General features: G+C 42.2%; 2 protein-coding genes across 5 annotated transcripts; one reads left to right on the top strand and one right to left on the bottom strand.

Moving 5' to 3' along the window:
• Nucleotides 1-29,311: 29,311 nt before the first annotated feature.
• On the top strand, nt 29,312-67,670 carry trmt9b (tRNA methyltransferase 9B). 4 transcript variants are annotated; one of them, XM_080197939.1, is made up of 5 exons: nt 29,312-29,650; nt 53,833-54,044; nt 55,524-55,697; nt 57,845-57,907; nt 66,217-67,670. In XM_080197939.1, the coding sequence occupies exons 2-5, from the start codon at nt 53,891-53,893 to the stop codon at nt 67,296-67,298; spliced, it is 1,473 nt and encodes a 490-aa protein (XP_080054065.1). In that variant the 5' UTR covers nt 29,312-29,650; nt 53,833-53,890; the 3' UTR covers nt 67,299-67,670. The 4 variants fall into 4 exon arrangements, with proteins under 4 accessions (XP_080054065.1, XP_080054069.1, XP_080054068.1 ...); XM_080197940.1 differs by lacking the exon at nt 29,312-29,650 and adding an exon at nt 50,407-50,702; XM_080197942.1 differs by lacking the exon at nt 57,845-57,907 and having other exon boundaries at nt 29,313-29,650.
• A 10,468-nt stretch (nt 67,671-78,138) lies between these two features.
• On the bottom strand, nt 78,139-115,202 carry rfc3 (replication factor C (activator 1) 3). The gene is made up of 9 exons (XM_080197460.1): nt 115,042-115,202; nt 107,405-107,542; nt 104,554-104,621; nt 100,756-100,853; nt 97,759-97,940; nt 94,218-94,354; nt 93,712-93,810; nt 84,461-84,530; nt 78,139-81,581 (listed from the first exon to the last, which is right to left on the bottom strand). Exons 1-9 carry the CDS (start codon nt 115,126-115,128, stop codon nt 81,390-81,392), a joined length of 1,071 nt encoding a protein of 356 aa, XP_080053586.1. The 5' UTR covers nt 115,129-115,202; the 3' UTR covers nt 78,139-81,389.
• Nucleotides 115,203-144,179: the final 28,977 nt, after the last annotated feature.

Genomic DNA, 144,179 nt, shown 5'->3' with positions numbered 1-144,179 from the left:
AACTATTTAAAAAGGGATGGAGAGAAAAAAAGGAGAATGACCGACCAGTTAGCCTGATGTCAGCAATGAGGAAGATGATGTGATAATAGAACACTTGGAAAGCATTAACAAGATTGAACAAAGTTAGGGTTTATGAAAGGCAAATAATGTTCAACAAATTTACTGGCGTTTTGGAGGACCTAAGTAGTAGAACAGATAAGGGAGAACCAGGGGATGTGATGTATGTACACTTCCAGAAGGCTTTCGATAAGGTCCCTCATATGAGGTTAGTGGACAAAATTAAAGCACATGGAATGGGGATAATGTATTGGCATGGATTGAGAATTAGTTAACAGACAGAAAACAGAGAGTGGGAATAAATGGGTCTTGTTCTGAGTGACAGGCTATGACTATGGGATACTGCAAGGATCACTGCTTGGTCCCCAGCTGTTCACAATATATATATAATAGATAAATGACCTGGATGAGGGACCCAAATGCAACATTTCCAATTTGCTGACAATACATAACTGGGTAGAATTCTGACTGTGAGGAGGAAGCAAGGATGCTTCAATGTGATTTAGACAAGTTGAGTAAATGGGCAACCACATTGCGAATGCAGTACAAAATGGCTAAATGTGGAGTTATACTCTTTGGTGTGAAAAACAGAAAGGAAGGGTATTATTTAAATGGTAATGTATTGGGATCTGGGTGTCCTTGTACACCAATCAATGAAAGTGGAGAGGCAAGTGCAGCAAGCAACTGGGAAGGCAAAGGCATGTTGGCCTTCATTGCAAGAAGGTTTGAGTTCAGAAGTAAGGAAGTCTTATTGCAGTGGTACAGAGCTTTGGTGAGACCACAACTGGAGTATTGCAGGCATTTTTTGGTCTGCCTATTGAAGAAAACATATGCTTGCCATAAAGGGAGATTCACTAGGCTGATACTGAAGTTGTCCTATGAGAAGGGATTGGCTTGACTGGGCCTGTATTCACTAGAGTTTAGAACCATGAGAAGAGATTTGTTTTAAATATGGGTTGGACAGATTAGATGCAGGGAGGATGTTTCCCTGTTTGGGAAATCTAGAACAAAGGGACACATTCTCAGGAACATAGGATAGACTATTTAGGACTGAGATGAGGAACAATTTCTTCACTCAAAGAGTGGAATTCTCAACAATGGTTTCAAGGTCCAGATTTTTCTTGAATTCAAATCTCATCTGCCATGCTGGGACTTAAGCACAGGTCCCGAGAATTGCCCTGCAACTCTGGATTACTGGTCGAGCCACAATACAACTATGCCACTGCTTCCACAAGATGGTATTAGAAATATTAGCTTACAGAGTGATCTAAGTATGCAAATCCACAGTTCCTGAAGGTGGCAACTTGGGTGGACAAGGTGGTGAAGAACGCATATGGCATGTTAGCCTTTATCGGTTGGTGGGTTGAGTATAGGAATTGGAAAATCATGTTGCAGCTGTATAAGACTTTGGTTAAGCCACATTTGGAGTAATGTGTATAATCCTGGTTGCCATACTACTGGAAGGATGTTGATAGATTGGAAAGGGTGCAGAAGAGATTTACCAGGATGTTGCCTGGGTTTGGAGGATATAGACTGTGAAGAAAGGTTGAAAAAATTTGGATTGTTTTTATTGGAGTGTCAGAGAATGAGGGGGAATCTGATTGAGGTTTATAACGTTATGACAAGCGTGGATAGAACGGATAGTCAGAGTCTTTTTCACAGGGTCAAAGGGTCAATTACTTGAGGACATAAGTTCAAAGTGAGGGGGGAAAGTTTAAAAGAGATATAAGGGATAAGCTTTTCACAAAGAGGATGGTGAATGCCTGGAACGCACTGCTGGAGGAGGTGGTGGCAGCAGATTCTATAACAATGTTCAAGAGGCATCTGGAGAGATACATGAGTAGGCAGGGAATAGAGGGATATTGACCATATTGTGGCACGGTGGTGCAGTGGGGGTGGCACAGTGGTTAGCACTGCTGCCTCTCTGTGCCAGGGACCTGCATTCAATTTCAGATCACTACCTGCGTGGAGCTTGCACACTCTCCCTGTGTCTGCATGGGTTTCCTCCAAGTGCTTTGATTTCCTCCCACAGTCCAAAGATGTGCAGGTTAGATTGATTAGACATGTTCGATTAACTCTAGTGTCAGGGGAAAAGCAGGATAAATAAGATGGGTTACGGGAATAGGGCCTGGGTGAGATTGTGGTCGGTGGAAACTCAATGGGCTGAATGCCGTCCTTCTGCACTGTAAGGATTCTTTGATTCTATATAGAAGCAATAAAATATTAGATTAGAGAGGCATTTGTGCTGGCACAGACTTGGTGAGCGGAAGGGCGTGTTTCCATGCTGTACTGTTCTTTGTCGGTTAATAGCAAACAGTCCTACTCCTCCTGGCCACAAGCAGTGCTGGAAAGGGATGTACATCATCCAGGCAGCAATTCATTAGTTGTCATATTTTTTGAAGTTTGGGAAACTTGATCAACCATCCTTTAAACTGGAATTGAGATTAAATCTGAGGCGCACAGCCTCAGCCACCCTTGGACAAGGAGTGTGTTGGTCTCTTGCTTCCATCATACCTCCACATTGTGATGTTAGTGTACCTTTAAGAAAGGTTTTTTTAAAATCCTGTTCTCTGCAGTTTTAAGCAAAAACCTTTACAGTTTGGTTTCATTGCTGCTATGTCATCTAGCCAGCGGCCCTTTTATTGCTACTCCAATAGCTCAAATGGGGTTTGTTTATTTTAAATCTGGGTTATTTTATGATCTTACATCGTTAGGAGGATAGTCATGTGTTTTTGGATAGATTTTTCTTCCTTTTCACTGAGTTTTCTGTTTGGTTGCAGTTAGAGTGTAGTTTTAGAAGGGACAGCAAGCTGAAAAGAAGTGTCTCTCTCTCTCTCCCTCCCTGGTCTTGGAAGTTCTGTGGATTATCTGAAAGCCTTCCTGGACTAGAAAATCTGCTGTTGGTGGTTTGATCAGAGTCTACCTGGGATTCTGGCAAGCTGTTCTGACTCCAAACTGTTCTGGGTAAACCAATACGACTACTAGAACTTACAGGACAGAAAATTTTCAATTCTCCAACCAAAGGACTTGATTCCAGTATCACGTGAGCATTAGACTTTGCTGTGTTGAACTTGTTTAACGGGTTTTGTTCATAGCAAGAGTTTTATTTGATTGGAACATTTTAGAAACACTTGTTGAGGGTTATACGTTACTGTGGTTGTTTTGATTTTTGTTTGTAATTGATAAACATTATTTCTAATTTTCTTTCCATACATGTTAGCTATATTCTTAAATAAACTTTGTTTGATAAAAGCTCTCTAGTGGTCATTTGAATCATACCTAAGTGAAACATACCATGCTGATCCTAGCCAAATTCAAGATGCAAAACTTATGATCCAGGAAGCCTCCATAACACACTTTGGAGTTTCTGCCCTGAACTATAACAATATAAACTGGAAGTAAGTGGGTTTGAAACTTTCTGGTTTCAGGTTTAAGAAAATTAAAACGTTAAAATCATTCCCATCAATTTTTGGGATTAAATTTACCCCCATGCCTTTTTGTGGCTGAAGTTTGGTTCCTTTGATGTGAACGTATTTAACCTGATCTTACTTGTTTCATTGAACTGTTTGCTCAGCAGCTTAGGAAGCATCTGCGGAGGAAAACTGAGTTGAAATTTCAGGTCGATGACCACTGTTTAAAGTTTTCCAATAGGCAAATGGCCCTTGTTAAGGAAAGAAGAAGGTAATTATTTTAATTTATATTGCACATCTCATGAACTCAGAGCATCCTAAATAACCATTGCAGTACGTTTGAAGTGTAGTCACTGGTGTAATGTGGTAAACATGTAAGCCAATTTGTATGCAAGGTTCCACAAAGAACAATGAAGTAAATGACTGTGTCATTTATTCTAGGGGGGGACTTTCCCATCCCGCCTACCACGGGAATCGTAACGGGTGGGTGTGGGGGGTGGACCATGCAAAGGTCTAGTTGACCATGAACGGGTTTTTCCTGTTTTGGGGAGAAGTGCGGCTGGAAAATCCCACCAAAGATGTTAGTTGAGGATTAAGTGTTGGCCAGGATATTGGGAATGTTCCTCTATTCTTTTTCAATTACTACATAGAATCACTTATGTCCATCTGAGAGGTCAATGGAGCCTGCCATCTGAAATGGTTGTGGAAGCTGAACCAATTGAAATGTTTAAGGTCAAGGTTATTCATTTCAATTTATACAAATTACACAAGTATAAAATAATAGGTGAGGGACAATGCAAAGAAAACATAGACTAAACCAAGTTGAACCCCTAAGCTTCAGGTAATTGTTATTTCTTCTGTGACTGGGATATGAACTTAAAGCGCAGTGTGGAAAAGAATTTGCATTCCAATATAAAAGCATGTTTGAAACTGCAATGACTGTTAAAAATAACTATATTTTATGTGACAATCTTCTTGTCAATTCTCCAGATTGTCCACAAGGTTATGATCAACAGTTTACAGCATCATTGTTATGCAAATTCCTGTTAATGTCAATCTCCCACAACACTAATTGGTAGATTCAGTTTCAGTACTGACTCTAGTTAGGTTTGACAGTTTAAAAAGGATGTCTGTTAAAAAAAATTGAATTTGATCTGTTCGAACTGGCAACTTTGCTTTCTTCTTTGAATTTCCCAGTTGCAAAGCGACTTCATGAAAAGAAAATGCCCAAAACATTAAAAAGCTTTCTGCAATTCAGAACTTCAGGAAAACTTTTGCAATTTAATCAGTCAAAGTCTACAAGATTTTTAGGGCGAGTGTGTTTTTTTTGAACCAAGTCAACCGATTCCATAACCGCTGATGTACAGTGTTGTTCTGCCATATAAATGAATAATGTTCCTTGGACCATAGATGAACCTAAAGGTGAAGAGTCAACCAGCCAAGCTACAACAGAGGGCTACATAGAATCATAGAATGGTTACAGTGAAGAAGGCCATTCAGCCCATCGTGTTTTTGGCTGCTCTGTGCATTAACAACTCACCTATTGCTACTCTCTCCTTCCCCTGTTTCCACACCAGATAATGATCCAGTTCAGTTCTGAATGCCTTGATTGTACCTTCCTCCACCACTCTCCAGTTCCTATGTTGCTGTGGAAGAAAAGATTTTCCTCATGTCGCCATTGCTTCTTTTGTCAAACAACTTAAATCTGCAGGTTCTTGATCCTTGCATCAATGGGAACAAATTGTACCTGTCTACTCTGTCCAAACCCCACGTTGTTTTGAACACCTCTATCAAATCTCCTCTCAGCCTTTTGCATCCTCAACTTACGCTATTGAAGCACCTCATCCCTGGAACCTTTCTTGTAAATCTTTTTTGCACCATCTTTAATGCCTTCACACCCTCGCTGAAGTGTGGTTCCAAGAACTGGACACAGTTTTTTGTACAGGTTTAATATAACTTGCTTGCTTTTTACTGTATGCCTTAAAGCCCAGAATGCCATGTACGTTTTTAACCACTCCCTCAGCTTGCCTTGTTACCTTCAGTAAATTGTGCACATATACCCTTTGTCCCTCTTCTCCTGCACCTGCTTTAGAATTGCACCCTTCACTTTGTACTGCCTCTTCCCATTCTTCCTATTAAAATTACTCACTTCACACTTTATTGCATTAGGTTTTGAATTCCACTTGTCCACCCATTCCACCAACACACCTCTGTTTCACACCAACCTCCTCACAGTTCACAATTCTTCCAAGCATCCTGTCACCCACAAAGTTTTTAATTGTTCCCTGTACGTCGAAGCCTGGGTCATTAATATATATCAAGGATCAGGGGTTTAATACCAACCTCTGGGGAAATCAACCCTCCCCACCCCACGCCCCCCCCACCCCCCTGGTCTTAAAAACAACTACACCAATACTCTCTGCATCATGCTGCTACTGTCCCATGAAATCTAAATTGACTTACACATCTGTTGTGTGGCCTTTTTGGAAGTCCATGTACACCACATCAACTACAAAATCTTCATCAACCTTCACTGTTACCTCACCAAACCATGGGAATCATAAAGTTAACCTTTGTATTGCCTTCAGGAATCAAGCTGACGCTTAACAATGAACATATTAATTAACTAAGAAAGCGATGTGGCACTTTTAAGATGTCAATCTTCAGAGAAACAGCTGTGCTCCAACACAGTACTTCTCTATTGATGAAACTATCTTAAGTTTTGTTAACTACATAGATCACAATAATATAAACTATTCTATAAAATTCAAGGCAGAAAACATGAGGAGTGAGTTGTGTCTGTGTTCCTGTGTCCAATTATCACCCATTCTAGAATCCTGTTTCACCTGAAGACTACACTTGCTCTTGAATTTTCATGTGAAGTGACTCCTAACATACACATTTACAGTAATAGCTCAGCCTTGCACACTCGTGTGAGAGAAAGTAGAAGTGCTAAAACTATCACCATTATCAGAATTATCTACGTAACAACTTATGTTCAGAAGCTGCAGATAGACTGGTCCTGATATTTACAGGAAGATGACATTTAGGCAGGATGTTTGTTGCAGCCACTGCGGGTAAGGAGTGAGGCCCCAGCAGAGTGGGAAGCAAATAGATCTTGGTGCAGTGGCTGGGGAGTCAGAGAGTGTCTAATGTGGAAAGGGAGCCTGAGAAGGTGGCTCCCTGCTTTCCTGCATGAGGTCTGAGCAGAGTGACCTGATGGGCTCTCCCCAGCCTCGAACCCCTCCATCAGCACAAAATTGCGCCCTAGTGGGAAGCCGCCTTAAGTGGCCAACTATTGGGCCGCTTAAAGGTCTCGATTGGGGCAAGTAAAATTGTGGACATGTCAGTGGCGGGAAGGAAGGCAGAGGGACAACATGAGTGAGTTCTATAGTCTCCACCTGAAAAACCTGCCGGTGGGGACCACATAATTCTGCCTTTTGTTACAAATGTGAAGTTGGTAAGCTTATAATGTTTTGGGACTGTCTGCTCAAGTTAAGATGATGTGGTGAAGGGGGTCATGTAACCTGCTCTAAATCCTGCTTGTCAGCAAGGCTGGGAGGCTTTGTTGCTATGTAAACTGTGAGGCCCTGGTTGCTTTACTGCGGAGATGTAAAATATTTACACCTTTAGATAATGGCAAGTTTATCTGTGATGTTGGCAGGCTTGGAGGGCTGAAGAGCCTGATTCTGTGCTATATATTTATTCGTTCTTTGACTGTGGATAGGCTGCTGGTCTCTAAATCATAGAATTATAGAATCTGACAGTGCAGAAGGAAGCTATTCAACCCATCAAATCTGCGCCGATCACAATCGCACCAAGACCCTATCCCCAAATCCCCATGCATTTACCCTAGCTATTTCCCCTGACACTAAGGTGCAATTTAGTGTGGTCAATTGCACATTTTTGGACTGTGAGACAAAACCAGAGTACCTGGAGGAAACCCATGCAGACACAGGAAGAATGTGCAAACTCCACTGGCAGTGACCCAAGCCAGGAATCAAACACAGGTCCCTGGCACTGTGAGAGAGCAATGCTAAACACTGTGCCACCGTGCCGCATAGGGAGGTAATAGGAATATCAGATTTCATAAACAGTTATACAGTTTATTTTAATGCCAATATAGAACTGAGTTCAGGTCTGGAGGGTATCTAATTAGCATTTTATGGAGCAAAAGGGTGGGAGGCTTCAAAAAGTTGTAGTTAATGTCATCAATACGTTACCAGTATCTGAAAGCACTAAGTTATATTTGGAAGCTGAACGCAGAACGTGCAGGTTTTTAATTTCTCATTGTGGGCAGGAGAGGGTCAGGGGTTGAGGAGTTTGTGGGTCTGGGTGAGGGTTGGGGAGAAAAATCGCAGGTTGGAGGAGTTGAGGGATCACAGGTTGATGGAGCTGGTGGATGGTATTCTCCGGCCGTGCACACCAGCAGGATTCTCTGAACACCAGATCCTTTGCTCGCAGCAGCAGCAGGGCATGAACGGCTGTAAATTTCTGACCAGTGAGTCAGCAGGGCTTTGGATTGCAGGAAAGACTGACCAATGTGGTAGGGTTACCAGATCTGTTTCAGGGACTGGGTTGGGGTGGGGGGTCGTGTAGAGAGTATGGGGCGGGGGGGGGGGGGGGGAGGTGGCGGAAGAATGGGAACACAGGTACTTCTGGATCCAGCTGTTTCACTTTGCGTGCTTGGAAATCAGCTGCTTGAAGCATTAAATCCACATCTGTGAAAATATTGGGCATGCACCCTCATTAGCATACTTAAATAATTGACCTTCTTCTCAAACATATATCAATCAGCTACGGTCACAGACCACCTCCTTTATAACCAGAACTGGGTACAGGTTGTTTTTTTAAAATTTGAAGTTTATTTATTATCACAAGTAGGCTTACATTAACACTGCAATGGAGTTGCTGTGAAAATCCCCTAGTCGCCACACTCGGGTACTTGTTCAGGTACAACTGTGGGAGAACTTAGCATGGCCAATACATCTAACCGGTATGTCTTTCAGACTGTGGGAGAAAACCAGAGCAGCTGGAGGAAACCCACGCAGACACTGAGAGAACGTGCAAATTCCATACAGACAGCCACTCAAGCCGGGAATTGAAACCAGATTCCTGGCGCTGTGAGGCAGCAGTGCTAACCACTGTCACTGTGCCACCTAGTTGGGGGGATCATATTTCAAATTTAGTTGTCTTAAAACAAATCCCATTCCATGCTCTCCATCACGAGGCGTTCAAAGAGCCTGTGTTTTGTTTTCAGTCTCCAAATGAAACTCAGCAATCTGAAAAGAGACTTATTATATCTTCGTTACAGTAACTGCTGTTTTGTGAACTAAAATAACTAACATAAATTTAAACAGATCAGTTCAGAAAGCTGTTAAAGACACATCTGAACGAATCATACAACGGCTGGGATTTTCCACGTCCCTGCGGTATGTTTCATGGCAGGAGAGGTGACCCACCATCGGCCAGCTGCCATTGCCAAGGTTGTCGTTGGCGGGACTGGACAACCCTGCTGGCAAGAACAGCTGGAAGATTCCAGCCAATGCTTTTTTAATTATGCAGATCGGCTGCTCCCCATGTAAATTGTTGAGAGAGCAACTGGACAATAGTCACATTGTTCAACTGTGATAGGAGTTTTGTGACTGAGGCTGGCTTTTAATCTATTATGAATTATGATAGTTGAAAGAAAGAATTGCATTTATAAAGAATCTTTCGTGACCTCAGCCCATCCCAAAGCTCTTTGCAATCAATAACATACTTTTTAAAGTTTAGTCACGATTGGCAAACACAACAGTCAATTCGCATACATGTGATAATGATCATGTAATCTATTGTTTCATTAGTGATGCTGACTGAGGGATAAATATTGACAGGGCACCAGTCCTAACTTTCCTCCTAGTCTTCAAAATTATGCCATGAATCTTTTACACAAAGCTGAGGAGGAGGATGAGCTCTTGATTCATCATCCCTTCTGGGAAGTGGCACAGCTGACAGTGCAGAATTCCTTCAGTAAACTGGGATTGAATTGAAACCCTTCTGGCTCAGAGGGTAGTGCCCAACCACCCACCTTTCTAAAATTCAGTAATCTGAAAAGAGACTGATAATATCTTCATTATAGTAATTGGTAGTTTGAGTTATAAGGAGAGGCTGGATGGACTGGGACTCTTTTCCCAAGAGCGTAGGAGACTTAGAGGTGATCTTATAGATATTTAGAAAATAATGCATGGCATAGGTAAGATAGTCAACATCTTTTCCATGAGGTGGGGGAATCTAAAATTAGAGGATGTAGGTTTAAGGTGAGAGGGGAGAGATACAAAAGGGTCCATAAGGGAAATTTTTTCACACTGAGGATGATGAGTGTCTGGAACAAGCTGCCAAAGATAATGGTAGAGGCGGGTACAATTTTGTCTTCTAAAAAGCGTTTAGATAGTTACAGGTATAAGATCAGTATAGAGGGACATAGGCCAAACATGGGCAATTGGGACTAGCTTACTGATTAAAAAAAAGATGGCATGGACAAGTTCGGCCATAGGGCCTGTTTCCATGCTGTAAACTTCTATGACTCTGCTGTTATGTGAATTAAAATAACTTGCATCAATTTAAACAGATCCGTTCACCTGCATTATAATAGGTACTTCAAAAGCACTCATTAGCTGTTAACAGTGTTTTTCGGATGTACTGAGATTGTAAAGCTGCTTTTCAAATGCAAGTCTTTTTCTTAAACCTTTCTCTTCTATAAAAAAAACTAGCCTAAAACTACAATATTTAATGTACAATCCTAGCACTTAAAATGAATCTAAAATTATGCACCTGGGAATGAATATATTTGGTTTTAAAAAGGATGAATGCAAAATATTTAAAACACATGCAAAAGTCACACAAACAGTGAAACCATGATTACTTAACACAGCTTTTCTTTTACACAGCAGGTTCCTGGTTCAGTTCTGTCCAATGGTAAAAACTACTGCAGAACTTTCCCGTTCCATCCACCACAGGAAGCGTAGCGGTTGGGATATTGTTGACCTCGGATGACCTTGGGTAGGATTTTCTGGCCATGGAGTGAGCGTGGTGAGAAAGTCCCGCCCTAAATGATATTAAATCTCGGGCAGAAAAGTGTTATATTTGCATGTTTTAATATCTAAAATATAGATTCAATTATATTTGGAGCCCCTAGACTTCCCGTACAGAATAATGACTAAGTACTGGCACTTTTTTTGTTAGAAAACTTTTTGTTTAAAGTTTTGTGAGAAAGTGATGAAACTTTGGTAAAATGTGTCAATGAGTGGTTTACCTGTATTGTTACTGTTATTTTCTAAATAGGGAAATATTTAGGAAATCAGAAGCACAAAGGGACTTGGGAGTCTTTATTCAAGATTCTCTTAATGTTAACGTGCAGGTTCAATTGGCAATCAGGAAGTTCAATGCAATGTTGGCATTCATAAGAACATAAGAACATAAGAAATAGGAGCAGAAGTAGGCCATCTGGCCCCTCGAGCCTGCCCCGCCATTCAATAAGATCATGGCTGATCTGTCGTGGCTCAGTTCCACTTTCCCGCCCTCTCCCCATAACCCTTAATCCCTTCTCTTATCAAAAACCCATCAACCCGCTTCTTAAAAATATTTAGCGAGGCAGCCTCCACCACTTCAACAGGCAGAGAATTCCAGAGATTCACCACCCTTTGAGTGAAGAAGTTCCTCCTCAACTCCGTTCTGAACCACCCCCCCTTTATCTTGAGGCTGTGCCCCCTAGTCCTACTGTCTTTTTTGAGCGGGAAGAGTCTTTCCACCTCTATCCTATCCATCCCATTCATCATCTTATACGTCTCAATGAGATCTCCCCTCATTCTTCTAAACTCTAACGAGTACAAGCCTAGTTTATTCAGCCTCTCCTCATAGCTCAACCCCCTCAACTCCGGTATCAGCCTAGTAAACCTCCTCTGCACTCCCTCCAAGGCCAAAATATCCTTGCGCAGGTGCGGCGCCCAAAACTGCACACAGTACTCCAGCTGCGGCCTCACCAATGCCCTATACAGCTGCAGCAAGACCTCCCTACTTTTATATTCAATCCCCTTCGCTATGAAGGCCAGCATCCCATTTGCCTTCCTGACCACCTGCTGCACCTGCAGGCTGGGTTTTTGCGACTCATGCACAAGGACCCCGAGGTCCCTCTGCACCGTCGCCTGCTGCAGTTTTTCGCCACGTAAGTAATAGTCCTTCCTACCATTCTTCCTACCAAAGTGGACCACCTCACACTTGCCAACATTAAATTCCATTTGCCATTTCCTGGCCCATTCGCCCAGCCTATCTAGATCCTTCTGCAGACTCTCCACACCCTCCGCACAATTTGCCTTTCCCCCAATCTTGGTGTCATCAGCAAATTTCGACACCCTACACTCGGTTCCCTCCTCCAGATCATCTATATAAATGGTAAATAGCTGAGGCCCCAGCACCGACCCCTGGGGCACCCCACTAGTCACCAACCGCCAATCCGAATAGCACCCATTGACCCCCACTCTCTGCCTCCTATTTGACAACCAATCCTCTATCCACGCTAACACCCTACCCCCAACTCCATGTCCTCTGACCTTCTGCAGTAACCTCTTGTGAGGTACCTTATCAAACGCCTTCTGAAAATCCAGAAAGACCACATCCACCGGCTCTCCTCTATCCACCGCCCTAGACACATCCTCATAGAACTCCAGTAAATTTGTCAGACACGACTTCCCTTTAATGAAACCGTGTTGCGTCTGCCCTATCAAGCAATTCCCTTCAAGATGCCTCGCAATTTCCTCCTTAATGACGGATTCTAACATTTTACCTACCACAGACGTTAAACTAACCGGCCTGTAATTCCCCGCCTTTTGCCTGGCACCCTTCTTAAACAACGGCGTAACATTAGCCGTTTTCCAATCCTCCGGCACTTCCCCGGAATCCAGCGACGTCTGGAAAATAACCACCAAGGCATCCACTATCACCTCCGCCATTTCTTTCAGAACCCTCGGATGCATTCCATCCGGTCCTGGGGACTTGTCCACAATCAGCCCCTCCAGTCTGTTGCGCACCACCTCTCTAGTAACAGTAATGTCATTAAGACCCTCCAGTCCTACCACCTTTCCATCGCTAACACCCGGCAAATTATTCATGTCCTCCTCCGTGAAGACAGAAACAAAAAAGTTATTCAAGACCTTAGCCATATCCCCATCCCCTACCACTAGGTCCCCTTTCTCATCCGCTAAGGGACCAACGTTCACCCTAGCCAGCCTCTTCCTTTTTATATATTTATAAAAACTCTTGCTATCCTTTTTTATATTAAGCGCTAGCCCAGCTTCATAGCTTCTTCTACCCTCCTTTATCAACTTTTTTGTCAATCTTTGTTGACATTTAAACCTCTCCCAATCCTCTTCTCGCCCACTACTCTTAGCTACTCTAAATTCCTCCGCTTTTAATTTAACACTTTCCTTCACCTCCTTCGTTATCCACGGCTTATTACCTCTCTTCCTACTGTCCTTTTTAACCATCGGAATAAATTTCTGCTGAGCACCAAGAAAGATCTCCTTAAAGATCCTCCACTGCTCCTCAGCAGACCTACCTTCCAACGCGCTCCCCCAGTCCACATTTGCCAATTCTTCTCTCATCCTACCATACTCCCCTCTATTCAAACAAAGGACGCGTGTCCGGGAACCCACTTTCTCCTCCTCCATCTGCAACAGAAACTCCACCATACAATGATCACTCTCTCCAAGAGGATCCTTCACCTCAAGGTCCCTAATTCTACCCGCCTCATTACATAGCACCAGATCCAAGATAGCTCGCTCCCTCGTCGGCTCCAACACACACTGTTCCAGGAAACTATCCCGGCAGCATTCCAAGAACTCCTCCTCGAGCCCACCTCGTCCAACATGGGTCGACCAATCAATATGCAGATTGAAATCCCCCATAACTACTGCCGTCCCATTCCTGCACGCCGCACTTATTTGCGCGTTAACAGCCCGCCCCACCTCCAGATCATTATTCGGGGGCCTATAGACGACACCCACCAGCGTCTTCCTCCCTTTGCTGTTCCTAATCTCCACCCACAACGATTCCACTTTCTGCTCTTTGGCTCCGATATCATCCCTTGCTACCACCTTGATGCTGTCCTTAATCAGCAGAGCTACGCCACCCCCTCTTTCCTCCTGCCTATCCTTCCTAAACACTTGATAGCCCTGTACATTCATCTCCCAGTCCCTGTCACCTTGCAGCCACGTCTCTGTAATGGCCACCAGATCGTATCCATTTGTGTCGATCTGCGCCACCAGCTCATCCACTTTATTCCGAATGCTTCGTGCATTCAGATAAAGCGCTTTCATCCCAGCCTTCTTCTGGACCCTATTTGCCGTAACGCCACCACTTGGGACATCCTCAGCCTCTTCCCTTACCTGTACCCTATCCTTAACTGTAGACCTCCTAACATCACCTACCCTCGCACCCTCCCCCCCCCTAATTAGTTTAAAGCCCTGTCTACAGTCCTCTTTACTCGATTCGCCAGCACTCTGGTCCCAGCACGATTCAGACCAACCCCATCCCGCCCGAACAAGTCCCACCTACCCCAATACTGGTGCCAATGCCCCATAAATTCGAACCCATTCCTCCCACACCAATCTCTGAGCCACCCATTCACTTCCTTTATCCTGTCAACCCTACGCCCGTCTGCACTCGGTTCAGGCAGTAGCCCAGAGAAGACCACCTTGTCGGTTCTACTTTTTAATTCCATTCCCAGCTTCTCATACTCCCTCCCCAGATCCTCAGTCCGCACTTTGCCTACGTCGCTGGCACCCACATGTACCACCACAACTGGGTTCTCACCCTCCCACTCCAGATTCCTCTGCAGCCCAGCTGCGACATCCTGTACCCGAGCACCAGGCAGACAACACACCCTTCTGTGCACTTTGTCATTGTGACAAAGGACAGTGTCAATACCCTTCACCCCACTATCCCCAATCACTACTACGTTCCTTTTCCCCTTCTCTTTGCCTATGTCCTGCTGCATCACTGTACCGTGTGCAGTTTGCTCACCAACCTCACCTGCCTCGTCCTCTTCCAGAGTGGAAGCAAGAACCTCAAACCTGTTATGCAGATTAAGAGGCTGAGGCCTCCGCTCCTCACCCCCCTTCCTCCTCCCAGCAGCCCCCTTTTGTTCCTGACCCTTAGATTTAGACAGTCTAGAGGGGGTGGATGTCACTTGCACCCCATTGACAATGACACCCTCTCTCCCCCTGATGAGCCTCAGTGTCTGTAGCTCAGAGGCCAGCTCATCCACCTTGAGCTGGAGCTCCTCCAGCAACCTGCACTTACTGCAGACATGGTCTCTGGGAAGGACCCTGGGGTCCACCAGTTCCCACATCATACAGGAACCGCACATCACATGTCCCTCCATTATTCAATATAATTTGTTGTGGGAAAAATTTTTTCCTTGTTTTTTGCTGTAGTAGTTTTGAAAAAAAAATTTTTTTTTCCTTGTTCTTTCCACCTGGCCTTTTTACCTTCAAGCCCTTTTTGATATTAAGCCCTAATAGCTCACTCTGCTTCCCTAAGCCCTTTTTGATATTAAGCCCTAATAGCTCACTCTGCTTCCCTAAGCCCTTTTTGATATTAAGCCCTAATAGCTCACTCTGCTTCCCTCTCACTCCGCTGCCCGCTCCGACGCTGCCCGCTATCTACACCAGGCCTCCTTTTAAACTTGGCGCTGATTTAAAGCTGATGGGCCACAACTGCCTGATAATCACTCCCTCACAATTCTTAAAGCAGTAAATACAATAAGTAAATGCTTTAAACAGTTCTACAAAGAACAAAGTGCTTTAAACTTATTTTAAACAGGTTTTTAACAGGTAAAGTCTTAGCTTTCTCTCTGATGCTCCTTCCTCGTCTGCTCCAGCACATGTCGAGAGGGATAGAATATAAGAGCAGGGATGTACTGCTAAGGCTGTATAAGGCTCCAACCCCCATTTGGAGTATTGTGAGCAGTTTTGTGTCCCATATCGAAGGAAGGATGTGCTGGCCTTGGAAAGGGTCCAGAGGATGTTCACAAGAATGATCCCTGAAATGAAGAGCTTGTCGTATGAAGAACGATTGGGTCTGTACTCGTTGGAGTTTAAAAGAATGAGTGGGGGATCTTATTGAGACTTACAGGATACTGCAAGACCTGGATAGAGTGAACATGGAGACGGTGTTTCCACTGGTAGGAAAATCAAGAACCAAAGGACACCACCTCGGGCTAAAGGGACAATCCTTTAAAATAGAGATGAGAAGGAATTTCTTCAGCCTGAGAGTGGTGAATCTGTGGAACTCTTTGCCGCAGAAGGCTGTGGAGGCCAGGTCATTGAATGTCTTTAAGACAGAGATAGATAGGTTCTTGATTAATAAGGGGATCAAGGGTTATGGGGAACAGGCTGGAAAATGGGGATGAGAAAAATATCAGCCAAGTTTGAATGGCAGAGTAAACTCAATGGGCCAAGTGGCCTAATTCTGTTCCTATGTCTTATGGTCTTTGCAAACCGAAGGAAAACCATGTGTGTAAAGTTACAAAAAATTAATTTAAGGTTTTGTTTAAGCATATTGTCAAATGGTACAGCAAATATTGTGGAGATAAAACAAAAAGGAAAATAAAAGTAAAGAGCTTTCAATCCATATTGTCTGTGTCAAGTCATGTAGAGGTAATAATACAGAAATAGTCTTGTTCGCGGCATGAAGGCTCTTTGATTTAGTCACAAGCTACATGCTTTCAAATAATGCATGACTGTACTTTTGGGTGGTGACAATGTACATGTTTTGTAAAATACATTTTGCAGTCCTTTTCACACACAGTTCTATAGTTTTAGCTCTAGTTATTTTTATATAAAAGAGAAAAGTTGAAGAAAAAGACTTGCATTTGAAAAGCAGCTTTACAATCTCAGGACATCCCAAAAGCACTGTTAACAGCTAATGAGTCCTTTGAAGTGTAGTACCTATTATAATGTAGAAAATACAGCAGTTAATTTTGTGCACAGCAAGTTCCCACAAACAGCGATGACCAGGTTTTGGCTCAAATAGACTAGCCGACAGCAATGCTGGGCATTTGGCCAATGCCTGTGAAACATTCCGTGCCCCTGTGGAATCACACATTTTCAGCCCTAACATTTGACGCCGGCTGAAGCAGAAGTGAGGCAGTTCAACCTTCCCAGGGTAAATCCAGCTAGCTAAATCGAAGCAAGGAGAGGACAAGCTCCCTTTTTTTAGGGCTACTTGCCTTATTCACATAAATTTTAAATAAATGAGTGTAGCATGTAATTTTTTGAAACTAATCATGTATTGTGCAAATCATAGAATCCTATAGCATGGGAGGCCATTCGGCCCATTGAGTCTGCACAGACCACAATTCCACCCAGGCCCTATCCCCATAACCCCATCCGTTTACCCCAGCTAGTCCTGCTGACATTAAAGGGGAATTTTAGCATCCACCTAACCTGCATGTCTTTCAGACTGTGGGAGGAACTCGGAGCACTCAGAGGAAACCCACGCAGACATGAGGAGAACATGCAAACTCCACACAGACAGTGACCCAAGCTCGGAATTGAATCTGGGTCCCTGGTGTTATGAGGCAGCAGTGCTAATCACTGTGCCACTGTACCATCCAATCAAGTTGTATACTATTGTTTTCTTCAATTACTTGCCCTCTGATTCTTTAATTATCTGGTTTGTAAATAAACCCAATAAATCCATAATGCTTTGCCAATGTTTTCCACTTTGGACAAAAGAATGCAGACCATACAGCATGTGGTCTATAGTTATGCGCTAAAAAAAGTAACTGTTAATTATATGGTATACTAATCCATTAAAGTCAATAGTAAGGATGTTTCATTTCACTAGAGATGTGCTCTGTTTATGAACACTGCCCTTTGACTATCAATTCAAGATCAAAGTTCAGAAAGAGGGTTAAGTTCTTCACGAACTGTCCAGGTGAAACATTTCTGACAAAAAAAATGCATCATAGAATCATTCAAGCCCTAAATTGCAGAGGAAGCTATCTGGCCCATTGGGTCTGCATTGACTTTCCAACAGAGAATCCCACCTGAGACCCTATCCCGGTAGTGCCACACATTTGCTCTACTAATCCCCCTAATCTTGTAAGAAGTCTCACAACATCAGGTTAAAGTCCAACAAGTTTATTTGAATCACGTGCTTTTGGAATGCTGTTTCTTCTTCAGGTTTATTTTTATATACTCATGGGACATGGGTGTCGCTGGCTGGCCTGCATTTATTGCCCATCCCTAGTTGCCCTTGGAGGACAGTTGGGAGTCAACTACAATGCTGCAGCTCTGGAGTCACATGTTGGCCAGACTGAGTAAGGATGGCAGATTTCCTTCACTAAAGGACGTTACTGAGCCAGATAGGTTTTTCCGACAATTGATAATAGCTTCATGGCCATCAGTAGATTCTTAACTCCAGATATTTTTTATTGAATTCAAATTGAATTCTGCCATGGCAAGATTCAAACCCTGGTCCCCAGAACATTAGCTAAGTTTCTGGATTAATAATCTAGCAATAATACTACGGGCCATCATCTCCTCTATGCTTTAACTATTAATTCAAGATCAAAATTCAGAAAAAGGTGAGTGGAGAGGTAGGTTTCACAAACGCTGCGTAAACAGACAAAGACATAATTGCAAGATAATGTTTGGAATGCAAGTCTTTACAGGTAATCAAATCTTTATAAGTACAGACAGTGTGAATGGAGAGAGGGATAATCACAGGTTAAAGAGGTGTGAATTGTCTCAAGCCAGGACAGTTAGTGGGATTTTGCAAGCCCAGGCCAAATGGTGGGGGTTACATGTACTGTGACACAAACCCAAGATCCCGGCTGAGGCCATTGTCATGTGTGCAGAACTTGGCTATCAGTTTTTGCTCGGTGATTCTGCATTGTTGTGTGTCTTGAAGACTACCTTGGAGAAAGTTTACCGAAGATCAGACACTGAATGTTCTTGACTGTTAAAGTGTTGCCCGACTGGAAGGGAACACTCCTGCCTGACGATTGTCATGCAGTGTCTGTTCATCCATTGTTACAGCATCTTTATGGTCTCGCTGATGGGACATTGCTTCCTGCAGTGTATGAGGTAGACAATGTTGGCCAAGTCGCATGAGTATGTACCATATACCTATGGGTGCTGTTCTCACGCGTGATGGTAGCATCCATGTCAATGATCAGGCACATATTGGAGAGGTTGCCGTGGCAGGGTTGTGTGGTGTCGTGGTTGGTGTCCTCCTGAAAGCTGGGTAGTTTGCTGTGAACAATGGTCTGAGGTTGCGCAGTTGTTTGAAGGCAAGTAGTGGGGGTGTGGGGGTAGCCTTGGTGAGATGTTCATCTTCATCAATGATACATTGAAAGCTCCAAAGAAGATATTGTAGTTTCTCTGTTCCGGGGAAGTACTGAACGATGAAGGGCACACCCGGTGATGTCCTGGATTAGTCTTCTGAAGAGCTAAAGACACTAAAATCACAATATCTCTGTTGCAAGACTTGACCTATTGCAACCCAGGAAGAACCATTACAATAAAAAGCAGTACTGAAGCACATTCCGAAGCAGAAGAACAAATTATCAAGAAAATTAGAGAATCTTAAGCTAATGATATGGATACTATGAATCTTCAAGCAAATTGAATTTCTGGATTAATAGCCTAGCGACAATACCACTAGGTCTGTCGACTATTGGACTGTTGATCGATGAGTTGAGCACCACATCCCATTCTTATGAGGGCATCTTTCAGCGTCTGTTGCGTTCCTCCTCGTCTGAGCAGATCCTGTGTATACGGAGGGATTGTCCATAGGGGATGGCTTCTTTAACATGTTTAGGGTGGAAGCTGGAGAAATGGAGCATTGTGAGGTTATGTGTGGGCTTGCAGTAGAGTGAAGTCTCGAGATGACCGTCCTTGATGGAGATGTGTGTGTCCAAGAATGCAGCTGATTCTGGAGAGTAGTCCATGGTAAGTCTGATGGTGGGACGAAACTTGCTGGTGTCATCGTGTAGTCATTTCAGTGATTCTTCACTGTGAGTCCAAAGGAAGAAAATGTCGTTGATGTATTTGGTGTATAGTATCGGTTGAAGGTCCTGTGCAGTGAAAAGGTATTGTTTAAACTTGTGTATGAAAATGTTGGCACATTGAATATGAATTTGGTCCCCATTGCTATTCTGTGTGCCTGGATGAAGAACTGGTTCATAGGATCATAGAATCCCTGCTGTGCAGAAAGAAGCCATTTGGCCCATCGAGTCTGCACCGACCATAATCCCACCCAGGTCCTACCCCTATATCCCTACATACTTGTCAGTTAATCCCTCTAACCTACACATCTCAGAACACTAAGGGGAAATTGTAGCATGGCCAATCAACCTAACCTGCACATCTTTGGACTGTAGGAGGAAACCAGAGCATCCGGAGGAAACCCACCAAACACAAGGAGAATGTGAAAACTCCACACAGACAGTGAACCAAGCTGGGAATCGAACCCAGATCTTTTGAGCTGTGAAGCAGCAGTGCTAATCACTGTGTTACTGTGCCACCCACTTTGGTGGAGGAGAAGATGTTGTGGTCCAGGATGCAGAGCATGAGTTGCAGAATTGCATCTGGAGATTTGCAATTGTCGGTGTTGGGTACTGAGGCTGTTGCAGCAATGCTGTTGTTGTAGGGGATGCTGGTGGAGAGTGCCGAGACATCCATTGTGAAGAGGAGTGTTCCTGGTTCAACTGGTTCATGGGTGCTGAGTTTCTGTAAGAAGTCTGTAGTGTCACAACAGAAGCTGGGGGTTCCTTGTACAATGGGTTTCAGGATGCTTTCGATGTAGCTAGAGAAATTCTTATGCAGGGTTCCATTGCCTGATACGATTGGACGGCCAGGTGTGTTGGCCTTGTGTATCTTCGGGAGACAGTAGAAATCTCCAATGTGGAGGGTGCATGGGATGAGATAACATCGGGTGCTCTGAAGGTCTGGATCAAGGGTCTTGATCAGTCTGTTGAGTAATAGCTTATTCATATATTCACATGATTTATTTACCTTGCCTTCTTAAGTCATTGTGAAGTCTTTCTTGGGATTAGTTTACACAACGACTTACAGAGGAAGATCTGTGTGACTTTGTCTCAATCTTATTGCATCTCCCCTCACTGAATTAGTCTATTATTAGCATGTAACGTCCTTATCCTTCCTCTGCGTGATTTTGCAGTTAGTTGTCTATAGTATTCCTGGTTGTTCAGTTGTCGGTACACTCATTGCAGTAGTCCGTTCTGTTCAGTATGATGATGGCCCCTCTGCTGGTTTGGTGATGTTGTTGCTGCCCTATACTCGATATGTACGCTCAAGCTGTCAGGAGATGCTTCAATGCCAGATTCATCAGCCGCACTCAAGACAGCTCCAAACATCACCCAAGCACAACACAATGCCATCCGTACTCTCAAGAGCAACCACAAACTCCATGCAGCTACTCAAGGCCAGAATTGAACCCAGGTTCCTGGCGCAGTGAGGCAGCACTGCTAACCATTGTGCCAGCATGCCGCCCCTCAGGTTGATGTAGATTTCTTTCTAAAAAGCAACTCTCAGCATATCCATTTCCCGTAGCAACATAGATCTGCTGAGATGAAGTCATTCAATAAATCTGTTTGAAAACTAGATAAAGCAGTGAGACGTAAATAATAGTTTATTCATACATTCACATGATTCATTTACCTTGCCTTCTTAAGTCACTGAAGTCTTTCTCAGGATTAGTTTACACAACAACTTACAGAGGAAGATCTGCGTAATTTTGACTCAATCTTATTGCTACTCCCCTCACTGAATTAGTCTATTATTTGCATGTAATGTCCTTATCCTTCCTGTGTGTGATTTTAAGGGAGATTATCAAATTTGTGCTGTGGCCTCCATTGCCATTAGAAATCATCCAAATTATTTCTTTAATGATGTTTCCATTGATTATATTCTCTGGTGAGGCAGGAAATGTGTTTCAAAGTATCTCCCAAACATGAAGTACTAAATAATGCTCATAGCAAAATGCTAGAAATGAAAGTGCATCTTCTTCTTGAAGAACATTAGGATTGAAACCATCAAGGCTCCTTTGTCTTTAAGATGTAGGACTTCATGATTTCATAAGGATTCCAACATTGGCTGGAATTTTCCACCCCCGTTTTTCTCAGGTCGGTTTGGTGACATGAGTGGAAAATTTCGCAACAAGTCCAAAGTGCATTTCTCGCTGAGGTAAACGCATGACGGGATTGTTCCCCCCCACCTCCCCCCCACCGCCAGTGACATAGAATGTCGCCAACATCATTTTAATCCATTTGATATAATTATAAGACCTTGATGCTTGAATCATCCCCCATAAGAAAGTCTATTCATGTTGGCGAGATGGCAAAGCAGTGTAAAACCTGACTGTTCTCCGAAGGCATGCACCCGGTGAGCAGACCTTCCAGAGGAACTCAGGTGAATGCATTGCTCAAGGGAGAAGAGGTTCATGCTGGGGCACCACCCAAGCATTGCCAGGGTGCAATACTGGGGGCTGTGCCAGGTAGGGGTGTTCTTGGTGAACTATTGCGCACTGGGGTGACATTTCAAAAAGGTGCCCCAATCTTCGAGAAACTGAAGTTGCTGGCTGGTAATGTGGGCTCAGTCAGAGGGCAAATGTCTAGCCTGACACTCCAGTGTCATGTGGAAGATGCGCAGCATTGTTGGGGTGCCTTCTTTTGAATCTGACATTAAACAGAGGCTCTCTCAGGAGGATATAAAAGATCCCATGATGCTACTTTGAAGAAGGTAATAAGAAGTCTCACAACATCAGGTTAAGGTCCAACAGGTTTATTTGATAGCAAAAGCCACTAGCTTTCGGGCGTCTGACCCTTTGTCAGGTGAGTGGGGAGTTCTTCACTCACCACTCACCTGACAAAGGGTCAGAGGCCCGAAAGCTAGTGGCTTCTGCTATCAAACAAACCTGTTGGACTTTAACCTGGTGTTGTGAGACTTCTCACTGTGTTTACCCCAGTCCAAAGCTGGCATCTCCACTTCATGACACACTTTGAAGAAGAACAGGGGAGTTCCATCTGGTGCCCAGGTCAATACCTATTTCTCAATCAATATTACTAAAACAGGTTAAGACATTGCTCATTGCAGGAGTTTGCTGTATGTAAACTAACAGCCTTTCTTCATGTTTCCTACGTGATGTCATTGACTGCACTTTGGCAATAAAAGGTTTATTCATTAGTGTCACAAGCTTACATTAACACTGCAATGAAGTAACTGTGAAAATCACCGAGTCGCCACGCTCCGGCACCTGTTCGGGGATACACTGAGGGAGAATTTGGCATGGCCAATGCACCTAACCAGCACGTCTTTTGCACTGTGAAAGGAAACCAGAGCATCCAGAGGAAACCCATGCAGACATGGGGAGAATATGCAAATTCTGAACAGACAGTGACCAAGCCAGGAATCGAACCTGGGTCTCTGGTGCTGTGAGGCAGCAGTGCTAACCACTGTGCCACCATACAATCCTTCTTCTACACTCCAGCTATGACTGTAACACCACGTTCTGCACTCTGTTTCCTTCTCTATGAATGGTATGCTTTGTCTGTATAACGTGCAAGAAACAATACTTTTCACTGTATACTAATTTGTGTGACAATAATAAATCAAATCAGATCAAAATATTTGGAACATCCTGAGATGTTGAAAGGTGCTCAATGCAAACCTTTATTTTTTTCTCAGTGCATTGGATTGTCATCAGTTTCTTTACTGGGGAATCAAATCTTCAATCCATTCGGTTAACTTATAAACTGAATTGTTTTAGACACGCACCAACAATATTTCCAGCTGGTGTTCATCACATTGCCTCTACACAAGACAAAACTATCCCAATGTCACAGCCATTCCTGACTGGACTCTATGATAATCCAGAAGCAGGTGGGCAAAGTATTACCTGAATTAACGGCAAACTCATTTAGCTACTTTAAATAAACAAATGTATCTTTTCAGTAGATTGAAGGTTAAGAATGATTTAATGTGATCGAAACAAATCTTGAAACGTTGTTCAAATAATTGGTCAAATCCAAACGTTAACTTACCCTTTTCTCTTTCAGATTTTTGTCAACACAAAGATCAGAAAATACATCATGAACTGCTATCGGCTGCCTCACATTTTGGAATTTTCAACTTGGGAGTGTGATTAGAGATCAATAGCAAGAACAATTAGGTAGGGTTTATGACAGATGACCAATCTGCCTGCTTTTTGCCCAGGCCCAAAGTGAAAATAATTTGTGTGAATTTTTTGGATAATTTATATCACAATGTTGCAGCCATAATTAAATTCCGCCTCACAGAGGTTAAATCCACAGCATAACGCAGCTGGGGGTGAAGGTTAGAATTCAGCAGATAAATCAAAGGGCCTGACTAGGATATATTTCCTGCATTTGGTTGAGATAAAGTTTCATAAACATAACCCAGAAAGAAAGTTTCATTCAGATGAGCCACACAGAGCCTTGTACAGAATTTCACATCTATGAGGGAGATAGGCTAGTGAATTGGCCACTCCCCAGGCATGCTGTGTGAATAGGGATCTGGCTTTTGACCCCTCGTTTGGCTAAGAAAGGATCAGTAAAAAGTCTGACAACACCAGGTTTAAGTCCAACTGATTTATTTGATAGTAAACTCACAAGCTTTCGGGGTTTGTCCCTTCGTCAGGTGAATGGAGAGTTCTGGCCTCAGACAGAGCATATAAAGCACAGACATTTTACAGATTACTGATTAGAATGCAAATCTTTACACCTAACCTGCTGTCCAAGTCCTAAAGTGGCCGACAATGTGAGTGGAAGGAGCACTGATCACAGGTTAAAGAGATGTGTATTGTCTCCAGACAGTACGGTAAGTGAGGTTTTGCAAACCCAGGCAAGTCACGGGGGTTACAGATAGTGCAACATGAACCCATCTTGTTAGTAAGAAGTCTCACAACACTAGGTTAAAGTCCAACAGGTTCATCTTGGGTTCATCAGTAATCTGTAACCTGTCTGTGCTTTATATGCTCTGTCTGAGGCCTGAACTCTCCATTCACCTGATGAAGGGACAAACCCCGAAAGCTTGTGAGTTTACTATCAAATAAATCGGTTGGACTTAAACCTGGTGTTGTCAGACTTTTTACTGTGTTTACCCCAGTCCAACGCCAGCATATCCACATTAAGAAAGGATCCACAGAATCACAAAGGTGTTACTCTGCAAGAACTGATAAGGAAGCCAGAATTGGAGAGTGGGAGATAAAGCATTTTCTTTAAGCTTAGTGCTGACTGGTTTCAAAAGATATTACAGCTCATTGAAATGTATTTCGCCTGTTAAATAAGACAGTGTGGCATGTCATGGAGAGTCTTAGAAAACAGTATGGAATTCAGTATGAATGTTACTCTGATCATTCTCATCTTGGGAAGGACTTGTGTTGATCTAAGGTCAGTCAAATTTGATTGGATGTAGTGTTGGAGCTTTCATTGCGTGATCTCCCACCTCGCCCAGTTAAGCAGCCTTTTTAAAAGAATCCTTCCCCAATATTTTTACAAGCAATAAATCGCCAAATTGTGAGGAGCGGGGGGTGGCCAAGAGGCCCATTATGTCTACACTGACTCTCCAAACGAACATGATGATTTAGTGCCACTCCCCTGCCTTTTCCCTGTATCCTTGCCCATTACTTCTATTCTATTTCCATCAGTGAAACTTAAAATAAATAAAAAAGAATTTAAAAGTTTATTGATGACCATGAAACATTGTTGTAAAAACCCATCTAGTTCACTTCAGATAAGGAAATCTGTCATTCTTATCTGGTCTGGCTTACATGGGACTCTAAATCCACAGCAATGTGGTTGATTCTCAAATGGCCCTCTGAAATTCTGGAAACAGAAAGCCACTCAGTACAAGGGCAACTAGGGATGGACAACAAATGCTGGCCAACCCACCCACGAATGAATACAAAAAATTCAAATAATCATCTCATGCCCTCTTGAATGCTTCAATTAAACCTGTCTCCACCACACTTCCGGGTGGCACAATGCAAACCTGAAAATGAAAATGTTTTTGAAAGTTGATTTATGCAGACAAATAAGTGCTCAAGGTGCCCTACAGATTTTTGACTGCAGGATGCTTGTTTTTCAGAAAAGAACAGATGGTTAGCAATTAGAAGTCTCCTCCTTTTTGTAAAATTAATCAAATGATTCATTTCTAATTGATCTATCTCATTAATCTGTTTATCAAACTGATTATCAAAAAAAACTTGCATTCATTTAGTGACTTTAGTGACCACCGGGCATTGCAGCCAATTAAGTTCTTTTTCAGTATTGTCACTGCTGTAATGGGGGAGACAAGATGGCCAATTTGTGCACAGTAAGCTCTGGCAAACAGCCAAGTGATCGTGATCAGATAGTCTACTCCTGTGAAGTTGTGACTTCCTGCTGCTGAACTAATCTTCCCAGTGATACAATGTGGACCTTGCAGCTGAAGGTAGCAAGTGCCAAGTTTGGCAGCAGGACTGAGGATTTCCAGGTCTCTTGTCATTTTTACCACGATATAAAGGCTCGCTGACGTGGTGAAAATCTGGCCGAGTAAAATCATGAGGCTCTGTGGGTTGTGCTCCACAGATCTGGCTGTCCAAGACTCTTCATCCTTATCCTGCAACTGCTTCATGGTGATATGACTGCAGCTGTCTTGATTGGGAAATCTGAAACAGCTACCTTTCGAACCAGTTTTGAAGAAGAGTAATCCAAACTCAAAACTCGTCAGACTTGTTGAGATTGTCCTTCATTTTTTTATTTTTGTTTCAGATTCCAGCCTCCTCAGTATTTTGCTTTTATCTTCAAAATTTGGATTGGTATCGAGCAAGGCTGTGTGATAGCTCCCATACTATTTACAATCTGACATTATCTATTCACTTTATCAAAGATTAACTGCCCCCTGGTGTCAGTATTAAATGCTGCCTAAATGGAAAACTCTTTAACCTCAGTCAATTCCACGCCAAAACTAAACTGAACATCAGAGATACGCGGGAGCAAATGTTACTGTCCCGCCCGCCATGGGAATACTACCACTTGTCCCAACTTAAAAGAGGAGATGTAAACCAGGTGCTTACGTGACCCCGAAATGACGCAGGTACAAAAGGGGCCATGTGTCAGGAGCACAGGAATTCTGGGCACAGGCAGATATGCAGCACGGAACAGCTGCTTGGTATTATCAATAAACCTACAATTGTTAGCAGTGTCAGGGACCTGGGTTCGATGCCCGGCTTTGGTCATGGGTTGTGCGGCGTCTGCATGTTCTCCCCATATCTGTGTGGGTTTCCTCCAGTTTCCTCCCACAGTCTGAAAGACATGCTGGTTAGGTGCACTGGTTATGCTAAATTCTCCCTCAGTGTACCCGAACAGGCACTGGAATGTGGCGATTAAGAGATTTTCACAGTGACTTCATTGTATGTTCATGTAAGCTTACTTGTGACAATAATAAATAAATTTGTAAAACATATTGTTGTTCATTCCTGTTTGCCAGTTATTGCAACCCAATATTTCTGCAATATATTAATTTATAAATATATAAAAAGGAAGAGGCTGGCTAGGGTGAACGTTGGTCCCTTAGAGGATGAGAAGGGGGACTTAGTGGTAGGGGATGGGGATATGGCGGAGGTCTTGAATAACTTTTTTGTTTCGGTCTTCACGGAGGAGGACGTGAATAATTTGCCGGATGTTAGAGATGGAAAGGTGGTAGGACTGGAGGGTCTCGATGACATTACTGTTACTAGAGAGGTGGTGCTCGACAGACTGGAGGGGCTGATTGTGGACAAGCCCGCAGGACCGGATGGAATGCATCCGAGGGTCCTGAAAGAAATGGCAGAGGTGATAGTGGATGCCTTGGTGGTTATTTTCCAAACGTCGCTGGATTCCGGGGAAGTGCCGGATGATTGGAAAACGGCTAATGTTACGCCGTTGTTTAAGAAGGGTGCCAGGCAAAAGGCGGGGAATTATAGGCCTGTTAGTTTAACGTCTGTTGTAGGTAAAATGTTAGAATCCGTCATCAAGGAGGAAATAGCGAGGCATCTTGAGGGGAACTGCTTGATAGAGCAGACGCAGCACGGTTTCCGTAAAGGGAAGTCATGTCTGACAAATTTACTGGAGTTCTATGAGGATGTGTCTAGGGCGGTGGATAGAGGAGAGCCGGTGGATGTGGTCTTTCTGGATTTTCAGAAGGCGTTTGACAAGGTACCTCACAAGAGGTTATTACAGAAGGTCAGGGGGCATGGAGTTGGGGGTAGGGTGTTAGTGTGGATAGAGGACTGGTTGTCAAATAGGAGGCAGAGAGTGGGGGTCAATGGGTGCTATTCGGATTGGCGGATGGTGACTAGTGGAGTGCCCCAGGGGTCGGTGCTGGGGCCTCAGCTATTTACCATTTATATAGATGATCTGGAGGAGGGAACCGAGTGTAGGGTGTCGAAATTTGCTGATGACACCAAGATTGGTGGAACGGCAAATTGTGCGGAGGGTGGGGAGAGTCTACAGAAGGATCTAGATAGGCTGGGCGAATGGGCCAGGAAATGGCAAATGGAATTTAATGTCGGCAAGTGCGAGGTGGTCCACTTTGGTAGGAATAATGGTAGGAAGGATTATTACTTACGTGGAGAAAAACTGCAGCAGGCGACGGTGCAGAGGGACCTCGGGGTCCTTGTGCATGAGTCGCAAAAACCCAGCTTGCAGGTGCAGCAGGTGGTCAGGAAGGCGAATGGGATGCTGGCCTTCATCGCAAGGGGGATTGAATATAAAAGTAGGGAGGTCTTGCTGCGGCTGTATAGAGCATTGGTGAGGCCGCAGCTGGAGTACTGTGTGCAGTTTTGGGCGCCGTACTTACGCAAGGATATTTTGGCCTTGGAGGGAGTGCAGAGGAGGTTTACTAGGCTGATGCCGGAGTTGAGGGGGTTGAGCTATGAGGAGAGGCTGAATAAACTAGGCTTGTACTCGTTAGAGTTTAGAAGAATGAGAGGAGATCTCATTGAGACATATAAGATGATGAATGGGATGGATAGGATAGAGGTGGAGAGACTCTTCCCGCTCAGAAAGGATAGTAGGACTAGGGGGCATAGCCTCAAGATAAAGGGGGGGGGCGGTTTAGAACAGAGTTGGGGAGGAACTTCTTCACTCAAAGGGTGGTGAATCTCTGGAATTCTCTGCCCGTTGAAGTGGTGGAGGCTGCCTCGCTAAATATTTTTAAGACGCGGGTTGATGGGTTTTTGATGAGAGAGGGGATTAAGGGTTATGGGGAGAGGGCGGGAATGTGGAACTGAGCCACGACAGATCAGCCACGATCTTATTGAATGGCGGGGCAGGCTCGAAGGGCTAGTTGGCCTACTCCTGCTCCTATTTCTTATGTTCTTATGTTCAATGTTGATACAAAATATTCTCCTGAACACATTTAAACTCTTCCCTCCTGCCTATTATTACTGTAAGTGCTGTTGCTACAAACAAGGTGACCTTTTATTCTGCTTGCAATTACTTAACTATAACAAGAAAATTTGCATTTTTAAAGAAAGTGAGATTAAATTTCTTCCTATATTTGTGAATTGAACTAAACCCAACATGCGGCTTTAAAGATCAAAAAAGTACATATTTTCTGAAGAGCTGTTTTGTTGACTTTATAGTATGAACTAGAAATGCAATAACTTCCATTTAAACAATTGACATCGTGCCCAGACATGTTTATACACCCTTATCCATTCACTCTTGGGTGAATGGATAGCCCTACGTGTTCCTGTCCGCCTGCCTCTCTCGCTTGGAAGTTTGTTACTTCCTCTTTTTCACGAAAAAAGAAATTCTCTCAAAGCTGTTGAATTTAACCTGCCAAGATACAACACAGCGGAATGTTGTTCGTTGAAACTTTGTAGTCGCTCTCAGCCACCTCCACTTGTTGAATGATGATGGGGAGGTTGCAACTCGGGGTGGTTGCTGAGCAGCTGCTGGAATCAGGTGACAGTACAGTCCAATGAGGGCTGGCCCTGGGTTGTTTGTCGATTTCTGTGTGACAGTTTCGCGGTGGTCGCTAAGTTACAGAAACCGACCGCGTTCCAGTTCCGGTCAGCGTTCTACAAAGCCTCCGGTACCAGCACCCTACTCACTGTCTCCCGGCAAGGTACGTGGACTTTTGTGATTTTAATACACCGTTTTGTTACATGAAGTCCACGTTCTCGAGTGAGTCCTTGGGAAAATAAGGTGACAGTATTTAAACTCGGATAGGGAAAGCAAGCTGGAAATACACTTCCACCGTGGAACAATGAAATGGACCTGTTGCTAAACAGAGCCAGCCAGGGCTCATGTCTGAAACTCACAATAAGCTAATTCTGGGTTCTAAAGCTCAGCAAAGACTGATATTAAAAAAATGCCTGTGGGACTTTATTCTGTCGTGACTTTTATCTTACCGATGAAAATTTAAAACCTGCTGAACGTTCTTTATTGAAGTTTTTTTAAACTGTGATCATTGGCGTGCTGTTGTATTTGGGGCCCAGAGCTTTGAATTACAGACTGGTTAGCTTAATATCAATCGTAGGGAAAATGCTAAGATGTGACAAGAGGACACTTAGAAAATATCAACAGAATTAGACAAAGTCAACTGGATTTATGAAAGGGAAATCACGTTTGCCAAACCCTTTTAAAGAAGGAACCAGAAGCATATATAAGGGTTCACTGGTGGATGTGATTATTTGGATTGTCAGAGAGTTTGTAGTAAAGTCCCACATAAAATGTTGGTGTGTAAAATTAAATCACATGGTATTGGTGGTAATATATTTGCATGGATTGGGAATTGGCTAGCAGATGGGAAATAGAGTAGGAATAAATGGCATCCATGATTAAAATCAGCTAATCGCAGCCAGGACAGTAATTTGGTATCTTATCCAAGAGTCATTCTTTGAGTTAGCCAGATGGTGAGTAAAGGCAGACTTTTGGACTGCAGAGAGCATCGTGGTCTAAGTTAATCCTATTTTTGTTCTGCTGGGTATCTGATGCATGTTTGGAAATCTCTAAACCAGGTTATTGAGCAACTGGTATCTAGAGAATTTCTAATTATCTGATGCATAATATACTTGCCTTCCTTGTAGGAACACACTGCTTTTATTTAGGTTTAGCAGAGTGTGGTTTAGCAGAGTGAAGACTTGAGGACCCATTTCTGTGCAGGGGTGAAAAGCCACACATACTATCAGTACAGGTTACAAGTAACTGTATTGGTACTTCTGGAGCTGGAGCCACTTTATCTATTAACTGTTTCACTGGTGGGGTCACTTGAAAGAATTTCTGCACTCAGTGACAAACCCCTTTGGACAGTGGGAGGAAACAGAAACAAACCCTTCTGACTTCTAATAGTGAGTCAACCAGGCCAGTTAATCATTAATTGTACCCTGGTGTGTGCCATGGACTTGTCTGGCTCAGTGATTGAGTCTGCATAGGGGGTGGGCCCTGCAGGATCACAATATACATCAATGATTTGGATGAGGGAACCAAAAGTAATATTTCCAAGTTTGCTGATGACAAGAAACTTGGTGGGAATCTGAGTGATGAAGAGGATGTTAAGATTTGGATAAGTTGAATGAATGGCATGAAATACATGGCAGATGCTGTATAATGTGGATAAATGTGAGGTTATCTACTTCTGACAGAGAAACTGAATGGCAGAATATTATTTAAATAGTGATAGATTGGGAAGTGTTGATGTACAAAGAGACCTGGGTGTCTAAGTACACTAGTCACTGAAAGCAAACACGCAGGTAAAGCAAGCAGTTGGGAAGGCAAATGGTATGTTGGCCTTCATTGCAAGAGAACTTGACAACAGGAAGAAGGAAGTCTTACTACAGTTGTACAGGGTTTTGGTGATTCCACACCTGGACTATCATGTGCAGTTTTGGTCTCCTTACCAAAGAAAGGATATACTTTTCATAGAGGCAGTGCACTGAAGGTTCACCAGACTGATTCCTGGTGTAGCAACATTGTCACATGAGCAGAAATTGAGTCGACTAGGCCTATATTCACTGAAATTTAGAAGAATGTGAGGGGATCTAACTGAAATGTATGAAATTCTGACAGGGCTGGATGGACTGAATGTAGAGATATTCCTTCCTCTGGCTGAGGTGTCTAGAACAAAGGGTCACAGTCTCTGGAAATGAGGTAGACCATTTAGGATTGAGATGAGAAATGCCTTCTCTCAGAGGGTGGTGAACCTGTGGAATTCTCTCCCACTGAAGACAGTAGAGGTCACATCACTAATTAAGAAGGAAATAGGTTTCTGCATCAATTTTTGGACTCTAAAGTTGTCAAGGGGTATGGAAGCAGCACTGGAGTATGGTGTTGAAATAGAAAATTGGCCATGATCATGTTGAATGGCAGACCAGACTCGAAGGGCCAAAAAAATCTTCTGCTTCTTTTTTCTATGTATCTTAGTGCCCACTTTTCCACTGAAAGACATCCTAATCACGCTGCATTTAGGTAAAACTGCCAGTTTTACAATGTAATTAAAGCATTAGAATCAAGTAGTCTGCATTCAATGGCAATTTTGACATTTATCACATGCTTCTGTCTCAACCAGATTTGCTTAGGTCATAGTGCTTAGCTCTCCGTTGTTGAATAACTGCTATAGGTAGCAGATCCATGAACAATCATGGTGGAGCAAATTTTCCCATTCCACCCGCCACAGGAAACATAGTGGGCAAGGGGCGGACCATGGAAAGATTTGTTGATGTTGGGTGGGATTTTCCGACTTTGGGGCGAGTGTGGCTGGAGAATCCCACCCAGCAAATAAAAATGTCTTATTCTTTGTTAATTCAGAACTCATTTTAATATTCATGAACAGCCTTGTAATGCTTCACTGGCCTGTTACCAATGTTACTGTTTACAAAGCATATTAATATATTTTATAGTATTGTCTCATCATTCTATTTAAATAATTAAACCATTACAATAACATCTGATTTCTTGCACTTTTGAGATCCTTCTTCATCTACTACATCAGCAACTGGTCATCAACTTATTTCCTTGGTTTGATAGGTTAATTAGCATTGGTTCCTGAAAAGCTACATTTTAAGTAATATAAACCAATCATCATGTAATGCTATGAAATGTAGTTAATTGCTACTCGAGTACTGAGATCTTCTATATTAGAAACTTAATTATTAACACGTTGCATAAATGGTCTATCTCTCCATCCCACAATATCCAACTTTGAAAAGTAGATAGTATTAACAGAAACTCCCACTGGCACTGAATCCTTGCAAGAATGAAATTCGATTCACTCACTCCAGGCAAGCACGAATTACAGAAAAAATAAACTCCTTTTCACCTGCATCAGAACTCCATCTGAGGCTAAACTCCACACTCTTCTGACTCTTTGAATACATCATGACCACTTTTCCAATTTGGGATTGATCATTTAGTCCTTCTCCTCCAGGTATCATGCCCTAAGAGAGCATTGGTGATCATGGTCTTCCATTGGATTGGTCTATGATATGCTTGGCAAAAGACTTAAGTGACTTGTTGCCTTCTGCAGTATGGCTGACTAGAGAACTCTCTTGCTCTTACTGCCTGTCGTCAGGCCAATTGAAAGGATTTACAGGCTACTAATCAACTTGTTCGGCCATGTTCCATAGCCATCAAGTCCTGGAATAGAACTTCAACCCATATCTTCTGGCCCAGAGGTAGGGATGCTACTCACTGTGCCATAAGACCTCCACTAGATCATTCTCAATTGCAGTTTATTTTTGGACAATAGCCCAACGAGAAAGCAGCCAGCCAGCCACTTAGAACATCAACTGATTAACTTAGTACCAACTCATGTTATGGAAGTTAGGTTAGAACAATTGTGAAAACTAAAATTCCCTAATTGTCAAAAGAAAGCCCTGTCAAATAATGGAAAATTCTTATCAGCACACAAGCCCTTCAGTGAAGCCAGCGCTTGTGTATTCAGGATAAAGGGCTAATCTTAACCTTGTGTAAGTTCTGTAAACATCCCATTCCCAGGTTTCACCAGAGGATGGAAAATAAGACAATTTCATAACAAAATATTAAAGAGCAGGATATGGGGATGTATTGTGCTAATGAAGGATTAGTAGGAAACAGTTTTCTATTGCATAAGAAAGGACAAAAAGTTAAAACAGTTCTACAATTGAGAAGCTAAAATAAATTACATTGAACTAAAAATAAGCGATATTTAATATTTCAATACTAATGTCCCAGTCTCCCATTGAAGCTACTTTCATTCACACTCCTGTAAGTCTTTCAAACTCCTGGTAACTACAGAGAAGGTTATTGCATTCTGAAAACCATATCATAATATTTGCAAATGTGCATATTTTTCCAGAACTCTTTTTTTTCTGGTTATAAGACTGTCTTTTTTTGTAAAATGAAAAAATTGCAAGGAAACATGCACAGTGTAGCTGAAAAGTCTGCCAGTATAGACATTGTTTGCTGCTCAACAAGTACAGGCAGGATGAGGTAGTGGGTTACCCGACCCTACCCTCTTTTCCCACATCTTGGCTAACCACAACAAGGCGTATCTTTGAGAAGAAATGTTTTAACCTTTTTTAGTGCTGTAACATTAAAGAAAAGACGGAAACAAGCTTTTTTGTTAGTTTAAATCAAAAGAATTGATTTTGATTTGATTTATTATTGTCATGTGTATTAACATACAGTGAAAAGTATTGTTTCATGTGTGCTATACAGACAAAGCATACCGTTCATAGAGAAGGAAATAAGAGAGTGCATAATGTAGTGTTGCAGTCATAGCTAGGGTGTGGAGAAAGATCAACTTAATGCAAAGTAAGTCCGTTCAAAAGTCTGACAGCAGCCAGGAAGAAGCTGCTCTTGAGTCGGTTGGTACACGACCTCAGACTTTTGTAGCTTTTTCCCGATAGAAGAAGGTGAAAGAGAGAACGTATGGGGCCCTTAATTAATGCTGGTTGTTTCGCTGAGGCAGCGGGAAGTGTAGACAGAATCAATGGATGGGAGGGTGGTTTGTGTGATGGATTGGGCTACATTCACGACCTTTTGTAGTTCCTTGCAGTCTTGGGCAGAATAGGAACCATACCGAGCTGTGATACAACCAAAAAGAATGCTTTCTATGGTGCATCTGTAAAAGTTGGCGAGAGTTGTTGCTGACATGCCAAATTTCCTTGACTTGATCAATTTAATTTCACAAATGTACGCAACCAAACATCCATTTGTCAGACACACCTACCTACAAGAAAATATGAGTTCTAGAGATGTAACGTGCACATAGATTACCAACAGAGTAACAAAAAATAAGTCAATTATCTTTAACCATCCTTTTAAGATGCATATCAGGCATGATTGATTCCGTCTCTTGGTTTTTTGAATACAAATGCAGGTTGGAGATTTTTGACTTTTTCAGATTAAATTGTAGCTGAGTTCCCACACAGAAGAAATAGGATCTTGCATGTGAAACAAATTAGCCCTTTTCATTGCCTAAATTAACTGTTTGTTTTAGGCAGGGTTCTTCTCTTCTTGGGCTGAGTGTGATCCTTCTCTGCTTCTGATCCCAGACTGCCTTTCTGGGTTCCCTTATGTATTAATAAGATGTTGCATCCGCTCTGGGGGGAGCAGGGGGTGAGGGGTTGGGGGTGAGTGGCCCTAGTTTTAGTCGTGTGGTGACAGTTTTGATGCATCCTATTATCCACAGAATGGGTTGGATCTACAGGGATTGATAAGCCATGGTGGGGGGGGGGGTGTGTGTGTGATTGATAGCCTATCAATATACTAGCTATGATTAGCTCACTGAAAAACTTGGTTGGACATTCCATCTTCATGGGACCAACAGGATCGGTGGCCATTGTCCTTTAAATCCCTTCTATTGAAATGCTGAGGGGAAGTCAGTTTACACTTGGAAAATCCATTTGCATTTGTAAGCCAATTCCCAGACACAGATTCTGCCTGTCCAGAGGTCACCTGACTTTGCACAAACCATTTTGAGAGTGGACAGTGTCCATTATCCCACATTGCTTTTTTTTTTAAAGGTACATTGCCCACTGCCCAATTATCCTACAGGCACAATGTAACAATCACATTTTCCTCTTTGTTGATGGCCCCAGCATCTGCGTTCCTGCTAGCTGAGACTGCTCCTCAAGTCTCTGCCATCTTGTTTTTCCACTTTGATGCATTTTCACCAAGCGATTCATAGCATCATAAATGGAAAAACAAGATGGCAGAGACTTGAGGAGCAGTCTCAGCTAGCAGGAACACAGATGCTGGGGCCATCAACAAAGAGGAAAATGTAATTGTTACATTGGGCAGTGGGCAATGTACCTTTAAAAAGAAAGCAACGTGGGATAATGGACACTGTCCACTCTCAAAATGGTTTGTGCAAAGTCAGGTGACCTCTGAACAGGCAGAATCTGTGTCTGGGAATTGGCTTACAAATGCAAATGGATTTTCCAAGTGTAAACTGACTTCCCCTCAGCATTTCAATAGAAGGGATTTAAAGGACAATGGCCACCAATCCTGTTGGTCCCATGAAGATTTCACCAAGCGATTCATAGCATCATATCAACCTAATCAATATCACTGAAGTGTAAGTATCTGAGCTGGTGCATGGTCTGCCTGAGTCCTGTGATGACCTCTGGGACAGCACGGTATAGGATCATAGGATCCTACAGTGCAGAAGGTGGCCATTCGGCCCATCGAGTCTGCACAGACCACAATCTCGCCCAGGCCCTATCCTCATAACCCCATGCATTTACCCCAACTAGTCCTACTGACATTAAGGAGCAATTTAGCACGGCCAATCCACCTAACGTGCACATCTTTGGACATTGGTAGCACAGTCGTTAGGACTGCTGCTTCACAGCGCTAGGGACCCGGGTTCAATTCCAGCCTCAGGTGAGTGTCAGTGTGGAATTTGCACCTTCTTCCGCTATCTGCATGAGTTTCCTCTGGGTGCCCTGGTTTCCTCCCACAGTCCAAAGATCTGTGGGTTAGGTGAATTGGCCATACTAAATTGCCCCTTAGTGTCAGAGGGATCACCAGGGTAAATATAGTGGGTTATGGGATAGGACCTGGGTGGGATTGCTGTCGGTGCAGGCTCAATGGTTTTTTTTGCAGTGTAAGGATTCTATGAGTATCAGTATTGTCCTGCAAAACACCTGTGGGACCTTTGAAGGCCCTCCATCCATCTATTCAGCATGTGCCATTTGCTTTCACTCTTGGTTTCACTGACAGGATTCTTCCTCTTGTTAGTGAGGAATAATAGTGAGGGATCCTTCCAGTCACTGCCTCACACTCAGGGAGCTTACTTATAGCAATGTGCTGCCTTATGCTTTGATTCTGTCACTTCCCCATGCTCTGCTCACAACTCCAGAATCCATCCAATTTCATGCTTGCCTTGTCTATTTAAATATTCAAGTTGAAATTGACTCAAACTGCTGGTGGTTGTTGGAAACCTGTAAATAATGGTTGGGATTTTCCCAAGGAGACCAGAATCAGGAATGAGCACAAATCATGTTCTCCATCTCCAGGCTACTGAGGAGTACAGGAAAAAGATAGAGAAACTGGTGCGACGACAGCAGTTTCTCCCTCAATGTCAATAAAATGAAGGAGATTGTCATCGACTTCAGGAAGTGTAATGGAAGACATGCCCCTGTCTACATCAATGGGGATGAAGTAGAAATGGTTGAGAGCTTCGGGTTTTTAGGTGTCCACATTACCAACAACCCGTCCTGGTCCTTCCATGCGATGTTATAGTTAAGAAAGCCCACCGACACCTCTACTTTGTCAAAAGACTATAAGGAAATTTGGCATGTCAGCTACGACTCTCTCCAACTTTTATAGATGTGTCATAGAAAGCATTCTTTCTGGTTGTATCACAGCTTTGTATGGCTCCTACACTGCCCAAGACGGCAAGGGATTATAAAAGGTCGTGAATGTAGCCCAATGCGTCATGCAAACCAGTCTCCCACCCATTGACTATGTTTACGCTTCCTGCTGCCTTGGAAAAGCAGCCAGCATAATCAAGGATCCCACACACCCTGGACCTTCTCTCTTCCACCTTCTTCTGTCAGGAAAAAGGTACAAAAGTCTGAGGACAGGTACCAACTGACTCGACAACAGCTGCTTCCCTGCTGCCATCAGTCTTTTGAATGGACCTACCTCACACTAAGTTGATTTTTCTCTCAACCCTAGCTATGACTGTAATACTATGTTCTGCACTATCTCCTTCTCTATGAATGGTATGCTTTGTCTGTACAACGTGCAAGAAACGATACTTTTCACTGTATACTAATACATGTGATAAATCAAATTGAGATGATTTTTTTGAAATCCCTGGAGCCTTTATTGGTCTAGATTTGGGACTTTCTTAATAGGCATGTGTGAACAAGCTGGGTTTTTTTAACAATCGACAGTGGTTTTATGGTCATCATTAGATTTTTAATTCCAGATTTTTTTTATTGAATTTCAATTTCACCATCTGCCGTACTGGGATTTGAACCCAGATCCCCGGAGAATGACACTGGGTCTCTGGATTAAGGTAAAATCCAATGACAATAACAGCACAATACCACCTCCCCATATGCTGTGTAAAATGGCGGGATGGCAGACGTTAAGGTGGGACTTCTGACCAGTCCAGTCAGTCATTTAAAGTTGAAGTTTATTTATTAGTGTCACAAGTAGGCTTGCATTAACACTGCAATTAAGTTACTGTGAAAATCCCCTACTCGCCACACTCTGGCGCCTGTTTGGGTACACTGGGGGAGAATTTAGCGTGGCCAATGCACCTAACCTGCATATCTTTCAGACTGTGGGAGGAAGCTGGAGCACCTGAAGGAAACTCATGCAGGCATGGGGAGAAAGTGTGCAGATTCCGCACAAAATGACCTAAGCCAGGAATTGAATTGGGTTCCTGGCGCTGTGAGGCAGCAGTGCTAACCACTGTGTCACTGTGCCACTATGACTCCAAAGCTGTTTGTTGTCCTGCCTGCGTACTATCCTGTTGTGTGATGGGAAAATCCTGGCTGATATGTTAATTCATTGACTGAGATACGAAGCCACAGACAGACGCACTGCACTTAGCTCCAGGTTTTGCAAATGCTACGAACAACCATGCTGGCCCACATCCCAATCTCACTTAAAATTCAGCTGAAATGTGGGAGAGTCAGAAGTTAGTAGTTGTGCGATGGGATGATGTTGACTTGTGGATAGGGTGTCATAAGCATGGCATGTAGAATGGGAGACAGTTGGTCTGGCTGTTGTGAGTCCAGGAGATGTTTCAGAAGTAGAATATCTGCATCTAATGGTTGATGTTGCTCAGAGGAAAATGGGAAGCCGAGGAGACTGGGAGTTCGCTGTGAATGAGTTTTACACGTGGCTACAGAATTTGACTCCTTATTGTACTGGTGCCAATTTAAGTCTTGAAGCAGGTGCAAATTCAATTTCCTCTACTTGTGCAACAAGTACATTTCGAATAAGATCCAAGAGTGGAACGACCAACATTCTTGATGAAGATTAGTTTATTTTTCTCAGATTGTTGTAGATTGTTCCTTGACTAAGTTAAGTTCCTGGTGGTCATCTGGATTAGGGTCTGTTTAGCTTTTTGGTGTCACGTTATTTAAGTGTCAAATGGGTGAACCGATCTTTATTTGTATTCAGTGTCTCGGTGTTCTTCATCCTCTCCCTGCTTCCCCTATAGAACAATGAAATACTGAAGCCAACTAATTTCCCTTTCAGGCAAATTATTGAATTACTGCTTGTGTCCTGTGATTTCTATTTTTTTTGACTAGTTTCTATAACTTCTGTTCATGAAGCAAAGCGCTGATATTTGAATGATTAGCTTCTGGGATATGTTTTTTTAGAAATGTGTGTCAGCGAGTTAGGCAACACTTCTGGAATTATAGACAATGAATGTTTTTACTGTTCGCCAGCCACAATGGGTGGAATTTAATAGAGAACACTGCAGTGGGGGTTGGGAGAATTGGGCAGGTGTATCTATACTGGATTCTTGGTTCTACCCAATTACGTTGGGAGTAGGTAGGACCTATGCAGCAATCCCCAGTGTCAGGATGGCAATTAGACTTACTAATGAGCCAATTAACACAAATTATTCCTGAACCTATTGCAATTTAATGATGACTCAGGGCTTCAATGGGAGCTGCATGGCCTCTGAAGGTCGGCCAATTTGGCTGCAATGTTTGGGATGGATGGAAGGATGTGGGTGGGTGGGTGCGGAGAGGAGGAGGAGGAGAAGAGAAAGCTGATAACCCTCTTCCTGTCACCCACATCCCTACCCCCATCCCCAAATCACACCCTCACTTTTTAACTTGGGATTCCTCATTGATCCTGAACCATTGGTGCAATACCAGCAGCTACTATTGACACGGCTGGCAGTTCTTGGCAGTTGGGTCCTCTGGGAGTCCTTAGGAAGGCTCAACGGTAGACACTTCAGTACATGATAAGTACTTGGGCACCTAATTTTGCAGACCTCTTCTGCGAGCTGACAGTGGTTCTCCACTAGTTTTCCAAGAAGTGGATGAGACTCCCATCAGCCCATTAAATATGAGCCAGTGACATGGACATCATGGTTTGAATGTGGCAAATTTTATGTGCCAAAAATATTCAAATTTTAGTGAGCTGTGACTATTTTGAGGCACACCTTAATTCAGGTTTTTGTATATCTTTCTAAAAATATTCTTTGAATTGGAGGCATATTTTTCCAGCTTGCTTTTTGACACATCTTCCTAGCTCTGTAACAGCTTTCAAGCGCTGGGTAAAATTCTTTAAGGAAGTGAATTTAATATCTTTGCATTGAACTGTATATCACATTTATTACATAAGTTCTGAGTTACACTAAATTTTGGCTTAGCTTGCTGTGTTCTTCATGCATTTTTAATAAAGCTCTTTTTTGAGAGATGATAAGGGAATGTTGTTTATTTGTTCATAGGATGTTGGTGTTGCTGGCTAGGCTGGCATTTATTACCCATCCCAAATTGCCCTTGAGAAGGTGCTGGTGAGCTGCTTTGTTGAACTGCTAAAGTTCATGTGTTGTAGGTACACCCACTATGCTGTTAGGGGAGGGAGTTCCAGGAAACATAGAAACGTTAAAAATAAGTGCAAGAGTAGGCCATTTGGTCCTTTGAGCCTGCAGCACCATTCAGTATAATCATGGCTGATCATGCATTTTCCCATTCCCACTTTCTCTCCATACCCCTTGATCCCTATAGCCGCAAGGGCCATTTCCAGCTCCTTTTTAAACATATGTAATGAACCAACAGGATTTTGACTCAGTGACAATGAAAGGATGGCAATATATTTCCAAATCGGGATGTTGTGTAGCTTGGAGGGGAACTTGCACTTGATGGCGTTCCCGTGCATCTGCTGTCCTTGTCCTTCTAGCTGGTAGAGGTCATGGGTGAGAAAGCGTGGGTGAGTTACTGCAGTGCATCTTGTACTTGGTACAAACACACTACTGCCCTTGTGCATAGATGGTAGAGGGAGTGGATGTTGAAAATGGTGAGTGGAGTGCCAATCAATTTGGCTGCTTTGTCCTGAATGGTGTTGAGCATCTTCAGTGTTGTTGGAGCTGCACTCATCCAGGCAAGTGAAGAATATTCCATCACGTCCTGACTTGTGTCAAGGATGTGATGGAATATGGAACTGAGATGATTGACACCCCAATAATCAAAACCATCTTGCTTTGTGCTAGGTCTGAATCAGCCAAGTGCATAGTTTTACCCCGATACCTGTTGACATCAGTTTTGTTTGAACTCCTCGTACTCTGTATTGTTACCTCACTCTTGAGTTCGGTTCTTTCATTCATGTTTGATCCAAGGCTGTAATGAGTTCTGGAACCGACTGCTCCTACCAGAACCCAAACTCAGCATCATTGAGCAGTTTATGGAAAGAGCCATGGTAAATTTAAGATATATTTTATTTTCCTTCCCCTCTAGGTACCATATCCATATTTGTTTGAGAGTGTGTAATCCCTTGCCTCTTTTTGTGTTGTTTGATTACCAGCTACCAGGAGATGCAGCAGAGCGAAACAGCTGACCCCGTCCATGATTTTTATTTTAATTAATATCCTTACGCTCTCGCTCAGGACTATACTTATAATAATGAACTCAAGATGGGAATGTGGGGCAGTGGACTAGTTATTTTGTATTCTATGTGTATACTTGTATTCTATGATGTTAACCGCATATCTGTATTATCTACTGAAAGTTTGCATCTAGTATGCACTTTCTTGTTCTTGTTTGTACTGTCACATTTTGCCATCCGTGTGCATTATGCTTTTGCTATGGACATTAATGTTTGGTTTTCTTTCAACAATACTGATTCAGTCCTCTAATAGTAGGGCATTAGCACCAATCATACTTGTCATTAGTTGAAGTAGATTACGTGATATTTCCCCCGAGCACTATCTCTCACTCTCACCTGTAAGTTTTCACAGCCTCTGAGTAGAAACCCCCCCATATCCAATATCTTTTGAAGGCTCGTTACCTTGCTGCCATTCTTTTTTTTACAGTGTGACCACAAGCAGTTGCAGGCAACTTTAAAGCAGCTAAGTACTCCCAGGTCCTCCTTTGTTCCTAACCACAATGTTTATACAATGAGAGGAGGTACTTGAGATGCATTCAACTGTGAAGGCAAAGCTGACCGCCTGCTGTCTGACAACCATTCAACTGTCAATCAAAGGAGAGTTAAAAGGACTGGACTGCAGTTGACTGGAAATAGGAGTTTTTAAAGGGTTTGAAGGGATTTCAAAGGCTTTGACCTTTCTATAAGGCTCAGAGACTTGAAATACGTGCTGCCTTGAAAGAGTGGGGCTGAGTGACCAGCTGTGGAGAATAGAATATCCCATTCCCTCAGTGCAAGTGACTTGACCTGTCAGAGGATTTGAAAGGGGTCTTCTCACACTAGCAGCTTCTTAGAGAGAGAAGGGGCAATCACTTCTGCTGAATAGAGTCATGCTGGATTTGGAAGCCTGTCAAGTGTCCAGGGGGCAAGAAGATTCAAGTGACCACGCCACCTCAAAGTTTTCATAGTTGATAGGAATAAAGATTCTGATCAGTGAGATGCCTGAAATCAGCATGCCCAGTGTGGTCTTTGTTTCCCAGGGCTAAAGGGAACAGTGTAGTTACTAGACCCCCATCCTGGGGAAGAGTATTGAAGTCACCCCCTTACTCCAGCTTGAGCCTGCCTGACTCCCAGCATGTTTGGAGGATCCTCCCTCTGCAGTTTGGCAGTGGCTGAGGGCATATGGGCACTGCACTTACCTCCAACGTGTCAAGTCCTTGCTAGTCATGACTAGCACCAAAGCCTGGCTGGTGCAGATTCTGCTGGGGAGATAGGTGAATGGTGGGAGGGCTTTAAATCAGGTTGCAAGACTGAATTATATTGAAATGTGCTATTTGGAATAATCAACAGAATCCTGCCTGATCAGGGCCGACGGGATGGGCCAAGTGAATGCAATGGCATTGATGCACATTGGGAATCCCATTTTAGCTGGCCACAACGCTCCATTCAGAGGGATTCCTGCCAGCAGTGAAAGGGGCCGGTGAATCCACCCAGTGATTGCTCACCATGTTAGAATGAGGGGAGTGAGAGATAAGAGGGGGAAAAATTATCTATATGTAGAAAGTATTTCAGCTTGATACTGGTTTTGGTCAAAGTTCAAAATCCTATTTTTCAATCCTGTTACAGCATGGTTGGCAAGTTTATATAATGTTTTGTGCACTAACTGCTCCAGATCTACCAGCTGATATAAGCTAATTCCATTCAAACTGCTCAGAATATAGGAATTGTTATTAATGTGAAGCAGCTCAGTAGACCATATATGTAAAGCTGCTATTTGATGCAGTTTTTGTGTCTTCATTTAAAATTGGTGTTTAAACCTATCTTGTATGGTTTAAACTTTAATGTATCTGCCAAAAGTGCTAGAGGCAGAATTTACCCATTTCCCATTTTGGTTATGTACTCTGAGTGTGTGTGTGTGAAGGATATTTCAATTGGAAGTAAGATTGAATAATCACATAGTCCTTTTTTTCAAACTGTCTTTCTCTGATTTCAAGTCCTGGAGTCAGTATTTAATTTTTTGGAAATTATTCCTTTGTTATGAGACTTTGGTGTCCCCTGCTGCTGCCTCAATTAACAGGAATTACAGAAAGATGCCAGCTTATGCTCCTGGATGCCAAGAAAATAGATTGCAAGACTCATGATTAAAAGCTCTTGAGGTAAATTGAAGGATGGCCTGTTATCTGGAAATCTTTGTGGAAAACAAGTTCCACAAACCATGTAATAAATGCAGTGGCCTGGAAACCTGGTCGTGCAAGGTGGGTCATGCACTGTGTGCACCTGCCAGCAGTAATTTGGACAATAGAGAATGTCAATTCTGTGCAGTCAGCAACACCCATTCTTCTTATTGACTGCATGACTGGTTGTAGGGATGGACAATGGACCTCTCTGCTAACACTTGAAAAGGGGAGGTATACGTTAACTGCAGCCAATTATGAGTCAACTGTTGATTCATCCAAATGGCTACTTGATCTTCACATTGTGCAACTGGATTCACTGAGGCTGCTTTGGTGCTAACAATGGACAGGAAGCAGGATACACTCTTCTCTACCACACCCACGGTCAGGAACCTTATTTTCCTTATTTGTTCATTGGATCTAGGCATTGTGGGAAACTTATTTCCCATCTGTAATTGCCTTTAAGAAGGTGATGGTAAACCATCTTGGAGCCACTATGTGATTCATGTGGCACAGGTACACCCATAATGCTGGCAGAGAGGAAGTTCCAGGAATTTTGACCTAGCAGTGACAGCAATAGCGATACAATTCCAAATTGTATTGGGCGGCATGGTAGCACAGTGGTTAGCACTGCTGCTTCACAGCTCCAGGGTCCTGGGTTCGATTCCTGGCTCGGGTCACTGTCTGTGTGGAGTTTGCACTTTCTCCATCTGTCTGCGTGGGTTTCCTCCGGTTTCCTCCCACGGTTCAAAGATGTTGCGGGTTAGGTTTATTGGCCGTGCTAAGAAATTGTCTCTTAGTGTCCAGGGATGCGTAGGTTGGAGGGATTAGTGGGTATAATATGTAGGGATGTGGGGGTAGGGCCTGGGTGGGATTATGTTCGGTGTAGACTCGATGGGCCGAAGGGCCTCTTTCTGCATTGTAGGGTTCAAAATCAGAGTGATTTATGGCTCGAAGAGGAGCCTGTAGGTGATATGGCTTCTATGCATTGGCTGCACTACTACAATGTAGTAGAGGTTGCAAGTTTGAAAAGTGCTTTTGAAGGGGGCTTGGTGAGTTGCTGCTCTGCATCTTGTAGATAATGCTGCAGCCAAGTATGGTTCTGGCGGCATGGTGGCACAGTGGTTTGTATGCCTCATGGCGCCGGGGACCCGGGTTCAATTCCTGGCTTGGATCACTGTGTGGAGTTTTCATGTTCCCCTTGTATCTGTGTGGGTTTCCTCTGGATGCTCCTGTTTGCTCCCACAGTCCAGAGATATGTGGGTTAGGTGGATTGGCCATGCTGTTATGCCCCTTTAGTGTCAGGGGGACTAAGAACATAAGAAATAGGAGCAGGAATAGGCCATCTAGCCCTTCGAGCCTGCCCCGCCATTCAATAAGATCATGGCTGATCTGAAGTGGCTCAGTTCCACTTTCCCGCTTTCTCCCCCTAACCCTTAATTCCCTTGCCTACCAAAAACCTATCCACCCGTAACTTAAATATATTTAGTGAGGTAGCCTCTACCACATCAAAGGGCAGAGAATTCCAGAGATTCACCACCCTTTGAGTGAAGAAGTTCCTCCTCAACTCCGTTCTAAACTGCTCCCCCCCCTTATCTTGAGGCTGTGCCCTCTAGTCCTGCTGTTCTTTCTGAGTGGGAAAAATCTCTCTACCTCTACCCTATCCATCCCCTTCATTATCTTATACATCTCTATAAGATCCCCCCTCATCCTTCTAAATTCCAACAAGTACAAACCCAGTCTATTCAGCCTGTCTTCATAGTCCAACCCCCTCATCTCCGGTATCAGCCTAGTGAACCTCCTCTGCACTCCCTCCAAGGCCAAAATATCCTTGCGCAAGTTTGGCGAGCAGAACTGCATACAGTACTCCAGCTGCGGCTTCACCAGTGCCCTGTACAGTTGCAGCAAGACCTCCCTGCTTTTACATTCAATCCCCCTCGCTATAAAGGCCAGCATCCTATTTGCCTTCCTGATCACCTGCTGCACCTGCAGGCTGGGTTTTTGCGATTCATGCACAAGGACCCCCAGGTCCCTCTGCACCGTAGCATGCTGCAGCTTTTCGCTCTTTAAATAGTAGTCCCTCCTACTATTATTCCTGCCAAAGTGGATAACCTCACACTTGCTAACATTGTACTCCATCTGCCAGGTCCTCGCCCACTTGCTTAGCCTATCTAGATCCCTCTGCAGACTTTCCACACCCTCCGCACAATTTTCTTTTCCACTTATCTTTGTGTCATCAGCAAAGGGTAAATGCATGGGGTTATGGAGATGGGGCCTTGGTGGCATTGTAGTTGGTGCAGACTTGATGGGCCAGATGGCTGCCTCCTACACTGTAGAATTCTATGGTGGGATTGAATGTTTAAGCTGCTGATTGGGGCACTGATCAAATGGGCTGCTCTGTCTTGGGTGGTGCCAAGCTTCTTAAGCATTGTTGAGGCTGCACTTGTACCTTGTAGTTAGTAGACATGTTCATTGATGGATGTGTGATGGTTATGGGATCGGGGTGGTCAAGAGGTGACTCGCTCACCACAGAATTCTCAGCCTCAGTATAACAGGAAGTTGCCTACAACAGGTGGCATGTCAGGGTAATTGTGGGGGAAGAAATATGTGAGGTTACGGGATAGGTTACAGATGCTGGGTGGGATTGTGGTTGGTGCAGGCTCGATGGGCCAAATGGCCTCCTTCTGCACTGTAGATTCTATGACTATGCTTCTTTAAGACTCTGGGTGGGCACCGCCTCCTGTTGAGAGACTTTCTTCCCCTCTCCTCCCTCTCAGAGCATGCCTTCCTTAATGTTCCCATTGCTTATTCTCCCTGTCATGCTGCAGTCCAAGGGGGAGAATGAGAACTACAGCATTTATGATGGAGTAAGTTGTCCAAGCATAATTTTAAAAATGAAATTCAAGGCTTTTACGACGTGCCACGCCACTCTTGGAATCCTTGACCAACTTTAAATGACAGTACAAACCACCAAACACTTCTAAGTCAATAGCAACCGATATAAATCAATTAGCAACTCCCATGAGAGTAGTTAATGATTACTTTACTTTAAATAGCACTGGTGCTGGGGAGAGGTGTGTTTAATTGTGCTGCTGAACACTGAACAAGTTTAAGAAACAGCAATAGCTGGAACATGAAGATCTGAAATGGTGCCACCAGAGAAGTTAGTGTTATACGCTGACTGAATTCAATATGTGCCAACTCTACATATTTCTGGGGTGCGCTCCTGGTGCTGCCAACCTACCCAAAATGATGTTCAGTGTGGCTGACACCAGAAGTGCATGTATGTGGTGCAGGCGTCGTTTTGGATGTGAAATGGCACTGAAAATATGTACAATACAGAGCCATACTGTCCATTGCGTGCTTATGTTGCATTGCGTGTTGCTTGTCAGGAAACTGGATGAAGGCGAAGCCCAGTCCATCGTGTATATCAACACAGTGAAAAACACAGTCACCGTTTTGTGCACTGTAAATCAGACTCCGTGAAGCCTTTGGAATATAAGTCTTAAGTGTATAAACATTCAGCATGGTTATGAAACAATTAAATGTTTCTCAGTACTATGTTAGGGCCGACTTTATCTATCAGCTGGCTAATCTTGCCGGCAGGAGGACTGGTCATTTTGATGAATGGAACTCTCCACCGTGCTCCCTGGAGATCTACTTAACCAGCAGGCTGGTAGGCCCATGTGGGCAATCATGGAAGCCGAGAAAGCTGGGAACTTGAATCCAAGGCCAATAGAGATGCATGTTATTCTTGAGGGACCTGGTGCACCTTCTGTTGAATGAGCTGATAAAACTGAGTGGAGCACCCATGGCACACACTTTGTCCAGTTGTCTGCCAAGACTACAGTCAGGTTCATTGGTGCCCAATTTGTATATTAAAAGGATGTGTTCTCTGGAACAGGTGGGCACTCCGGCTGTTCAGCAGAAAGCTCCTTCTATGTTTAGCTGCAAATCTTAAACGGTTTTCAGGCTTGAATATACTGGGTGACCCAATTTGAAATTTGACCTTTACATCATGAACAAAGTGTCTAAAGGGTGCGTTCAGACTAAAAGTAATGAGCAAAAAGCAATTTGACTTTGCCCTGATATTTGTATAGTGGAAATTGCATGTTATAGACTCATTCTGAAGTGGGCAGCCTCACTGCACTTTACATCAGTGTTAAGTCAGTGCCTAACTGCAATGTTTCCCACCAATGCAGTAAGAAGTCCAACAAGTTTATTTGATAGTAAACCCACTAGCTTTCAGGGTTTGTCCCTTCGTCAAGTGAGTGGAGAGTTCTGGGACTCTGATATATTTATAATATCCCACCAATGCCACAGTTGTAGTGCAAGTACGTCCCAAGTGTTCCATAAACAGTACGAATAGTCAAAACCAAGGCAGAATGAATAAATGTATAATATTGTAATAATATTCAAGTAATTAAAAAGCTTTTGAAGTGTGAACTTTAAAGATGGTCCCAATGTTATTTTGTGTCATGGGCATGGAACATGGACACTACAGTGTGCTGCAGAATATTGATTAACAGGTATCTTGAAATAGAATTTGAACAAGTAATAACATTTAGTCTTCTCCAGCTTCACAGCTCTCAGAGATATCTACGCTCCTCCAATTTAACTACACCAATTTTAATCACTGAACTGTTGATGGCTGTACTTTTCAATTTCCAGAATTCCTTCTCCAAAACTCTCTTCTTCACTCTCACCTGCTCCGCCAGCAACTTAGAAACCCGAGGATTCATGGTACCATTTTTAAAGCACACAGCGAACAAAGGAGTTCACCCTGGGACCATGTCTTCCCCTCTTTCCTGGCACCCCTCCTGGCACTACCTTGGCACTTGCCAGGTCTCTCCCCACTAAGGCATCGCATCATCTGAGTTCCCCTGGGAGGTCTGCTCAGTAGGTTAGTCCCCCCGCCATCTCCCCTAGACACCAATCGGGCTTTATGCCTTTTCTGCCATATTTTATTTTGACAGGAGGTAGGGATGATGATTCTGGTATATGGGCCAGATAATGACACGTAAACGTTTTCACATGAGTTTCCCTACATTTGCCCCATCACTGATAGCAGGAGGGGAGGACGAGATCAATCAAGTCACGTGTTCACACTAACGTAAAACATGACTTTGCACTCCTCGCGATATTTTCACTCCTGTCACCAAACCCCACCCCACATGAAAATCCTGACCGAGAAAGGAGATAAGAACGTAAGAACATAAAAAATAGGAGCAGGAGTAGGCCATCTAGCCCTTCGAGCCTGCCCCGCCATTCAGTAAGATCAATGGCTAATCTGAAGTGGATCAGTTCCACTTTCCCGCCTGCTGCTCATAACCCTTAATTCCCTTATCTATCAGAAATCTATCTACCCATGATTTAAACATAGTCAACAAAGTAGCCTCCACCACTTCAACAGGCAGAGAATTCCAGAGATTGACCACCCTCAGAGAAGAAGTTCCTCCTCAACTCTGTTCTAAACTGCCCCCCCCCCCCCACCCCCTTATTTTGAGGCTGTGCCCTCTCTTTCTGGTGGAAAGAATCTCTCTACCTCTACCCTATCTAGTCCCTTCATTATCTTGTAAGTCTCTATAAGATTCCCCCTCAGCCTTCTAAACTCCGTCTACAGGCCCAATCTACTCAATCTTTCCTCATAAGCTAACCCCCTCATCTCCGGTATCAGCCTGGTGAACCTTCTCTGTACTCCCTCCAAGGCCAGTATATCCTTTTGCAAATAAGGGGACCGAAACTGCACACAGTACTCCTGTTATGGCCTCACCAGTGCCTTGTACAGTCGCAGCAAGACCTCCCTGCTTTTATATTCTATCCCCCTCGTGATAAAGACCAACATTCCATTTGCCTTCTTGATCACCTGCTACACCTGCAGACTGAGTTTTTGCGATTTGTGCACAAGGACCCCCAGGTCCCTCTGCACAGTAGCATACTGCAACTTTTCACCATTTAAATAATATTCCATCCTACTATTATTTCTTCCAAAGTGGATAACCTCACATTTGTTAACGTTTGCTTCTTTACCAAGTTTTTGGCCATCTGTCCTAACATCACCTTGGCTTGACATCAAGTTTTTATTTATTTATAATTCTCCAGTGAAATGCCTTGGGATGTTTTATTACATTAATGGCACTATATACAGTCTGGTTGTTGGGCCATGGACTTCATTTTCTCAGCTGGAATTGTGGCCCCATTCAGCCCATCTGCAAGAGGGTGTTTTCCCTTTTGCAGACCTTCCAAACCAAACTGAAGAGTTGAAGAATTCTATTTGCAAATTGTGTTGGATTATAGCAGAGCTGGCAACAGAGGATTTTGGATTGTTCCTCCCATGAACGATTGCTATGGGCTGTATTATATGGGGCAGGAAGAAAGCTTTCCATTGGTTTTCAATAATATATTTTTCACATGATTATTCCATGTGCCTTCAGGTTTAAACAACTAAAAATTGAATTATGTAGGGAATCTTATTGGGTAAGTGGAATGTAAGGAATCTTCCAATATCAGAAGTGTCTAAGTCATCTTGGGATCTGAGTATTGTTCAGGAACTAGGTTTCTTCTTTCAAATTAACATTCCTCTGAAGAAGATGTTGAATTCGATGGTTCCTTTATCTAGTCGTGGGAGAGTTGTTTTAGGCCTTTTTCTGATAGCACACCAAACCAATGTATTGATTAAAAAGAGAAATGTTGCATGTCCTTGTGACAAATTACCTAATGGACTGAGCAAGCATGTAAATGTATGTTTATAATATCCACTTTCAAAAGTTGTATTGTTTCTTAAAAGGGAACAATGGAAACCTGAAACAAGAGCCCAAAATACACAATATTCCCAGTAAGCATCTGCAAAGAGGAATGAAAAGATAACATTTTCAGTATCACCCTTCATCAGAACTGACAGCAGACATCGTTTGTTAAGGTTCTTCTCCATGAAAGAAAGATGATGCAAAAGTAAATCCAATTTTTATTTTACACAGTATCTAGTTTGCTTGAACATGTTTAACTGTCAAATTGGAGAATCTGAAAATGCAACGTGGTTAGTGGCAGTTTAATTTTTACCTCGAGTGCAGCAGTTCAAGAATGTGGCTCACCACCACTCTCTCAAGAGTAGTTAGGGATGAGCAATGAGAATGGCCCAATATGCGACATTCTCGTCCTGTTTTTAGTGCTAAATTGCACATCTTCTATTAGTTTGTGTGTTTTCAGGATGGAGAGAGTACCAGAAAATGCTTAATTCCTATTCCCACATAGCCTTCAGGCAATTTTATGTCTTTAGACCAGGAACAACTATTTGTCAGTGTAGTTTTAAGGTCATGCACAGCACTTGGAGGCAATTGCAAGCAGGTAAGTGTAACCAGTATTCCAAGTGATTATATTAGAGATTTCAGATCAACAGGGAGGAGGAAGCTGGAAGGTTCGACCCTATTTAAACATGTTCATTTTAATAGTAACATTGTTAATGCTGCAGTATTCCAGGCCTGAAACATTTCTGATTGTGTTTATTGCTGGTGGAATACGTACCTAGTGGATTTTTAAAGTGCCTGGCTTCAAAGTTGAGAGTGGAGTGTACTTTAGATTTGTTAAAGCAGGAAGTACAGTACCCTTATTGTTCTGTGTGCTGAGAGTGGCATTTGTCAAAGTGTGGCATCTAGGAACCCTAATAAAATTGAAGTCAATGGGAAGCAGGGAGAAAGCTCTCCATTACTGGAGTCATACCTGGCATGTAGGAAGATGGTTGGAGGCCAATCGTTTCAGTCAAAGGATACCACTGCAGGATTTCCTTCGGGTCGTGTCAATGGCCTATCCTCCATCACCAGGTCAGAAGTGGGGATATTCGCTAATGTTCAGCCCTGTTTGCAATTCCTCAAATACTGCAGCAGTCTGTATCCATATGCAGAAATGCCTGGACGCCATTCAGGTTTAGGCTAAGTGGCAAGTAACATTCATGTTACAAAATTGCCAGGCAATAGTCATTTCCAGCAAGTGAGAATCCAACAATTTTTCCTTGACATTTAGGGATGGCATGGTAGCACAGTGGTTAGCACTGTTGCCTCACAATGCCAGGGACCCGGGTTCAATTCCCGACTTCCTGTCTGTGTGGAGTTTGCACATTCTCCCTGGGTCTGTGTGGGTTTTCTCTGGGTGCTCTTGTTTCCTTCCACAGTCCAAAGATATGCATGTTGGGTGGATTGACTAGGATAAATTGCCCTTTAGTGTCAGGGGGACTAGCTAGGATAAATGGGGATAGGGGCTGACTGGGATTGTTGTCGGTGCAGACTCAAGGGGCCAAATGGCCTCCTTCTGCACTGTAGGGTTTCTATGATTCAATGGCATTACGATCACTGAATCCCCCACCATCAACATCCTGGGGATCACCATTGACAGAAATTTAACTGGACTACCTATATGAAATCTGTGGCTACAAGATCAGGTCAGAAGCTGGGAATATGGTTGCAAGTAACATACTTCTTGACTCCCCAAAGCCTACAAGGCAAAGTCAGGAGTGTGATGAAATACTCTCCATTTGCCTGGATGAGTGCAGTTCCAACAAGAAGCTCAGTCCCAACCAAGCAGTCTGCTTGAACGGCATTCCATCCACTGTTTTAAACATTCATTTACCTTCACACACTGTGTAGTAGTACATACCACATATAAGATCCACAGGACCTTCCTATGGATGCTACCTCTTCCATCTAGAAAGACAAAGGCAGTACTTGAATGGGAACAACACCATCTGCAAGATCCCCTGCAAGCCACGCACCATCCTAACTTGGAAATCTTTCACTATTGCTGTATCGCTAATTCAACATCACAGGAGCAGATTATCACGTCATCATCACATTGCTATTCCTGGGAGCTGGCTGTGCGTGTATTTGCTATGTTTCCCACTTTACGACGGCTTCTACACTTCAAAAGGCCTTCATTGAATGTAAAGCACATTGGGACACCAAATGTAAATTTATATTTACATTGTCTCTACACTGATCTCCCACCAGGGGGTCGTCTTCAAAACCCAGATTCGAGAACAGAATGAAAACTTTGGGATGTGGATGATGTTGGCAAGCCCACAATTATTTCCTATCTCTAGTTTGCCTGAGAAGGTGGTGGTAACATTTTTCCTTGAACTGATGAAGTCTTTGTGGTGATGATCCTCCCACAACCATTTTAGGTTTGGAGTTGTATAATATTGATCTATTGAAAGTGAATAAATTGTATTACACATTCAGTTGTTGAAGTGCATCATGTAGATCGTGTATAGTCCAATGACGATATAGAGGTGACGGATGAATGAATATACATCTAGTATTGAAGCACCAATTAAATGAATTGCTCTCTCGGAGAGTTTTGAGTGTTGCTGCTGTACACATTCAGCTGAGTTTCGAACGCTCTGGGGTTGTGATAATTGGTCTCTGAGACCATGTCTGGTCTTTGATAGCCTTGGGGTGGTGATGATTAGTCTCCAGAAAGTGTAGAGTTTTTGTGAATCCTGGGGTTGTGATGATTGCTGTCCAGAAATTGTAGGGTTTTTATGAGTCCTAGGGTTGTGGTGATTGGTTCTGCTTGTTGGAGGCCATTTATCTTAATGTCAGTTATGACTTAAGCCACTGACATATTTTCCATTGTCTGCCCCCATCCCATCACTGGCATTGACTTAGTCACTTTGGTGTTAAAATCAGTAAAATGCTACCTTAATATTGTCAACAGTGCTCAGATTTGAGCACAGGAAGAAAAGGCAGGTCAAGCAGAAGGCTAGGGCTGGGCTTCAGTTTGGAGTTAGGTTTTAGATGAGCTGGGAGGAGGATGCAAACCAAGGTTAAATATCTTGCTGATAGAAAGCAGCAGGTTAGGAATGAGGTTAGAGTCAAAGCTGTAGAGAAATGGATTTTTTCGTGTTGCGTATGGGTGTTTAGTTGACCAGGACCAGAATTGAGGCAAATAAACCCTTTGAAAGCATTTTCACACTGCAGTAATCTGTATAATTTAAGAATCAGTTAAAATGTGTTCTGAATTCTTATGAGCAAATACCAAGTTTTAAAAATACGAGCTGCTGTGTTGATATTTTTTAATATCTTATTTGCAGTTCCCCCTTAAGCCTTTGGTGCTTTTGACAGTTTCGTGACAGAACGTATGGTTTCACCATGGATAAAGAGGCAAGCCGTTTGGAAAAGGACTATGTTCATAGTGTCTATGAGAAGATTGCCCCTCACTTCAATGACACTCGTTACAAGGCTTGGCCTCGAGTACGACAGTTTCTGCTGGAACAAGAACCCGGCAGTCTCATTGCTGACGTTGGTTAGTATAGTCTCTGGTTCTAATCCATTTTGAGTGATAAAATGTCAGAAAGTAGCTTCTGTTTAATTTAAATTCTGAGAGTGATTTAAATTTTATTACCCAGCTCTTGTAAATACTGATTTCCATCTCGTGGTAATGTTAAAACTCACTGCTGTAATGAAAGATTTTCTTCACTCGGGTGATTGGTAGATCACACTGCCAACGCTTTTGTCTTCAATACTAAAACCATCCTGATCAACTCCCATCAGTAATTAATGGCCTGGATCTTCCGGTCCCAATATCGGTGAACACCGAGATGTTTGCCGCTATTGGAACCTCAATGGCATTGCAACTTCTGGGGAACTGACTTATGCTCAAATCCAGGAGTAGTGGGTCATCTGAAAAGACTCCAGGGTCTATTGCTGATGGTCCCACCAGGACCTGACAGCTGGTAAACTTAGACTGGCTGCCCTGTAATTACCCAGTTATATGCACTGATTTATTTAGGGATCTTCCTAGCCTGCTCCAGTAGCACACCCTTCAAAGCAGGAGGAGTGTCAAAAAACTCAACTAATCTGTGGACCCCAGAAAGTCTTCAAGGACACCAGGAGACCCCAGACCCCAATTTAAAATCCAGTGCAATACTCCTCCCAGCTCCACTCTCATTCATCTCCATTCATTCCCTATCTCCCCAACACTGTGACTACAGCATCCTGAAACTGATTTTCATACATTTCTATGCTTTGACTATCTCACAATGCAATACTTTTCAAGCCTGCATTTTAGTATGCATCCTGCGCTCTCCTGAACTTGGTCTACGTATGTTTCTCTCTTCACCATCTGTGGTAGAGCCTTGCATTTGCACTTTGGGATCCTTTCATCAAACCTTAATACCTTTCATCCCACTTTCAAAAATGTTCTCAAAATCCTCTCTCTCACCATAGTTGGATCATCTACCCTATCCTTTGTTTTTTTTGATTTGATTTATTATTATCGCATGTATTGGGATACAGTGAAAAGTATTGTTTCTTGCACACTATGCACGCAAACATACTGTTCATAGAGTACATAGGGGAGAAGAAAAGGAGGGTGCAGGATATAGTGTTATGTCACAGTTAGGGAGTAGAGAAAGATCGGCTTAATATATGGTAGGTCCAGTCAAAACTCTGACAGCAGGGAAGATGATGTTCTTGAGTCGGTTGGTATGTGATCTATGACTTTTGTCTCTTTTTCCTGATGGAAGAAGATGGAAGAGAGGTTTTGGCCTCTGGAGTTATGTTATAGCAGTTCAACATGAGGCACCTTTCAACTTGAACGTGACCTTTCTACATGTTACAACAACAGTGGGTGAACTACCAACCCAGCTTGGAGTGTCAGCTGTGGCTCACTGTGTTGCCTCTGAGTGCGTTTCAGTTGAGTTTGGTTTTAATCTTGCATAATGCAATTTAATGAAGCAAGTGCTTTATATTTTTTTTCCACAACAACTCCTTGTTAAATTAGGATGTGGAAATGGAAAATACCTTTGTATCAACAAGCAAGCCTACAAAGTAGGTTGTGACTATTGTCTGCCTCTGGTGGAATCAGCAAGGGAGCAGAGCTACGAAGCCATGGTATGTGACAGCTTGCATTTACCATATCGAGATCAGTGTTTTGATGCCATTCTATCAATTGCAGGTGAGAAATTAATTCCTTCTATATGTCTTTAATTCTCTGTAACAACCAAACTACATAGTGTAGTTATTTATTTATTCACACAAAATAAATTCAGGGAAACAACAGGGTAATTACATTGCCAAAGGAATTGGATTGGTTAACTATAATTTCTGAGCAGAAAATGGGTGTGAATCATATAGTAAAGCAGTGGGACAGCCAGTACCAAATTTGCACAGGCCATTAGGCCTACTGCTAAATTCCTGGGGGTCCATTGTTTTGGCAGCTAAAACAGGTATTAGGCCCCTTGACTAGTAACCTGATAATGATTTGAGCAGCCATTTTTTAAAATTAGTCAGTGATGCTTGTCCTTCTCCACTCCTCACTATTCTCAAAGGAGCAATGATCAGCAAAGGTGAGTAGGTGTAAAAAATCTCCTTTTTAGAGCTAGAATGCTTGTCCAAATCCTCATATGTTGTGATGGAATCAACTCAATAGAGTCCACTCTGACCTCATCTTGACCCCACCAGAGCTAACTTCGATCTAACTTGACCTTACTCCTGCTGCATAAGGATATCTGTCCTGGCAACTTCCCGTAGTATAATATAAAGAGACATGAGACTAGGTTTGGTTGTGGACTGGGCATAGACCAGTGTAGAAGCAAATGGAGTTGTATCCCTGTATATATGTACATAGTTATGGATTATCAATAAAACACTTGATGTTCAAAAAGACATAACTCCGGACTGCTTAGTGACACCTTCTGAATGTACCACTCCGATCCCGCCCTGACCTCACTCCGACCCCTGCTCTGACCTTATGTGACAGTGACCCAAGTGGTCCTAAAATAATATATCCTGGCAGGTGAGTTATCAGAAGCAATAAATGGACTCAGTCAAATGTTTTACTATATTAAGGCTCAGCAAATATTAATCAGATGTAAATGAATGGTGATCGCGGAATAGATACAATGCTAACAATTCGCTGAGCTTTGATTTTGGATGTTAATAGCATGCATGTTTAATATTTATTATATGCTTTGAAGTTTGGTTATAAATTTCTCTGGCTGTCAGGAAGGGAAATTGAGACAAAAATGTTAGAGATCCAGCAGTTACATTTGGCATGGCTTCCAGATTCCCAGCCTCAAATATGCATCTACACTCCACCACCCTATCTCCACTCCGTCTCTCACTCCTCCCTTCTATCCCCTCACTGTCCCCTCCCTGTTCTTGTTGATCCATCTCCTTCCCCTGCTGCCCCTTTCTGTCTCCCCTCCTGCCTCTTTCCTCCACCCTGCTGTCACCCCCCTCCCTTGCCAAACTCTTGCCCCGCTACCCTTGGGCTTCCCCATCTCCCCACACTCTTTTCCAACCTCCCCCGTCCCATCTCCCACCCCCCGCGTCACTTTCTCCCATCTCTCCTCCCACTGCCATTTCCCATTTTCCCCATCCCTTCACTGCTCCTGTGCCATTTCTTTCCTCCCCCTGCCTGCAGTCTGTCAGTAAATATTGGCGACGCGATCACACCTGCCATTCATGCCACACTCCCGCTGCAGCAAGGTCGGAGAATGTGGTGGTCACCCAAATCTTTGTCAGTGCGGCAGGATGGCAAAATCCCACCACCGTGAACGGTGAGAAGATTGCAGCTTGGGTCTCTTTCTTTACAAATCCACATGACCTCCTAGGTATTGATGAAGTGTCTAATGTATAGGTTACATTGACTAGACCTAAGGTAATTGGAAGCAAAGCCAGGAATTGCCTGCCTGGATCTGCTGTATTTTAAATAAAATTAGAATAATGTCTTACTCATCCTAATTTAGAAACCATTCATTTGCTAATACATCTTCAAACATGTTTGAACCTGAGTCCGACGTGATCTAATTGTAAACAAGATGAGGGTAGGACTCTAAGCTAAAATAGTTGTATCTTGGGTATTCTGATAAAACATTAATTTACATCCCCAATTGCAAAGGAAGCATTTTAATCCTCCTAATTAACAGGTAGTTTAGACTTCTTAATTCATAGTTAACAACTTAAAAATGTACTAAATAAAGGTTATTGTATTTGGAATTTTTCTATCAATCTGTGTACCAGTTACAGAATCTATGACAGATAATGTTGTCTTAAATATATTTATTACATGCATGAATTAAATCATATGGCTAATTTTAGCACAGTTGTTTGCAGTAAATGACAGTGGAAAAAGACCAGACTCCCAACTGCTGAAGATGCAAGGTAGATTAACAAAGCTAAATGCTATTATTCAAAAGCATAGTACTGCAAATACTGCAAACCTGAAATATAAACAGTAAATGCTGGAAATATTCAGCAGGTCAGACAACATCTGTGGAGAGGGCAATAGATTCAAAGGCCTGGATTTTCTTTGATGAGGCAGTAGGGAGGAGTTGGGCAAATTCCCAGCTCAGCCTGCCTGTTTCAGGAGAAAGTACTCGCAAAGGCAGGATATTCATTGCTAGGGACTGGGTTTAAGCTGGTGTCTTCTGGTTAGAAGTACAGAGGCAGCCGCAGGGACTGCTGGGTGCCGAAGTGGATGATTTGAGTACAGGATTCGGGAAATCATGTTGCAGATATGTAAAACCTAGGTTAGGCCGCATTTGGAGTATTGTGAGCAGTTCTGGTCACCACATTATTGGAAGTGCTGTGGAGATGCTGACATTGGACTGGGTTGGGCGCAGTAAGAAGCCTCACAGCACCAGGTTGAAGTCTAATAGGTTTGTTTGGAATCATGAGTTTTCGGAGCGCTGCTCCTTTGTCAGCGAGTCCTGAGAATACATTATTAGAAGGACTTAGAAGCTTTGGAGAGGGTGCAAAGAAGGTTCACCAGGATGTTACCTAGGTGTTAGCTATGGGGAGAGGTTGAATAAACTAGCATCGTTTTCACTGGGAAGACCTGATAGAAGTCTACATAATTATGAGAGGCATAGACAGGGTGGATAGTCAGAGGCTTTTTCCTAGAGTGGAAGTGTCAATTACAAAGGGGCATGGGTTCAAGGTGAGAGGGGGGGAAAGTTTTTAAGGAGATGTGCAGGGGCAGTTTTTTATGCAGAGAGTGGTGGTTGTCTGGAACGTGCTGCCAGAGGTGGTGATAGAAGCAGGCACATTAGCAACATAAAAGAGGCATCTGGATGGGTACATGAATAGGGAGGATATAGAGGGATTTGGTAAGGGCAGAAGGCTTTTTTTAGTTAGGGCATAATGATCAGCACAGGCTTGGAGGACTGAAGGCCATGTTCCTGTGTGTACATTTTTGTCTTTTCTGTGTTCTTTGTTTAAAAGGCCCGCCTTGGTGTTGTGGATTTTTATCTCACTGGAAACAAAACAGAAAGGCCCTCAGCCTTCACGGGTTCCAAACCTACCTCATGCCCCATTCATGTCCCTCACCCATTCCCGCAGGCCCCTCATGCATCCTATGCCAAGCTCTGCCCTTTCATGCTAATTGGTCCACCGTACACTTTCTAGAACCAGGGATTGGGCTTGGGTAAGATGCTCCTTCACTGATGTGGTGCAGACTTGATAGGCCAAATTGCCTCCTACTGCACTGTAGAAATTTTGTGGTTTTATGGTTTGGACTCTCAGCCAAACATACACAATGAGTCAACATGGGGATGGGTGTAAGGGCAGGGCATGGCATGAGGACATGGGAGCACATGCATTGATTAATATAGGGGTTTCCAATCAGTGCACATTCCTATTGGAAACATCTTTGGGTAAAAAAGCAATATTATTCATTCATGATTATGATATTCCCAGAACTTGGGGTGACTAGAAGAGGGTGGCCACTTGAAAACTACAAACGTGAAGTCTTAAGATTTATTTTTATCATTATTTGTCAGCTATTTGTAAAATATATTTTATTCTAAATAAGCAGTAAAAGCTAGAATCATTTTAAAATGGTAATGTTGCAGACATGTGGCGCAGTGGTTAGCACTGCTGCTTCACAGCGCCAGGGATCTGGGTTTGATTCCCAATTTGGGTCACTGTCTGTGTGGAGTTTGCACATTCTCTCCATGTCTGCACGGGTTTCCTCTGAGTGCTTCGGTTTCCTCCCACAACCCAAAGATTTGATGCATTACAATTAGGGTTAAGTGGATTGGTCATACTAAATTGGTCCTTAGTGTCAAGGGATTAGCTAGGGTAAATATGAAGGGTTATAGGGATAGGGTCTGAGTGCAATTGTAGTTGGTATGGACTCGATGGGCCAAATGGCCTCCTTCTGCACTGTAGAATTCTATGATTCTGTGTGGATGTTCCTATATCACATAGCCTGCTACAGCTCAAGAACGAGGCTCACCATCACCTTCTCAAGGGCAACTAGGGATGGACAATAAATGCTGGCCTAGCCAGCAATTCCCACACCCTGTGGAAGTATAAAGGAATAAAAAAAATGACACATAAGCAGACGCACTAGCTCACGAGGAACCTTCTGGGAAAATACCAAGTGACTTGCAAACTGACACATGCTTTGAAAGATCACATTTTTTGTGCTTTCTGCATCACACCTTTTAGCTGCCAGGTTCCATAACATTCATGTCAATCACCCAACTGTTGATTCTGAAATTAGCCACCCTGATTGCACAGCACATGTGCTAGTTTTCTATTTATGGCTGTGACAAATGGGTTTGCAAGGTTGCCTGTTTAGAACATTTATTTAAATGTATATTCATGGACCTATTCTTTGCATTTTACACTTTGCTGCCAAAACCACCCATTTGTTATAATGCTAAGAATTCACAGGCAGTTTTTGCATGTGTGTATGTATATAAAGCATACCTCTTGTGGTACTCATGATGAATCAGAACGCATGCTGTTTTATAATCATTGGATCTTACAGCAAATAGGCAACCATTCGGCTCAGCATGCCTCTGCCAGCTGTTTGAGGGAGCTGTCCAAATACTCCCACTCCCCTCTCCTTTACTCATAACCGTCTCTCAATTTCAAACACATATCCAATTCACTATTGAAGCTGTTTCCACCACTCTCCAGATAGTGTATTCCTGGTGAGAGTTTTGGATGAAATAAAATTATGAGAACAACATCGTGTAGCACACATTGTAAAATGTAGCATATGGTTGATCTCCCTGTGGCGTCATGTATGGATGATAAAATTCATCCCTTCACTGCACACAATCCCAGCAATCACTCCAGTGCAACACTGAAGGAAAGCTGCATTGTCAGCATTCCATTTTAAGAAGATCTTTCTCAGTATCAGCAGAAATATATTCCGATGGTAAAGAAGGACTGTAGGAGAAGGGGTAACCAGCCGTAGTTATCAAAGGAAATAAAGGAGAGTATTAAATTAAAAGCTGATGCATTCAGAGCGGCTAAAAATAGTGGGCGACTAGAAGATTGGGAAAGATTTAAAAATCAACAAAGAATGACTAAGAAGGTGATAAAGAAAGGAAGGATAGAGTATGAAGCTAAACAAGCTCTAAATATAAAAAATGACAGCAAAAGTTTTTACAAATATATAAAGAAGAAAAGACGAGAGGGGGGATTTAATGGTGGGCGATGAGGAAATGGCTGAGGCTTTAAGTAAGTTTTTTGCCTTGGTCTTCACGGAGGAGGACACAAATAGTTTGCCGGATATTAAAGATAGAAGGATGGTAGGAGATGAGGGCCTTAATGCGATTACTGTCACTAGAGAGGCAGTGCTTGATAGACTAACAGGACTGAAGGTAGACAAGTCCCTGGGACCGGATGGAATGCATCCCAGGGTTCTGAAAGAAATGGCAGAGGTGATAGCGGATGCCTTAGTAATTATTTATCAAAATTCGCTGGACTCCGGGGAAATGACAGAAGATTGGAAAATGGCTAATGTTACGCTGCTGTTTAAAAAAGGTAGCAGACAAAAGGCAGAGAATTATAGGCCGGTTAGTTTAACGTCTATAGTTGGGAAAATGCTAGAATCTGTCATCAAAGAAGAAATAGCAAGGCACCTAGAAAAGAATGGTTTGATCAAGCAGACGCAGCATGGATTCATGAAGGGGAAGTCGTGTTTAACGAATTTATTGGATTTCTGTGAGGATGTGACTAGTGAGGTAGACAGAGGGGAACTGGTGGATGTGGTGTTTTTAGATTTCCAAAAGGTGTTTGATAAGGTGCCTCATAAAAGGTTGCTGCAAAAGGTTAGGGTGCACAGAGTTGGCGTAAGGTGTTAGCGTGGATTGAGGATTGGTTGTCTAATAGGAAGCAGAGAGTTGGAGTCAATGGGTGCTATTCTGGTTGGCGGTTGGTGACTAGTGGAGCGCCGCAGGGATTGGTGCTGGGGCCTCAACTGTTTACCATTTACATAGATGATCTGGAGGAGGGGGCTGAGTGTAGGGTAACGAAATTTGCTGATGACACGAAGATGAGTGGAAAAGCAAATTGCGCTGAGGGTGTGGAAAGTCTGCAGAGAGATCTGGATGGGCTGAGCAAGTGGGCGAGGACCTGGCAGATAGAGTATAATGTTAGCAAGTGTGAGGTTATCCACTTCGGTAGAAATAATAGTAGGAGGGATTATTATTTAAAAGGCGAAAAGCTGCAGCATGCTACGGTGCAGAGGGACCTGGGGGTCCTTGTGGACGAATCGCAAAAACCCAGTCTGCTGGTGATCAAAAAGGCAAATGGAATGTTGGCCTTTATAGCGAGGGGGATAGAATATAAAAGCAGGGGGGTCTTGCTGCAACTGTACAGGGCACTGGTGAGGCCGCAGCTGGAGTACTGTGTGCAGTTTTGGTTGCCGCACTTGCGGAAGGATATATTGGCCTTGGAGGGAGTGCAGAAAAAATTCACCAGGCTGATACTGGAGATGAGCGGATTAGCCTATGAAGAGAGACTAAATAGACTGGGTCTGTACTCGTCGGAGTTTAGAAGGATGAGGGGGGATCTTATAGAGACATATAAGATAATGAAGGGGTTGGATAGGATAGAGGTAGAGAGATTCTTCCTGCTTAGATAGGATAGCAGATCTAGAGGGCATAGTCTCAAGGTAAGGGGGGGAACAGTTTAGATCAGAGTTGAGGAAGAACTTCTTCACTCAAAGGGTGGTGAATCTCTGGAATTCTCTGCCCGTTGAAGTGGTGGAGGCTGCCTTGCTAAATATATTTAAGTCATGGGTAGATAGGTTTCTGATAGGCAAAGGAATTAAGGGTTATGGGGAGAAAGCAGGAAAGTGGAACTGAGCCACTTCAGATCAGCCATGATCTTATTGAATGACGGGGCAGGCTCGAAGGGCTAGATGGCCTACTCCTGCTCCTATTTCTTATGTTCTTATGTTATGTTCATCCTGTTCACCTGCATCAGTGAATCAGTAGACGTTAGACATGCCATGACACATGACATGTTAGAAATGTTTTGCACCATTTGAAGAGGACCAGAGTTCTCACAATATCCTGGTTAACATCTCTCCCTCAAACAATGCCACCTAAAACATGGAGAGTAATTAATCATTTATCTCTCCTATTTTGTGTGGCAAATGATACTTTTGCCTAAAGAAAAGATTATTTTGCTTCAAAACTGGTATGTGAATATGGCATTTTGAATTTTCAGTATCCTAACATTTTATAAACACAAGTCTTGCCTCATCTGGAGGGTATTAGCTGTGAGGAGAGAACAAACCAAGAACAAAGAACAACACAGCACGGGAAACAGGCCCTTTGGCCTAACGAGCCCGCGCCACCATCTTAACAATGTGTTTTTCCTCCTCCACCCTTGACCCATGTCTATGCTTATGGTACCCCCATTGGAAACCAGATTAAGGGGAGAATAATTTAGGGACGATTTGAGGTTGGATAAACTTGGTTTGTTCTCACTGGAATGACAGTGGTGGCCTGATAGAGGTTTACAAGATTGAGTGAGTAGTCAGATGTTCTTTCCTAGGGTGGAAAAGTCAAGCACTGTGATTGGCGCAGGCATGAAGGGCCGAAGGGCCTGTTATGGTGCTGTACTGTTTTTTGTTCTTCTTTGAATTGTTTTCCTGATCCCCAAATTTCATTCTCTCTGCCTCCAACAATGGGAGGGATTATCCAGACATGCTAGCCTCCATCGCAATTTGTGATGGACTGGAGAATCGGGAGTCAGCTGGAAAGTGTGTTTTGCGCCAGGTGCCAAAGATAGTGCGATCCTCCCAGGCCACACTTCCAGCACCAATTAGGTTCCTGGTCAGAGCTGTCAGGAAGCCTATAAGTATTTAAATACACACATTCAAATTGTCATTAGTGGGTTTGCAGCGTGAATCAAATGGCTTTCGTGATTCACCCACCACCCTAGCAGGATCTGCACAAGGCCAGATTTGGTACAAGTCCTCACAAGCAAAGATCTGATGTGTTTAAAAACCCATACCATGCACCCTCTCTCTCACTCACTCACTCACTCACTCACACACACACACACACACACACACACACACACACACACACACACACACACACACAAACCGCATCCTCTCACACATGCACACGCACCCTTGCATGTGTGTGCGCACGCACATGCACCCTCGAGGGACCCTTCCTCCGCAAACTGGCAGGAACAGAGGGGCAAATGGCAACTGGACCTTACCTCTTCATTCCCCTCAAGCCCCAAGGTGTCAGGCCAGGGTGCCAGGGGGCAGTGCACTGTTGGCAGTGCCAAGGAACTTGGCCTGAAAGGAGTCGGGATGGGGAGGGTGCTTGAGGGGGAATGGGAGCTGACTGAGGGAGGTCTGAGGGGGAATGGGAACGGGAACTGAGTGGGGGGGTCTGAGGGGGAGGATAGCCTGAGTGGGGGATCTGAGGAGAGAGGGGAGCTGAGTGGGGGTGGGGGATCAGCTCAGGTCAGCATCATAGTGAGGCGGGGGGGGGGGGCAGGGCGAATGCCCCTCTTTGCTGAGGGGTTGGGATCTCCTGGTCAGTGGGAAGGACGTCATTTCATTTTTGGGGATGGGGGTCCAATAAAGGTTCAGAGACCGGGTTGCTATGCGAAAATGGCAGCCTGGTCTCTGAACAGTGGGGATGGCCAGCAGTTTTCCAGCTATGCATAAATCAGCATTTATCAGCTGAAAAGTCCCAACTGATGGCTGCTGTTAATGCCAGCGGTAACCCTCCAGATATGGGCACTTAGTCCCAATTTGGGAGAATCGTCCCTATATTTTTGATTCCTTCTTGTTTTGTTTTTTTTCCCTAACTTTCCCTCTGCCACACGTTTCATTGTGGTGGGTGCCTGACCTGGCTCTCACTCCTTATCTTCTTCCTGATACCCTTCCCTTGTATCTGAATGTTTATTTTGGCACTTGCACGTTTTTTTTTACTGATACACCAAATCTCTATATCTTAGCCTTTATTAAAGTCCAAGGCACACAACAAAATTGTTGGGTCTAATGAGAAAATGTGGGGTAGGGACTGGAGGGTTGGCAGCATTGGCGATGAGTATAAGTAAAAAAGTGGCAACGAAGGACTGTATATACCCAAACTCAAAAAAGAAGCATTGAAGGGCAAAGCATAATAAAAATCAAGAATGTAGGCCAGAAGAGTAGACTGGATTAATTTTAGGAAAGGAACTAATTGAAACGTCAGCTCCCGAAAGGAAAAAGAGTTGTGAAACAAAGTTGTATTGGTACGTGATTAAGTTTGAATAATTTTAGTTATGGTTGCTGATTGAGTTAAACCTTCTGTTATACTGGGGTTCAAACAGAACCAATTGAGCCTCTTAGCTTATTAAAAAACAAGTATGTTTTAAAAAATTTGCATTACTTGTTAATTCACTATTTACAATGTGAAAATATTTTTCTGAATCAGCTGGGTAACATGCTTGTAACAATTGCTTAAGCCAGTCAGACTTTGGAAGTGTCTCAATTTAACATACATATATGCATTGGATAGGCAGATGCTCTTTCCTAGGGTAGGAAAGTCAAATACTAGGGGACAAAGGCTTAAGGTGTGAGGTAAAGTTTAGAGGAAATATGCGAGGCAAGTTTTCTTTTTACATAGAGGACGGTGAATGTCTGGAACGCGTTGCCCAGGGAGGTGGTAGGAGCAGATACGATAGCAGCATTTAACGGGCAACTGGACATATACATGAATAGGATGGAATGGAAGGATATGGACTCCGTGTAAAGTTAATTTATTAGTCACCAGTAAGGCTTACATTAACACTGCAATGAAGTTACTGTGAAATTCCTCTACTCCCCACAGTCTGGCACCTTTTTGAGACAATGCACCTAACCAGCATGTCTTTCAGACTGTGGGAGAAAAAGGGAGCACCTGGAGGAAAACAACGCAGATACGGGGAGAACGTGCAAACTCCATACAGACAGTGACCCAAGCTGGCAATTGAACCCAGGTCCCTGGTGCTGTGAGACAGCAATGCAAGCCACTGTGCTGTCCCATACGGTTTTAGTTTAGGCAGATATTATAAACAGCGCAGGCATGAAGGATCGAAGGGCCTGTTCTGTGCTGTACTTTTCTTTGTACTTTGTTTACATACTTTGTGCTGCAGATTTAGTGTTAGAACCAAGATCTTCATATAATTTATTATATATATTAATATATTGCTTTTTTTTGTTCTAGTGATTCACCATTTTTCCACAAAAGAACGCCGCATTCAAGCAATAAAGGAGATGGCAAGGGTTTTACGTGTAAGAGGGAAAATTATGATCTATGTATGGGCAATGGAACAAAACAGACGTAAGTTTGAAAAGCAAGATATTTTTGTTCCATGGAGTCCTGCACCTCCACCCTTGGGATCAGCAGGATCCAAAATGCTAAATGGAGGTCGATCATTCCAACACAATAACAATGATGTTTTTCAAAAAGACAGCCCTTTTAATACAAATAAGTTGCCAAACAATGAATTGGATATGTGTAAAAAACACACAAAGGGAAAGGAAGCACCCACTTTGGGAATGGAGAATACATTTCTAATTGAAAAATCTTTAAAGTTATGGCTGTTTTCTCAATCGCTGAATTCTACGCTACAATTCAGCAGCAGTAATAGAACAAAAAACCCGAAAGATCTGTGGATGTTTCGGGATTATATTGCTTCACTTAAGACAAATAGTATGATAAAGTCCTTTGAACAAAGCAAAACCAACCACATGGCCAGATTTGCTTCTAATGAGTTTTCCTATGGGCACAATTCTGAAACTGTTTTTGATGTCCTTTCCAAGTCGCAATCACCTGGCCATTACAGCAGTTCAGAGCCACATGCCCAATTATTTGACTATCCACCCAGAGGATCATTTGAAATCCAAGAATCTTCCAGCATATTTCATGGCTGTGCTGAAGTTTCCTTTCCCGATCTTGCTTCACAGCCTTTGCTTCAAAATAACCTCTGCAGCAGTGCTGGTGCAAATGAATCTGCAACCAACACCACCCATGAGAATAATATTGACCATGCGCATCCACAGATGCGGAGAAGCTTGACTACTGACTCAGGTGACTGGCCTTTGGAGCCTTGGGTATCGGTAAAGGACAAAAAGGATCAGATTGCTTACAACAGTACTTGTCTCAGATACTATCATGTTTTCAAACAAGGCGAGCTTATTGAGCTCATAGAAAAGTACACTGAAGGCCTGCAAGTGATTCAGACATATTACGATCACGCTAACTGGTGTGTTATTGTGGAAAAAGTAAGAGTTTACCAAACTTGAAACGTCAAGATCTCTCAACCTTACTCTGAGAGTAAGGCAAGTAATTAGTGTTAATAATTTTTGCATCTTTTAGAGATGTTGGTGCATATTTTTTCATGTGACTTTTATTTAATTTGCTTGTCTTTGATGTGCCTTTAAAATTGCAGATTGTGATAATACTTGAACAATACATGCACTGCCCAATGTTACAACTGTAATGATAAAGTTGCACTCTTATAATTTGAAAATGTTAATTTCATTGCCTTCAAAATGTTTTAATTATTAATATGGTAAGCTACGGTTAACGAAACCATGCAAACTTATTTTACACTGTAATAAAGTGTACAGTTAACAGGAACGGTTGTGTTTTTAAAGTTATTATGCATGCGATAAATACCCTTATATTAAAATCGTGAAGTTGGAATGATATTTTCCTATCTGGACACAAGAACAGTTTCGAATGTTGATATGCCTGCTTTTGATTGCTGAATGTTTACGACTCGAAAGGCTAATGCCCGAGTCTTTGATTATATTTGATAATTGACTCTTTTAATCAAACTGACTGCAGTGTCCTGCAAAGTTGTCTCCAAGATGGCTGAATTGCAGAACTGATCACAGTCTTGCTGACAATGAAAGAAACACTTTTTCTTCAAATCAACGGATGACCTTTGTGACATCCAAAGGTTTTGACTAAGCCCTATCTCAAACCTTATCATTTAAGGCACTTGTAAAATTCACAATATACTTTTGATATTTTAGTTAGCATTTGAGTTTGGGTGGCACAGTGGTTAGCACTGCTGCCTCAAAGTGCCAGGGACCCAGGTTCAATTCCAGCCTCAGGTAACTGTGTAGAGTCTCCACAGAGTCTGCGTGGGTTTACTCCGGGTGCTCCGGTTTCATCCCACATTCCAAAGATGTGCAGGTTAGGTGTCCATGCTAAATTGCTCTTTAGTGTCCAAAGATTTATAGATTAGTGGGACAGATGTGTGGGGTTATGGGTATAGGGTGGGGGAGAGGGCCTGGGTAAGATACTCTGCCAGAGAGTTGGTGCTGACTCAATAGGTCGAATGCCACCCTTCTGCACTGTAGGGATTCTATGAAAGCATCGTTCAAAGTAAGAGTTGTGATCTCTGTGTTTATATTTTACTTTTCTACCTGTCACTGCTGCAAATTGATATCCATTTTGGATCATTTCTCCTTAAATCCAGATCTAAGCTTTGTCTATTTTTAACTTATGAAATCACCAAGTAAAATAGGTTGATAATCATTCACAGAATGTTGACCAGCAGCAAGGTAAGCATTTATTGTTATCCCTAATTACCCTGAAAAGGTGGTAGTGGGCCTTCTTTTTGAACCACTTATAGGAGCTTGACATAACTGTGGGGTTTGCCAGGTTATTTCATAAAGTAGCTAAGAGTCAACCACATTAATGATGCACTAGCTAGTATTAATATCAGCCAAATTGGATGAAGATGGTCTATTGCCTTCCCTAAAGGATAGTAATAAACCAATTGGATTTTGTAACAATCCAAAAACTACTTTCCAAAAATCCAAAAGTTACTTTATTCATTTTTTTTGGTACTTCAATTTACATTCTCAATCTATCAATCTGATTTAAGTTCATACCCTCTGGGTTATTCGGCTAGGACTTACAGGATTACTCATTTAGTTACATATTCACGACACTCATGGTACACTTAGTTACTCATTAACCATTTCAATAAGCGGCCCTGGAAATCCAAGCACTGCCAATCCTTTGATCACAGATAAAACATGCAAAGTATAGGACCAGCTCTACATGTTAAATGCCTAGTACTGAGAGGTTGGGCTTTTGCTGTTGGAGGATTTGACCCAGAGGTCATAGATTATTCAAAGATATCAAAGGGATACATAAATTTATTGAGAAGCAGCAAAGTAATAGTTCAAATACAGCGAATAATTAAGCATATGACCTGTAACAGATGGGGATGGTTTACTGGTCTGGGTTGGACGGATGAACAAAGCCAGGTGGTTTGATCACTATATCACTAATGATCACTACTTCTTTGTTTACCTTTCAAGCTAGCTGCAGGTGTTAAACCAAAGCTATCATGGATCCATCCATGGGAACATTATCTTCTATCCAATATGATCTTCACCAACCAAAAGAGAAAATGCTAGAAAATCTCAGCAGGTCTGGCAGCATCTGTTAGGAGAAAAGAGTTGACGTTTTGAGTCCAGATGCAAATTGACATTCATTTTGAACATTTTGGACGTTATTTCATAAAGTAGCCAGGAGTAAACCACATTAGTGTTGCACTAGCTAGTATTAATATCAGCCAAATTGGATGAATTACCCTGGAAAGGTGTTAGTACGCCTTTTTGAACCACTTATAGGAACTTGACATAATTGTGGGACTTGCCAGGTTATTTCATAAGGCAGCTAAGAGTCAGCCACATTGGTATTGCACTAACTAGAGTCATAATATCAGCCAATTTGAATGAGGATGACCTATTGCCTTCCCTAAAGCATAGTAATGAATGCCCACTACCACTGATGTCAACATCCTGTGAATGATTATCAATATATTTTATTTGGCGATTTCTTAAGTCAAAAATAGACACAGTTTAGATCTGGATGTAAGAAATGATTCAAAATAGATGTCAATTTGCATCTGGGCTCGAAATGTCAGCTTTTTTTTCTCCTTACAGATGATGCCAAACCTGCTGAGATTTTCTAGCTTTTTTTTGGTTGGTGATTTTTTTTTTTGTCTTGGATGTCAATTTATATACTTTATTCTTGGGGCCTGGTGAACACCTTACTGCCAAGCGCTCATTCAGTTATCTATTCAATTAGCTCATTACCAGAAGACAGGTGACCAGAACGAGCCCTTTCAATTCCAACCCCGAGACAATGCGTTCACCTCCTTGAATGGACATCTTTTCCCAGATAGCTTGTTTTCAATACATGGACATGTTGCTCCATAATACCAGGCACAGAAATACTTGTGCAAAGGTGTGTGCTTTGAGTCACCTTCTTGGCAGAAGCCTTGTGAAAAATCCTGACCTTCTCTGTCCCTTCTGGTAGGTTGCTTAAAGATTCTTTATTGAGAGAAAGCCTATTGTATTCAATAAATTTCTTAAGGTCATTAGACTACCATTTCGTACTGTGTAAAACTTTTAACCTGACAATGGTTGGGATACGTATTCCTATGTAAAAAGAAACAAGATAACTGATAATAGAAGGCCAAAGTGGTCCATTACGAAACAATAAACAGTTAATCATGCAATAACTATAGTAATGGATCTTGAGAGAACTTGGTGAAATAATTTCCATTTTATAATTTAAGAGCAGTGATCTACTTTCAGCAAATTGCGATTTTCATTAAGCAGGTGATTGCTGCATATTCAAATCTGCTAGGGCTGTGAAGGTCATTCTCAGTTGAAAAGTTCAGTCATTTTCATTATCTTTAAATTGCTGAACACTTATAATTTAAGAGCCATATTTTCCTACCTCATAAATTAAGTCTAAAATCAAAGGTAACTTTAATATAAAGACAAATCAATATTGAAATTGCATTCACCAATTTAAGTCAGTCAGATTAATCTTTCCCCTGTACTCCTGTAGTAAACAAAACCTATAGCTTTCTCTCTTTGGCTTCAGAGCTCCCAAATTCTCTATCTTAACTCCATCACACGGTGCCACAGTGGTTAACAGTGCTGCCTGGGTGGGATTGTTGTTGGTGCAGGCTCAATGGACCAAATGGTCTCCTTCTGCACTGTAGGGATTCTATGATTCTGAAGTATTTTGTGCTGATACAAAAGCAAAATACTGCAGTATTTGCTGTAAATCTGAAATGAAAACAGTAAATTCTGGAAATACTCAGCAACTCGTACAGCATTTGGAGAGGGAAATGAAAGTTGATGCTTCTGGTGGGCCAATGAACCAAATGCCCTCTTCTGCACGGTAGGGATTCTATCATTCTAAGAGGGTAACACCTTTCATCAAGAAGATAACCACTGCCCCGAAGTGTTAACTGTTTCTCTCCATAGATGCTGCCTGAATTGCTGAATATTTGCAGCATTTTCTGTTTAACTTTGCATTTGATGTGAATTGAATCTTTTAATTTTAAGACTACAGATGAAATCTCCTTGTGTGGGTTGAGTGTTTCCTTGGCCCCAACGTTGTTTATGCTGGTTTGTGCCCATCTTAAATATGCTTGTGAGGCTGGGAGGGTACAGATGTATGTGATATCAGCAACATGGGTGCAGCTTCAGGTGCCAGTCACAATGAAACTTGACAGTGGTGTCCTAAGGGAAAAAAAAGTCCAGGTCTGTGGTTTTCGCCTCTGTCTATGGTGATTTGGATTTTAGACTGTCCCATAGAGCAGTAAGCATTGATACAAATGACGTTATGTAGTTGTGTATATGTTCCAGATGACATGCATTATTAGTTCATTTAAGTAAGATCATTGTTGCCAGAAGTGGTGCCAAATGACAGTTCCAGGAAATACCTTGAGTTGCTTCTGCTATACTCGCTTTACCTTACTGGACAACTCGTGGACACAGCATACTTAGCAAAGTACAGTCAAGAACAGTTTCTTCCCCGCTGTTATCAGACTTCTGAATGGTCCTATCACATATTGAGCTGGACTTTCCCTTCACCCTACCTGTAGCTGCAACACTATATTCTGCATGCTATCCTTTTCCTTCTCCCCTATATACTTCGAGGAGTATGTTTTGTCTGTACAGGATACCAATTTAAGTCAGTCAGACTAATATTTCCCTGCAGTAAACAAAACCTATAGCTTTGTCTTTGGCTCCAGGCCTCCCAAATTCACTATTCTTAATGCCATCACGCGGAAACAATACTTTTCACTGTATCCCAATACATGTGACAATTAAATCAAATCAAATAATGCCTGCAGAGTTGGAATTACACTCAAGTAATTTCTGGGTCAACATCTTGCTTCTACGTTCCCAGACCTCATTTCTTCCTCAGGATTCCAACTCTGTTTGAGTGCTCTGGTCCTCTAGCCCATTTGAATTCTCCAATTCATAAGAACATAAGAAATAGGAGCAGGAGTAGGCCAACTAGCCCTTCGAGCCTGCCCCGCCATTCAATAAGATCATGGCTGATGTCGTGGCTCAGTTCCACATTCCCGCCCTCTCCCCATAACCCTTAATCCCCTCGCTTATCAAAAACCCATCAACCCGTGTCTTAAAAATATTTAGCGAGGTAGCCTCCACCACTTCAACGGGCAGAGAATTCCAGAGATTCACCACCCTTTGAGTGAAGAAGTTCCTCCTCAACTCCGTTCTAAACCGCCCCCCCTTTATCTTGAGGCTGTGCCCCCTAGTCCTACTATCCTTTCTGAGCGGGAAGAGTGTCTCCACCTCTATCCTATCCATCCCATTCATCATCTTATACGTCTCAATGAGATCTCCCCTCATTCTTCTAAACTCTTAACGAGTACAAGCCTAATTTATTCAGCCTCTCCTCATAGCTCAACCCCCTCAACTCTGGCATCATCCTAGTAAACCTCCTCTGCACTCCCTCCAAGGCCAAAATATCCTTGCGTAAGTACGGCGCCCAAAACTGCACACACTACTCCCATTCCTTCTCTTCTGAGGTGATGTTGATAATTAGACTCTCCCACTCACACCATTGCCCAGCCTTCAGTGATGCCTGAGCGCCTTGCTCCCAGATTCCAATAATTATTCCCAGACTCTGCAGCCCTCAAATGTCTTCCTCCAAGTACTTCCTTTCACTCATCAGCTCCTAACATGCGCTTCCTTTCAGCTGCAGAGATAGGCAGCTGCAGATTGCCCAACCCATCTATCCTCTTGTGTTGCAGCACCACTTGCCTCCACCCTGCAAACCCATGCATTATATTTTTAAAATGAAAAGACATATGAACTAAGTATATAGTGAACAAAACAAAATTTTTGAGCCATATACAAGAGCAAAAGGCTCGTAGAAAGGGAGGAAAAAAAACAGACGCCAGAATGAGAAGTGAGAATATTTCAAGGATCAAGCTGACAAAGACAGTTACAGAAAATAGGATTTTATTTTGCCCATGCCAATTCTGTAGGATGCCACGCTGTTAATACAAACGGATATATTTGGAGCCACCTTTGTGCTTTCGTTGTGTTGTGCAAGAAATCTGAGCAAAGACAGTGTAGTGTGCTGCCATCTAGTGTTCTGAGGTTCAAAAATAAGATATTTCAGAAGGTTGAAATATAAATATAAATAAATGCTGGAAATATTTAGCCCAGCAGCATCTGTGGAGAGTGAGAGAAACAGTGTTAATGTTTTAGATGGATGACAATTCATCAGAACTAGAAAAGGTTAGAGAGGGAGGGAAAGGAGGGAAGTGCAAAAGGGAAGGATTGTGATAACAGAAGGGCTGATGATTCAAGACACAATGAGATATTACTAGGACAAGCTAAGAAACGAGAGGATCCGGAGGATGTATAAATGAGAACAGTAGAATCATCATCAACAGCTGACATCCTAAAATGCCACAGGTTATGATCTACAATTGTTGAAGTCAGTGTTAAGTTAAAAAGTTTATTTATTATTGTCACATTTAGGCTTACATTAACACCGCAATGAAGTTACTGTGAAAATCCCATTGTCTACACGCTGTGGCGCCTGTTTGGGTATACTGAGGCAGAATTTAGCATGGCCAGTGCACCTAACCAAAGCATCTTTCAGATGTGGGAGGAAACAGGAGCACCCAGAAGAAACCCGTGCAGACACAGGGAATGTGCAGACAGTGACCAAGCTGGGAATTGAACCCAGGTCCCTGGCGCTGTGAGGCAGCAGTGCTAATCGCAGTGCCACTGTGCTGCCCAGAAAAAACAAAATGTGGATGCTGGAATCTGAAACATAAACAGAAAATGCTGGAGAATTTCAGCAGGTCTGACACCATCTGTGGAGGGAGAATAGAAATAAGGATCTGCTGAGATTTTCTAGCGTTTCTTGGGTCTTGGTTAAGTACCCATTGAAAGTTGAGGTGCTTTGCTTTCACTGGCAGACAACTGGAAGCTCAGGGGTCATGTTTGCAGACTGACTGGACGTGTTCAGCAACGTGGTCACCCAGTCTACTTTTTGTCTCCTCACTTATAAAGGACACCTTGAGCAATATGTCTACTATGTTAAATTAAAAGAAGCAAAAAAGGTGACAGTGATTAAGCACTGCTGCCTCACAGCACCAGGGGGCTGGGTTTGATTCCTGGCTTGGATAACTGTGTGGAGTCTGCACATTCTCTCCATGTCTGCATGGGTTTCCTCCCACAGTCCAAAGATGTGCTGGTCAGGTTGATTGGCCATGCTGAATTGCTCCTTAGTGTCAGGGGGAAACTAGCTAGGGCAAAAGCATGGGATTATGGGGATAGAGCCTGGTGGGATTGTGATTGGTGCAGACGCGATGGGCTGAATGACCTACTTCCACACTGTAGGGATTCTATAAAAAATTGGGATCAGATGATGTATGCGCTGGAATGGCTGTGTTTTCACCTTCTCTGGTGCTACTCATCTTTCAGTCCTCTTATCAATCCTGATGCATAACCCTTAATTATCCAATCCTTGCAGGAACTCTGCTTCATTCCTGCAAGATCCTGGTTAGGCTGAGGTGGGGGAAGCTGAGTTAAAGTCAGAATATCTTCATTTAATCAAGGTGGTCAGAGACAGCCAGGGTGGGGCCTTGTTCATGTTGATTTAGTTGGTGAGTGGGCTCATTCTCTGGCTATGTTGTAGGCATCAAGTTGATGGCTGCCATTCTGGGTAAAGTTGTGGATGGTGGTTTCAGCTCCCTGGCACAAATCATAGGTGCTTGCATTGATGAACTACAAGATATCTGAAAGACAGTAGATGAAGTGGAGGAAAGAATCTTGTTGATGGAGTAGGCGGTTTCTTTGGTGGTGGTTTACCTTCAGTCCTTCAAATACTGCTGCATGATATGTTGGGCATCCTGGCCAATTTGGAAAGATGGGGCTGGAGAAGGAGTGTGAGTGCTCTCAGTCGCCCAAGAGCAGCTAAGGATGACTTCCCAGCTGAAATTTGAGAACTGGCTGCCATGCTTTTGTAATTTTGATTTAAAGGCTGGGCATTTCAAGTTTGTAGAGGTGTACCATATCTGATTGAGATTTGGGATCGATTATAGGTCCCACTCACTGGTCTTGCATTGTCTTGACCTTGGTATTCATCAAAGGGGTGCTGGAGGTGGCCAGATGAGATGGGATCTCGCCACTTGCCACTGGAGGTGTCTCTATGGGACTTCTGGGCAACAATACTATAGAAACAGAGTTCCAGAGATTTCGGTGAAGCTATGGACGGATCTTCAATGTTGCTCGACAATTCTGCCAAGGCTTTGGCCTTTTCAAGCTCCATGGATAGATGTATCATCCTGCAGTTCATCAGTAATCCTATACTATTTCCCTTGTGATTTAATCCTGATTTTTGTGATGTTGGCCAGAATGCTCCAATCTCATTCATGACTGGGACTATCTGGTTCCGCTACAGTGAAATGGAGTTCTGGTTGAGCACCAAATTCTCTGTTCTTGCTGGCGGCAGTGGTAGGGCAAACAAGATCAGAGAATCCCAGCTGTTCTTTTTTAATCCTGACAAGGGTGTTTCATATAAATGCATGGATGTGTATGTTGCCTGTTATCCCATTGTTCTTTGAAAGCCAGGGATATCCATTTATTCATAATTCATCTACCAGTATGCTTAGGTGGTGCAATGAGGGAGACCTTGGTTTAAGATAGATTACTGTTCAGTGGCAGTGGAGTGTGTAAAGGGATCTACTGCCCTGCCCTCTGGTACTATTTTCCTAGCTTGTGGGCAAATAATGGATGTTGTTCAATCTACTGGGGAACATGCTGGGTTAATTGACATTAGGGTTATGTGATATTTATGTTTTTTCTTTTGTGATCTTGTCATAATGGACATTCATAGTGTATGACATCCTTTAATTATTGGATAATACGAGTAATGCCACAGCAAAATAATGGGCTAGTGGTTTGGTATGGTGAGGACCCCCCCCTTTAAAACTGATGGTGTTGCATTTTCCTTGATTTTTTTTGTCGTTTTGGAGTTAAAGCATCTTTGTTAGTCTCCTATGATGATAGAAACAGATTGTGCATCCAAGCAAAAAAACGTTTTATTGTCATTGGGGTCTCCAGTGTAGCTAGAGTTGGAGGAGATATATGCTGGTGCATGCCTGAGCGTGACTGGGGATTCCTTGAATGTCTACCTTTTTTGAGTTGGTTTCCTATATTTTTCTTGGCTTCACAGGTTGTAGCAATGGCTACTTGGCAGTTTGGCTCTTGGAATGTATGGTGAGCATATCATTCTGTTGGGAAGAGAAGATTCTTGTCCTCCCCCAAAATATCCTGATTGTAGATGTGTAGGTGACTCTTCCTCCTGTTGCTAGGGTTTCCTTAATGGGGGAAATTGGGTGGAATTCTGTTGATGGTGGAGAATGAATAGAATCTTAGGTATAACTAGAAGTAGAAGTTTGTTTTGTTTGAAATCCAGGGGTGACATGAATAATCCTGTCTTATTGGCCCTTTTAATTGTGTCATTGTTCTGTTTGTCTTGGCTGGATAGTTTAGGGCAGTAGGGCAGCTGAGACAGGATGATACATAGTAATGGACAAGTTTACTTGCCCATGTTTGACCTGATGCCCTGAGACTTCATGGGGTCTAGTGTCAATGTTGACGACTCCCAGGGCGACTCCCTACCACCTGTACATCACTGTACCACCATTTCTGTTGGGTCTATCCTACCAGTGAGACAAGGCATACCCAGGAATGGTGATGGTGCTGTCAGGAGCAATATCTCTAAGGTGACAGGTTGTGATGTTTTTGTTTTTTTGATTTTATTGTAACTGGGAAGAAATCCCAGACACTAAACAGCCTGTCCCTGTGGTTGCCTCTTGAACACTTTCCAAGGCCAGTGGGCCTCATCCAGCCAGCACCGGCCTCCTATTCTTCCGGAACAGAAATACCACCTGAGGTTGGCTGCGACGAGCCAGGAAATTCCAGCTCCCTTCCTCAAAGACAAAAATCCAACCCACTGACTTCTGGATGAGATATTAAACAGAGGCCATGTCTGTTCTCTCAAAATATCCCATGGCATTTGAAGATGACTAGGTGAGTTGACCTGGCACTATTTATCCCTCCATCACGATTTCAAAAACAGATGATGTGGCTATTTTCACATTTGGGGGAGACAGATTATCACATATTGCCTGTATGTTTCCTAAATTCCAACAGTAATTACATTTCTGAAGTACTTTATTGGCTGTAGATTCACTTTGAAACATCCAGTGGCTGTGTAAAGTGCTATATAAACATAAGCCATTGCAAGTCTCTTTTTACATGCCAGTTCTTATATCATTCAAGTTCTTTTAAAACATGGTCCTTGATACATTTATTCTGCTTTTATTTTAATTATTTTTCTTCTCATCCATTTTAAAACTCACTTAATGTCAGCTTGCTAATATTAGTGATCTTTCACGTTGGCAGCAAATTGGATTTAAAAGTAAGAGGTCTCCACTGTATTAGCAGATGAGAAAGTGATAAGGATTCAATAATGAAGCCTTGTGAACACTAAATGAATAATAAGGTAATGATACTTTGCAAGATTTTGCTGGAGGTAAAGTGTGTCTTCGACTCAATATAGCATCAGGATTAATGAAAGTACACTAATGAGAACTTTTGCAGTTGAGCATGTGGGATTGCACATATCATTAAAACAGCAATAACCAAAAGAATACATTGGTTTTCTATAAAAGCAGCAGCCGCCACAAAATAAAATAAATCAATATTTAGCTAAGAAGAGTCTAATTAAAGATTGCTTCAGCAGCTCTCAGGGTGGATAATATCATTTATTTTTCTAATATGGATTGTATGAGAATGGTCATCTGCCCAATAACTTGTTATTTAATAGCAATCTAAAAACAGCTCTAACACTGATCCTAAAACAGAATGTTAAAAAGAGTAAATAACAGGTCTGAAAATAGACATAGGACAGAATTCTCTCGAAATACTTCAAGTGTCACAAAAGCGAGAACAACAGAGTGATTTGTGCCAGTCTCTTCAGTGCCCTTTGCAACCAATTCTCCCACACTCAGTTACTATTTGAGAGTTTTGGGATGGGAGCCTCAACATGCCAGAGAGTCTGGCTTCAGAACATTAAAGGTGCCATTTCACAAGGGTACCCACAATCTCCGTTCACTAGGAGACCCCTCTCCCTGACACTGGTCATTAGCATTGGGGCTGTCCTGATGGGACGATGGAAAGGTCCGTTGACCTCAAACAGGATTTTACAGTTTTGGGCTGAGCAAGACCGTAAAATCCTGCGTGTCAGGTCGATGACCTTTCACAGAAGTTCAAGAAAGAACACAAGCAGGAAAAGCTTGTAGAGGGAGGGAGAGGCAGGAGGGAAAAAAAAGGGGAAGATCTGCAAAGTGGTGGGAAGTAGGAGAGATAATATGAAATGGATGAGGTTGCAAGTCAAAAATGGGTGGTAAAGGAATAATACAGACACAAAAGGCACATCTAAAGCAGATTTAAGTGATAAAAAAATCAACTGCTGCAGTCTAAAAACGAATGGGGAAGTCATCAGATAATGACAATGTCACTGGACTAGCAATCCAGATTCCCAAGATTATGCTGAGGACACAGGTTTAAATTCCATCATGGCAGCTGGTGGAATTTAAATTCAATGATTAAATCTGGAAGTAAAAGTGGATCTCAGCAATTGCAACTATAAAACCATTGTCATAAAAACCCAACTGGTCTCAAACTTGCTCTTCTCTCCCTCAAACTGAACGTAAAATTCAATCATATTATGGTCCCTGCTATCTAGATCATTAATTACTCTCATCTTGTTGCACAATATCAGGTCTAACATGCCTGCTGTCTGGCTCCAGAACATGCTGTTATGAAAAACTATCCTAAAAAACATCTGGGCTATCTTTGCCCACCTGACCTTCCCAGTCTATGAAAATTAAAATTTCCCATGATTATCACTGTACCTTTCTCATAAGCTCCACTTACTTCTTCCTTTATACTTCACCCTACCATGTGGCTACTGCTAGGGGGCCTGTATGCCTTTTGAACCTTTGGAATAAAATAAACCTTAGTCACATACCAAACTCTAGCCTAAAGGCTGAGAAAGTTAGAAAGCAAAGAGCACCTCTTTCCCTTCCTTCCATTACTTCCTTAATTACCCAGCTCCAGGACTCTGTTCCAAGTTGTACTTCTTGCAGTAAACCAGACCAGAAGCATCTCTTTTCCCACCTTGCACATAATTCCCAAATATATTTACTCTGTCTCTGTCTCATTTAAGCCAAAGTCTCCCCTCACTGACATGCAGTTTAAAGTCCCTTTCTTATATAGAACTATATGAGTCAGTCACCAGTCTAGCTTCCTGCTACACTAACCAACTTCAAAAAGTGCTTCTTCCCTGCTGTCTTAGACTTTTGAATGGACCTACCTCTCATTAAGTTGATCTTTCTCTACACCCTAGCTATGACTGCAACAGTACATTCTGCACTCTTCCCTTTTCTCCCCTATGTACAGTATGCTTTCTCTGTATTGCACGCAAGAAACAATACTGTTCACTGTATACTAATACATGTGACAATAACAAATCAAATCTAGTCAGGCAAGGGCTTTCTTCAGGTGCTTGGTCTGTTCAACCAGTCTATTTAATTTACTAAAAGGCTGTTAGTTCTAGGTCAGAATTTTAGTTTTATTCTAAAATTAAACTTAAGATTTATCACTTGAATTCCCACTTTGATCTAAATTTCAATATACTCATTTGATCTCACTTCACATTTTTCTAAACTCCATGAGTATAGACCAGATTTGCTTAATTTTTCCTCAGAAGATAATTCTTTTATCCCAGGAATCAGCCGTATGAACTGTTTCTGAAGTACTTCAATTGCAAAAATATCCCTCATTGAATAAGGAAACCAAAACAACAACTCCAAATACAATCACACCAATATTCTGCACAGTTGCAGCAAGATTTTTGTACTTCATACTCCATTTCCCTTGCAATAAAAGTAAACATTCCATTTGCTTTAATTACTTGCTGTACCTGTAGGTTGACATTTAGCAATTCATAAAGGACACCCAGATCATTCTGGCCTGCAGCATTATACTGTTTCTCTCCATTTTAATAATATGTTTTTCCTATTCTTCCCACCAGTGGATAACATCTTTTCCACATTATACTTCAATGGCCAAATTTATGCCCTCTCACGATCTATCTCCCTTTTCAGATTGTGTACTCCTCACAACTTCCTTTTCTACCTATTTTTGTATCATCAGCAAATCTAGCTAACTGGTTTCTGTTTCTTTTTGAATAGAGAGTTTACAGTTTTCCAATCCACTGGAATCTTTCCAGAATCAAGAAAATTTTAGGAGAGTACAACTAAAGCATCCATCCTAGGTAGGAGGCAGGGTAGGAGACTCGAGCCTTTAGTTCCATAACTATTCCAGTAGTATTTCCTCGAGTGAGAGCGGTTGAATTAAATTGCAAGATGAAAGTTCTAATTAGCTCCAGGAACCCCAGTTAAACCCAGAAAAATCAGAAGTTGAGCCACCAGTTACAATAACAAAGCAATTCAAAAGGAATCCTCATCACCACAATCATAGGTACATACACAATACGTTGCAGATTCTGGAAAATTTAAAATTAAAACACTGACTTCTTTCAGGGTTACAAGTTTCATTTGTTAGTGAAATCAATGAAAAATATTTTCAAACCAGAGAATGCATTTTTCATCATACCATTTCCCCCAACATGGAATCACTTTATTGGGATAAAATGGTTACTTGCAACCTTGAAATCATGAGTTTTAAAACACAGACAAAACAGATAATCTGATCATCAGACTTGTTTGTTTGTTCAGACAGTTATTTACAGTAGGTTTATCAAGTTTGTTATAATAGGACAAAATAGGGAGACAGGATTTATTCAGTCAACTAAATTCTTGTACAAATATTAACTGAGTTTCTATAACACTGAATGAGAATCATCCAGTTATAGTCACACCCTCCCCAAAATGAAAACAGTCACAATATCTATAAAGAACAGAAATCTCATTAGAACATCATAGCTTCCAGGCCATCTTCCATAAATTGCTTGTAAATAGCCATAAACTTGGCCACAAATGCTTCCAGGTGATAAATGGCCTTGTTGCCAAGCTGCAGACGATGCTCATAATAGGCAGCCATCTGTGCAACCTCACCTTTAAGCAGACCATCACAGTTGTTTAACAACTCTGACAAGAGACCCTGAAACAGAAAATTTAAATAAATTAATCTGAAAATTTGCATATCACTGCATTTCACAGAACCACAGTATTACTACAGTGCAGAAGGAGGCCATTCCATCTTCATAATTGCTAGTATTCAAAAAATTTGATCCATGGAATCATAGAATATGATTCTATGAATCAATTTTCTGAAGACTCATTCAGTCTGATCTAATTCAAATAAAATTACTTTAGAGAAACTTTGAAGAATCCATATTTCTGACTTAATTGAATGTGCAATTTCACATGATATTTCAATTAATTTTGCTCACTGTTTTCACACTCCAGAATATTTGCCCTCGTTAGCTGAGCATAAATTCCTGTCTTTGGATCAAAATCCTAGAACCCCCTTCCGAAAAGCACTGTGGGTGTTGCTACAATGTATGGACTAAAGCAACTCACCTGCATCTTCTCAAGTGTCATTAGGAATAGGCAATAAATGTTGACATAGCCAACAAGGCCCACAACCCTGACAAGCTGAGTGTATGGGCATGTGCTTGGCAGATGCAGCATAATATGGATAAATCTGAGTTAATCCACTTTGGTAGCAATAATAGGAAGACATTATTACATGAATGGGTGTAAATCGAGAGAGGTGGATACTCAGTGAGACCTTGGTGTCCTTGTGCATCAGTCACTGAAAGTAAGCGCATAGGTACAGTAGGCAGAAAAGGTGACAAATGGTAATGTTGGCTTTCATAGCAAGAGGATATGAGTTTACTGATAGGGATGTTGTACCCCAATTTTATAGGGCATTGTTGAGGCCATATCTGGAGTATTGTGTACAGCTGGCATTCCTATCTGAGGAAGGCTGGCCGGTCTGTTAAATGAGAGACCAAATTGGTTAGGATTATATTCACTGGAGTTTAGAAGAGTGAGGGGAAATCTCATAGAAACTCAAAATTCTAACAGGATTAGACACGGTAGATTCAAAAAGAATATTCCTAATGGTGGGGAGAGTCATAGTTTGAAGATAAGGAATAAAGCTTTCAGAACTGTGAGGAGAAATTTCTTAATGCAAATGAGTGTTGAATGTGTGGAATGCACTACCACAGAATGTAATTGAGGTCAAGACTTTGTCTGATTTCAAGAAGAAATCAGATATAGCTCTAGAGCTAAAGGGATCAAGGGATATGAAGGGAAGGTGGGGCATCAGGATATTGAATTTAATGACAACCATGATCAAAATGAAAGGTGGAACAAGCTCGTAAGGCCTACTCCTGCTTATAGTTTCTAAACGATGTGGAGATGCCAGCGTTGGACTGGGGTAAACACAGTAATAAGTCTCACAACACCAGGTTAAAGTCCAACAGGTTTATTTGGTAGTAAGTGCCTCTAGCTTTCGAAACGCTGCTCCTTCATCAGGTGACTCACCTGAGGAAGGATCAGCGCTCCGGAAGCTAGTGGCGTTTACTACAAAATAAACGTGTTGGACTTTAACCTGGTGTTGAGAGACTTCTTACTATAGTTTCTAACCAATGAATGAATAAAAATACTATTTGGACATTTAAATCCAATAGTAATATTCCTTATTGCACATTATGTAAAATTTTATAAAAGATATTTCTATTCTTCAAAGTCATCACTTCAGCAATGGTACTTTGCTGTATATTACAAACTAGCTCAAACTAAAGGAGCAATTCCATAACTGCTGAGTCATTATTATTGTGTCACAAAGCATTGTAATGTTTTGCAATAACTTTTTCCAATTAGCAGTATAAACTGTGCAGTTAGCAAGGCATTTTAATGTAGGAAATTTTAAATAGAGCCTTGGATATATTCCAACCAGCACAATTTGAAAGAGACAAAGAATTGCTTTACAGATCATTTTATTCAACCGAACAACACTAAGAAAAATGACCTTGTGTTCAATAATTTTTTTTTCAGTAAGTGTGTGTAGTGGTTATTTCCATCAATAAGCCAGATGCAATCATGAAAAAACATCAAACATTAATCAATAAATATTACAGAAAAGTTTAATTTATTTTGGTTAATGCCACCACCTCTTCCCTTTTATGCACTGTGGCTTTGTAGCACTCAAATATTGATTCTCATCAAAATTTTATTTCCCACCCTCTTTTTTTCCATCTGTAATCAGCAACTTGCTGTGTTAAATGGTAAACTAGCATCTGCATTCCATTACTCTGTGGAATAACATGGTCTAGCATACCAATAGAGCTCGTTTTGATAGATGACTTTCTTACCTAACCAGAAGGTTGTAATTTCAATTGCATTCCAAACTTAGTGTGTCAAATTGTAGAATCCCTGTAGTGCAGGAGGCGGCCATTTGGCCAATTGAATCTGCATCGATCACAATCCCACCCAGGCCCTTTTCCCGTAACCCCACTTATTTACCCTGAAATGAAGGGGCAACTTAGCATAACCTATCAACCTAACCCACACATCTTTGGGAGAAAAAACAAAATTGATGCTCCCAGGGGAAACCCACACAGACACAGGGAAACTCCACATAGTGACCCGAAGCCAGAATTGAACTCGGATCCCTGGAGCTGAGAGGCAGCAGTGCTAACCACTGAACCACCGTACCAATAATCCTCTTGTCAGACTCGGTTATGATGTTAAACCACTGATTCAAGTATGCATTAAAAAATTTCATGGCAGCAAGTTATATCCTAACTTTTCTCCATAAACAGAAAAATCTTTGGTCATTTATTCTGTTTGTTGGATTGAGATGTATTAAGAAAAGCTACACAGTAACTTGTCAACTGTGCTTTGATTCATGGTAAAAGATGTGTTGCCCCTCCCCTTAACATATTGTACCACCATTCCAGAATTAAACACTATAGGATAGCTAAGTTGACAATGATAGGTGGGATTAAAAGGTCTTCTGTAATATACCTTCATTATTATTTCAGGGGGTATGCAGTGTGTCAGAAGCTCATACAACCGTCCACGCACTTCAAGCAGCCTAAAAGGAAAGACATGAAACAAAATATATTAGCACTAATTATGCTTTTCCAGATTGAAGGAATATATCCTAATCAAAGTGCTATAATAAATGGGGGCAACATAATTGCCTTCATAGTTTTCCTACAAATTGTCTCAGAAATTCTGCATGTAAAGTTTCTATCTAATACAGTATAGTATTTATGTGGATCGAATTTTATTTGGCCAGACTTCGCAAAACGTCCTTAGAAATCTGATACCATGAAATGTTATGTTGTTGAAACATTGTCAAACCAGAAAGATGAGGAATGCAATATTAAAAAATCTCTCAAGAAGGTAATTTATAAAATCAAAGATGTGCAGGTTAGGTTCATTGACCATGCTAAATTGACCCTTAGTGCCAGGAAGAATTAGCATGATAAATACATGGGGTTACGGGGATAAGGCCTGGGTGGGATTGTTGTTGGTGCAGGCTCAAATGGGCCGAATAGCCTCCTTCTGCACTATAAGGAGGCTATGATTTGTGAGGCAATTAAGTATAGAATATGCACATTTAAAGGTTTTTCTTACAGTATTCTTTAATTTCCATGTGAAATTTTATGTGTAAGCCATATCATCTATCACCTTACCATTGCTTAAAGACACACAAAAATGTACTTCTCTGATGCAGGAGAAAGAATATAAAGGAGAAACGAGGAAGCGATCAGAACAAATCACTGTAGTAATATGTTCTCATTGACATAATATCAAAAGAGTCAATTAATGTTGCAGTTGCCAACAAAGGAAATAAAGCAAAACAAAGGACAGAAAATAACATTTAAAGATTATTGCACCTTTTGTACTTAGGATACCTCAGCTTGTTGTATACGGGCAATGGATTACCTTTTAAAGTGAATATTGTGATGTAGGCAAACAATTAATTTTTAAAACACTAAGTTCATAAACTGCAGCAATAAATATATTACTCGGCCAGACTTGAGTAGGGAGAAAATACAATAAATTGGACAAGAGTTTTTGGTACCTGCTCACCCACACAAAAACATGAAAATCAGGAAGCTGCTATCCAATTTGTTGGGCTCTTCTGCAATTTGTCTTATACTAATTCAGAAGAAATTTGATATTGAAATTTTATTTGGTCTTGGAGATTGAACAAATACTTTTTTCTCTTTGCCTCATCTTTCTTTCCTTCACATGATTTACATGGAAGAATCTTCATGAGCTATTCTTTGTCCTATTCACAAAAGTAACTGCACTAGAGGTAAGTGTACTATTTCAGACATCTGATAACTGAGGAGTGCCGGAAGTCTGGAGGATAGCAAATGTTGTCCCCCTTGTTCAAGAAGGGGAGTAGAGACCATCCTGGGAATTATAGACCGGTGAGCCTTACTTCTGTTGTGGGCAAAGTTTCGGAAAGGATTATAAGGGATAGGATTTATAATTATCTAGAGAGAAATAATTTGATTAGGGATAGTCAACACGGTTTTGTGAAGGGTAGGTTGTGCCTCACAAACCTTGAGTTCTTTGAGAAGGTGACCAAAGAGGTGGATAAGGGTAAGGCAGTTGACATGATGTGCACAAGAGTGAGAAAACTTGCATCTGGTCAATCATGCACAGAAAACAGCTGTAGTCAACATGGAGCTTAATTGGCTCAATGACGTAGTATACAAACAACAGACGAATTTTGCTCAGAATGCATCACTGTTCATCTGTTAGGAAAAAAGTTCAAAGGGAAGATGTGAGCAGAGTGTATGTAGGATTTGCTGCAAGGAAACTGCTGCTCTGAGTGATAAAACAGTGCAGAAATAGTTCATGATGTGCTCTCCCAATTCAAACAGGGTCAGTTAACAGAGTGTTTATGCTCCAACTCTGTGCTCCACTAGGGGCAAAAGATCAGTCCTATGAGGAGCTTGACAATGTTAACAGGAACATCTTTACCCAAATGGGATTTCAAGTATCATAGCACAGGAAAGATAAATGAAAGAAACTAGAGTGTGTGTAACTGACACCTTTTTTCAGAAACAAACCACGCTCCAATGTGTTCTGGAGATGATCAAAAATCAGGACAACAGCGCCACAAGGTATGATCATTCATGTTACTCATGCCACTATGGGGTGGCACAGTGGTTAACACTGTTGCCTCTCAGTGCCAGTGACCTGGTTTGATTCCAGCGTCAGGTCATTGTCGGAGTGGAGTTTGCATTCTCCCCGTGTCTGCGTGGGTTTAGGTGAATTGGCCACGCTAAATTCTCCTTCAGTGTACCCAAACAGGCAACGGAGTGTGGCGACTCGGGGATTTTCACAGTACCTTCATTGCAGTGTTAATGTAAGCCTATTTATGACTTTAATAAATAAATTTTTAAAAAGTATTCTCAATGAAGAGAGCTACAACAGCACTGACTGCAATATAGATCATTCCTTGTATGCACCAAGGTTAGGATGTAACTCTGGAAGCTTTTTCATTCAAAGCAGGAAGGCAGTCTTCATAATCACCATGTTAAAGACATGCACTATTGGATTTAAAGCAGCAATAGGTCCATTAGCAAAGAAAACAACCCCACTCATCACTGACTGCAATAAATGATTACAGCAAAGGGTAGAACATTCATTTGAGAAAAACTCATCAAGAAAGTTCTGGACACAATAGAGGGTCTGACTGTTATGAAAGAATTGGATACCAAACCCACAGTAGGGAGTTTAGTAAAGCTACTGACTTACTTGCTACCGGCAAAGCTTCAGGTAATGTTATGCTAACTGAACAATGTGTACAGGAAGTTGGCACCCCTGCAACATCATGAAAAACCTCTCTGCTGGCAGGAGGGAGCAATGTCTCAGGCTGCGTGAAATACAAAGATTGTGACCCAATACAAGAACAAGAGTGACCAGGGTCACTATCAACATTACTCAACATTTATCAAGACATCACACTGCTAAACATTTGTCGAAAAACAACTGTGTTGTCCTGGTCAGACTGCAGTTCTTGGCTGAATGCATTTATCCCAAATGTCAATGTGATTTCAGAACCGGAAAATCCACAATCAACATGATCTTTGCAAGTCGGCAGCTACAAGAGAAATGAAGCAAACAAAGGAGACCACCAAATGTTGGTTTTATTGATCTCAACATGTGAGCAGAAGCAGCCTATTTAAGCAGATGAAAATTCTGTTCAGTGCATTCTTCACTTTCTATGACAAGGTCACAGAATCCCATTCGGCTCATCCAGTCTGCACTGACCACAATTGCACCCTATTCCCGTAACCCCACATATTTATCCTGCTAATCCCTGACACTAGGGTCAGTTTACCATGGCCAATCAACCAAATCTGCACATCTCTGCACAGTGGGAGGAAACTGGAACACCCTGAGGAAACCCATGCAGACACAGGGAGAACGTGCAAACTCTACACAGACATTGACCCGAGGCTGGAATTGAACCCAGATATCCCTGGCGTTGTGAGGCAGCAGTGCTAATCACCCGGTGATGGACAAGTTATGACGAGACTACCAGAATGCCTTGAGAACCTAAAGAGGTGTGAAAGTTGTATCACATTTCAATCCGACTGAACTTCAAACAGCAAATTTACCAAGCCCATGGTCTTTGAAGCCTGGACAATAAATGTTAAGCAGGAGAAAGATTGAACAATTTTGCACTTTCACTATCCCAGATTTATCCTTCAAAATCTCCTGGCAGGAAACAATTTCAGAAGTCCTGGAGTTTGCTAGTTCCATCAGCACACATACATTACTAAGCCAAGAATGTCTGCGCTGGCTTGCCACATTGATAAGACGGAAGACAACTGTATATCAAAAGATGTTCTGTGCTGAAATAGTCACTGGGTCAAGGCCTGCTGAACATCCATACATCTGTGACAAGGACGCTGACAATTGAGCCATGAAATTGGCAGACATTGACATTCAGAACGGGAAGATACTTGCTGGTGGCAGTGACCTCTGCAGGAAGATTGAAATAGACAAGGAGAAGTAGAAAGCTCAGATGGCTGAGACCAGAAAGAAATCTCACAACACCAGATTAAAATCCAACAAATTTATTTGGCAGCACAAGCTTTCAGAGCACTGCTCCTTCATCAGGTGAGTGAGGACTTGTGTTCACAAACAGGGCATATATAGACACAAACTCAATTTACAAGATAACGGAATGCAAGTCTTTACAGGTAATCAAGTCTTATAGGTACAGACCATGTGTGAGTGGAGAGAAGGCCAAGCACAAGTTAGGAGAGATGTGTATTGTATCCAGCCAGGACAGTTGGTGAGACTTTGCAAGCCCAGGCAAGTTGTGGGGGTTACAGATAGTGTAACATGAACCCAAGATCCTGGTTGAAGCCAAGTTCCGCACACGAGGACGGCCATCAGTTTCTGCTCAGCGATTCTGTGTTGTCGTGTCGTGAAGGCCGCCTTGGAGAATGCTGACCCAAAGATCAGAGGCTGAATGCCAGTGACTGCTGAAGTGTTCCCCAACTGGAAGGGAACATTCCTGCCTGCTGATTGTGGAGCGGTGTTCATTCATCTGTTGTCATAGCATCTGCATGGTCCCCCCAAATGTACCATGCCTTGGGATATGAAGTATGTCCCATGGCATGGTACACTGGGGAGACCATACAGGTGCTAAAACAGATAAGAACATAAGAAATAGGAGCAGGAGTAGGCCATCTAGCCCTTCGAGCCTGCCCCGCCATTCAATAAGATCATGGCTGATCTGTCGCTGCTCAGTTCCACTTTCCCACTTTCTCCCCATAACCCTTAATCCCCTCTCTTATCAAAAACCCATCAACCCGCGTCTTAAAAATATTTATCGAGGCAGTCTCCACCACTTCAACGGGCAGAGAATTCCAGAGATTCACCACCCTTTGAGTGAAGAAGTTCCTCCTCAACTCCGTTCTAAACCGCCCCCCTTTTATCTTGAGGCTGTGCCCCCTAGTCCTACTGTCTTTTTTGAGCGGGAAGAGTCTCTCCACCTCTATCCTATCCATCCCATTCATCATCTTATACGTCTCAATGAGATCTCCCCTCATTCTTCTAAACTCTAACGAGTACAAGCCCAGTTTATTCAGCCTCTCCTCATAGCTCAACCCCCTCAACTCCGATATCAGCCTAGTAAACCTCCTCTGCACTCCCTCCAAGGCCAAAATATCTTTGCACAGGTGCGGCGCCCAAAACTGCACACAGTACTCCAGCTGCGGCCTCACCAATGCCCTATACAGCTGCAGCAAGACCTCCCTACTTTTATATTCAATCCCCCTCGCTATGAAGGCCAGCATCCCATTCGCCTTCCTGACCACCTGCTGCACCTGCAAGCTGGGTTTTTGCGACTCATGCACAAGGACCCCGAGGTCCCTCTGCACCGTCGCCTGCTGCAGTTTTTCGCCCCGTAAGTAATAGTCCTTCCTACCATTCTTCCTACCAAAGTGGACCACCTCACACTTGCCAACATTAAATTCCATTTGCCATTTCCTGGCCCATTCGCCCAGCCTATCTAGATCCTTCTGCAGACTCTCCACACCTTCCGCACAATTTGCCGTTCCCCCAATCTTGGTGTCATCAGCAAATTTCGACACCCTACACTCGGTTCCCTCCTCCAGATCATCTATATAAATGGTAAAAAGCTGAGGCCCCAGCACCGACCCCTGGGGCACTCCACTAGTCACCATCCGCCAATCCGAATAGCACCCGTTGACCCCCACTCTCTGCCTCCTATTTGACAACCAATCCTCTATCCACGCTAACACCCTACCCCCAACTCCATGTCCCTCGACCTTCTGCAATAACCTCTTGTGAGGTACTTTGTCAAATGCCTTCTGAAAATCTAGAAAGACCACATCCACCGGCTCTCCTCTATCCACCGCCCTAGACACATCCTCATAGAACTCCAGTAAATTTGTCAGACACGACTTCCCTTTAATGAAACCGTGCTGCGTCTGCTCTATCAAGCAATTCCCTTCAAGATGCCTCGCAATTTCCTCCTTAATGACAGATTCTAACATTTTACCTACCACAGACGTTAAACTAACAGGCCTATAATTCCCCGCCTTTTGCCTGGCACCCTTCTTAAACAACGGCGTAACATTAGCTGTTTTCCAATCATCCGGCACTTCTCCGGAATCCAGCGACGTCTGGAAAATGAAGTCTGGAAGATGAATGAACACCGTTTGACAATCACCAGGCAGGAGTGTTCCCTTCCAGTCAGGGAACATTTCAGCAGCCACAGGCATTCAGCTTCTGATTTTCAGGTCAGCATTCTCCAAGGTGGCCTTCACGACACACAATGCAGAATCGCCAAGCAGATAGCCTAGTTCCGCACACGAGGACGGCCTCAACCAGGATCTTGGGTTCAGGTTACACTATCTGTAACCCCCACGACTTGCCTGGGCTTGAAAAATCTCACTAACTGTCCTGGCTGGAGATGGTAACACCTCTAACTTGTGCTTGTCCTTTTTCCACTCACATTGTCTGTACCTTTAAGACTTGATTAACTGTAAACACTCACATTCCAACCATTATCTTGTAAACTGAATTTGTGTCTAAATAAGCCCTATTTATGAACACAAGTCCTCACTCACCTGATGAAGTAGCAGCTCTCCAAAAGTTTGTGGTGCCAAATAAACCTACTGGACTTTAATCTGATGCTGTAGGACTTCTTACTGTGCTTACCCCAGTCCAACGCCAGCATCTCCACATCATGAAAACAGAAAACCAGAGGCCAGCAATCTCTCACTTCCTTTAGCCCACTGCCTTCATCTGCAGGAAGTGAGACAGTGATGAGTCTTCTAAGCCTCATCAGGCAATGTTGAATTCAAGAGTTGATCACAAAGGCACAAATCATCATCTCACCAGATGGAAGGCTATCGGAGATGACTGTTTGAAGATAAATGCTGAGAGCATTCCACCGCTTTTTTGAATATTGCTATGGGATCTCAAGTTCACTCAAGGGGACAACTGACTTCAGTCCATATCTAAAATTGGCACTCAAATGTCTAGCCAGTTTATATGCTCAAATATTGGAGTGAGTCTTAAGTCCATGATCTGCTAAGTCAAAAGCTTGAGATTAGTAACAAATATGCACAAGAGGAATTGATAAAGTACAGATCCAATCTAACATCAATATCTGGCAACTTAATAGGATTTGACAGGGCAAATTAAGCCATGCTTATGCCAAGAATATTCTAATAAACAGTAGGGCATTATTTTAGAAGTTGTGCTGCTGGGGAAGCTTTTTGATTTTTTTCAGGAAGTAGCATCCTGCAAGGACAGTAGAAGACAGTATAATGAAGTGCTCAGGTCTCAAAGGAAGTAACAAAAGTGGAATTAAATGCAATACTAATTTCCATTTCAAACTGGTCAAAGGAGCCGATATTCAAGTTTTTTTTGGTGTGGTGGGCACCAGGTAAAACAGAAGGAACAGATAAAGCTTGGAATTGGACTAATTAATGCAAACAAATTAGGAGCAGATTGATGCCTCTTAACACTCATTGCCTAATCTTTTGCCGTAAAGTTGTAAGGAAATGGATTTATTACTGCAATCAGGAGAAAATCCCTCCCAAACAGCATTGTAGGTATGCCTACACACATGGATTGATTTGATTTATTATTGTCACATTAACATAGTGAAAAGTATTGTTTCTTGCATGCTATACAGAAAAAACATACTGTTCATAGAGAATGAAATGAGAAAGTGCAGAATGTAGTGTTAGTCATAGCTAGGGTGTAGAGAAAGGTCAACTTAACGCAAGATAAGTCCATTCAAAAGTCTAAATGCAGCAGGGAAGAAGCTGTTTTTGAGTCGTTTGATAAGTGACCTCAGACTTTTGTATCTTTTCCCTGACAGAGGTGGTGGGAGAGAGAATGCCCGGGGTGTATGGAGTCCTTAATTACGTCGGCAGCTTTGCCGAGGCAGCGGCAGCAGTTCAAGAAGGCAGCTCCTTGGCAATAAATGCTAGCCTAGCCAGTGACACCCATATCCCATGAATGAATTTAGAAAATATATTTTTCCAAGCGATCATGGAATTAATTTTAAGAATGATTTCATTCTGTCCTATTGCCAATGCTAGCCATAAGCTACATCGCACCAAGTCCAAATTACCCATCATCTCTATCCGCAGCAACTTACATGAGCTCAGTCCACTAATGTCTCAGTTTTAAAATTCTTATCCTGCATTTTAATTACTCTAAGGCTATTATTCTCCCTTAGCATTCTCCAGTCCTACAGCAGAGTACATTCAATGAACTCTGACCTATTGTGAATCCCCCACTTCTCCCAGTCACTGATAGGGCTATCTTCAGCTGTCAAGGTCCCAAATTCTGGAATTTCCCTCTCAAACCTCTTCACTCTCTTCTTTAAGACACTGCTTAAAACCTCTCTAACTGTCCCAGAATCTCCTCCTTTAGCGTGGTGCCAACTTTTGTCTGATTACATTGCTGATGCATGCCACTAAAAGCATGGTTACAAATGCAAATTGTTGTTGAGGCAATATGTGAAACTTGGAGTATAACAAGTCTAATTGCTTTCCTAGCCAGGTTTCCATTTTCCACCTTTATAAATCAACTAATTAAAATGCTGCACATGTCCTAAACTGTGACAAGTTCTGCTATCCATTACGCTCACCTATATAGACTTATAGGCTCCAGACTTTGCCATTTTAATCTCAAAATTAAGATGGTCATAACAGTATTTGCTATGCGTAGCTTCATTCCTCCAGATCTACAACCTCACCTGCTCTCACTCCAGCCTCCAATGCATTCCCACTTTTGCCTGGCCACTGGTTTTATTCTTTAAGAATTCCTGTCTTTTTAAGATCCTTCTTAAAACCCAACTCTGCTCCTCTAAATCTCTCAGCTGGATACCTTAGACAGCTTCCCCACACCATTAAGTTTACTTGTGCATCAATACTGGGGTACAGATTTCTCTGTGACAAGCACCCCCCCACCCAGTCCATATCAGCCGGTGTGTGAAGCATACAATTTCTGTTTTCTAAGTGAAACTTCCTTAGAAAAAAGGAAAATTTAAAATACCAAAATGAGCCTCAGAATTAATGGAATGGTCAACCATTAGCTTTGAAAAAAGAACTGATGAGAGGAAGTAATTTTGATCATGGGAAAAACCTGCTGAATCAGTTGAATAGATTGCAGGTCAAAATGCAAGTGTAAATCCCTCCACCTTTGGTGGCAGAAAAATAAAATTTCATGAGGTTTACCTTTGCGGTGTTTGCTGGCTGACAATAGCATTAGCAGTTTCTCGGAGATATATTTCCCAGTCTGTCTCAGGAATATCCTGATCTGTCGAAAATGGATATCTAAGAGCATAAAAATGTTTAAAAGTCAAGAAAAATCAAAGCAATCCAGATTCTCTTGCCACATAGTTCCTTTCTATTTTTTTAAGGATCAAATGCACAGTCGCAGTTTCAATTGGTGCGGTTTCAATTTTGCTATTTTCAAATTTATTTTTGTAATGACGATTGTGAAAATTCAAAGTTCACAAATTTGCAAAGTACACTCTCGATGAGTAATCAAGGCACGGACAATCCGGAGCACAAGAGCTCAAATCCTACAATGTAGTTTGAGAATTTGAACTCATGTAAATTAATAAATCACCACTTTCTCAAGGGAAACTAGGAATAAGCAATGAAATGCTCGTGTTGCTAATGATACCTGCAACCAAAGAATGAATATAAATATTTAAAAAAAAATCAATCTTACTTACTGTTGAACCCTGCAGGCTTCACACATAAGCAAAGCTTTTCTAAGGTTACGATTGGATTTTTCTGCAATTTTCTTGGCCAGTTCTTGAGGAAGTAAGAGGCCTTCTTTCTTGCAAACCCCACTCAGCACATGACAAATCTGGGAACAGATGAGTTCTAATCGTCACTGTTGCATGTCACCTCAAATTCTGAAAATACTTTACACCACAGAAAATACTGCAACTTCATTATTCAGGCCATCAATTTCCTCAAGTATTAGTCAGATGCCACTTTAAACCATCACTTAAGTCACCAGGTGCAATTATTAAATAGTCAAATTGTCAGAAATGCAAAAAAATGAAGTCTTTAAAAAGGGAATGCTATTAAAGGAATACTGACATTTTTGGTCAAGTTTTATTTTTGAAGGCTGCAATGGCAAAGCATTTAATGAATCAGTCATTTTGCTGTTGATAAAAGATTATGTTTCTGCCATTTAAGCAATTATTTATTCTGTCATGATTCAATCTTCAAAATTTTTTTGAAAACCCCAAACAATCTTTTAAACTCTTGGGCTACTGGCTGTTTGACAAGAGGAAATAATTTTTCCTTGTGCACCTCACCAAAAATTCTTAATTTAGAAAACCTATAATCAGATTCCAATAAACACTGTCGCTTGTAGTGGAGAATTCTCTTAGCCTGACATTTTGAAAAAAAGGTAAGACTGAAAAGCAACACAACTCTGCAGTTGTATAGCCCAATTTTCACTCCAGATCTTGAAGCCTCAGAATTAAAAAAGGTGAGTGGCATTTACGCCATCACTCTGGTGGAGTGGGACCTGATAGAACCAGCAAAGCCAGCTCCATAAGGATCAGGGCACCCTTACAGAAGCTGAACAGCACTCAGCACCGCACCCCCCCCCCCCCCCCCCCCCCCAAAATAAATATAAGGTCCATGCCTCTTGAGCATTGGGAACTCACCCCTCCCCCCATCTCAGCAGAGGTGACAGGGTTCTCCTCCCCCCACCCACCAACAGAGCACCCACCCTTTCATAAACATTGGACAACCTCCCTCAACCCCACAGCAGGCATCAGAGCAACTATCCATCTCTCTATCCCGTTGCAGGTATTGGGGCAAACCCCCCTTCCCTCAATGTAGTCCCAGGGGCAAGTTCCCCACTCACAGGCATCAACCCTCCCCAACACAAGCGGATCATCTCCCATAGGGCTGTCCAGAAGGCCCACCACTGGCAACTGCCCCTAGCACACTGCCAACCTATGGCAGGCAGGAATGCCCCACATAGGGCTATACTACCTGGGGAAACCCCACACTAAATCTTGTTTGTCAAACCCAGTTGTATTGAATATTCAGTGATGGAGGGAGCGTGTGGTAGCAAGGGGCCTGGCTAATCATATTAAATACAAGCAAAACCATTAAAATGAGGTTTTCGTCCTTTGCAGTAAAGTTTATTTATTAGTGTCACAAGTAGGCTTACAGTAATACTGAAATGAAGGTACTGTGAAAATCCCCTAGTCACCACACTCCGCCACCTGTCTGGGTACACTGAGGGAGAATTTAGCATGGCCAACGTGCCTAACCAGCACGTCTATCAGACTGTGGGAGAAAACCGGAGCACCTGGAGGAAACCCATGCAGACACGGGAGAACGTGTAGACTCCGCAGTGACCCAAGCAGGGAACCAAACCCAAGTCCCAGTGCTAACCATTTTGCCACTGTGCACCTTGAACCTTATGACATCACCAATGAAGGGCGTGGAAAATCAGGAAACACAATCTCTCTGCAAAGAATCATATTTCTCAATTCTCTCTGGATTTTCCACCCGTGTCAATGATCCCACGGATCACTAATGTGGGCACAAAATCGCCCTCCTAGTTTTTGTAGCTCAGGGGTTCTGAACCGAAGGCACATTTGGGGTTGCGAGCTTCCTTGAAGTAGCAACGGTGACTGCTGAAAGGTGATAACCAGGTCTGAATGCTCTGACTAGACAGCTGTAAACCCCTGGATTGTTGCCATCAAGTAACAAGGGACAGGTAATGAGTCCTTGGTTAGAAACATTAGAAAATGTTTAATTGGGTCCGAGATATTTATGAGCCCACCTGGCACAGGTAGAGACTGGCATAGGCTCAATGCATGCAAAGGGCTGGACAATCCGAGAGGTTGCGCAACCGAGTGAGGAAGGTGAGTGGCGGTTTCAAATTTTACTATATGCCTGTTCTTTTTGGTTGGTACAGGTTCTTGACCCTACGATAGAAACTCTGCTGCATGGACACGAATTCTAAAACAGAGGGAATGTGACTGAGTGAGCAAGTTGGGAGGAGGACTGCTGTGTTTGTGGTTGGGTGTAAAGGGGCAGGTGTGGACATGCATGCAAGCCTCCATGTAGTGGGGAACTGATTTCAACGTTTATATGTGGGAGGCTGACGGGAGAGGGGGAGGAAAAAAAGATTTTACATTTTCTCACCAGGAAATATGGAGAACCTGGCTGAAACTTACATGGATACATACAATAATATTTTTACAAAGTACTTCAAAAGTTCATATATGTCACACCATAATATGAAAACTTAATTTTATATACCAAATGTTCCCATGTTGTTTTATTGCAGTTTTCTTTTTACTGATGTCTTTATTTTCAAGTGATAGAAATGGGGTCACACTGGAAAATAGCTGGAGAAGCACTGCCCTAGTCATTCCAATGAATATTAAAACAGACATCATATTTGCCTAAATAAAAACAAAGTGCTGGATAAACTCAGCAGGTCTGGCAGCACCTTGGATAGAAACAAAATTAATGTTTCAGATATAAATGACCCGACTACAGAACCTTATTTGCCTTTTCTGATGGACATAAAAAGACAATATGATTTGAAGATCTGCCCAATTTTCTGGAATGCTTTACTGCCACTGAAAGAACATTATAGCTGTCACTATTACATTTCTTAAATCATTTGAAAAGCTAGACTGACAAAAAAAAACACGGGAAGAGAGAGAGAGAGAGAGAGTAGGACAATTTCTGATTACACACTGCCCATTTTTTTGTTTCTATTGACTTCAACGGAAATGAAAATCAGGCATGAAAGTTTGCCTGGTAACTAAAGTAAAAACAAACCTATTTCCAGGACTAAATAAAAAGCATTGAAGATAACACAAAAAAGTTATTATGCTTATATTTGTTTCCTGATCACTCACCAACACTGACTACAGTACTGTGTACCTTAAATGTCTCAATTTTGAAGCCTCGCTTCTCCTTGCCAACATGCAGGGCAGAATATGAATACTTGGCCTCATTCAGTTAGGAAACTGAGGCCACAGAATTTATATTACAGAAAATAAGACGAGATATTTTAAAAAGAAAACAGATCAAAGACTCAGAAACTCAAGGTAAGCCCTGATTATAATAATATGTAAAGTTGAAATCATTGTTTAATTGTGGAATGATTGAAACATATCCTGGTAATTCAATTCTAAAAAACAAAATAGAGGCTCATTCAAGAATTCATTAACTAAAAATCTTAAACCAAAATTGCATTAAGCTAAATACACCTACTTCCTCAATGCTGGGTGCAGAGACTCGCACTGCAAGACATCGACTACGAATAGGAGTAATGACTTTTGATGTTGAGTTACAGCAAAGAATTAATCTGCAGGTAGACATGTACTTTTCCATAGTCCTCCTTAGAGCATGCTGGGCGTCCTTTGTTAATCTGTCAACTTCTGTCAGCAACACAACTGTCAAAATTATTAAAATTTGAACATGGCATTAGTTGCTTAGCTTCTTTCTTACCCTATACATGTAGAGCACAGACGTCTACAATAACTACTATAATGTATATGTAAAGCAAAGTCTGCAGTAACTATTCTAATGTATAACACTGTTTTACTAGAATAAAGGAAGAGTTAGAGACTACGGTAGGCTAAGGAGGTGGGAGGATTCTCCCACCCACCACAGTAATTTTTTGGTGCAGCAAGGTGGGAGAATCTCATGAGAAGGGCACTTGTGGGATTCATACATGTCTCTCCCAGCGCTGGATTTCTTGCGCCATCAAATCCATGTTGGAAACTGATGGGAAGACAGTTGAGTAATTTAAATCCCTATTCACATCTAATTTTAATGTAATTAGTGGGCCCAGGAATGATTTGAGCTGGCCAGTAAATTGTGAGGCTGACAATGCGGTGCCACTGCTCATCCTCCCGGGCAGGAATAGGCCCCATCCTCTAGTCTTTAATGATATTCATGCTGGTGCCTCTGTAGTGCACAGAGTGTGGGAGATTCTAATCTGAACTCTCACTGAAAAAACCCCAACATGAATTACTCCAGTTTTCCCATGAATTCAATACTTAGAACTATTTTGAATTGGAATAAATAGGTCTTTTTCCGATTTGCAGGCAGTTACAAGTAGGACCCCAGCTATTCACAACATATATTAATGACTTAAACGAGGGAACTAAATACAGCATCTCCAAATTTGCAGATGACACTAAGCTGGATGGAAGGATGAGCCATGTGGAGGATGCAGAGATGCTTCAGTGTGATTTGGACAAGCAGAGCGAATGGGAAATGCATGGCAGATTATCTGAATGGCTATAAATTGTGAGGGGAATGTGCAACAACACCTGTGTCCCCTCAAACACTAGTCGCTGAAGCTAGGCATGCAGGTGCAACAGGCAGCAAGAAGGCAAGTGATATATTGGCCTTCATAGCAAGAGGATTAGAGTACAGGAGCAGGGATGTCTTGCTCCAATTACGCAGGGCTTGGTCACACCTGGAATATTTTGTGCAGTTTTGGTCTCCTTATTTGAGGAAGAATGTTCTTGCTATAAAGAGATTAGCAAGGGTTTACCGGACTGACTCCTGAGGAGAAATTGTGTCGATTAAGATTATATTTGCTGCACTTCAGAAGGGGCGGGGGGCTGGGGGCAGGAATCTCATAGAAGCCTATACAATTCTAACAGAACTAACAGATGCAAGAAGGATGTTCCCAATGGTGAGGAAGTCCAGAACCAGGGGTCATAGTCTGAGGATCAGGAGTAAACTGTTTAGAACTGAGATGAGGAAAAATTTCTTCACCCAGAGAGTGGTAAGTCTGTGGAATTCACTACCACAAGAGAGCAGATGAGGCCAAAACATTATACGTTTTTGACAAAGAGTTGGTTTTAGCTCTTGGGGAGAAAAGGATCAAAGGATTCAGGGAGGGAGGGGGGATCCGGCTATTGAGCTGGATGATCATACCGAGTGGCTGAATTCCACGAATTTATCACTCTCCAGGTGAAGAAATTTTTACACCAAGAACCTTCTTCCTCAGATGAAGAAAACAAAACAGCACACAATATTCCCGGTGTGGCCGCACCAACACCATATACAATTGCAGTAAAACATCCCTATTCCTATACTCAAATCTTCTTGCTGAAGACAAACATACCAATTGCCTTTACTGCCAGCTGTACAAGGACACCAAGGTCTCATTGGGTATCCATTTCTCTTCATTTCAATCCATTCAAATAATAATCCGCCTTCCTAATTTTGGTACTGAAGTGGATAACCTCCCATTTGTATATATTATACTGCATCTGCCATGCATATGCCCACATTTTCAGCCTGTCCCCACTGAAGCATCTCTGCATTCTCCTCCAGGCCCACTCTCCCATCCAACTTTGCATCATCTGCAAACTTGGAGACAATACATTTAATTCCCTCGTCCAAATCATCAGTGTATAATTTGAACAGTTCTGCTCCTAGCACAAATCCCTGTGATACCTCACTAGTCACTGCCTGCCAATCGGGAAGACCCTTTTTTCCGACTCTTTGCTTCCCGTCTGATAAACAGCTTTCTATCCACCTCAAGACATCACCCATAATCCCATGCGCTTTCACTTTACATTGCAGATTACAATGTGAGATCTTGTCAAAAGCCTTCTAAATATCTAAATACACCACAACCAGCAGTTCTCAATGGTCTATTTATTACTGATCAAATCTACTTTTTATATCTTCGAAGAATTCCAGTCAATTTGTCATTATGGTTTCCCTTTCATAAATCTTTGCTGACTTTGTCTGATTATACCACTACTTTTCAAATGCAGTGAATCTGAAATCCTCGATAATAGATTCAAGTAGTAGTAGACAGAGCTGAAGTAGTTCCGGAGAAATGCAACTTTTTGTTGAAGTCTAAACTGGTGGAACTTGGGTTGAGGAGTAGCTGATGGGAATCTGAATGAAAGGAGCTGGAATTCTACCTTAAGGACTGGGTGGTTGAAACTGATGTCTTATATGCTGAGTGGACCAGCCGATATATTCGCAATTTAACATGCAATTTATACTGAATGTGACTTATTTGTTAATTGAAGTTTAATTTATGTTGCTTTTGGTATGAATGCTACAATACAAGTTATAAAAAGATAAAACCTGACAATTGATCTTTCTCATTGTGATTCTTCTGTAAATTCAGTTATTTATTGATATCCATGGAGACTGATACACATGTATATAATATTTTTAAATTAGTGAAATCCATAAATTAGATCTGTCAATTATATCATGTCTTACCTTTGAAGTCTCTTTGTGTACTTGTCTCAAGCTGCTGAGACTGTGCTACTGTTTTAATTAGTTCTTGAATAACCACTCTGTCGCTGTTCCCAGCATCACTGTAACAGAAATGTAATTCTAGAATTCTAATCTGTTTTAAAATTGGAAACAACAGATGGTTGGAAGATGCAGAAGGTAAAGCAAATCTGATGCTCTCCAATATCCCACCCAAACAGCCTGAATTTTCATGAGCTTTGATAGAGAGCATTAGTAATCATAGGAAAGAAACATCAAAACAAAGATCATTCGATCCTCATTCACATCAAGCCAAGGTTACTGGATGGCTAACAGGTATAGGAATTCCAGTTGATCTTTCTCCTCCTAAGCCCAAGAATTTTGATGTAATTTGTAATAATCCTAGCATCAGTGTGAGATCGGAAGGTGAACCTGGCACCACCACTATGACTAATCTACTTAGGCTCAATTTAATCGTTAGAGAAGCAGAACAAAATACTTAAATTTCGTTGAAATCCGTACACATATTCAGCTGAAAAACATCCAAAAATGTATAATAGGGCAGTACCAATTCATGTGTCAACTATGTCAAGTCCCAACATCATAAAATATAGAAATATTAATTGGCATGCATCACTGTGCAGAGAAAAAAAATCCAAAGTAATGTTGCAAATGGGTTAAAAACTCACCTTTTCCGGGATCTGTTTAAATTAAGCCCATATTGATAACAAAAATAAATGCATCTTTTGCTAACTCAAGGGGCCTCATGTAAAACTAGTTCACAGTTTTTGAATATTTATTGCTGAAAAGAAGAGACATGCTGCCAAACGCAAAAATGACAAATTTGAAGTGGTCACAACAATTCATACCACAGGATATAAAAGATGCTGATTGGCCAAGGTATTGCTGTGGAGAAAGCAACAGGAATTATAGGTTCACTATGCTTGTAGGAAATTCAAAAAAGGTACAAGGCTTCAACATATTTTTGTTTAAAGAATGGGTCACTGGGTATTAACATATGCTGTTCCCAGAAATTTGTAAATAATCGAGAGACGAACTCAACTGTTATCTTAAAATTGTTGTTAGTGTAGCTATTTGCGTATGCTGGATTGTTCAGCAAGTGCTGCCCAATCATAGAATCACATCCAAAAGTAGATGTTTCATTTTATTTCCTATTTTGTTTGCAAGCGTGTACTGCCTGAGTACAGTCTGTACTCTGCCCATTACTAAAAGTCTGAGGAACACGTAGCTCGATTTGATCAGCCAATTGTTGGGATGTACAACCTACACACCCAGTATCATACTGCGCTGAAATTCTATGCTCAATTGTGTGGTAGGCAGGAAGTCTTTTGGACTGACAGCAGCATTGTATTAGTGGAAATTATTTCTTGCATCGCCAGTGCATTGTAGCAGCATGAAATTGCTTGCTAACGTGTTGTTCAAATTTTTAAGATACTTTTGCCTTTCTAGGTAGGCTGGCCATTTTCAGGTCTGAAAGTAGTGATCTTTGGCACATTTGAGTCATGCAAAATATAGCGAACAATTACTTGATGACCAGTGTAATGATAATGTGCCTTTAAGTAGTATATTTATATCATGTTTCTTTTAAATGGCATGTTTAAACTTCAGTTCTGTTTTGCAGAGTGATGATTTACCTAGGGAAACTTCTAAGTTAGTAGGTAGGATAACAAGTACTCATTTTAAACATGGAGTGTTTGTTTAAGCAGAATTAATGTATTTTTGTTCACTTGGGTTCCCCCTAGGGTTTCGGAGTTGAGTAAACCACCAGCAGAGTTTACAAATTACAAGCCAATGAAAAACAACATGTTTGATTGCTCCATCTCAAAAGTGAATGGGAGCGAGGGATGGTATACAAAGTTTTTTTTAGTCAAGGCATCATGATCATGGAGAGCCAAAGGGCCTGTTCCTGTGCTGCACTTTTCTTTGTTCTTAAACTGTAGGATTATGAACATATCAACCATGTGACAGAATAGCACAGGGCAGATTCATGCTCTTTCCATCAAAAATGAATTTTTCATAGAAGTCAACACAAAAGTTAGCAAGGGGAGATTTGTTACACCATCCAAACATGGGAGTCATTAAACCTGAACTTGATTGCACAAGTTGCTAAGTTCATAACTTTAATGAATACAGATTCAGGAAATGGTATAGACTAGTATAGCAACCCAGCCCAAATGTAAACAGCTTTCTTCATTGGCATTCATAAATAACACTGTAGAACAAGCTCATAGACAAGGTATTGCTATCAGTATGTAGGTTGCATATAATCTTTGCAAAGGTGAAGGAATCCTTCACTGTGTATGTAGAAAATTCACTAAGAACTGGTTGAGCAACTAGTCATTGATAAAAAGAGTGCAAAGGGCCATCATTTGTGCCTCTTAGGCAGCCCATACAACTTTCAACATGTGTACTTGCACCCCTCTACTTTTCAGCTGTGCTACCACAAACCAGTGTCCAACATAGATGCTGAGTTCTTGAAACTAGGCTTAGTGGACCTAGCGTGTGCATGTTGTAGATTGATTTTTGCATGCATCGGGATTGTATGAAGGCATTATATGGCCTCCAGGTGAATGCAGACATCCATATTTGCAACTTGACAAAGGAACCTGAGTAGTGATTCGCAACACCATTAAGTTGAAAATACAAAATATTTTCTAATCATATTCTAGAGGTGAAAAGTGAAATCTTCATCTTTTATCCTCCCCCCGCCACTCAGACTCTGATTTGAGTTTAGACCAGAGGACTGAAATTTGTTTCTTTATTCTTTCATGGAGTGTGGGCATCACTGGCAAGGGCAGCATTTGTTACTGCCCATCCCAACTGCCCTTGAACTGAATTGGCTTGCTAGGCCACTTCGGAGAGCAGTTAAGATCAAACCAAATTTCAATAGATCTGGGAGTCACATGTAGGTCAGACGAGGCAAGGATGGCAGATTTCCTTCCCGACGAGGATATTAGTGAAGCAGATGGGATTTTAATGACAATCAATGAGAGTTTCATGGTCACCATTACTGAGATTAGCTTTATATTCATGATTTTTTAAAAAATTAACTGAATCCAAATTCCACCAGCTGCCATAGTGCGATTTGAACTTATGTCCCCAGAGCATTAACTGTGTCTCTGAATTATTAGTTCCACAACATGACCACTACTCTATTGTCTCCCCATCATAAATGTCTCTTTAATAACAGAAAATGCTGCTAATACTCAGATCCGGCAACATTTGCAGTAAATACAGTTAATGCTTCTACTTAATAACCATTCATCTAAACTGTTACACCGGTTGAGTATTTGCAGCATTTTTTGTTTTTATTTCAGATTGCTAGCATCTGCAGTAATTTGTATAAATGTCACCATATTTCTTTACAATCACCAATAAACAGTGCAAGAGTCAACCCCTTTTTTAAAATTAAGTTGCTGCAACATGTGATCTAAGAATTGATAAAGGAAGCACTCCAATGTCACTCAAGCATAGTTTACATACAAGCTCAGAGGGAGGTGTACACCATTCACACCCTGGGCATACTTAAAATAAGTGAAACACAAAAACAGCAGTCTCTATCCCTTTTAACCATGTTTAATTCCTTGGAAATTAATATTCTTAAGGTATTGTTGAAAATTGGCATTTGAGGTCAGAGTGCATAGGAAACACGATACATTAATGCACAATCGAAGTGCAAGAAAAGTGTTCCAATCACCAATAGTGCCCTACCTTTTCAGGGCAACAACACTCTTAAAAATTGAAGCTTACTGAACAAAATTCTTATCCTTTGTAAGCACTTACCTTGCATTAACTTCAAGATGATAGTTGCTTGCTATCGTGCTTATTTCCAGTTTCTTTTTGGATGGTGTCTGTAAAGATGTACAATATAACAGTAAGAACCTACATTATTAATAGTTTCATGCTGATTTGATTTGTTAGGGCTTCAATACTACAAGTGTTGAAGTAACAACTTTTTGTTTATGGGTTGGTGATTTTGTGGCAAGGACAGTATTCATCATCCATTCCCAATTGCCCTTGAGGTGATGCCAGTGTGCTGTCTTCTTGGAACATTACGGCCTGTGAAAGCATCCTTAGCTTTTTGATGAGATGAGCTAAATGGAAAAGGATTAGGGGTAGCCTTGATAATAGAAAGATGGGACTAAAGACAGCACTGGCAATGGCACCAATCACGGTTCAGGTCCTGTTTGTCTCGGTCTACAGTCCATGGGCTCATGGGAATATGGAGAACTTGGCCAAAGGTCTGTGGCCAGTAAGTGCTACTTGTTATGTTCGATGCCTGTTCAGAAGCACTCCACTTTCCTCATAAAGCCCAGTCCTGATCATGAACCCACTGCTAAGCTGTGGCTGTTGAGTCTGACCCCATCAACCTGCTGCTGCAGAACAATCAGAAATCCAACAATTCATCTCACACACACAATGCAATATTAATAAATAACTTTGATGTTGCCAGAAATAGGGTTGAGAAGATTTTAGAATGCAAAGGAGGACCAAGAAATCAATAAGAAGAAAAAAAAAATAACTAGTAAAATAGAATTCAAAAACACAAGTGTAAATGTTTCTTTAGATAAGTAAATAAGAAAAAAGTGTAATTGGGTCCATGGAGAACAAGGAAAGGGCACAGACAATAAATACATACTTTGTATTTGGCTTCACAGTAGAAGATAAAAATAATCTAGGTATAATAACGGACTAAGTGCCTAATGAGAATGGGCAACTTAAAAGAAATCAGTGTAAGTAAAGAATACTAAAGAGTTAATGGAACTAAGTGCTAACAGATCTAAACTAACTCTAGATTAGATTTAAATAACTCCAAAGGTAAGACACTATTAGTGATTGGAACACATATTTCTTGCACTTCAATTGTGCATTGATGTATCATGATTCCTATGCACTCTGACCAGGTAATGCCAATTTTCCACAAAACCTGAACTATACTCGTTCCCAAGGAGTTAAACACGGTTAAAAGGGGTGGAAACTATTGCTTTTGTGTTTCACTTATTTTAAGTATTTCCAAGATGTGGATGGTGTACACCTGCTTCTCAGCTTATATGCAAGTGACGCTCAAGTGACATTGGAGTGCTTCTTTTTATCAATAGAGTTAATGCTTCAGTTATAACTAGACTAAGTCTATCTGAATGGCACACATCCAAGGGCTGAATGAACCAAATGGCATACATCTGAGGGCTTATAGAAGGGATTGCTGCAGAGACCATGAAAGCATTCAAACATAAGTACGTAAAAACCCAAGTCCCTGAGGTCTGCTTAACCATTCAATGCTATCATCGATGATTGTAAACTTTAACTCTGTTTTCCTGTCCACTCATATCCCTTGACTCTGAGTGAGAATTGGTTTTCATCTTGCAGATTTTAGGATAGTTTAAGAATTGAAATGTAGCAAATACAAGCCTGCTATTTGAGAAAGTTGGAATAGAAAAAAGGAACAATAGGCCAGTTGACCCAACATCAGTCGCAAGTAAAATTCTGGAATTCATTATTTGGGATATAGTAACAGGGCATTTAGAAAATCATAACGTTTTTCAGCAGAGTCAACATGAATTTACAAATAGTTAATTGACTTTCTTATTGCACATTACATCTAACATTGTCTGTTCCTGACTTGGTTCCTCGGCATACTGAACTAGAGAACTATCTGTCTAGATTTTATTCAGGAAAATTAACATGTAGATAAGGTGAAATAAGACTGAAGAGTATAAAAGAAGTGGTATTGCAATACTGATCACGCAGTCAGTGGCTGCAGCATGGAGAGATATCATCTTAGCAGGTTCCACAATTGAGGTCATATGGGTGGAACTTAAAAACAAAAAGAGAGCAATCATGTTGCTGGGAGCTGTTGGCCAGTCAGGGAGAGATAGTAGAGCAGATACATAGGCAAATCTCAGAGGAATGCAAAAACAGTAGGGTAATAATAGGGATTCAACTTCCCCAATATCAATTGAGCTAGGCAAAATGTCTAAGGGTTAGGTGAGGCAAAATTCTTGATGTGCACGTAGGATAGCTTTTTGAACCTGCAGGTAAATGCCGTACAAGGGAGGGGACGGTACTTGACCTAATTTTAGGGAACATAGGCAGATGGTAGAAGTGTCCGTGGGGAAGCATTTTGGTGATCATAACTCGGTAAAATTTAAGGTAATTATGGAAAAGGACAAAGATGGACTGGAAATAAAGTTTCTGAATTGGGAAAGGCCACTTTTAATATAAGATAGGATGTGGCCAAAGTGGACTAGGAGCAGCTACCTGTTGGAAAATTCACATCAGAGCAGTGGGAGTCATCAAAAGGAAATAGGGAGTGTACAAAGCCAACACGTTTTCACAAAGGGAAAAGAGTCCAGAGCATCCTGGGTGTCAAGGGAATATAGGATTGGATAAGGAAAGAAGATACAGGGGGCTCAAAACAGTGGCCCTAAAAGATTCAGCCAAGTGGGATCATTAAAGATAGCATACAGTATTCCAAATTAATTGAAGTTATAAAGATCAGTTACGTTATTATGCAACAATACTTGAACAAATAAGTATGCCATAAAGTTCACAATTCCCAGAGTATATGTTATCTTTTTAGTTCTAAATAGCATCATTTTGCTGAAGTGTACATTTAAGAAAATGAATTCCTTACTGTTATTGTCTGATGTTCAATCCTTAGCTTCTCTATTCCTGCACCATAAAGCTCACGAAGTAAACACATTATCCTCGTCTTCTTTCCTGATCCTGAAGGTCCATACACCAACAAGTGAGGGAAATCACCACATTGAACCTGGTAGGAACAAAACACAGGTCATAACCAGCCAGTTTCATATGATATAGTGGAGGTGGTACTAGTGACCAGGAGGCAGTGGTGTAGTGGTATTGTCACTTGACAAGTAATCCAGAGATCCAGGACAAGATGTGGGGACCTAGGTTCAAATCTGGAATCTAATGGTGACCATAAAACCATTGTCAATTGTTGTAAAAATCCATCTGGTTCATTAATGTCCTTTAGGGAAGAAAATCTGCTGTCCTTACCTGGTCTGGCCTACACGTGTCTCCAGATCCACAGCAATGTGGCTGTGGAGGGCAGTTGGGGATGGACAATAAAGGCTGGGTCAGTCAGCGATGCCCACATCCCGTAAATGAATAAAAGTAGTATTTTCTGAAATCATCATTCCAAACTAAAGTTCAGTCGTGCAGATTCAGTTCTGCAAAGAGCCAGTCAAAAGAATTGCCACAGATAATTTCTTTTGGTATAATGAATATTGGTTTGGAATATATAAAGTCAATATCAGAGAATTAGACAATTATTCTTACTACATTTGGCTTAAGGGCATTATATTTTTAGTCCTTTCCCCAAAACCTTCTCAGTTATATTTTTTCATGTATTTATCCACTTCCCTTTTAGAGTCACCATCAATTCTGCTTTCACTACTGTTTTGACCCCATTTGAAAGATTGATAGGATTGGGAATGAAACATTTGAGGTCTTGAGGTTGTTACATTTATATGAAAGTTCTTTTTATATCTCAAACTTGAGAATGACACTATAATAAGAATGGCCAACACATTAGAAGACAGAAATTACATTCAAGGAAAATAAATCATCAGGCAGTAGTTTAATGATGACACTTCAAGCAGACTAATTACTCCATCTGTATTTCACTCAAGTCAATGCTTACGGCTTATGCCCATTGAAAGTTTTTTTTTACTATTTCTGAAACAATGACTGGGGAAGATATCAAAAGATTTGATTTTCAAAAAAAAATTTATAATTCGAAATAAAACCTTTTCAAGGCAGAATGGAGGTGCAGGTTAGAAATTGGGTAAGGAGAGATGCTCCTCTGACCTCTTGTATTTGCTGTCCGAAACAAAGGTAATAAGTTGACGGAAGGTTAATTGTGAAATGATTCACGCTGCAAAGGAGGATATACAAGAAATTCAATAGCCTAGTTTTTGAATTAACCATAGCACCCAAATTTAATATGAAATTCTATTGTTATCACTCTTCCTCAGGATGACCCTTCAATACGAGATTACTAATTAACTGTCTCATTACATAGTATTTGACCGAAAATAGCCTGTTGCTAGTTGGTTCCTGAGCACAGCTTTTTTTGGAACAGTCTTTGAATGCACTTCATGAACTAGTTCTCCAAGCTACTTTGCTAATTTGGTTTTCCCAGCATATAAAAATATTAAAATTAAAAGTTCCCCTCAATTACCTGCATCTCTAATTTCCTGACTTGTACTCTGCCCAACATAACAATTACTGTCAAGGAACCTATAACCTATTCCCAACAGTTTATTACCCTGTTATTCCCTAGTTTTATCCATATTGATGATACATCCTGGTTTATGGGCAAAGTTCTTTCCTTACTACTACCTTTATCATCAAGGCTTACTCTATTTCTTTCTCTAATTTACCTATCTTTCCTAAATGTGAAATATCTTGGAAAATACAGTTCCAAACCATTGTCAATCTGCAACCACACCTCCAAATGGAACCTACCACCTTTCAGCTTAGAGACAAGAGCACTACAAAGTAAGCCAAGGTGCACTGTATGAGTGGGTACCAAACTCAGCTACACTGCCTATCCTAACTTCTTCTGAAACAATGGTCACTGCTGCAAAGTTAAGAAGTCTCACAATACCAGGTTTAAGTCCAACCAGTTTATTTGACAGTAATCCCACAAGCTTTCGGATGCTATGACAATGGATGAATGAACATCGCTCGACAATCACCAGGCAAGACTGTTCCCTTCCTGTTGGCGAACACTTCAGCGGTCACGGGCATTCGGTCTCTGATCTTTGGGTAAGTGTTCTCCAAGGCAGCCTTCATGACACATGACAGTGCAGAGTCGCTGAGCAGAGACTGATAGCCAAGTTCTGCACACAAGGACGGCCTCAATCGGGATCTGGGGTTCATGTCGCACTATCTGTAACCTCCTTGACTTGCCTGGGCTTGTAAAATCTCACTTACTGTCCTGTCTGGAGACAATATATATCTCTTTAACCTATGCTCATGCTATCTCCACTCATATTGTCTGCATCTTTAAGACTTGAATAGCAGGTTGTCTGTAAAGACTTGCAGTCTAATCTCCATATTCTGTAAACTGTGTGTATCTTTATATGCCCTTCTCTCAACAGAACCTTCCACACACCTGACGAAGGAACACCGTTTCCGAAAGCTTGTGGGATTACTATCAAATAAATTGGTTGGACTTAAACCTGGTGTTTACCCCAGTCCAACGCCGGCATCGCTACATCATCACTGCTGAATATGCAGATTTATACACTATGCCTGTTTCTTAAAACCTAACTTGTTGACCATTTTAGTCACCTTTTCTATCACTTTTATGTGAATGTGTCAAACTATGCCTGATAATGCTCCTGTGAAGTGCCTTGGAATGTTAAAGGTGCTAATACAAATGCAAGTTTTTTTTGTTCCAGTATATGCAGAATTAGAGGTTCTGCCAGAAACTAGAGCTTCCAGAGTATAAGGTGCCTCTCAGCTAGGGCTGAACATGCCCAATGATTGGGGAAAGGGAATTGAAAGAAAGATGACCAGAAGTATTGCATAATGACAATCAAATAGATACGTTTCATTCTTTAAAACTGAGCTCAATTACTTCATCATGATTAACTTTAGATCATCTTTGGTAAAGGAAGACTCTGCTTTTTCACCTTGTACTTAAAGGCTGCAATAATGTTTTGATTAAATAATTATTGACCTAGTACAGTAAAATGTCAGCTGGAGAAATTCATACCTTAAAGCTCTGTACTAATCTTTAAATGCTTCATCTGGCACGACACAAAAGATCAAAGAGAATGACGTATCACAATATATTGCAGCTCAAGGAACGTTACAGAAAATATTTTTGAAGGCAATATTGCTGAGCAACAGAACAAAGCTTAATCCTATTTCTATTTTTAAAAGAAAATAGCATGCTGAGATTCTATCAGCAAAAGTTAATTTTCAAAACTGAATGTTATCTTCCAACAGAAAAGACCTCCTGTTTCCTTTCAGCTGCATTATCAATGCACAGATCACTGCCTCATGTTCTAACTACCTGCAGCTGTTACTCAGTTTTGTCTGATGACATTCAAGTTATACACCATATTCACCTTTGTAACTTAATAGTACAGTACTATATTGTGGTAAGAGTTAAGATATTCCCAATAATATTTTAAACAAATATTGAGAGCAGTGATTGCATAGGAGCTTTACTGAGTGATAAAGTTAAAGAAATAAAGAGGATGCGTTTAAATACTGCAAGTTATCTACAATAGATAACAGAAGCAGTAGAAAGAAAAACCTTTCAATTCAAAAGGAAGTTGGTGAAGCAGTATGGTTTAAAATTGCGACAGAAGTTAAGGATATATATACACAAGAGAGCTGGGCTGGCAGAACTACTTACAAATATTTAATGATTCCTTAGGTAAGTGCAAGTGCATTGTGCCAGAGGACTGGCAAGCACCAAATATATTATTTATAATAATATTTATTTATTTTACTTATAAGAATATCTGAAAGTGGGGTTGTGTTAACGTCATCAGTACCAGGAAATTAAACGGATTGTAAAGGACCAGCTAGTGGACCGTTTAGGGAGTTACAGACTAATTCATCAGAATTAGCATGGATATAGAACAAGGTTATGCAAGACCAATTTAATAAAGTTTTTACTAGGCAAAAACATAGGTAAACATGACAGCATTGATGTGTTTTTCTGGAATTCAACTAAACTTTATAAGGTTTCACTAAAAATGTGTGGTTTTAGAAAGTTTGGTGGAATAGATCAAATCACAACAGGGCAATAGAAACAGAATCTGCCAAAAGGCAGGTAATTTTCTTAAAGGCATGTACTGAGTATGCTCCCAAAGGGATCAGTGGAGTAAGTGATGTTCTTGTAAAGCAGATCTCAGTAGGTTTTCCTTCCAAGTCAGAAAGTTGCAGGTTCAGACTCCAGTTCAGTACAGAACTGACAAGAATGCTGCATTGTTGGAAATGCTGTCTTTGAGGCCCTGTCTGTCTAGAGGACTGGCAAGCACCAATTTGTCCCTGGAAAGGATCCTATAGTTGAGGTCTCCCAGTGTTCTGCCCAAAATCTAATCTTCAGCCAACACTACCAAAGTAAATATTTGATTACTTACCTTAAATGCTGTTTGTTGAGCATGAACAGAACTATCTCAAAGCTTGCAAAGGGCATGAATTAAGATTGATTAGTACAGCAGAAGATGGAAACTATGGAAGAACTTGAACTGACTGGGAGATAACAAGTGCTATTCAACGTAGGCATGTGTAAAGTCATATCATGGGGGATAAGAAATTGAACAAAAGAAATATAGGATGAAAAGGGGAAATCCGAAGAGGCAAATCAAGAAAGATATTCGAGTCATGCTATACATATTCCTCACGGGATCAAAAAATGACCAAAGCAAATGGGATCTTATATGAAAGATGAAAAAAACATAGGCTGAACAAAATTATTTTGCTGCAATAGTGTGGATAAACCTGTACCCAGAATAGAGGGAGATGTATCTGAACTTGAAAAGGTACAAAGGAAGAGTCATCAAAATGTTTAGGACACTACAGGATAAAGCATGAGAACTAGGATTCTTCTCTTCAGGCACAAAACTGATGGGGATTATGGAGATGATATTGAGAATAAATTAATATCAAAATATCAAAGGTTCATAAATGGTACAGTATTCAAAAGATGGCAGAGGCATTATTTAGCAGAGAGGTTGATTGGCTTTGCATTGACTTTCCACAGGAGAATGTATGGGCAAGTAAGTTAGACATTTTCAAGGTCACGTATGAAAAGCATCTTGAAAAATAAATTATGACTGTGGGGATAGCAGGCGGCAGACCGCATGGACCAATGGTGTTCTGGCTGACTAAGCAACAAGAAATTTACTTGTGATCAGTGTTACTTAGGGTTGGTGGAAATTGGCCATTGGGGATGGAGGGAAAGAAAGGCTGTCGGGATCAGGTGGGAGGAGTCTACATTCACATTGGAGAGGCATAAAATAGAAAAACAGCCTGTGACTGTCAATGCAGTGGCATCTTTGTGCGACTGGAACAGCAGCACTGAAAAACACTAAAGTTTTTAAAGTTTATTTATTAGTATCACAAGTAGGCTTATATTAATGAAGCTACTGTGAAAATTCCCTGATAGTCACATGCCAACACTTGTTCCGGTACACCAAAGGAGAATTTAGCATGGTCAATATACCTAACCAGCATGTCTTTTGGACTGTGGGAGGAAACCGGAGCACCTGGAAGAAACCCACGCAGACACAGGAAAAACGTGCAAACTCCGCACAGACAGTGACCCAAGCCGGGAATCAAACCCAGGTTCCTGATGCTGTGAGGCAGTGGTGCCAGGAACCTGGAACTCAGTTTCACTACTGAGTGGCCACTGTGCCACCCAGTAGTGGAACTGACAGCTTATTTCTCCCTTTCACTGCTGATTTTCCTGCAAAGCCCATGCTGAAGCAGCAAATTTTAAATTAGGCCCCTAGTTACACTGCAGAAGACAAATCCTAAATACAATGACATACCCCTTTTGTCTTGATATCCAGTCATTAAAAAAAGTTCGGCACGCCGAGGTCACATTTCCAATGTTTAAGTATTTAACCTTGCTTGTCATAGGGAGGGAGGATTTTAAAATTAAGGCCTATGCATTTAAAAGTTATATTGCACTTGTTACTGTCATACAAACTATCCAGGTTCACAAGGATGATCCACTCCAATTAGAGGAAAGCCAACAAAAGGGGAGGAATGAGTTGCCAGTTCCATAGGCCAGTGTTTTTTTCAGCATCCCCTGTTGGCCAGGAGGAACTAAAGTGCTGTCCCAAAGATGATGTTGCATTCAGTCACAGCCTGTTTTTCCACCCTATGCCTCTTCACTGTGAAGTCATGATGTGGAGATGCCGGCGTTGGACTGGGGTAAGCACAGGTGAGAGTCTCCATTCACCTGATGAAGGGGCAAACCCCGAAAGCTTGTGAGTTTACTATCAAATAAATTGGCTGGACTTTAACCTTGTGTTGTGAGACTTCTTACTGTCTTCACTGTGAATGCAAACTTCCTCCATATACACCTGCTAGCCAATCTCCTAAACACCAATCCTTAGTAACACAGACTGCTGGCAAATTTCTTGTTGCTTGTCAATCCAGAACACTCCTGGTCAAGGTGGTTTGCCCCCTGCTATCCTCAGAGTTGTAACTTAATTCATTTTTCAAGATGCCTTTCTGACACTACCTTGAAAAGATCCAAGTTACCTGCCCTTACATTCTCCTGTCACAAGTTAGTGCAAAAGCCAATCAGCCTTTCTTAAGTAATGCACCCACCCTTTTGTTGCAATTTTGTACCAAATTTAAGAATGGCAGTGGTTAGCACTGCTGCCTCACAGCACCAGGGAACCCAACCTCAGGTAACTGTGTGTGGAATGAGCACGTTCTCCTCATGTCAGCATGGGTTTCCTCTGGCTGCTCCAGTTTCCTCCCATTGTCCAAAAATGTGTGGATTAGGTTGATTGGCCATGCAAAATTAAAGTTTATTTATTCTCACAAGTGCTCTTACATTACAATGCAATGAAGTTACTGTGAAAATCCCCTAAATGTCACACCCCAGCACTATTCAGGTACACAAAGAACTTAGCATGACCAATTCACCTAACCAGCGCACACAATTGCCCTTTAGTGTCAGGGAGGATGAGTAGGCTAAATAGGCGGGGTTACAGGGGGGTGAAATTGTTGTCCGTGCAGGCTCAAAGGGCCAAGTAACCTCCTTCTGCATTCCTGGGATTCTGATTCAAATCAAATAAGTCTAACTGCCGTCTGAGAGCCTGATTAAGCTGACAATTTATTCCCAAATGTGAAAATGGCCAAGATGCATTAAAAGGAAGTCACGTTTCAAAATGAGTCAACGTCTTTAGCTGAAAGCGATGCTCCCAATTCAATGCAGCAACCCAAATGATAATAACAGCGCAGCATCGGCTTCTTCTTCACAGTAGTGCTGTCAGTTTAAAACTTGCTGCTTGACCACACGTCGCAGAATTAACTCATTTTAAAACATGACTTCCTTTAATACATCTTGGCTATTTTCATATTTGGGAATAAATTAACGTCAGCTTAATCGGGCTTGCAGACGTAAAGATAAAGTTCTTTTCCTCTCCATTGTAAACTTAACACTTAGTTTTATTTGGGAGGGGGTTGGGAGGTTAAGTCGGCAGAGTGAAGGGGCCCAGTGCTGGGTCCCCGCAGTTGGGTACCGTCACTCACCAGATTACGGAGCTGGCTGGCCTGCTCCTTGTGGTAGTCGAGTTTGCTGAGGGCCGTCGGCCGGTATTTGTCCACCCACAGGCTCATGGTCAGCACCTCCGGCCCGCGCGCACCAACAGCCACTCCGCGCGCTTCCTCTCAAACTGCCTTCCGTCCGCACGCACGCAGCCGCGGCAGGGCCCTCACGTGATCGGCCCGAGCTAACCTGCCGCTTGCAGGCGTTGGGTTGTTTGCTTCTTGTTCGATTGGTTGAAAAGATGCTTTTCGGTCGATGCAAGGGCTTTATTTCATTTTACAAAATATAACACCGAACAGATCATCCGACTGTCTGCCAGGTAGGTGCCGCCCACAGAAAGCAAGACAAATCCAATCGGGCCAATTTGTCTCTTGGACCAAAGTGGATTAGAGGTTTTAAGATTAGTGTCACAAAAGAAGGCTTGCATTAACACTACAATGAAATTACTATGGAAATTCCCGTCGCCACGCTCCAGCACTTGTTTGGGTGGGTACACTTAGTATGGCCAGTGCCCCTAACCAGCACGTTTTTCGGACTGTGGGAGGAAACTGGAGGAAACCCAGACTGCACAGATAGTGACCCAAGCCGGGAATTGAACCGGGGTCTCTGGCACTGTGAGGCAGCAGTGTGCCACCGGATTTTGTGAAAGCAAATTGTGTTCAGCTAACTTGTCTCAGTATTTTTCAAAGTGTTACAGAGAAAGTTGGTGAGGGTAATGGAGTCGATGTGGTATACCTGGACTTTCAGAAGCCTTTAAGTGCCGTATGACAGGCTTTTCCATAAAGCTAAAATTTACAAAATTCAGAAGCAGCATAGATGTAAAGTTGGCTGAGTGCCAGGAAAAACAGTGCCATGGTGATGAACGATTGTTTTTCAAACTGGTGGAAGGTTTTGCAAAACCACTGTGGTGCTTTTCTTGATCTATGTTAATGAAATAGGCTCAGATTGTCATGGAGCTGTGACTCAGTAGCCTTTAAAAATAGTGGGCACGATCCAATTCCTGATGCATTCAAGTTTCTGGTAGTTTTCATCAGCATGGGCTGAGGCTGTTGACAAGCAGCACTCACCACTCTTGTAAGCTGTATTTTGGGGATGGGCAACTTTACCACACTGCCCTCCCGCCTTCCAATTTTAGTGGTGTTGGGCCCTTTCAATAAGTAGACGTAGTTCACGGCCACTCATGTGAAGCTCAGGGAAGCCAATTCCAAGTCAAGAAATCCCCACACCCCAAAATTTTTCATCACCAAATGGCTCTTGAGTTCTTCCCATAATAAATTATGCTGAATGACCATGGTGGATACATGGGGGGAGCATGGAAGGGGCATGGAGAAGGCAAGAGTAATCTGAAGGGACATGGAATTGGCATGGGGATGGCATCGCAATATGAGAGATATGGAAACAGTATGGAGTGTGTGGAGGGCCATCAACAAAATAAGTGGGCATGAGTGTTGGATAAGGGATGACGGGATGGGATGAGGTTTTGAAAGCTTGTCTCTTTTGCAGGATAATGGTGCCCATGATAGAAGGGAACAGAGTTAAACAAACAGGAAGCAGGCACACCTTCATCCTCTGAACCAGATGGAGGAGACAATGTGCACATTATGGGATCAGCAGTTACAGACTCTGTAGCATCTGGCGATGCTGCTAGCCTTATGCCCTTTCTTATCTCTAATTTCATCATTATGTTGCTATCTGGCATGCTGCACAAACTGCAGATGATATGACCATGGACCTCTTGCTTTGCATCCACCAACCTCCTTGTCCCAGATTACCTTTCTGATAGTATATTTTTAGAAGCTCATGAGCTACAACCTGCCCAACCACAACAGTACCAGGAAGAAGAGCGAGAAAACAACACCGTACCACCAATGAAAATGTACTAATGATGTGCCACTCACAGTCATCAGTACAGATACTGGCACTGTGTGAACTTTAGAGACTAGTGTAAAATCACGATCAGTATGTGGAGAATCACCAAGCATTAGCAGGCTGCTGCAGGCAAGGATGAAAGGGAAGCACGTGCACCAGGTCATGAAAAGGCGAGTAGCATACAAGTTCTGCTGTAGAAAAATCAAATGAGGGCTCCGATAGCATGACATACAAAAGAATTCTGTTGAGCATGCACACCAAAATGCTAATGCATTGATAGACTTTCCAGACAACGTTTTGCCAAAGTTGTGAGGGGAATTGAATACCAAAATAGGGGTATTGTGCTTCAGTTGTACAGGGCAGTAGAGAGACCACATTTGGAATAATGTGGGACAGTATTAGTCACCTTATTTAAGGAAGGATGTAAATATGTTTGAAAAATGTTCAGATAAGGCTTACCAGATCAGTACTTGGAATAGGTGGGTTGTCTTATGAGGAGAGGTTGGGCAAGCTAGGCTTACATAGCTGGAGTTTGGAAGGGTTAGAGGTGACTTGATTGAAACATATAAAATCCTGAGGGGTCTTAACAAGATGCATGTGGAAAGGGTGTTTCCTCTTGGAGGAGAATCTGGAACAAGGGGTCACTATTTAAAAATAAAGAGTCACCTATTTAAAACTGAGATGAGGTGAAATGATTTCACTCAGAGGGTTGTCTTTGGAGCTGTCTTCCTGTTGTGTGGTGGAAGCAAAGTCTTTGAATATTTTTAAGATAGGTGGATAAGTCCTTGGTAAACAAGGGGGAGGTATGTTATTGGGATAGGCAGAATGCAGATTTACATAAGAACATAAGAAATAGGAGCAGGAGTAGGCCATCTAGCCCTTCGAGCCTGCCCCGCCATTCAATAAGATCATGGCTGATCTGTCGCTGCTCAGTTCCACTTTCCCGCCCTCTCCCCATAACCCTTAATCCCCTCTCTTATCAAAAACCCATCAACCCGCGTCTTAAAAATATTTATCGAGGCAGCCTCCACCACTTCAACGGGCAGAGAATTCCAGAGATTCACCACCCTTTGAGTGAAGAAGTTCCTCCTCAACTCCGTTCTAAACCGCCCCCCTTTTATCTTGAGGCTGTGCCCCCTAGTCCTACTGTCTTTTTTGAGCGGGAAGAGTCTCTCCACCTCTATCCTATCCATCCCATTCATCATCTTATACGTCTCAATGAGATCTCCCCTCATTCTTCTAAACTCTAACGAGTACAAGCCCAGTTTATTCAGCCTCTCCTCATAGCTCAACCCCCTCAACTCCGGTATCAGCCTAGTAAACCTCCTCTGCACTCCCTCCAAGGCCAAAATATCTTTGCGCAGGTGCAGTGCCCAAAACTGCACATAGTACTCCAGCTGCGGCCTCACCAATGCCCTATACAGCTGCAGCAAGACCTCCCTACTTTTATATTCAATCCCCCTCGCTATGAAGGCCAGCATCTCATTCGCCTTCCTGACCACCTGCTGCACCTGCAAGCTGGGTTTTTGCGACTCATGCACAAGGACCCCGAGGTCCCTCTGCACCGTCGCCTGCTGCAGTTTTTCGCCCCGTAAGTAATAGTCCTTCCTACCATTCTTCTTACCAAAGTGGACCACCTCACACTTGCCAACATTAAATTCCATTTGCCATTTCCTGGCCCATTTGCCCAGCCTATCTAGATCCTTCTGCAGACTCTCCACACCCTCCGCACAATTTGCCGTTCCCCCAATCTTGGTGTCATCAGCAAATTTCGACACCCTACACTCGGTTCCCTCCTCCAGATCATCTATATAGATTTGCGGTTATCAGATCATCCATGGTCTTATTAAATGGCAAAGCAAGTTCAAGAGACTGAATGTCCTACCCCTGCTCCTTGTTCGTATATTTGTATGTTTGGATGTGTACCTTTTCTCTTGTGTGTTTAAGTTTTACTTGTCCTTTTAATAAACATTCCGATTTTTCAAACTTTGTAAAATATCACTAGAGTCCTGTGTTTTGTGTTCGGTTGCTTTTCCTTCAGGTTTCTACAATGCCAAAAACAAATTGCAATCAGACAAGTCAGATTTCAATCTGAGATTTGGCAGGTTTGGCATTAACATCAGTGGTGGCCATAACACTACCTACATTGGATAGTAATCATGCTAACATTTTACCGATTTAGCTGGAACTGTGGAGAGAACATACCTTAGCAAATACTGTTGATCAGTGTGACCAATATGATGATTCCTCCATCACCACTGAGCAGCTGTCAGAATAATTTGTATACATCTGACCTGGGAGATTTGCCAGGGTCAGCAACAGTTTGTATAGGCAAGCAGAAGTCATATCCTTCAGACTTTTAGTAACAACAAAATTAACACATACTGTGTTTTGTTCTTAGAGAATGATGAAACAGCAAGGTATTTATATTATGAACAATATATAAGCATACAGAATCTGAGATGGATAACTTTTTACAATTAATTTTTAGATCAAGAAAACCACTGAACTGTAGCATCTCTATTCCAAGCAGTGCTTACAAGAATGACTTCATGTATTTGATTGTAAACACCTTTTTTTGGCAGTTGAACAATTGCATGAAATCTCTGAACAGCCGGAGTCAGACTTATTCTACCTGACAAAGCACATTTTTTTATATCGAAAGTAATGGAACAACATTGACAACAATGATGAATAGGTTTGTAGCTGAGCTATATTAATGAAAGAGCTGCTAATCTGTTAATTCTCAGCTGACTAAAATGAAATGGTAAGTAACTACCTTGCATATTCATGGTTATAGTGAGATTGTATACAAGAAGTCTTTGTTCCAGAACTGCTAGGTGGCAGCTAAAACAGAAAAATGCAGTAATACTGGGTTCTGAAGTCAACACAGAGACTGCAGAAGAGATTTCTGCCCTATTTTACTGTTGCACTTATCCTATAAAGATGTGACATAGCAGAAAATCCGACAAACGTTTAGTTCTATTTTACTGGCGTTATTTTAACAAAAGAAGAAGATTGGCAGTGAAAAGGCATTTTTTAAACCAAAGATTGAGGGTTTCAAATATTCATTAATGTTTGAATGCAGGTTGATAAAACTGTAAAATGATAGTAGAATTTGGGGCTTTATGTGGGACATAGAATACAAGACAATTGATGATTATGCTAATTTTATAGATATATAAGGATGAAGAGGATAGCTGGGGAAAGGGTAGGTCCACTCAAGGACAAAGAGGGAAATTTATGCATGGAGCCGGAAGGAAGTGGGTGAGATCCTGAACAAATAGTTTGCATCGATATTCACAAAGAGAAGGATGTGGTAGATGGTAAGTCTAGAGAGGGGTATGTTAATATTCTAGGACATGTCGACATTAAAAAGGAGGAGGTGTTGGGTGTTTGAAAAGCGTTAAGATAGATCCCCTCAGATTCTGGGGAATTGGCTATAATGAATATTGAGGTATTGAGGGAGAAAATTGCTGGGGCCTTTTATGAAATCTTTGTGTCCTCTTTAGTCACAGGAGAGGTGCCAGAGGACTGGAGAATAGCCAATGTTGTTCCTTTGTTTAAGAAGGGCAATGAGGATAATCTGGGAAATTACAGGCCGGTGAGCATCAGTGGTAGGGAAATTATTGGAGAATATTCTTAGAGACAAGATTTAATCACATTTGGTAAAATATGGACTCGTTAACGACAGGCAACGTGGCTTTGTGCAGGGGAGGCCATGTCTCACAAACTTAATTGAGTCTTTTGAGAAAGTGACAAAGATAATTGATGAGGGCAAAGAGGTGGATGTTGGCTATATGGACTTTAGCAAAGTCCTTAACAAGGTCCTTCATGGGAGGCTAATATAGAAGGTGAAGTCACATGGGATCTATGGTAAGATGGATACAGAACTGGTTTGGTCATAGAAGACAGGGAGTAGCGGTGGAAGGGTGTTTTTCTGACCAGAGACCTGTGATTAGTGGTGTTCCACAGGGATCAGTTCTGGGACCCTTGTAAACTATATAAAAGATTTACCTGAACAGGCACCATAGTGTGGCGACTAGGGGAATTTCACAGTAACTTCATTGCAGTGTTAATGTAAGCCTTACTTGTGACTAATAAATAAACTTTACTTTCTTTGGAGAAGAATGTAGGTGGTCTAATTGGTAATTTTGTGGACGACACAAAGATTGGGGAAGCTGTGGATAATGAGGAGTGCTAGAGGATACAGCAGCATGTAGATAGGCTGGAGACTTAGGCGAAGAACTAGCAGATGAATTTAATCCAGACAGATTTTATATTTTGGAAGTTCTAATGCAGGAGGGAAGTATACAGTAAATAACAGAACCCTTTGAAGTATTATCAGTGGGGCCTATGTTGCAGGCTTCCTGCTGGCATCACGGGCAGGATGGGATCCACAGTTCTCTGAAAGTAACAACACAAGTGAGTAAGGTGGTCAAGAAGGCATATGGTATGCTTGCCTTCATCTTTTCTGGTTTAGAGTATGAAAATTGGCAAGTCATGCTGCTGCTGTATAGAACTTTCATTTGGCCACATTTGAAATATTATGTACAGGTTTGGTCGCCACACTATCAGAAGATGTGGATGCTTTGCAGAGGTACAGAAAAGGTTAACCAGAATGTTACCTGGTTTGGAGGGTACTAACTATAAGGAGAGATTGGACAAAGTTTGTTTTCACTTGAACATAGGAGACTGAGGAGTGACCTGATAGAAGTTTGCAAAATTATGAGAGTCGTGGATAGAATGGATAGTCGGAGTCTTTTTCCCAGAATAGAAATGTCAATATTCAGGGGACATAGGTTTACAATAAAAGGGAGAAAGTTTAAAGGATATGTGAGAGGCAGCTTTTTTATACAGGTGGTAAGTGCCTGCAATGTGATGTCAGAGGAGGTGATAGATGCAGATACGATAAAAACGTTTAAGAGGATTTGACAGATACATGAATGTGTAGGAAACCAGAACTAGAGGGCACAGCCTCAAAATAAACGGGGAGGGGGCAGTTTAGAACAGAGTTGAGGAGGAACTTCTTCTCTCAGAGGGTGGTGAATCTCTGGAATTCTCTGCCCATTGAAGTGGTGGAGGCTACCTCGTTGAATATATTTAAGTCACGGGTAGATAGATTTCTGATAGACAAGGGAATTAAGGGTTATGGGGAGCAGGCGGGAAAGTGGAACTGATCCGCTTCAGATCAGCCATGATCTTATTGAATGGTGGGGCAGGCTCAAAGGGCTAGATGGCCTACTCCTGCTCCTATTTCTTATGTTCTTATTAAGGGCAGCACGGTAGCACAGTGGTTAGCACTGCTGCTTCACAGCTCCAGGGACCTGAGTTTGACTCCCAGTTTGGGTCACTGTATGGAGTTTGCACATTCTCTTTGTGTCTGCATGGGTTTCCTCCGGGTGCTCTGGTTTCCTCCCAAAGGTGTGCCAGTTAGGTTGATTGGCCATGCTAAAATTGCCCCTTAGTGTCCTGAGATGCGTAGGTTAGAGGGATTAGTGGCTAAATATGTTGGGATATGGAGGTAGGACCTGGGTGGGATTGTGGTTGGTGCAGACTCGATGGGCCAAATGGCTTCTTTCTGCAATGTAGGGTTTCTATGATTCTATGAGTAGAGTCCTCTGCCCTCTCTAATAGCATGTTTACGGGTGGGAGGGCAGTTAATTTCATGGGAGGGTGCAGTTGAGCATCTCACCATTTTCCTATGTCCAATCCAATTAGATTTGTGGCAGGAATGCCCATGGCGTGTAATCTACATATAAATTGGAAAAATCAGATTGATAATAGTGGCCTGGGGGAAGAGTTCATAGATTGCTTTTGAGATAGTTTCTTAGAGTAACCCATTCTAGAACCAACCAGGGAGCAGATCATATTAGACTTGGTATTATGTGAAGTGATGGGATTAATTAATGATCCCAGAGTAAAGACACCCCTAGATAGCAGCAATCAGAATATGATTGAATTTTATATCCAGTTTGAAAGGGAGAAGAGTGGGTCTAAGAATAGTATTTTAAACTTAAGTAAGGACAACTATGTGGGTATGAAAGCTGAGCTAGCTGAAGCAAACTGGATAGATCAATAGAGAAGCAGTGGCAGAGGATATTCCAGAATTCTCAGAATAACTATGGGGGCGATTCTCTCAATCTGATGCGTAGCTCGAGTAGCACAGCAGGCTAGGAGACATCAGTGGGGCCCATGGTGCAGGCTTCCTTCTGGCATCATGGCCTTTGTGCATCTCCTGGACCAAGTCCAGTCCAAAGATGTGCGGGTTAAGTTGATTGGCCATGCTGAAATTGCTCCTTAGTGTCCTGAGATGAGTGGGTTAGAGGATTTAGTGGGTAAAATACATGTAGGGATATGGGGGTAGGGCTGGGTGGGTTTGTGGTCAGTACAGACTCAATGGGCTGAATGGCCTCTTTCTGTACTACAGGGTTTCTATGATTTCTAAGTTTTTCAGCATCTTTTTAGCATGTAGCTCCGCGAGGAGAGGAGGGCATTACAATGTGGGAATTGCAATTTCTATCTGATTAGTGGGCCTGGGTCTGACATCTCTGGGCCCTCTAGCGTGTGTCCCCCCCACTCCCCTCCCAGCTGGGGGAGTGGTTCCTTCCAGTGGGATTTATTCCTGCTCCCAACTAACGGAGAATAGACGGCTCTGCCTTCACTGCAGTGATGGGATGCCATTGAGGCCCCCCGGGAGGTCAGGGGTAAAAGGGGTGCCCCTTGGCTGGTACCAACCTGCCATTCTGGCACTGCCCACCAGGCATCAGGCAGTGCCAAGGGGGCAGGGCCTACTGGGAGGAAGTGATAATTGGCAGGGGGGATGGTGGGTTACTTGTTGCCACTCTGCTATTGTAGTGTTGGGAGAAGTAGGGAAGATGGAATCAAGGCTGGTTTCTGGGTAGGTGGGGTACTGGTGGGTGGGTGGGGGGGGTGGGGGTGTGGGTTGGAGGGGTTGGCTGGCCAAGGAGGTCCGGGAGGGAGGGGTTGATAGGCCAATGATGGGGGTGTTGCGGGGCTGGCCAGTGAACTGGAGGCTGGCAATGGTGGGAGGGAGCCACTCAATGCACTGATCTCCACACTGACAGCTCGGCAAATGCGCAGTGGCCCGCTCAGCACTCTGCTGCCGGCCTCTTGGGCAGGACTAGACTCTGCCCCCAGATTTCCAAAGCGAATCATGCTATGGCACTCTGTGATGTTGAAGATTCATTTTGCAAATCATGCTAAAAAATCAGTGGGATTTACTCCCATTTTCCCACACGTTGGGAACTTAAGAATTTTTTTGGGGGAGTCCTGGCCTATATAGTCCTACTATAAAGAAAAATTCTAAGGGAATGACCCACCATTCATGGTTAACTGAAGATTTTAATGTAAGTATCAAACTTAACGTAATGAATTTGGGGAGGCCATACAAAGCAAAGGAATATTCAATAAACAGGAGGATTTTGTGAGTGGTTGAAGATATGAAAGACATGGTGTGTATGTTCACAGGTACTTGAAGATGGCAGGATAGGTGGACAAGATGGTCAAGAAATCAAGTGGAATGCTTTCCTTTATTGGATGAGGTATTGAATATGAAAGTAGAGATGTAATGATGAAACTGCATATGCTGGTTAGGCCACAGCTGATGTTTTGTGTACAGCTCTGGTCACCACATTACAGGAAGGACATAATTGCTCCGGAGAGAGTGCCGATGAGATTTTCAAGAATGTTGCCAAGGCTTCAAAATAGCAGTGATGAGGAAAGATTGGAGATGAGGAGAGGCCAGAGTTGTTTTCCTTAGAACAGAGGAAGTTAAGGGGTCACCTAATTGAGGTGTGAAAAATTATGAGGAACTTGGACAGGGTAGACGGGAAAGATTTGTTTCCCCTACCCGAGGGGTCAGTTACCAGGGGCATAGATTTAAGATGAATGGTAGAAGGATTAGCAGGGACATGAGGGAAATCATCTTCACTCAAAGAGTAGTGGGCACCTGGAATTCACTGCCCAAGTTGGTGGTTGAGGCTGAAATGCTCAATTCATTTAAAAGGTATAATGTCGTAACTGTGTTGGGGTAGTGAGTTTAAACGAAATGGAAAGATGTGGTTTGCACATGTAGATTCAAAGTAACACACAACAGGTTGACTGAAAGAAATGTTCTCTGCATAGCACAGAACAGAAACTGAAACTACGCAGCAGCCAGCGAAACATTTAAATTACATCACCATCAAATATGTAACATCTCTCCCCTTTCTGTGGTCATGACAACAAGTTACTTCAGTGTCATGCATAGTATTATGTCTAGAGTAATGCTAATCCTATGAACCATTAATCATTATACACAGTCAGTAAGAAAGTAAATCAGGAGGAAATCTATTCCTCCTTATTGTATATGTCGTCTGTAATTTGACTATCCTTGACCTTAGAATTATGATTTGAAACTTCAGTAAACATCTGCATCATTCTCACACGATAAAGTAGCTAAGATGCAATCATTAGGGAACTCAGATTCAACAAAGTCTTCCGTAGTAATATTCATAACGTTAGGGACTAAAGAAGTTGGAACTTCTGAAGATGATGCAGAAAATTCATTTCAGGATGACAACAATTGTTCAGCATTGTGTCGCCAGACTGATTCATCTTCTGAGTGAACCGCATAAGAAATTGTACCTGATTTTGCTAAAGTTAAGGGTGGTACCCATTTCTCATTAGTGCAAACACACAATCTCCTTGTTGAAAGGAGCATTGTTTTGCTCTCACTTCATGCCTAGCATCTTGAGATTGTTGTTGGTGCTCTACTACCTCTGAAATTTCTGGAGGTAGTAACAAATCAAACATAGTTCTCAACTTTCTCTTTAAAGAGTAGTAATGTAGGTGAACTTTAGGTAGTTGCATGAGTGGTGTTTCTATAAGATGCTAAAAAGTTACTCACATGATGTAATAACAAACCTTACTCTTTTGAAGCTCTTAAAGAATGTTTCAGGGATTGTATGAATCTGTCAGCTAATCCATTGGTTGATGGATAAAAAGGCGTGGATTTTATATGCTGAATACCATTTACTTTAAAATAATCCTCAAACTCTTGTGAAGTAAACTGCGAACCATTATCACTAACAATCTGTTTCAGTTTATCAAATCTTGCAAAATCTAATTGATTTTTTCAATGATTTATTCAGATGTGGTAGATCTCATGATAACAATTTCTGGCCACTTTGAGTGTACATCATTTATAACTCAGAACATGGACCAGCTCAAATGGACCAGCAAAATCTGCATGGAATCATTGCCATGGCATTTTAGGCTACTCTCAAGTGTGTAAAGGAGACAATGGTGGTGTAATGGTGTTAAATTAAAAGCGGAGGTGTTTAGAGTAGCTAAGAGTAGTGGGCGAGAAGAGGATTGGGAGAGGTTTAAATGTCAACAAAGATTGACAAAGAAGTTGATAAAGAAGGGTAGGAGAAACTATGAAGCTGGGCTAGCACTTAATATAAAAAAGGATAGCAAGAGTTTTTATAAATATATAAAAAGGAAGAGGCTGGCTAGGGTGAACGTTGGACCATTAGAGGATGAGAAGGGGGACTTAGTGGTAGGGGATGGGGATATGGCTGAGGTCTTGAATAACTTTTTTGTTTCGGTCTTCACGGAGGAGGACGTGAATAATTTGCCGGGTGTTAGAGATGGAAAGGTGGTAGGACTGGAGGGTCTCAATGACATTACTGTTACTAGAGAGGCGGTGCTCGACAGACTGGAGGGGCTGATTGTGGACAAGTCCCCAGGACCAGATGGAATGCATCCGAGGGTTCTGAAAGAAATGGCGGAGGTGATAGTGGATGCCTTGGTGGTTATTTTCCAGACGTTGCTGGATTCCGGGGAAGTGCCGGAAGATTGGAAAACGGCTACTGTTACGCCATTATTTAAGAAGGGTGGCAGGCAAAAGGCAGGGAATTATAGGCCGGTTAGTTTAATGTCTGTTGTAGGTAAAATGTTAGAATCCGTCATCAAGGAGGAAATAGCGAGGCATCTTGAGGGGAATTGCTTGATAGAGCAGACACAGCACGGTTTCGTTAAAGGGAAGTCGTGTCTGACAAATTTACTGGAGTTCTATGAGGAGGTGTCTAGGGCGGTGGATAGAGGAGAGCCAATGGATGTGGTCTTTCTTGATTTTCAGAAGGCGTTTGACAAGGTACCTCACAAGAGGTTATTGCAGAAGGTCAGGGGACATGGAGTTGGGGGTAGGGTGTTAGCGTGGATAGAGGATTGGTTGTCAAATAGGAGGCAGAGAGTGGGGGTCAATGGGTGCTATTCGGATTGGCGGTTGGTGACTAGTGGAGTGCCCCAGGGGTCGGTGCTGGGGCGTCAGCTATTTACCATTTATATAGATGATCTGGAGGAGGGAACCGAGTGTATGGTGTCGAAATTTGCTGATGACACCAAGATTGGGGGAACGGCAAATTGTGCGGAGGGTGTGGAGAGTCTACAGAAGGATCTAGATAGGTTGGGCGAATGGGCCAGGAACTGGCAAATGGAATTTAATGTTGGCAAGGGCGAGGTGGTCCACTTTGGTAGGAATAATGGTAGGAAGGATTATTACTTACGTGGTGAAAAACTGCAGCAGGCGACGGTGCAGAGGGACCTCGGGGTCCTTGTGCATGAGTCGCAAAAACCCAGCTTGCAGGTGCAGCAGGTGGTCAGGAAGGCGAATGGGATGCTGGCCTTCATAGCGAGGGGGATTGAATATAAAAGTAGGGAGGTCTTGCTGCGGCGGTATAGGGCATTGGTGACGCCGCAGCTGGAGTACTGTGTGCAGTTTTGGGCGCTGTACTTATGCAAGGATATTTTGGCCTTGGAGGGAGTGCAGAGGAGGTTTACTAGACTGATGCCGGAGTTGAGGGGGTTGAGCTATGAGGAGAGGCTAAATAAACTAGGCTTGTACTCGTTAGAGTTTAGAAGAATGAGGGGAGATCTCATTGAGACGTATAAGATGATGAATGGGATGGATAGGATAGAGGTGGAGAGACTCTTCCTGCTCAGAAAGGACAGTAGGACTAGGGGGCACAGCCTCAAGATAAAGAGGGGGCGGTTTAGAACGGAGTTGTGGAAGAATTTCTTCACTCAAAGGGTGGTGAATCTCTGGAATTCTCTGCCCGTTGAAGTGGTGGAGGCTACCTCGCTAAATATTTTTAAGAAGCGGGTTGATGGGTTTTTGATAAGCGAGGGGATTAAGGGTTATGGGGAGAGGGCGGGAATGTGGAACTGAGCCACGACAGATCAGCCATGATCTTATTGAATGGCGGGGCAGGCTCGAAGGGCTAGATGGCCTACTCCTGCTCCTATTTCTTATGTTCTTATGTTCTTATATATTTCTTATTTGTGCATAGGATTAACATTGTCCCAGTTTTTCTTCAATCTGAGCATCCAGACAGGCTGCCAAAAATAACTACATGCTAATTCTTTCATCCGGACTATACTAGGATGTCCTTCATGTAGTTGTTCAAGAAATCTTCCACACAGACGAGAAGGAATGAACACTCAGATTCCCCACAATAGATACCGCCCCCCCTTGGATGGTCAACTCAAGCTTTCTTAACACATAGGGTTTCAAATCAGGATGTCGATGATACATTTCTGCTATTGTTCTTTTCAATACCATATCCATCTCCTTCCTTATCATGGCATCATTTCTTGTATGTTTCTGAACTTGAGAAGCTGTCAAGGGCAAATGACCTACTGGCAAAAAATAAAGAATATTAGTGAAACTAGCTGGTGGATTCTGCTCAATAGAATCATAAAATATCAGAAAATAGTTAAAGGTAAACACAAAAATGCATCTGCATTAGCATGGCTCTCTGATTGATGACACTTTATATCATAAGAGTGTGCAGATATGGTCAGTGACCATCTTTGATGATCAGTCAAAATTGTGAAATGGTGACCATATAAATAACGACGAAACCTTCGTATATCAAAAATTATACTTTATACTTCTTTTTCTAGCTGAGCATAGTTAGACACAGCACTAGTCAGAATACACAAAGTAAAAACTATTGGTCGATCCTCTCCTGAAGCATAATTTGTGAAACTACTGCTCCCACTCCATAAAATGTATAGCATCACAAGCAGGCAGTAATGGTAGCTTCAGATTAAAATGAACCAATTCTTCCGACTTCTGCAAAGCATCTTTGACAGCCTTGCATGTTTTCACAATGTGTTGTCCAGTCCCATGACTATTTTACAAATATTATAACTTAGGCAAAGTTTTAAATGACATTGTTAAGTTAGGAACAAATTTGCCATAATAATTTACTAATCCCAGAAAGGACCTTAATTGCATCACATTTGTCAAACTTGGTGATTCTAAATTAGCATCCATTTTTCTAGGTGCTTAATGTATTCCTGTATGGCTGGTTTGGGGTGTCAGGGAGGGGTAATACCTTTGGTGGGGGAACATGTCACATCCTTTCAGGGCGGTTTGTCCATCCTTTGTCCCCACCTGGCACTCAGCTTTCACCTGTGGCTCCCTGTAGCTGTTTGCATGTGACAGCGGTCACACCCCAGGCATTGGCCTCGACAAGCCAGCTAAACCAGGTGAGGGTAGCCAACGGGTCTCAACCCTCGGTGAGATAGGGAGATGTCTATCCCAGCATGTGAAGACAGAGTCCGGCGGATTGAGCGGAAGAGACCAATGGAAGGTCCAACGGTCAAGAAGGCGGTCTCTGCAAGTGTCGTGGAATGCGAAGAGCAGGACAAGACACAGAAGAAGTCCTGGTCATCCACTGCGCCTAGTCCCACCTCCAGCTGTCTTGACTCTTGTCTTGCCACTGGATCTAGGTGGGAATTGGGAAGAGAGAGTGAGGCTGACGCTGCACAACTCTCCCTCACTTTAATCCAAATCAAATGCTAGTTTCGACACCATCATCATCATCATCCTGTTCAACCCTTGAAGTCCTGTGGCGATGGGCGAGTGACGAAGCAGCAGGTGTGGATACACTGGGAGCTGTAGTCATGGACCTGCACACAGGTGGCTCATGTCTAATGGTCATTTTCCGCTGACCGAAGCAGCAGTGGAACTCGGCGTCTGCCAGGGCGGCTGAGCAGCCCTCTTCAGGAACGCATTGCTCAGCTCCGTAGAATGAGGAAGGGGCTAGAAAAGGTCCCCTAAACATTGCCTGCATCACTACACCCTGGCCAGTTTACCGCAGCTGGCGGGGATCCCATCTTGCAAACACACAAAATAAAACACAAGGTGACACCGCTCACCATTGGCACTTGGAACCTGCGCACGCTTTTGGACAACCCTACAGCAGACAGACCAGAGAGAAGAACAGTCTTAGTTGCCAGAGAGCTTGCAAGATACAACATTGACATTGCAGCCCTGAGTGAAACTCGTCTTGCCAACGTAGGTTAGTTGACTGATACTGGAGGTGGACACATTTTTTTCTGGAGCGGTCGCAGCAGCAATGAGCGTTGTGATGCTGGAGTTGGATTCGCCATCAAGAGTCATCTTGTTTGGAAACTTGATAGTCTACCCAATGGTGTGAACGACCGGCTTATGACATTACAGCTTCCACTACAGAAGTCAAGCCTCCCTGATCAGCACCTTTGCCCCCACAATGAACAACCTGGATGAGATGAAAGACAAGTTCTACAAAGAACTAGACGCCCTACTATCAGCAGTGAGCAGTACCGACAAGCTGACCTTGCTTGGTGATTTCAATGCAAGAGTAGGGTGTGACTCTGCAATCTGGCAGGGAGTCACTGGTAGGCATGGAGTGGTCAAGTGTAACTGTAATGACCTACTCTCACTGAAGACCTGTGCAGCACACGACCTCCTCATCACCAACATAACCTTCCGCCTACCTACCCACCGTAACAAGACCTCCTGGATACACCCCTGCTGTAAGCATTGGCATCTTGTCGACTATGTCGTTGTCAGGAGAAAAGACAGGCAGGATGTCAGAGTAACCAAGGTCATGTGTGGTGCTGACTGCTGGACGGATCACAGGCTCATTGTCTCCAAAATGAGGCTCCGCATCAGACCCAAGAGGCGACCACAAGGAAGCAAGGTTATGAAAAGAATCAATATGACCAAGCTAAAGAATCCCAGCATAGCTTCAGCAGTGGCTGAAGACTTAGAAATCAAGCTTGCTGACCTACACTTCGCAGGCAGCACTGAGGATGACTGGGAACGCTTCAGGGATGCTATCCATACATCTGCGCTGAAGATGCTCAGGCCCTCCACCCACAAGCAGCACGATTGATTTGATGAGAATGATGAGGAGATACAGGCTCTACTTGTTGAAAAGCATCGTCTTCATCGGGCTTCATCGTCTTCAACGACTCATCTTCAGCTGCCAAGAAAAATGCTTTTACCAGTGCTCGCAGAACATTCCAGAATAAACTGCATAAAATGCAGGATGCCTGGCTGAGCACCAAGGCAGATGAAATACAGGGATGTGCTGACAGGAACGACTTGAAACGGTTCTATGAAGCCCTCAACGCTCTCTCAGGAGCTCCCCCCTCCTGAGTACAGGTGATACAACTCTCATTACAGAGAAGGCTCAGATCCTGCAGAGATGGGCTGAACACTTTGAAGCCGTCCTCAACCGACCGTCATCTATTAATGACATGGCAATAGACAGGATTCCCCAGGTTGATATCAACAGCGCCATGGATGACCCACCGGTAGTAGCCAAAGTCACAAAAGCTGTCAGCCAGCTATCCAGTGGCAAAGCCCCAGGGGCAGATGCCATACCCACAGAGATCTATAAAGCTGCTGGTCCTGCACTTATCGAGAAACTCACTGAGTTGTTCCAGTCCTTTTGGAAGCAAGGATCCATTCTTCAGGAACTTAAAGATGCTTCCATTGTACACCTCTACAAGAGGAAGGGCAATCAGCAAGTATGCGACAACCACTGAGGAATCTTGCTGCTCTCCATCACAGGAAAAACCCTCGCAAGAGTCCTGCTAAATTGTCTGGTCACTCATCTGGAGCCGGGCCTGCTTCCAGAGTCACAGTGTGGCTTCCGCAAAGGTCGTGGGACTACTGACATGATTTTTACTGCGTGCCAACTTCAGGAGAAGTGTCAGGAGCAGAATTGCGAGCTCTACACAACCTTTGTTGACCTTGCAAAAGCCTTCAATAATGTAAGCCGACAAGGCCTGTGGAGGATCATGTCAAAGTTCTGCCCCCCCCAAATTCATTCAGGTGGTACGCCAGTTCCATGGCCAGAGTACTGGATGGCGGAGAATCCTCTGAGGCATTCCCAGTCACCATTCGCGTCAAACAGGACTGTATGCTCGCACCCACACTGTTCAGCATGATGTTTACTGCCATGCTGAAGGATGCCTTCCAGGACAGTGTTGCTGGAATAAGCCTCAAGTACAGAGTGGATGGGAAGCATTTCAACCTGAGGAGACTTCAAGCTATTACCAAAGTGAAGGAGACTTCTGAGAGATTTCCTCTTTGCCGATGACTGCGCCCTGTATGCTGGCTCAGAGCCAGAGATGCAAGTTAGTAAGGACAAATTTTCCACAGCTTGTGACAACTTTGGACCCACCATCAACATTAAAAGGACCAAAGTCATGCACCGTACACAGAACCCATAATCACAATCAAAGGGCAAAAACTACAGGCAGTGGACCAGTTTACTTATCTTGGCAGCACCCTCTCCCAAGGCAGTGACTATTGATGCAGAAGTTAACTGCAGAATAGCAAAGGCAAGTTCTGCTTTTGGTAGACTGCGCTCCACTGTATGGGAACGTCGAGGAATCAGCCCAGCAACAAAACTGAAGGATTACAGCGCTATGGTACTCACTACCCTCCTATATGCCTGTGAAACGTGGACTATGTATCGAAGGCATGCAAGACAGCTCAATCATTTCCACATGACTTGTCTTCGCAGAATATTACGCATCCGATGGCAAGACAAAGTACCAGACACTGAAGTTCTCTCTAGAGCAAGTCTACCATCAGTCCACGATGAGCTGATGAGAACACGCTCCCGGTGGGCAGGTCATGTCATTCGTATGTCAGACAAACGTACACCCAAGTAGCTCCTTTTTGGGGAACTCTCTGCTGGAAAACGCTCGCATGGAGGGCAGAAGAAACGTTTCAAAGACACACTCAAAGCCTCTCTGAAGTCACTTGACATTGACACGACCACCTGGGAAACGCTGGCACAAAACCGCCCTACCTCGCGCTGCCTCATCCACAAAGGCTGTCAAACTCACAAAGCAAGGTGTATTGCTGAAGCACAACTTAAGCGCTAGCTGCGCAACTCCAGAGCCACCAGCGCAACAACTACAGTGTCTACACAAGTCTGTCCAATATGTGCCAGGACATTCTGTGCTTGAATTGGCCTATCAGTCATCTTCGGACACACCGAAACCAGCATCAATATGACGAATGGTGTCGAGGTCCTCATCGATGACGATGGACGAACAACAATGTATTCCTTTACTGTCAATAACATGACCCAAAATCTGGACCAACATCTGGAAAAAGTCACATTTTTCTCTCTTGATATGTAGACTATGGGTGGGAGTTTCCAGCTGTGTTCGCCCCAAAGCCGGAAATTCACGTCCCATGTCAGTGGATCTTTGTACGGTCTGCCCCCATCCGCTATAATTCCCGTGACAGGTGGGTCGGTAAAATTCCACCCAATGTGTCTGAAGATATTCAAATGTTGCTTCTAAATTATTCAGGTGCTCCTGTTCACTGGACCCTGTAGTTAGAATATCATCAAAGTAACGTTGTACATCAGGGAGACCACTTAAAATCTGATCCATCGAACTTTGGAATATGGCAGTTGTGGATGTTATTTCTATAGACAATCTTTTATAACAATAAATACCTTTATAAGTAACAATGGTAAGCAATGGTTGAGATTCAGTGGCTACATTCATCTGTAAGTATGTTTGTGAAAGATCAATCTTGCTGATAAGCCAGCAAATAAACCTTCAATTTATAGAAGTGGATATTAATCAGCACATAACACAGAATTTATGGTTGTTTTAAAATCACCACAAATACAAATAATACAATCTGATCATGACAGGTACGATGGGGAATAGCCCAGTTACTCATCGTAACCAACTCTAACACGCCAGTGTAAACAAGTCCTACTGATTCTTGTTTGATCTTGGGACGAATTGCATATGGCAGTGCTCTTTTTTGGAGACTTTTTGGTTGACTGTTCAGGGTTTCCTTGAGTTTCATTTGAATGACCTTCATTGAGCCAAGTGCGTCTTCAAAAGCATTCTTGTATTTATCCAGAAGGTGCTGTAGATCAGATTTGACATCCACCAATCTGTTGAAAGCACTTCAGTTAACCTTTATCTTCTCCAACCATGATATCCCAAATAGAGCTGGAAAATTATCACAAACCACACGGAGAGGCAACTCTGCAGTTTGTTCACTCAACTCTACATTAACCATGATGTAACCTTTTAACAGCACAATCCCTTCCATGTATGTCCTTAAAACCACGTCAGTTAATTTTAAAGGAAAATGCTTCTGCTTTTATTGGCATATAGTCTCAGGAATTAAAGACACAGCAACACCAGCATCAATCTCCATTCTAATTGGTTGTCCACTTAACTTCAAATCACCAAATAACTAGCTTCTTCTTCCGCAGAAGGGCAAGACCACTTTTTGGTCTGTGTCTCACTCAGAATGAAGTTTCTCTCATAGCTCATGAACCATTTACTGACGTTAGAGTTTGTCCAAAGCTAAGATTCCAATAGATGACACAACTATGTTGTATTCATTTCAATGTCTCCCTCTCTCAGATGTACACTGTTAGCTATGCCTGCATTCATATATATAACTGCATGGATAAGGGGAAGTCGAGGCAGTCCATATCTACACTCAAACCTTTACTTCTTTAATCCTTTTTTCCAACAAAGAACAAAACGTGTATATAGAACATCCACTTTCTGATTTTTAATTGCAGCAATCCTGCCAGGAAAAGATAGCTAATAAGTTCAACAATCAGAAATTACGATCTTTAAGAAGTCCAGCTATCAAGAATTAGCAACAAATTTCCTCAAAATCAATATGTGGCTCGACTTCATTATTTACTTTATGCAATAACCAGCCTTTTGTGAGGAAAATAAGTCACATGTTGGCTCATTTCGATACAAAGATAACCTGGATGTCCATGTCAGAATGAAGCCTGTGCATAGAAGGAGTGCAAGATCCCAAGACAACTGTCAAAACACCAACAGGAAGACTGAACAACTTGTGCTTTGGTTTGGCCTAGGAACCGATAACATGGATGCTATTCTACTTGTCCGATTGCTGCTTGTCTGGTTGGCACAAGCACCAAGTATCCCACCAGAAAATCTACTTGTATATCTCAAAGACAAAATCTAGCACTCATTTATTTGACCACTAGGTGATGCAGTGGAACTAAAAGTTGGAACAGTTGGTTACATGTTTATGAAGATAGACATACATCTGATTTACATTTTATAGAACCAGAATAAGTTTATTTGATTATTATCTTTAAACATTTTCAGATTGCACTGTACTATTGCAGGGGCTCCAATATTCAAAGGTATAAGGCCGGATTCTCCAATCCTGCCCGTGGCTGGGATTCTTCCTTCCCGTTGCAGTGAACGGAGACTCGGCTGAGGTCCAAGTTCTCCGTTCTTGCTGGCAGCAGCAGTGCATGAATGACCAGAAGATTCCAGCCATTATCAAGGCTACTCTAGCACACTAGATAGAGGTGCACTGTTGTTACTTGTATTTGAAATAAAATGCCCAAATATGCTTGGAATCCCATATTAGTGGTTCAGTTGCCCAACAATGTACTCTAACATTGGTTATGCTGGAGTTTGCACGGTCAGGGATAGGCAAACGAATGTTATTTCAGCTTCAGCCATATCTGTGACAGTAAACCTGTCCAAATCTGTTAGAACTCTTCCATTTGCTTGCTTATGGGAGTGACAGGGGGAAATCAGTGTCTGTTCATTCACATTTCCTGACTTTAGTTCATCTCCATTTTGCCTCTGTGCTTTGGGACTGATCTAGGAATTTTCCTTTATTAAAATGCTTTAAACTCCAGGGGTTCAGCTGTTACTTGCATGATATGGATGTCCTCCGTCCTGTGGGACACTTGTTCTTTTGTGAAGGACCTCTGTTTTTCCCCTTATAGAATGCATGCCAAGTGTATAAACATATCTTAATTGGGATGATCCAGGAAATAAGCAACTCAGATAACATGCAAGGATTTAATTGCTTCACTTTAAGTTATGAACACCTCCAGTAGAAGCAAAAGAGTGCTGAAGGTATTGTTGCAAATTTACTGGAGATACTTTTTCAATCTCAGTTGTGTCAGTAAGTTGAAAAATTATTCCACAGGTTTCACTCAGAGAGCGTAAACTTACCTGATGTAGGAAGTGGAAAGCCTCACACTGATGGAATTTAGTGGGAACTACTCTTTTGATGTGTTTGAAGTACACTGGTGGAACACAGTGGAAGAACTTTTAGTATATAACTAGTCCAACTGCATAAGGCTGCGTAAGACTGCATCTGGAATATTGTACACAGTTTTGGTCCTCTTAAGGAGGAATGCAGTTACGCTGGAGGCAGTTCAGAGGAGGTCACTAGGTTGATGCCAGAGATGAGGGGTTTGTCTTATGAAAAAACGTTGAACAGTTTAGGCCTATACTGTCTATAGTTTAGAAGAATGAGGGGAGAACTAATTGAGGTATATAAGATGCTAAAGGGTACAGACAGGATAGACATAGAGAGGTTGTCTCCTCTTGTGGGGCAATCTAGAACAAGAGGTCATTGTTTTAGGATAAGGAGTAGCAGATTTAAAACAGAGATGAGGAGAAATTGCTTTTCTCAAAGCATTGTGAATCTGTGAAATTTCTGCCAGCACAGTGAGTTAATTTAAGAGGAGATAGACAGATTTGTAATTAGCAGTGGGTTGAAGGGTTATGGGAAATGGGCAGGAAAATGGAACTGAGGGCAAAACAAGATGTGAGTATAGAGGATTGGCCTAAATATGCTGAGACAATGAAGTACTTCTTCCAAACTAACGGAATAGACAGTGATAACTGGCAAAAGGTTATCTTAATGACTGTGTGTGGGGTTGCTACTTTCAGTATTATAAAAAGTCTGATGTATCTGGCAACACCTAATTCCAAGACCTTTGATGAGTTAGTGGAAATGGTGGCAAATTATTAGAATCCTAAACTATCCATTATCTTGCAATGGTACAGGTTCAATACAACTACTAGATTTGCAGAGGAACTAGTGACAGGATTCCTGACACAACAAAAAAAAATTGGCAGAACATTGTGAGTATTGCCCAGCACTATTGAAATGCTGAGAGATCATTTAATATGTTGCATGAATGATCTAACTACCCAAAAACAATGCCAAATCTAGATTTTTAAAAAGCCATATAACTAGCCTTATCTCGCAATGTCCTCAAACTTGGGTGAGCCTCCTACTGCAGGCTTAGGTCTCCAGTTGAACGCAGTCATGACCCCCGGTCTTGGGGAGGGAAAACAAGCAGACAAGGAAACGAGGAAGTCCCAATGCCAGATGAGAGAGAGTTCTGTAGCTTAGGAAATAACAAACACAACAACACTGTGCATGCAGCCAAGGAGCCCACCCCAAGCAAGGTTACCAAAATAAGCAGAGTGTGCACTTCCGATATCAGAGGGTGAAGTCACCCCAAAACAGAACATATTGGATAAGTCAGGCTGTAGAAGAGGAACTAGTATAATTAAATTGTATCACCACCCCAAAGATGGCCCCAATACAGATCCAGCTCCAAGTGAATGAACACCCATTGAACATGGAGGTTGATATGGGTGCAGCTGTATCCATTGTAGGGGAGTGGGAATTTAGACAATTACAATAGGGCATTTTATCACTCAAGTTGAGAGACAGTAAGACAACTTTGGCAATATATAAAGGAGAACCATTACACATAATCAGGACCACTATAACCCCGGAAACATATGAGCAACAGTCTGGTTTCCGTTGACAGTGGTACAAGGACCAGGACTCAACCTTCTGCAAAGGGACTGGTTACAAAAAATCCACTTGGGTTGCTGGCAAATATTCAAGACAAGTACTGGTAACTCATATGAGGTAATAAGAAAGTGCCCAGAAGTCTTTCAGACAGACCTTGAAGAAAGAAAAGGGCCAAGGCAAAAGTCTATGTAGACCCGGATGCTCAACCAAGATTTCTTAAGGCAAGACCAGTTCCATACATTCTACGAGAGAAAGTAGAGACCAAACTGAAGCAATTAGAGCTAGGCATTATTCGACTTGTGCAGGTCACTGTGTGGGCTGCATCAGTAGTTCCGGTATTAAAGCCAGACAACACAATCTGCTTCCGTGGTGATTATAAAATGACGGTGAACAGAGCGTCTCATTTGAACAAACATCCAATTCTGCGAATAGAGGACCTGTGTGCAAAATTATCCGGAGGCCAGACCCTCACAAAGTTGGATATGAGTCACACATACCTCCAGTTAGAATTAGCAGCGTCATCAAAAAAATACATAACAGTAAACACACACGAGGCATTGTACGAATATACTCATTTACCTTATAGGTATCATCGGCATGCACCATCTTCCAGAGAGTAATGAAAAGCATACTACAAGAAATACCTAAAGTGGCAGTTTACCTCGACAATGTCCTAGTCACAGGAGCCACTGTCAAGGAACATCATGAAAATTTAGAGGAAGTCTTGTGATGGTTTTCAGAAAGCAGGACCAGACTAAAAAGAGAAAATGCATTTTTCGGGCAGCTAAAGTAATGTACCTTGAATACAGTCGATGAAAAGGTAAGAGCCATAAAAGAGATTCCAACACCAAGGAATATGACAGAAGGGAGAAGAGAATGAAAACTCCCAGGACTGGCATGGGGAATCACTGACCTCCCAGTAGAATTCGTAGAATCCTTGGTGATTGGTAATTACCTCACCAGATGGAGTTTGTATACCGAGTCCTTTATAAAGCAGGCCTCTGAGTGGGTCCATTATTGTATTGTCCCAGTTGGGACCTGTTTGTGTTCACCACAGGCTTGGGCTTTTGCTTTATTTTGTCCAATAATGCAAGACTTCTTTACAGCTGATGCCTGGAGTTGTTATACTTTCACTACATGATACTTTTTTGCTAAATGCAGCAGCTTTCCTTATTTGATGAGAGTCAAAGATGTTTTTGTTGCACCCATTAATAGCTTGTGTGTTTATTTCTGCATCAGTAGGCCCTGCCTAACCATGGTTACAAATGTGCGGATTGTGTGTACGTCTCACGAACACCCATGTTGAAAGGATGCCTTGGTATTTTGTGATGATGAGTTCAGCGAGATGGTAAGAGTGTTGATGAAAAGCCAACGAGGCCAGCACAGGGAGAGCATTTAGTGTTTTGGAGGCCTGTAGTACTGGAGCTCAAAAGTGTGCTATCAAAGAGTGCTGTGAGTCTCCCTGGCACTCATGTCACTGCCCAGTGACCTGGGAATTGTGGTCACCTCCATTGCCCAGCAATTGTGGTCACCTCCATTGCCCAGCAATTGTCAAAGCACCTCAAGCTCAAGATCTTCATCTGAGGGTGTGGCATACAAAGTCCTCTGGATTCAGTGCTACTCCCCTTTGGAGCACCTGATTATGCAATGCACAGAAGGTGACAATGATGTGGGGTAGCCTTAAGGAAGCATCTTCAAAAGATCAGTGGTCTACTTGATGGGGCCTTTGTAATGACATGGCAGTGTTACGTGTCTTCTCTATCTCTGTGTTAACATTACATACAAGTATCAATAGACATGTCCTTGGTATCCCTTGTCCCTCAGGATACAGCCATATTCAAATGGCCTGAAGAAGTTGTGAGTCTCTAAGCTTCCTGGAAACCTCCTACACATCTGTAGGGTCTATTTACTGTGGTCACAGACAACTCGAAAGTTCAGGATATGGAATCTCAGTAGACAAAGGCTACTCTGAGGGCACCTTGATTGGTACGTGAATGCAGTCGAACAACCTCTTCAGCTATGGGAATGAACTCAACTACCTTCTTAGTTTGGCAGACCTGATTGGTTGTAACTTTGATAAATTGGCTAATCAGACAGTACATTGCATGTAGCAATGGGCCATTGACTGAAAATTACTACAAGAAATGACAAGCAGAAAGATTGAGAGTCAATAAAAGCAAATTACTGCAACAGATAATAGATATCCATATTACTCTATTTCCTCAATTCCTCTTCTAACATTTCACAAAGGTCCACTACCACCTGTTTGGAGAGAGACATTCTTCTGAGACATTGATGTTTAGTCATTCCATGAAGCTGAATCTCTGATAGTACATTCTTTTAGTGGCTAGTATCTTCTGTTACCATAAGGCTGTCCTGTTATCCCCTGTAAACCATCCTTATCGACATTCCACCACTTCACCAAGCTGCTGGAATTCTCTTAGCCAAAGGACAGCTGCTCCATGTGGCTACATCCCATGTATCTGCCACTCATCACTGGAGGATTCTGAATATAGGGCCCCATTGGAAAATGAAGCCTTCATAGCAGTGAGCCTCTCAAGCAGCTAGTCTTGCCTCCAGTTGCTGATTGAGGACCAGGGATACATTCTTCCGCTAGTAGCCCTTCACTCTTGCCTCCTCACGTTCTGCACTGGCTCCAAACTTGCTAATCTTAATTGCTTTGCACACTGCCTGCCTGTGTCAGCATACAGTTGCAAGAAATGGCTGCCACTTCTTTCACCACTTATCTACTGCTGAGCTCTTATCTCCTTTGAGAAGATGAATCAATCAGGTGAATCAATTTTTGCACCCTTTGCAAAATTTGCTATGAGAACTTCTGTCAATTGGCTGGTTAACATCCATAATTACCTGCACGCTGCCATCTGGCTGCCTACATGTTTGGCTGGCAATGGGACAACATTGGGGAACCAGACTGACATGGCCACATGTCTTTTCACCAGCTCCCTTACCTCCCAACCTGCTGCTACAGGAGCTAGTAAAATTCTGCTTTTCATTTGGGGGGAGGAAATTCACGTTTTTTTAAATAAAATCTAGCAAGGTTTGTATCGTATTGTAGAAGGAAATTACCGATGATTATTTAATGTTTAGCACAGAAGTTAAACTAAATATAGTTTTCAGATATTTTGTAAGCATCTATAAAGAACGTTTTCTTATTGATCATTATTGTTTGTTAATAGTTTAAAGTCATTTTTGGAAGTTTACTATGTTTAACTGTGTACTTGCTGACTTAGGATCGGCTATTAATTTTCAAACTAGTTCCTGACATTAAGAATTTGGCCTTATATACCCAGCTGTTTCACATAGTGAGAATGCTTGCTGTGAAAGATGAGATCAATGCTCCAATCTGTTTGATAAAACCAGTGCTACATGTGGGAATTTAGTGAGAGCATGTTTTTCTCTTTTAAAAGGATTTAACTCATCTTAAAAATATTTGCATTCACAGCTGTGCTTCAGGGAAACTTTGGTTCACATGGTTGCTTGATTGATAGATTCTTCACCATTTTCTGAATATAACAACGTACAGGTTTAAACAAAACCCAACTTGAATGTTTCTGCAACAGTTGCCAATAAGCAGTGTACTGAAATTGTTTGACTGTTATACAATTGAGCTTTCTTATTTAAGAATATTAACTTAAACCAAAACAAGCTCAATTGATTTTCAACAGGTTACTCTTTGGAATTAATATTCACTAATTTAACCTAAGATTATATCTCTGACAATAACTTTGCCAAGTGTTTTGTTCATTCCCCCAATGACATCACTTGTCTTTAGGCAGTATTTGTTTGCCATCAAAAAGCCAGTAGATGTGAAAATATCAATTTTCTTACCATTGTGGTTATTCGTTATTAATAGTCTTACTGGCATGGAATGTCATATGTACAAAGGTATATGAAGTTGCAATAAATATTTTGTTGTCTCTAATGTTGCCTTAGTTAAACATGCAAGCTGGAATTCTCCCAAAAAAATTCTAAGTGTTGAATTCGTGGGAAAACTAGAGTAATTCGCACTGTTTTTTTCAGTGGGAGTTCACACTAAAATCTCCCACAATGCAGAAGCCACCAGTGTGACATTATTAAATTTCAGGAGCAGGGCCTATCCGCTCTGGAGAGGCTGAAACCAGCAAGCATCTGTGCATGGCCCTGAACCGTCAGCCTCCCGATAGCACTGGGGGGACAGGCTGGCACTGCCAAGATGTCCATGTTCTGAGGCACCACCCCCCCTGTTGCCCGATCCTCTGGGGGACCCCGATTGCCCCACTTCACTCTTGTGATGTTGGGCCACTAGTTCCCCGAAAGTGGGGACGTACTGTAAACCCCGAGAGAGTGAAACACTCTGGTGGTGGGACAGGCTAGCGGGCCCGGAAAATTCGGTACCGGGTCTGCGAATTACATTAAAAACAAATGTAAATTAGATTAAAATGATTTACCTGGTCTTCCTGCCAGTTTCCAGCACAGATCTGACGACACTGAAAATCTGATGCTGGGAGGTGTTCTCGTGGCAGGAACACATGTGAATCCTGTGCATGCCTGACCTTGATTCTCCCAACCACTGCACTAGAAAATTAGCATGGCAGGGCAGAAGAATCGCCGCCACAGTTAATCACAGTTTAATGTCATTGATATTAAAGTGTGCTGCATCATGTTAGAGAAACATGAGAAACACCGATTCCATTATACTGGAAGTATATGAAAGTGAACCATTTAATGTCATTAGATCTAAAGGACAACATTTAATATCAGTATGAGCCGTAAATGTAATTAATTGAGATAGCTGTTGCAAAGGTACAATATTTAAAATAATTCCCACTTGGTAGAGCTAGTACTGAAATTTAAGAAAAAAAAATTGAAAGCTTTTCTTTCAAGTGACATACATTGCCAGATTTAGTTCAGGTTCTGTGTGGTAAGGACATTTATTTGAAATACAGCCGGTGATCTAACATGAACAAAAGTAGATTCAAAATATCACTGTTGTATACTGACTATAATTATCCATTAGTGTACTTGCGTTATTGAAACTGAAGAATTTGAAATGAACAATTATAAACCAATATATGAGCAAAACAAAGTCCCAATCGATGCATGGGATTGATGGTGATTTAGCAATTTGGATCAGAAATTGGCTAGCTGATAGAAGACAGAGGGTGGTGGTTGATGGGAAATATTCAACCTAGAGTTCAGTTACTAGTGGCGTACCGCAGGGATCTCTTTTGGGGCCACTGCTGTTTGTCATTTTCATAAATGACCTAGATGAGGGTGTAGAAGGATGGATTAGTAAATTTGCAGATGACACTAAAGTCGGATGAGTTGTAGACAGTGAGGATGGATGTTATAGTTTGCAGAGGGACATAGATAAGCTGCATAGCTGGGCTGAGAGGTGGCAAATGGAGTTTAATGCGGAAAAGTGTGAGGTGATTCACTTTGGAAAGAGTAACAGGATTACAGAATATAGGGCTAATGGAAGGATTCTTGGTAGTGTCGACGAGCAGAGAGATCTCGGTGTACATGCGCATGGATCTTTGAAAGTTGGCACCCAGGTTGATAAGGTTGTTAAGAAGGCGTACGGTGTGTTAGCTTTTATTGGTAGAGGGATTGAATTTCGGAGCTGTGAGATCATGTTGCAACTGTACAAAGCTCTGATGTGGCCACACTTGGAGTATTGCGTACAGTTCTGGTTGCTGCATTATAAGAAAGATGTGGAAGCATTAGAGAGGGTGCAGAGGAGGTTTACCAGGATGTTGCCTGGTATGGTGGGAAGGTCTTATGAGGAAAGGCTGAGGGACTTGAGGTTATTTTCATTAGAGAGAAGAAAGTTAAGAGGTGACCTAATTGAGGCATATAAGATGATCAGAGGATTAGGTAGGGTGGACAATGAGAGCCTTTTTCCTCGGATGGTGATGGCTAACACGAGGGGACATAGCTTTAAATTGAGGGGTGATAATTATAGGATGGATGGCAGAAGTAGGTTCTTTACTCAGAGGGTAGGATTCAATGCTTGAATCCGTCATCAAAGAAGAAATAGCGAGGCACCTGGAAAGGAATGGTTTGATAGAGCAGACGCAGCACGGATTTGTTAAGGGGAAGTCGTGTTTGACGAATTTATTGGATTTCTATGAGGATGTGACTAGTGCGGTAGACAGAGGGGAACCGGTGGATGTGGTGTTTCTCGATTTTCAAAAGGCGTTTGATAAGATGCCGCACAAAAGGTTGCTTCAGAATGTTAGGGGGCATGGAGTTGGGGGTAAGGTGTTAGCG

The sequence above is a fragment of the Carcharhinus amblyrhynchos genome, chromosome 10 (assembly GCF_965287045.1).
Source record: "Carcharhinus amblyrhynchos chromosome 10, sCarAmb.v2.hapA, whole genome shotgun sequence".
Lineage (NCBI taxonomy): Eukaryota > Metazoa > Chordata > Chondrichthyes > Carcharhiniformes > Carcharhinidae > Carcharhinus > Carcharhinus amblyrhynchos.
Note: the sequence above shows the minus strand (reverse complement) of the source record. Positions and strands in the feature narration are given on the sequence as shown.

What these genes read in the sequence shown, in the direction of transcription:
- rfc3 (XM_080197460.1), bottom strand. Translation starts at nt 115,128, where the DNA reads ATGAGCCTGTGGGTGGACAAATACCGGCCGACGGCCCTCAGCAAACTC. An exon ending in GAAGCCTGCAGGGTTCAACA is followed by an intron (nt 93,811 to 94,217) that starts GTAAGTAAGATT and finishes TTATGCTCTTAG; the next exon opens with ATATCCATTTTCGACAGATC. An exon ending in CCCCTGAAATAATAATGAAG is followed by an intron (nt 81,582 to 84,460) that starts GTATATTACAGA and finishes TTTCTGTTTCAG; the next exon opens with GGTCTCTTGTCAGAGTTGTT.
- trmt9b (XM_080197939.1), top strand. Translation starts at nt 53,891, where the DNA reads ATGGATAAAGAGGCAAGCCGTTTGGAAAAGGACTATGTTCATAGTGTC. An exon ending in CAGTCTCATTGCTGACGTTG is followed by an intron (nt 54,045 to 55,523) that starts GTTAGTATAGTC and finishes TTGTTAAATTAG; the next exon opens with GATGTGGAAATGGAAAATAC. An exon ending in CCAACTGCTGAAGATGCAAG is followed by an intron (nt 57,908 to 66,216) that starts GTAGATTAACAA and finishes TTTTTGTTCTAG; the next exon opens with TGATTCACCATTTTTCCACA.